A 144,179-nucleotide genomic window follows, 5' to 3' on the forward strand; every position below is an offset into this window, starting at 1 on the left:
GGCCTATAGCGATTAGTTCTTGTTATGTTCTTGTTGCTCTTACAAGGTGTTCGAAAAGTGGGAGAATGATATTAAATCCTTACAAATCTATGTACAACAAGGAACTTCACTATTCAGTACCTAGTCATTCATGATGGTTTATATTCTCACCCACCTTCAAAAATCCCAACTATTTCTCATCAAATCCTACCTAGGTTTATAAATCAAAACCACTCAAAATGGAATAAAAAATATAATCAAGGTAAACAAATACTAAATGAATATATGAATGCCATGGGAATGGGTGTGTTGTACAGTTGGGCCAAGGGGTTGCATTTGTATTGAAACTTAGTGATGATAGGAAGTCAACCCGAAATAATTGGTGCCACAAATTGTGCTGCTCAAATGGGCCAAGGGTTACAATGTTCTTAGGGCATAATTGATGGTGTTTTTGCATAGATTTTTTGTGGTTTCAAAAATTCCATTTTGAAATAAAGCTTGGTTTCAAGCTAGGAAATTTAATTTTCAAATTACCTAAATCAGGTTTCAAACAATCTCATTTTCAAATCACAAATTAGGTTTCAAGAAATTTCATTTTCAAATCACATAAATTTGAGGCAACACACATCAGTACCCTAGTAATTTTTTGATGATATGTTGTCTTGGAACATTGAGTTACTATTAGGAAAATTTTGTGCTCAAATGACACAATTAAATAGTGCTTTTCACATGTGGTCGATTGTGAAAATGATCTAGTGTTTTTCTTTTTTTTCCTTTTTTGGATTTCGTGTTATCGTGTGAAATTCAAAGGTCTCAACCTAAGTAGTTAGAATTCCAATCATGTCAGGCTGCATTTGGAAAAAAATACCAATTTCACAAAATGTGCCCCCTCTTTCAAAAAGTAATGTCAAAAAATAGGGCTAAATATAGTAGTGGAGAAAAAAATACAAAGTTTTTTCACAATTCAGCTAAACAAAAATGGGTTGCAAACTCAATCATCAGATTATCGAAGCTACTTAGGGTAATATTCTTTTGGATAAAGAAGCCATTCAAAAAGAGGGTGTAATTTTTTATAAAATACTATTGGCTCCTTCCATTAAACCAATAATAAATGCAGATAAAGTGAGGGAATTAATAGATGTCATCCAAAATTTTGTCTCACAAGAGGATAACAATCATTTGATGGCTCCATTTATACTTACATAAATTCAGCAGGTTGTTTTCTCATTGCACCTCAATAAGGCTTCGAGTCCAAATGGATTTACAATAATATTTTATCAAAAGAGTTGGCATGTTATCGTATTTGAACTACTTGTGGCAATTGATGAATCTCGTAGATGGGGCTATCTTAAAAAAACTTAACACAAAAAATATAGCCCTTATCCAAAAATTAGTGTTCCTAGTTCATTTGTTGATTCTAGATCGATATAATTGTGTAATACCATGCATATGAGGTTGGAAAAGATACTTTCTAAGTTAATTACATTGGAACATGGATGTTTTGTTCCTAGAAAGGAAATTATGGAAGGATAAACAGTTGCACATAAAGTCTTTCCTTCAATACAAATATCTCAGATCCTTACTTTAATGATTAAATTGGATATGATGAAAGCTTATGATAGAGTACAATGGTCATTCTTGTTCAAATTTTTGTGTAAGTTTGGGTTTAATGTCAAATGGTGTAAATGGGAAGAGGCATGTATAATGGGGGCATTCTTTTCAATATTAGTAAATGGAGAAGCAGTTGGTTTCTTCCCTTCATCTCAGGGGGTTCGACAGGGAGACCCATTATCCCCATCTCTCTATATTCTCATGGTAGAAGCTTTCAGCTAGATCTTCACAACAAAAATAGTACAAAAGAAGTGGATTGGAATGTGTATTGAAGGTACAACCTTGGTAGCACAAATTCTTTATTTGTAGATGATACTCCACTCTTTGGAAGGGCCAATATACACTTTGGACTTATATACCCATCTTTCTGGTAAAAAAATTAATAAGAATAAGTGTATTTTTTTTTAATGTTTAATGTAAATTATTTACTTTCAAGAAAATTGGTCAACATCCTTGGTATCTTGTTAGAGATTCTTCCTTCCATTTATCTTGGAATCCTATTATTTGTTGGTAATTGTAAAGAATAACACTAGAAAGTAGTTATTGATAAGATTAGGACCAAAATAAATTTGGGAATGTGTCATTGGTTATCATTATCAAGCAAAATTATGTTGCTAAATCAGTTTTGTCCACTATTTCAATTATACCATGTCAGACTTAAAAGCCCCTCAAGGTGTCATTAAGAAGATACAAAAGTTGATAAAAAATTTATTTGGAATTGTAACATGATAGATGACAAAACGATTTCATCAATGACTTTAAAGGAGATGTTAAGTAGTAAAGAGTCTAGAGGGTTTGGGATCCATGATATTACTAAAAGGAATGTAGCCTTTAGTGAAAATTAGCTCGGTAGTTATTTAATAACCCATAGAAGAAGTGGTGTAAGATAATGTAAGAGAATAATTTAGATTCCTCTAATCCTAAATGCATCATGACTATTTCAAATCATCCAGAAGGTTCAACAACCTAGAATTTTATTGTTTCCTCTAGGAATCTTATCACATATTACATTTCCTAAGAAGTTAACAATGGAGACTTAGTCAATTTTTTGGGAGGATTATTGATCATGTAAGCCACCTTTAACATGGAATTTTGATTTGGTTGACTCCATTCAAGTTATTAAAGCCACATAGGGACATTATTGATAGATTAAGTTGATGTTGTGGACAGACTTTCAAGAAAAGATATATGGAAGAATGTATATACTCTACCAATTCCTTCAACCCAAATGCTTAATTTTGCAACATTTTATAGGATAGAAAATTATTTCTCTCCGATAAGGATGATGAACTCTTTTGAGCTCCATCAAATGAAGGTAGTTATTCAATTAAAGTAGGGTATAAGACTTTGTGTTTGAGGGAGCAATTGACTGAAAAAGATAAAGTCTTTCGATTTGGTTGGAACAAGACTATGTTGCCAAAAGAAGGCTATTTTTCATGGTTACCATTGAAGAAGAGGATCTTGACCAGTGACAAGATTTTTAAACTAAACATTTCCTAGCCTTTCTTATGTGTTTTTGACAATCAATGTGAGGAAAACGTGGACCATTTATTCATTCAGTATATACCTTTGTAGAACAATTTTGGCTCTTCATTATAGAAAAATTGAATATATTTTGCCTCTACCTAACTCATTATGGAAAGCTTTCCAATCATGGCCCAATTTTTTTACCAAGTCTTTCTTTGCTTGTATATGGATTTGTTCACTGACATCAATAATTTGGGCTATATGGTGGGAGTACAACAAGATAATTTTCCATAAGGAAAAGAAGTCAACTGACATAGTGCTTAATGATCTTGAAATTGCAATTTCAGAACTAGTAAATGCACATGTTAAGGATAAGATAGCTAACTACAACTTTACACACTAGGATAACAATTTGTTAAGAGAATAGGAGTACATTACAATCCCTCCTTTCATGCCTCCTTCACATCCTAAAATACATGTAGATAGATCAGGCATCAGGTGGTCATCTCCAAATGTTGGTATGTTAAGATAAATTTTGAAGGATCCTATAAGGGTAACTCGGGTAAATCAAGATGTAGTGTATGTTGAAGAGATCACTGGAATGACGTTATTGTTTTTAAGACTGTATCTCTACCATAGGAAACTAATAACATTGCAAAAGCATATGGACTATTTCATAGACTTCTCCTAGTAAAGAAATTGAACTTAGAACAAATCCATGTGGAGGGTGATTCTTCAATCATTGTTAATGTGTGCACCAAAATACACATTTTAAATTGGAGAATCAAATACATTATGAGTAACATTTGGAAATTGATAGACACCTTTAAAAAAATTTGTATCTCACATACATATATAGAGGGTAACTAGGTAGAAGACCTTCTATCGAAGTGGGGTAGAAATGGAATCAATGTAGATTCTAAATGTATGAATACAACTATAACTGATTTTAATGATCTTTGGGACTTGGTCTTATCAAAGATAGTCATCGAGCATGTTTGCACATAGAATTTGTTAAGGGTTGGTGAAACACCTAATAGTGTCATTTTAATGAAGATCATTGGAGTACCATGAGCTAATAGTTTTGAGGTCTTGCCATGCCAGATTTTGAGGTGTCAGGGTCTTGACACTTTAATGCATATAGCATATCGGACATGACATTTCTTGGCGCTGCAATTTCTCTAGTTCATTGCCACTTCACTTCACATTGGAAGTCAAGATTTTCACTAGTGATAAAAAAAAGTATATCAGACAAATCCTAGAGATAATAGCTCACAAATTTGTTAAGAAAGAATTTCTTGGCAAAAAAAATTATTGTTTTCCATGTATGTTAGAATTGCTTTGCAAGATGTTGGTTGATAAGTAAGACAAGATTTTCAAAACAAGATTCAACAAGTTGTGAAGGCTATGCTAGCCATTTTAGAGTATCGACCTAGTGCAAGGATAAATCAATAGTTACCCAAAAAATAGAGCATGAAAAATAAGTGTTTCTTGTTGGACCTAAATGTGCAACCTCAATTGGACCCAAAGGGAGGGTCATCGCTTGGAGATTCTAAGATGCCTTCTACAATGGAGAAGTAATTTTGTGTTTTGTCCCCTGTTAGTAAGTTTTGATATGCACGATATTTTTTATGTTTCGATTTTGGTGAAACTTTTTTCTTTGGGCTGCCCCTATTTTGTTCGAACAATGGACTTACGGTATTTTCTAGGGTTACGAGTTTGAGACCAGAAATTTGGACGGTGGTTTTGAAAAGTTTTATTTCATGTGTCCTCCAGCTGAGAATATATTATTTAACAGGGGAGGTGAACTTGATATCTAATTCACAATGTACAGTACATAAACAATGCAAATTTTGATTCAAATTGCAAATCAAAATACTGATTATGATGTTCGATCTGAGGGGATTTGTTTCACAGGGATCAAGGAAATGCATTTTATTACATTGGCACTGGTTATTACAGGTTGCTCGAATTTTAGTTTTGTAGGCATATGCCCTCTTCTGGATAGTTGATTTTGCTAGTTGCACATGGCACGTGTGATAAAATCTAAACATGTTAGCAGCTAATAACCTTTGAATAAGCTAATATAGGATTAAAAACCATCTAGATCATTCCTTTTCCAAAATTGAATAGTTCACCATATCATTCTTTACTATAACATCATATTCCACACTAGGATTTTGTCTAGTGTCTCATAAAATCATATAAGTGAAGGGGTATTCATTTAGCTTCTATATGAATTATCTCTCATGGGTTATTTCCTAGGGCGCTTTTTTTTTGGGTCATAGAATGGATTTTTACATTTAGATGTAATTAGTAACATAGTTGTTTGTATAGAAAATCTGAAGTTGGCATTTATCTTCCCTTAGTATGTATTTATTAGGTCTTATATTTATCTTATATTTTTCATCTATCTTCTATTCTGTAGGAATTAAGGTTTTCTTTTTTGGTTCTTTCTCTAAGAAACCCTCAAATCATATATATATATATATATATATATATATATATATATATATAGTGGCTTGTCACTTTTGTCGAAAAATAAACAAAAATAATGATAAAGTGAAATTATAAAATTACATTTCTACTTTAAATGTGAATGGGACCACTTAATGACTTAAAAGTATTTTAATAAAGTGCATCGTTGTGATATATTATAACATTATGGCTTAAGTGAACTTTATTTAAAATAGAGATATAAGTGTTTAGTAAAGTATATTCTATATTATGCACCAAAAGGAGGGGTATAATTGGATGTCATAATTGAATCCCAACAAAAGAAAATGGTATTAAAAAGCTAAGTTATGGCCTTAAGTTATTAAAAAGTGTGAGTGGAAAGCTTTGGCTCAACAACATTTATAGAAGACTCATTTGGTGAAAATGAATTTGTAACTTGTATATTTTCTTTTGTTTGTGTGAAAAAGAAATTTAAACAATGGTTTCAAATTTTGAACTTGAAGAATTGTAAATTTTCCATGTGTTTTTGCCTTTTGAATGGCTGAAAATATCTTGTTAATTGAGCTTGTGATGGTCTTATTTAGAGACCATAATTTTGCTATGAATTGTGATTGATTTACAAGAGGGTATCAAAATTTTGTTATAACAAGAAGTTTCTAGCCATAACTTAAGAGTTGTGTTTGAAGCTTATAGTGGCCTTCATAGGTTGGGTGTAAAATTCCAAGGCAATGACAATTATTAGAAGAGTTGCAACCATTAATTTAGAGCTCAAGTTTCACCTATAAGGCTCAATTTTGTTCATAACAGTGCTCTCTTAGTTTTCCAAACATCGACATCATCTTGGAGAAGCTTTTTGGCGAGAAGTGTTAATGTCTACTAGCATTTCACTAATTTATTTAGTCACTTCCATGTTTTGAATAAACTCTAAAGCATAGTATGTATGCATATGTTACATATTCCTTTCATTGTAATAATTGATTATTAATTTGAGGGAAAATGGTATTCGAAAGGAAGTTGTTGCATTGTCATTTTATTATTTTCTATATTTTTCATGTCAATTGCATGTAGTGTTATAAGTTTGAATTCAAAACCATTTCATTACAAACAAAACAAACTTATAAACATTTAGAAAAGAATTTAGAGATTGTATGGCAACAATTTGAAGAAATGTTAAAAGGCCATGATTGATTTTTAGAGTTATAACTTTCAGGGGTTCTTATAGTGGTATCCTATATTTTATCTAAAGTGTTCGGTGATATTTTAAACATCTAAAATTGAAAACCTAAATTATATTTGAGACAATATCCTAGTGTGGAATATTATGTTATAGTAAAGAATGATAATGTGAACTATTCAATTTTGGAAAAAGGAATGATCTAGATGGTTTTTGATCCCATATTAGCTTATTCAAAGGTTATTAGTTGCTAACATGTTTAGATTTTATTCATTTTTATTATAATGTATCATGTGATGAATTATAATTATCTCATTTTTATATAACAAAATAATTAAGACTATTAGAAAACATGCTAAGGATTGACACACTCAATTGAATCATTACTTATGGGCTTATATGACAAGTTTTTATACTATTATGGGAACAAACACTTATAATCTAGTTTACAAAACACACACAATTATGCCTTTCGAGTTGTAAATACCTTCATTGAGGGTTTCCCTTGAAGGAATCATTACAATTGACACTTTTAGAGAACATCTTCAACAAATTGAAATATTGAATGAAAAATGAATTAATTCCCTTGAACATATACAATCATATCATGATTTGTAATGACTCCATCTTTTAGCCTTCATGTTCTCCAAAGTCTAAGTGGAGCATAAGAGGAAATTAAATTAATTTCTTATAAAGTCATTAAATAAATTAAAATTAAAAATTAAAAGGTGACTTTATATTTAATTTATTTAATTAATTCTTGTATTACAAGGGAGAAGCTTCTAGAGTGTGTATTAATAATTGGAAAGATGGAAGCCTCTAATAATTTAATTTTTGAGAAGCACAATTAATTATTGTATTGCAAGGGAGGAGTTTCTAGAGAGTGCATTAATTATTGGAGGGGGAAGCTTCTAGCACTTGCAATTAATTAATGTTTTAGTTCCTTCTAGAAGGGGGAAGGAAAAGGATAAATAGGGGTGAGAGTCTCATTGTTGAGCATGAGATTTTTGTGAATGACATTTGATAAGAGCTTGGATGTGTGAGTCACATATCTTTTTTGGCAATAGAGGATGTTCATCCTCTCTTGTAACATTCTAGACATCATTCCCTTGGGGTTTGGCCTTTGGAATACATTTCTTTGTACTTGATTTTATCATTTTGAGAACTAATATAATTTCAACATCGGTTCTATCTTTAGTTTGCACAAAAATCTATTTCAACAATTGGTTCAGTTTTTGGGCATTTCCAGGGTGCCCATTACAATGGTATCAGAGCTACAAATCCTGCCATTCTGTGAAGATCTTCAGCATCTATGTTTGAGCATGTGATAAAGGCTTTATAATTTTTGCTTGATACCAGAGCAAGACAAAGTAGGAGTTAGACTTGCAGAATGAACAGGGTAATTCATCCATGTAGAGGGACATTCAATATAGTCATACAGACACAGAGGAGATATTCTTTGAACAAGACAGTAGTATGGGTGATTGAGATGATAGGAATATTGGTTCAGATTAGGAAAATGTAACGTTCAGGTTATTGGATAGATTAGAGGAGGGGCAACAGATGCAACAGGAGCAAAATAGGTGAATGGATATGATGTTTCAGCTAATGGCTAGACAAATGGGCATCAATATTAATCCAAGTGATGCCAACAATGGAAACAACAATAATAGAGGCAATGGTAATGGAGGACAAGGAAACATTAATGGTAACAATGGACATGACAACAATGGGAATGAAGCTGATAACTTTAGACATGTTGCACGCCCAGCTCAAACAGTAAGCTCGAGACCTCTTCCACCCACCTTTAAACCCAGAGATCCAGTTCAACCAGTTAATGAACCACAGATTACGGAGTTACAGGATCAGTTCAGGAGGGATTGGGAGGCTAGTGGACTTGAGTTTCAAGAAAACATTTCTCTTAGAGATTACTTGGATTTGAGGATGAGACACATGCCCAGATCAGGAGGAAGAAGTAACAAAACCTTGAGCTGAGAAAGAAAGTTGGAAAACTTTCCTTACCTTATTATGATGCTTCAGGGAAGATGACCGCACGAGCTTGGGTGCAGAAGATGGATACATGCAACTAAATCCTATGCCTGAAGAGGAGGCTATAAAGTATGTGGCTATTCACTTGGATGGACCGGCACATGAGTGGTGGCACCATGGCATGGTAACCTTGGGACATAATCAGATCACATCTTCTAAGGAGTTCACTAAGAAGCTCATAGAGAGATTTAATACCAAGGATCCTAAATTATAGTTTAAGGAGTTGGCAGAACTCAAGCAGTGGGGATTAGTTGAGACGTATATCAGTGAGTTTCAAAGGTTAGCTGTGTTGGTCACAACTATTTCAAAGAGGAGGTTGGTAGTGTTGTTTATGGATGGACTCTCAGAACCCTTGCAAGGATGGGCCAAGGGGCATAACCCAGCTACGTTGCAAGAGGCCACTAAAAAGGCCCATGACTTAGCACCTTCCTCATTAAGGAGTAGATTTCAACATAGGGATTCTTATATGAAAAAGGACAAGGAGAAGGACAAAAAAACTTTTCAGAAGGATGCTCAGCCAAAAAGTGATAAGTTGGATAATGACACCTTGAATGGTTTAAGAAAGAAGAAGTTATGTTTTCATTGCATAGAGCCTTGGGATTTATCTCATAAGTGTCCTATCAAGGCTAAGGCAAATCAAATGGAGTATTTATCAGTAGAAGAGTCACAGTCAGAGAGGGAGGATCAGCACTCTGATTCAGATGAGGATAGCACTACAGAGGAGAGCAACATTTCTGAGGATGAGAAGTCATTAGCATGATTAACGGGGGCTCAGAAGGCAATCACATTTAAGGTCAGAGGTACTATCCAAGGGCAGAATGTGATCTCACTCATTGACACTGGGGCTACACATAATTTTATAGATGCACAATTGTTAGCCAAGAGAGGTCTATAGGCTGAGGAGCACACCAGATTTAGAGTTATGGTAGCTAATGGTGACAAACTATAATGCACTCGGAAGATATCTAATCTTCACATTAGGTTTGGAGATGGCTATGAGTTGGAAGATGAGTTCTATGTGGTAGACATGGGAGACTATGATTTCATCCTTGGCGTGGTATGGATGGCCTCACTAGTAGAGTTCACACTTAACCTAGAAAAATTGGAGATGAAGTTTCAGGATGAGGGAAGAACTATTGTACTTAGAGGACTTTCAGATGGGAGTTGCAAAGTAGTTTCCCTGAGGCGAATGTAGAGACTTTTTTGCCATAATAACATAGAGTGGGCAGAAAAATGTTTCACTATGCCAACTTCACAAGAGCCATAAGTGAAGAGTCATCCACCAGATATCCAGGAGATACTTGATAGGCAAACTAAGGTATTTGGTGAGATTTTGCATGGGGTTTCTCTTAATAGGGGGATAGAGCATGTTATTGAGCTCGAGGAGGAAGCCAAACCAGTCATGATTACTCCCTATCATCATCCTAAGAAACATAAGGATGAGATAGAGAAGGCAATTAAGGAGTTTTTGGAAATAGGGCATATCAGGCCTAGTAAGAGCCCTTTTGCTTTAGTAGTAGTGTTGGTAAAGAAGAAGGATGGGACGATGCACACGTGCATCGATTATAGGGCATTAAATAAGAAGACCATTAAGAATAGATATCCCATCCCACGAATAGATGAGTTAATTGATGAGTTACATGGTGCATGCTTTTTTACAAAGATTTATCTACGATCAGGGTATCATCAGATTAGGATGAGGGAGGAGGGCATTGAGAAGACAACTTTTCGGTGTCACTATGGCCACTTCGAGTTTTTGGTTATGCCATTTGGGCTAACCAATGCCCCTGCTACGTTCCAGAGTTGCATGAATCAGGTATTCAGGGAGAAACTTAGGAGATTTGTCTTGATTTTCTTTGATGGCATTTTAGTCTTTAGTAAGACTTGGGAGGAGCATTTACAACATCTTGAGATGGTGATGTCCACTTTGGAGAAAGAGTCACTATATGCCAAGGAATCTAAGTGTGAGTTTGGGATGACTGAGCTACAATACCTTGGGCATATCATCAACGCAGATGGAGTTCGGGTAGATCCTAAAAAGATTAGGGCTATTGTTGATTGGGCTACTCCTACGAATCTTACACGGCTTAAGGGATTCCTTGGTCTCTTCGGATTTTACAGATCGCTTCTCCTGTAATACATTACAGATCGCTTCACGTAGAAGAGTATGCGAGGGATACTTGGGCTTCTGAAGTAATTGTAGGCACCATCCATGATGATCATTACATCGTGACAGATGGATTGATAAAGTTTCATGGTAGGATATATTGGATTCCTTCATCACAGTTTAGGGAGGTAATATTGAAGGCATTTCATGATGTACCTACAGCTGGACATCCAGGGGTCTTTAAGACCTACAGGCAGATCCGTGAGCAGTTCACATGGAAAGGGCTCAAGGATGATGTTTAGAAGCATGTCAAAGAGTGTGCAATTTGCCAGTAGAATAAGGGAGAGCACACATATCCTGCAAGGTTGTTACAACCTTTGTCCATTCCGAATAGGAAATGGGAAAGTATTTCTATGAACTTCATCATCAGGTTACCACAAGTACAAGGGAAAGATTGCATCTATGTGATAGTTGACTAACTGACAAATTTTGCTCACTTCTTTGCTATTCCATCCACTTACACAGCAGCACAGGTGGCCGATCTTTTCTTCAGAGAGATATTCAGGTTACATGGGCTACCTAGTTTCATTGTCAGTGATCAGGACAGTAAATTCATGAGTACTTTTTGGTAGGAACTATTTAGTTTGTGTGGTACAGATCTTACACCTAGCACTAGTTATCATCCATAGACAGATAGGCAGACAAAGATTGTGAATAAATGGGTAGAAGGATACCTAAGGAACTATGTGACTACACAACAGAGGGCTTGGGTCAAATGGCTATATATGGGAGAAAATTGTTATAACACCACTTATCATATGTCCATCAAGATGACTCCATTCATGGCATTGTACGGTTATGAAGTACCTAGTTTCATGGATCTAGTTTTGGGGGATAGTAGAGTGCCCAAAACAAAACATTTCTTGCAGGATAGTCAAGATATTTTGAGGGTGCTCAAGGAGAATATATAGCAAGCCCAAAATCAACAGAAATTGTATGCTAACCTGCACCAGATAGAGTGCAATTTTGAGGTTGGGGATATGGTTTAGCTGAGGCTACAACCATACAGATAGTCATCACTCAAGAAAAGCAAAGTAGAGAAGTTGAAGCCTAGGTTTTATGGCCCCTACAGAGTGATTCACAAGGTGGACGAGGTTGCTTATGAGATTGAGCTTCTAGAGGGTAGTCGGGTGCATAATGTGTTTCATGTGTCAAGGCTTAAGAAAGCCATTGGTCAGAGAGTTGTGCCTTCAGCAGAATTACCATCATTAGATGAGGAGGGAAAGCTCATATTAATTCCTGAGGCTATTCTGGATACTAGGGAAAGGACTCTATGAAGCAAGTTGTTTAAAGAATATTTTGTCAAATGGAGATATCTATCGGAGAAAGATGCTACTTGGGAGAGTGAGCAGGTGCTACAGCAAATTGGACTGAGATTGCTTGAGGACAAGCAATTTCAAGGAGGGCAGATTGTAATGACCCCATCTTTTAGCTTTCATGTTCTCCAAAGTCTAAGTGGAGCATAAGAGGAAATTAAATTAATTTCTTATAAAGTCATTAAATAAATTAAAATTAAAAATTAAAAGGTGACTTTATATTTTATTAATTTAATTAATTATTATATTACAAGGGAGAAGCTTGTAGAGTGTGTATTAATTATTGGAAAGGTGGAAGCCTCTAGTAATTTAATTTTCTAGAAGCACAATTAATTATTGTATTGCAAGGGAGGAGTTTCTAGAGAGTGCATTAATTATTGGAAGGGGGAAGCTTCTAGCACTTGCAATTAATTAATGTTTTAGTTCATTCTAGAAGGGGGAAGGAAAAAGATAAATAGGGGTGAGAGTCTCATTGTTGAGCATGGGATTTTTGTGAATGACACTTGATAAGAGCTTGGATGTGTGAGTCACATATCTTTCTTGGCAATAGACGACATTCATCCTCTCTTGTAACATTCTTTGGCCTTTGGTCCAATACATTTCTTTGTACTTGATTTTATCATTTTGAGAACTAATATAATTTCAACATCGGTTCAATCTTCAGTTTGCATAAAAATCTATTTCAACAGTTGGTTTAGTTTTTGGGCATTTCTAGGGTGCCCATTACATGATTATTTAAGAAAGCAATATAATAATAAAATGGTTGAATGATCTTTCTTGATTGGGAATTTGGTTCTTTATGAGAAATAGTGCAATGTCAACGCTCTACAAACTAAAGAAAGAGGAAAATTTAGTCCTAATTGGCTTGGCTCATACATCATAGCAAAGGTTTATGGTTCTAGCACATATAAGATAGTTTATATGGATAGTATACCCCTTAAGGACCCCATAAATTCAATGAATTGAGATTGGTACTATGCTGGACTCTTATTATCCTTCTCTTTGTCTCTCCCTTCCTTATCATTTCATCTATGGGATGATGACTCCTTGATCCCTTAGGTCCATCAAAAGAAGATGGTGACAATGGAATTGATGATGGTTAATGGGACACCATAGGTCATGAATGGATCCTTAATTAACTTTACATCTCATATCCCTACATCACTCCTCTTAATTCAAGCAACTCATGTTGGGTCTCCACCAAACCCCACTAGAGTCGATCTTGCTCTTTTTTCACTAAATGCATCTATAACCATATTGGATAAAAGAGATCCTTATGTCTCATAGGGTATCATTATGATCCATATTTAATATGAAAAGATGAGGGGATCTATGATTCTATGGATTATCTCTCACAACTTCACACCAAAGTGTCTCCATTCACTTATACCAACTGCAACATATCACAATAATATTAAAAAGATGGTATGTCATACATATCTTTATTTACATATAATTTTAAAAATTTAATTGTTCATATTTGGATCTCCTTCTATATATTCAGGATTGTCAACAACTAGAACTTTGGAACTTTACCCTAGGGTATTTCTCAAGAAATGAACTAACTTTCTTCATGCTCTTAACAAGAGCCTTCCCTCAAGGGAGCCTCCCACATGAGGCCCTCTATGGTTATTTCTTTAAATGGGAAACCATCTCCTCTAGTGCCTCCTCCTTAATTGCCTTGTGGTCCTCTCATATGGGTGCCTTCTTTAACATGTCTCTCCATTGCTTATCCTCTCCCTATTCATCATCTTCCTCATCTTCATCCCCCTCTTCATCTCAATCTATCACATGCTCTACTTTGAACCATGTCTTCAAGTATCTTGTAGGTTTGTCTCTCAAAAGCATGAGTCTAACTTCATGTATACTAGTGTATTTGATTTACTCCATCGTAATGCTTACATAAGTAATAGCGTGTGACATGGCTATATCTCATCCCTCCCCTACACCTAAATATGTTAGCGATATGTTATTAGGTATGGGCCTTAGTATGGCTCTAAGCCTCTAAATAAACCTCCACCCATGAGAATAGATCAATATTGGTTGAGGAATACCTTGTATGATTTTGGATTATATCCTTACCCTATCATAATAGAAAGGCACCACAAAATAATTTTGCCTTCCCTCTAGAAATATATCTCTTGACATGTATCTCATCTAAAAACTCATGTTTGTGCAAGATGCCATCAGCCTATATTGTCTCCATATAATATAAATTGCTTGCAACCAGTCAACAGTAACTCTCTAGCATAGAAGATCAACCTAATGTAAATAGGTTCTCAATGGGTAACAATATGCACATGGGTATGTGTCACAAACATCAATTAGGAACACTACTAGTGACCTGAATATGATATTCTTGAATATCTGTATAACCCTACTAGTCACCTATATGTGATATGATTGAATATTCATACCTATAATGTTGTACAAATAGCCAAGATTCATTATTGATAAAGAACATACTTCCTCAAACCATAATAAAAGTGGGGAAGCATACTCCTCTCCCATGAATATACAACATGATGTATCTACATGCGTAGAACCATATGTGCTAAAGGTTTTAGAAATATAATCATTTCTCAATTGGAGTCATTAAAATGATAATATCACCCATCAACACCTTTTCGATCAAGGAAATATCCTCAAATGCATCCAAAAGTGTCTCTAGGGATATGTAACCATTGTATGGATGAAGGGAAGATCAACCCAAATAGTATTTCTTATCTCTCTCCATCTCTACCTCTAACCATGATACCTTACGTCTCATGACCCTCTCTCGCACAAGAAATCAAATAATATTCTATACATCATCAAGTGTGAATGTCATTGTAGACACCTAAATTTGATTACACCACTAAGTAATCAAATTTAGTCATCTCTTATGACATTATTGATTAAATATTTTATATTTAATTAATTAATCATCATCCCCTAGCTAATTTATTTATTTAAGTTAACTATAGTCCAATTGATAAAATCAAATGATAACCCAAAATCAATTTATCAATTAAATCCCTATTCCTCTATTAAATTAAATTAATGCAAAAATCCATTTAGTTTAACCCCACATCCCCATTTATTAAATAAAACATTTAATAAATAAATCCCAAAACCCTAAACCAACCCATTCACCCATACTAACCTCACTTAGCCAACTAACTAACCCATCCCATCAATGCTAAACCACTTACCTCCTAACCCCCTTCCTAAGCTAAGACTGATCCCCCTCCTAAGCATGTGCACAACTTTAAGCAAGGGTTAAGACTTTCTAACCCAAGCCAAAGTCAAAAGTTTTCCCTCACCCTCTTACATTCCTATCCAATAGCATTTATGACTCTTACATGCCTTAAATGCCCTTAAATGCCGCTTACACCTCTCTTCCACACTCCTCCTCCCTCATTACTCCCTTTGACCATCCACTTTGACCATCCAATCCCCTTGTGACACTTGTCACAAGGCTAGAGATTTGAAGAAGCACAATCCATGTGCTTCCCCCTTGTTGCATCCTAGCCCTTCCTCACCAATCTCCCATCCTTGCATCCTAACCCTCCATCTCACGAGCCCTTAGCCTATAAATTGGACCCTTCCCCTCTCACAAATCATTAAATCTTAATGCAAACTTATAATGACCCATTAACTACCATAACATAGCCATTTATATCCTTACCATGTCAAAATACACACACACCACCATTGTTGGATCTTTCACCCATCTCCATGCTTGATCACCAACCTACCACTTGAAGCTTGAGCACATCTAAGCATATTGCATCCCTCATTGCTAAACACATCAAAGCTATTATAGGTTACACTCGAGGAGCTTACCATTCTTGTTCTTCTTTCCTCCATGGTGTCTCCTTTTGTCTTATTGTACGTACTACTTGTTATTTAGTTGTGAATGTTAGATTAGATTTTATGTTCTTAGCATACTAGATTTCATAGCTCTACAATCATCTCATCGATAGGTAGATGAAATGTGGAGGAATCCTCATCCCTTCTCTCAATGAGTGTCATCATCTTGACATAGTAATATCTCATGTAAAGAAAGTAGTACACCCTATACAATCCAACCTCTTTAAACATATCTATATGCCTTAGGCCTTATATTATGATACTATATACATAAGTATGTCATAATATTTTCTCCAATTCGCTCTCACATAGTCAAAATGTCTTGCAATCATAAATCATGAGAACAATATTAGAACATGAAATGTATGTATCATTGTGATATTGCTATTAGGACTTAACTGTGTGATTTTGAGTCGAACTCATTGACCCATGTTTCATGAGTAGTGATTCAACATGAATCCATCTCTCATGAGAATAAATGGAACACTTAGCACTCATTAGGTTTGGGTGATGCTCTTAGGGGTGAAGCAACAAGACTTCCCAAGAGGTCACGGATCCCAGTACTACCAAAAATTATCTCCTACTTATCAATGTATGTATCAATTGACCTAAATATAAACTCTGGGAATAAGCCAACTTTCTAGGCACAAGTCAACTTTTTGGGTATAAGTTGACTTCCTCATAACATGTTGACTCTTGATACAAATCACCTTTCAAGACTTTCTGGCCCAAGAAGTCTAAATTGTCATCTACATTGCATTCTACATCTACTACAACAAATTATAATACTCAAAGGAAATTTAATGCATTTGTTTAAAGGCATACGTAATCCAATAGTGTCTCATTCTTTGCAACATTTCTCAACACCTCAATTCTTTTTTATAGAATAGTTCCTTATTTTATGGAATTTTGTCCTCTTTCACAAGAGAAAAAAAAGGTACCAATAAAATAAGATTTCAAAAAGATAACATTATAACATAAACTCACTTTTAAGATAGTTTCCTTTTTATCATTTATATTAATCTTTTAACTAATACTTCACTTCATTTAACACAACCCTTCACTTAATTGATCATAACTTTGAGTTAGGAAGCTTTTAATTCCATATCATTTAGTGTTAGAATTGTGATTTAGTTTCTTATCTACCATAGTTCTTGTTTTTTTTTTTTTTGAGTTTATCTTGAATAGTTTTGATAAGCATTATTATTAATACACACTCACAATTTGTTGTGGTATACATATTTCCACGTTTACCAAACTGAAATAGGGGGCACATATCAACTTGATAATTTCAACATTTCCTTATCAACCCCTTGGTCATTTATGTTTTCTACTAACATTTTATTTTGCATCTTATCTTTCTAATAGTTTCTTGCAGATATCCATATTGAGGGATTCGATATATCCTTTTTCATTTATTGATTTCTTGTTCTTTATATTACATATGCATATAATGTCATAGACCACTAAAGTGGGGGTAAATGTATCATCCTACAGTATAAGCACCCATTGTTAGAGTAATAAGATATTGTCTTATTAATTAAATCATTTTGATTTAATTATTAAGTCACTTATTATCTCTAGTTTACTTAAGCTAAACTTTAGGCATATAATAATTAATTATTTTATTAATTATTATCATGTAACCTAGGTTTTACTTGTTAGGGTTTTGATCTCCTTTTATAAGGATTGACCTCTTTGTAATTTATTCATTCACTTTTGACAATAGAAATCTCTCTTTTTTCTCATCAAGAATGTCTCATCTATGGATCTGAGAATTCCAGCCTCCGTAGCTTTTTCTTCTCTCTTTTTGTGGCAAGTGTTTGGATATAGGTGATTCTTGGGAGCTGTGGGGTTGATCTTTCATCAACTTCAACACCCATGTGGTATACAATTTAATGATTATTTAGAATATTCCTTGTTGTATTTACATTATAGATTGCATTTTAAGACTTCATAATTGCACATCATGCACACCTATTTCAAATGTGGGTTCTCTAAACTCTGAAAACTTTGTGAAAAATCAAGGTAGGACCTTACTCTTAAGTGTCCTTTATTTTCCCTCCAATCACAAAAGTCATCTCATCTCCTAGGCCCCATTTCACCTTCCGTGGCCTCAAAATTCAATCCCAAAATCGTAATCAATTGTCTATTCATATCTCACATCTATGGAATGATTGTGGTTCACTAATCAAATTTTAGCCAATTCCAAGGGGGATAAGTCAACTTTTCCCTAAGGATTTTAGCCCAAGTTTTGGTTGAGGTCCATCTAGAAGAATTTGCAGGGTTTTTAGATCCATAATCAACTCTCTTATTTATATCTCTCGATGTCTCTATAAAAGAAAACCTTACCTTATTTTGGAAACATGAAATCAATTGCAAGGTGAGATCCCCAATTTAATGTTAAGCAACAATTGCAAGGTGGAAGCCTCAATCTGATGACATTCTATGAAGTGAGGTTTTTCTATTGAAGGCTATATCTATCTGTAATAAGCATTTGCATTCTCTCTCAAGAATTCAAGGCATCTAATAGATTATTTTAAACATCATTGTGGAGACTCAAATGGATTCATTATTATGGCTAGGAGAACACTTTCTATCTAGGGTTGGGTATGAATTTCTTGTTATTTTCATATCTATGCATTGATAATTCACATTTACATTTTTGTGGATTTAGATCTAAGGTCATTTGCATGCATTCAATCAAACATTGATTGTGTTTACATGTCAAGGTTTCACTCTATCAAACAAAAGTTTAGATCTAGGCATTTCCTTATGCATTTAAGCTCATTGGCAATTTAGACGTACCCTAGATTCACAAGCACTACACATTTTCTCTACCTTACTAACCATCAGTGGAGGTAGGAATCACCAAAATGGGGTCTTGACCAAGACAAATCGCTATATGGCCACACACAAACACGACATTTCTTAGATTTGCAAATCTAGATAGTCTAAATTCAATTGCAAATTTAGAGGCACCTTCTATGAACACTGACAAAGAAACCTTGCAATTTTGAGAAAAAAGTGCATAGACAAGTCAATTTGCCAAGGACAAGTCAATTTTCTTGGGACAACTCAATTTGTCCCTTCCAACTTTCTCTAAAATTTTAGGAATAGATAATTCTAGGGTCTCAGATTACTAGATCTAAAGTTACATCCTATTCTTAGACTCTGTCAGTTGAAAAATTGAGATCTAAATTATCATTTTCTCCATTCTATTTCCAAGTGCACTTGTTCTTACTTTTCACTTATTCTCATAGATCATATCTATCTTCTTCACACTCCATTTCCTTATCATTTTTATATATGAATCTAAAAACAACCCTATATTGCATTATCTCCCATTGACACACTTACTCACTTGGTTGTGTTAATTATATTCACTTTGTAGGAGGTTTTTGTATTCCAATGAATAATCAAATCTAGGAAGTAATACCCTCATAACATTGCATCCCAATTATTTTGTACAATTGCAAATCATCCACAGAGTCCATTTAGCAATGTAGTTTGTCACATTTTAAAAGAATAAGATACAATTTACTATTAATCAAATTGGTAAGTTGAATCTATATAGAGATTAATCAAAATTATATAATCCAGAATAGATTGGCCTGATATGTCTTCTTCAATTACTAACTCATCCTAATGATGAATCATGAAGTATGAATTGAAATGTTGATAGAGAATTTTTTTACATAGTCAAATTTAAAAATATATCAAAGTAATAATTTTATGCATGAACATTTAAAATAAGAAACATATTTCAAAAAAAATGATAACGCATAATAAAAGAGAAAACACTTGAAAGTAATTTTTATATGCACAAATTTTAAGTTATTAATTTAGATTTGAATTAAGTGCATCTCAAGATTTAGTTCCTCAACAAATTTACTTATTATGCTCAAGTCCAATCATATATTAAACAAATCAAACATATTAATTTTTTTATATTACATTATTGCAACTTAAGAATTTTGTGCTTCCACTATGGGTTTGTCTCCCAAAACTCCCCCTTCATTTTTGGGAAACTTGTTGCCTTGAGGCCACAGAGAACCCTATTGACTATTTTTAAGGGTGGATGAGGCTATGGCTAAAGTGAGGTGCTCTACTTTTCCTCACATTTTGGTTGACCTTGACATATTCACATTCCTTCTGAGGGATGTGGTTCTCGTGGTAGGGGATAGACCATGAACTTAATCCCTTATTTTGAGGGCCTCCTCTTCAAATGTAGGTGGTGCTTCTCTATTGGTCATTTGGCCACATATTGTACTATTTTACGTTGCGAGGATGCCACCACATGGAGAAAGGATGCAAATGATGGTCAATTGACTACCCTAGTTGTCGACTTTTCTTCTGATAACACTCTTCTAATTGATGATGCATCCTCCTCCTAGTTGATGCTCCTTCCTTTCCATCCTATTTCATCCCAAGGGATCTATCCCCACCTCTTGTGTTTAATTTAGTCTCCTTTGGTTATGTTAACTCTTATCCATCTCCTACTACTATTAAACTCTTAACTTGTGGTTGCTAAGGTTCAACATAGTCAGCATTGTGGTTCTGTTGGTGACATTGATTATCTCTCCTTGAAGGTCCACCATCTTATGTTAGGGATCCTATTGATAGTATTGCTTGGACAATTGTTCATTGATAAATGAAGAATCACTATACAATCAATCCACCCTTCTCTCAATGTCATGGGTCAGTTGTGTACCCATTCTTGATGTGGGTTACCAGTTGTGTTGCTAGTCTATTGTCAATTATCTTCTTTTGACCTTGTTGTAATTATCTTTTATTTTTATTCCTTCGAGGTTTGGTTTTGTAAGGGATATACTTATTTTGTTTCTTTTAATAATAAAAAACTTATAAATTTTATTTTACGTTAATACATTTTTTAAATATTTTTTTTGAAAACTTATACAGATTGTGTTTTCATCACATACATCTAGGTATGTGTAGGATCATGGTCAACCAAACTATGCTCTTAAGTGACAATAAAAAATCAAAAAATCAAGGTTATGTCAATTTGACGTGCAATTCTCTACTTGCTATTAACTTTATATCAAAAAGTTGAGAGAAAAGAATCTCTAGAAAATTGAATCTAGTTTCCAAACTACTAGGACTTATCTCAAAAAAGAAAAATTGATTGGTCAAAATTTTGAATTTTAATGCAATATTAAAAAAAATAGAACAAAAATAAGAAATAGACGTATGTCTGACCACCTTAATCAAAATCAAATGATAATATTTTTTAATAATATTCTAGATATAAGTAATAGACTCATGCCTAGATGTGACACATATTTTTGAGTATTTTTATTCTAAATAAATAATGATTAATTAATTTTTGACTTTAGTATTTTGAAAATAAAAAACTCTCTTATCTGGCCACCTTAACTAATTCAAAACTCAACAAAATTTAATTTTTCATTTTATTTTATTATAGTAGAAGAACATAGAATGTGACGCATCTCTTGGATTTAAAAAATGTTGTACCATTTGAAAGTTATAGTTGTTTTTCAAGTAGTGTGTCAGTCAGCACTTTATACGTAACTTCATTAGAAATAAGTAATAATTACTTACTAAACTCATAATTTGACAAACCTTACATTTATGAGAAAATAAGAACATTCTTAAGAAACCTTTTTCATTTCATCAAATTTTGGTGAAAAAAAAGTTATCAGCTACATGTTTGAAATAAAAATCACATAAAAACAGGCTGAAAATACATTTTTAGGATGTTTTTAAAGTTAACCATATAGGGTTGGTATTAGAAGATTTAGTAGACCTTATAAAAATATTAATTGTTTTCATTTAGTATCAGGGTGGGTGGGAAAAAAGTTGGAATAGATTTTGAAATGGTTTGAGATATTTTAGAACTACATATTTTTCAGATTGCCACTTTTTGGCACACCATGATCCTGCACATACCCATCTAATTTTTTTTTTTTGGCAATATCTACTTGGCATTCACAAGAACAAATGCCTTTAACTTCCTAAATTTTCTATAGGAATTTAGTTATCAAAACTTGATCATTCATAAACTAAAAATAGATTATTTTTCTATTGATCTTGTACATACACTAATTGCCCAAACCATGTATAGTTTCATTTTACTAAGTTTTAGATTTATGCCCACAAAATCTTTTTTTTTATAAGAAAAGCAACAAGAGGACATTGGCCCATAGTACAAACAAAACTAGCGTATTAACAACGTAGTAACTGCAGCTAGCAAAATTACACAAAAGAAGAACAACCTTATCCTCACCTCTATAAGAGATCATAGTACGAACCAAAGTGCTTCAAACTATTTAAACATACAAGTCTTTAAATTATAAAATGATATATGCTATGCCACACACGACAAATAATAACAATCTTTAAAAAAAAAATTGCATAGCCACTCGAGATATCACGAAACCTAAGTTATATCTCACAATGACTTTTAGGTATTTCAAATATTGGTAGCCTAGGATCACTACCAAGATTTTTGTAAGATATGTACATTAACAAATTCTAATAATTAATTAGAAATTTTATAATAAATATTTTATTATGGAAAAATGATCAACCAAACTTATATTTTTGAGCAATGTTGTATATTGGAGTATTTCAAGAGATGTGGATATTTTGGGATGCTACTCTCATTCTTAATGTGGTGATCATTCTATTCTCGAGAATATATGCCAAGAAGTAATAGGCAAGTGAATTTTTGTGTAATAAAGATCAAATCTATGTACAATTCAAGCAAAAACATTTTAAGGTCTTTAATTTTCAGATGTGTTTCATGATTCACTTTTGCATCAACCCCTCAAGCGATTAGAGTTCATAACAATAAAAAATGCCATAAGTTATTGCCAAGCAAAAAAGTAGTTCATCACCTTAGCCACGTGCAATAAAGATCAATGACCCCTTGGTTTCAATCTAGAATCTTACAATTGGATGCATCTCCTTAGATTGTATGAAATAATCACCTTCGTACATTAAGATATGCATCTCGAAACATCTTCCCAAACAAGATGAGAAAGATACATTTGAGTGCCTATTCTGTTGATGCCAGAGAGTACTAATAGAGAAGCGATGAGATGCCATAGAAAGCTCCTGAGAATCCCCAGAGTCAACAAGTCTGAAAAACCATGATCTTCAACACCAACTACAACTGGGGACTGACTTTCCTGATCAATGATATTGAACTGATGTGAACTGAAGGTTGCATCAAGCTGAGGAGAATGTCTCAGAATTGGATTGATGGAGAGAAGATTGAGTTCCATGCTTGGAACGTACAAATAAAGGAAAATTAGTTTCCTTCCTCTAGACTGAATCTAGACATTGCCTTTTTCGACAATAGTGTATTCTTCTCCTACAAAAATAATTAAATCTGAGAGTGGTTGGAGGTTTGTGAATCAATCTTGATGATGAGTGAAGTGGCAGAAGGCACTTGAATCAATATACCAGGTGTTGAAATGGCTGTTTTTTCCTGCCTAACAGTACACAATCGTTATCTACAAATTGATGTCCTTGACCCGACGTGCTCTTGGTTTTTACAACCCAGCTTCAAAGATATCGAGCAAATCAAAGTTGCACTCTTTTTTCGTTGCATTTGCTGCGGTCTGCATTCAGTTGAATGAAAAAGAGGCGCTAAGATGCAAGCTCAAGGCGGATAACTTGGTTTACTAGTGAGAGTCTTGATCGCCCTGAAAAGGAGGGTTTAAAAACGATTTTTTTTTTTGCGGGGTGTGGGGAGATCAGAGCATGGAACTATACCGTACAGTCCAGTGCGGCGATGGCGCCCAAAACAGCAGAATTGGGTAACGTGGTGTTCAATTTAAGGGGCCGAAGATCTATAATTAACTTTGCTTCTGGTCACCTTCTATTTTGGGCACCTTTATTCATTTTTTGCTCCCTTTAAAAAATGAACGGTTAAAAAATACTGAATGTGCTCAATAGAAATGATGTCATTGTATTGAATAGCACACTCAGAATTACGTAAGTGGAAAAGATTATATTATATCCGAAAGAAATTTAATATTCAATAACCCTTGAAATACACAACTTTTGTAGAACTAAAAAATTATCATTGTGAGGCTTCAATTTTTGAACTGGAATGTATATTGAAAAACAAATTATTAGCTTATAGAAGATACCTAAATCAATAACCTGAACAATTTGATCTAAAATGGAGGTTATAACTTCCATTGATTTATTTATTATGAGAAGCAAAGGAATGATAAAATTACCCTGGAATTGCAGGGTTGTCATTCTCGTCTAAAAGAATGCACTTTTTCTTGTCTACGAAATTGTCAGGTTTCTTTGTACATGACAATGCCGAGCAATTCCTGAGTGAAGAAGAAATGTAAATGATTGACAACCATGTACATTTTTCAACCGCAGCCTTTACTTTTTACTGTTCTTGTTCTTGTTTTTTTGACAATATTGTGGAAGCCCGAATTCCTTGTTCCGAAAGCCGTGTTTTGATCTCCATGGATCATTATGCAGCTTATAGTGTAAAGCCTGCTCGTGATAGTTTTAAAATAGATGAAACATTATAAGTTCATAATATTTCCCACATTCTCTGAAACCAGGAAAGAATCTATTCATATTGCTACAATAATAACTATAAAAAAGAGGTACAGCAGTTTTTAGACCTGTATTAATGTTGAAAACACGTCATCCTCTGTAAGAAATGAATATTGTGCAGCCCAATCATCCAAACGACCATAGAATGCCTTTTGTCGTCTAGCTTCTAGCATAAAAGAATCTCGATATAGAAATCTTTGCCAAAGATTGCGCACATTGGCCAATTTGAGTTCCAATTCTGTTTCATTAAACCCCTGTAGGTGCAGAAAACCATATCAGCTAACAAGATGACACTAAATTGCTCGTTTTGACCTCAACCTTTAGCAGTATTTGGTGCTAATCTAGCAAAGTTATACAACATGTTCTCAATGGATCAGGATTCAGGTTAAGAAATGCATACTCTAAGAATTCGAGTTAAATTGGCAATATCATCCTCTGCAATACGGACAGTGAAACTGTCATAATTCAGCATATTCTCGTATGGCAGTTGTATGCCATCCTGCAAAAGAACAAACAAACTTGAGGAATGTACTCTTTCACTGTTTCGGGCACCCTTTGCCAAAAAATTTCTTTTTAATTTCAACTAAATACTACTCTCTTTGAACGATTGAGAATGCTATTCAGTTGGACACTACTTGTTTTTACATCTTATTCTTGAGAATTTGCTGGGATTAGAATTATTGAAATGAAATGCAAGAAGGAAAATTGATGGGATTAGAACATTTGAGCAATTTTGTATATAAAGATAATTTACTTTGTAGTTTTAGAAGAATGAATCATTTCAATCTATGATTGTTGCTAAAGTAATTATTGCAAAGAAATCTGAGCAAAAGATGATGAAAATTTTGATGATGTTTGGAACGTACCATGTCAAAGGTTTTGACTTTCCAAATCACAAACATTTGGACCAAAATGGTAACAGTGCAGACCTATTTAAATATGGTCAAGATGGGACAAGACATGACATACTGAAATTTTTGCAGCAGTTCATGAGGATCCCCAATCAAGAGAAGCAAAAAAAACATGAGATTAAATATAAATTGTATTCAACTGCATTTATTTTTCAAAAACCCCAACACTCGTATTCAAATAATATCTCTGAAGATATCTTTCTGTTTTTGTTTAATGCTCTCTATTGTAAATCTTGTATATATTAGAATGTTTCTAATTCTTATGATTTTTTTATTATGTAAAGATCATCTCTTTGTAAACTATAAATAGACATCTTATTCATTCATCAATTCATCCAATATTTTACCAATGACCTATGTAATATGATATCAGAGCTATTAAAATAATCTCTCGTGTGTTATTCTATTTCTATTTTAATGGTCATTTCTAGATATCATAAATCCTGAATAATAGATTTTTGCAATTATTTGTATGTTTCTTTTTAGAAACATTTAGATTGTAACCTCTATTAGGACAATTCATTCTTTGTTAATAATCATTCAATTATTTTTACCAATTACTTGTGTAATATGGTATTAGAGCCATTATATTTTTTTTCTTATGCATTGAAATTATCTGATCTAATTTTTTTCAAATTTCCTTTAGTGGTTTGTGCTTCATTGAGTGTGAAAAAATTTCACCATCTCTTTGCCCATAACCGTGTAGAGTTTTTCATCATTCTTTGTTCAGGTTAGGAGGATTGCTTCACGCCATTTGTATTACCCACATCTGTCTTTTTTTGTGGTTCCTTTTTCCTGTTGTCAACACTTCTTCCCTCCACATTTGGCAGCATTGGTGGCTTTCACGCTGCCCTTACTGGTTTTACATGACCATTAATGTAGTTATTCAGCATTCAAACAATACTGCTTGCATTTTTTCCATACAATACTGCGCGATGGGTTGACTCTTGCCAACCTCTCAACAATCGGCAACTGTTTGTTTGTTCATTGGGAGTTTCTTAGCCCATTTTTACCAGTTCAGTGGTCATTTTTGCCATTGCATTTTTTCTCAGCTTCTGTGTTCCACGCAGCTAGGATTCTCTGCTGCCTGCAAGCACTCTCACTCTCTCTAATCACAGCCGCCCAGGGTTTTCTTTCAGCCCTCTGTCTTTTTTCAGTGGTCTGGCCTTCAATTTCTTAAACTCTCATTTTTTTTGGAATTTGCAGAAATTTTGTTAGCTGCCTTGCCTAGGGTTTCCTTCGAAACCTCAATTTGTTTCATCCATTTCAAGTTCCAACTTCAGATTAGATGGGTTTTTTGAGACCTTAACTTGGTTGACTTCAGACTTTTCTAGGTGTGTACTCATGGATTCACGGTGAAATCTGTGCCTGTACATACCTCTATAAACAACACATTCAAATTTGTGCATTTAGCCATCTAGTCTTCTCATTTTTCGTGCCTCAAAAAGTGTGCAATGGCATCGTTGACCAACATTTTGTTGGAAGGCAGTCAAAATATTAATGGAAAGAACTACAGTACCTAGAAGCAGTGTATGATGATGATTTTTTAGTACAAGCATCTTGGGAAGTTTAGTTGGGCACAACTAAACTTCCCAAGGATGCAAGCAAAGAGCAGGATAAATTTGATGAGCAGAATCGAGAAGTTGTCATGCTCATCAAACTTTTTGTCACTGATGATCAGCTCCTGCAGGTTCCTTGTGATAAAACAATTGCAAAAAATTGGAGCCATCTGAAAGGTTTGCATGAAACCTTGGATAAAACTTGTGCATTCTTTTTGAGAAACATGCTCTTCTCGATCATGATGGATGATCAGGCATCCCTATAGAAGCATCTTAATAAAATCAAGGATATATGTGATCAATTGGAAGCCATTGGACAAAAAATGGAAGAAGACATGGTGGTGATCACCATGAAGAGTCTCCCATTTCCTATGAGCACTTTGTTGAAACTCTCAACATGCTTCCACACATTCTGATATTTTGTTTTCTGATCTCTATATAATGCTTCTTTAACAAGATCGTTGAAACCAACAATTTGGCAGGTAATATTAGCTCATATTCTAACAGTACAGTCTTCTCCGTGAAATCCACAGGCCACTATCCGTTCTCTTAGTCTTCTCAACAAAATCTTTATGCTTAGTCTTTTACAAGGCCCAAAGAAGATAAATGTTCAATGCAATTACTGCCAAAGTTTGGTCATATGAAGTTGGAGTGTTGGAAACACTTCGCTACTTAAGCCAAGCAATCTAATTCACAACTCAAGCGCATGCTGCGAAGCACATTGAGCCAAGTGAATCTGCCTTTTACACCTCCATGGCTAAAAGACTTGCAGATCATGTCAAATCCTTTGCCTGGTATATTGATTCAAGTGCCTTCTGCCACTTCACTCATCATCAAGATTGATTCACAAACCTCCAACCACTCTCAGATTTAATTATTTTTGTAGGAGAAGAATACACTATTGTCAAAAAAGGCAATGTCTAGATTCAGTCTAGAGGAAGGAAACTAATTTTCCTTTATTTGTACGTTCCAAGCATGGAACTCAATCTTCTCTCCATCAATCCAATTCTGAGACATTCTCCTCAGCTTGATGCAACCTTCAGTTCACATCAGTTCAATATCATTGATCGGGAAAGTCAGTCCCCAGTTGTAGTTGGTGTTGAAGATCATGGTCTTTTCAGACTTGTTGACTCTGGGGATTCTCAGGAGCTTTCTATGGCATCTCATCACTTCTCTATTAGTACTCTCTGGCATCAACAGAATGGGCACTCAAATGTACACTATCTTTCTCATCTTGTTTGGGAAGATCTTGTCATTGGATTGTCAACATTTCAGATTTTAGGAAGCATGTCAGGTTAGGAAGCAAGCAACATCGCATTCCTTTTTCAAACGACAACTCTTGGAGAGCTTCTAAGGTATTAAAACTACCCCATGTTGATGATGCGGACTATGGCTACTCCCTTTGTTACTAGGTCTAGGTATTTTTTACTTTTCTTGATAATTTCAGTCATAAAATGTGGATGTATTTCGTTCGTAAAAAACCAGATGTTTGTTGTATTTCAAAAGTTCAAATCATTTATAGAAAGAATCTGGTAAACATATTATTACTCTTAGAATTGACAAAGGGGGTGAGTTTTGTTCCTTTGCCTTCTCCCATTTCTATGATCAACATGGCATAAAGCGCCAATTAACAATACCCTACATTCCTCAGCAAATTGGTGTTGTTGAGTGGTGAAACCGCGTGATTGCTGAAATGACCTAGTCTATCCTTGAACACAAGGAGATTCCAAAGAAGTTTTGGGCTGAAGTTGTCCACATTGTTGTCTATCTTCTTAATCACTCTCCTACCATGGGTGTCAGGAAGCAAACTCTGGAAGAGGTCTAGTCAAGTCGTAAGTCCAAAATTAGTCATCTCAAAGTTTTTGGCTCCACTGCATTTGTCTAGATCCTTGATGCTAAATTCACCAAGTTAGATGGCAAGAGCCAAAAACTCATGCTAATTGGCTACAATGGTAATCACAAAGCCTACCGCCTAGTTGACATCGAGAATAATCATCTCATCTTCAATCGTGTTGTGATCTTTGATGAGCGGGCCATTTCAGCTCTCTCCTCCAGTTATGAATTTAGCGGATTAGTCTCTCCAAGCTCAAGACTTGGATATCCATCTCCCATTATGTTCACTTGAGGGGAGGGCTTCAACTGAGAAGGCTCTAGCTGTTCTTGTTCCCGCCTCTCCTCTAGTTCCTACTCCAAAAGGCTTAGCTAGACATGCAACCACACCACCTAATTTTTCTTAGGATTCATTTGACCTTTTGTTTTGATGATGATGATATCCTTGTACCTCTTGCTTCAGATGTTAGCACTTCTACTCTCTAGCCTAAGTGGTGGGCTAAGATGATTGGTGATATTCATGATGATAAGTTCATCGAAGGTAGAATTGATTGGCAAAAGAGAACACCTTCTAACCTAGTAAGTTTGGCTCTAATGGCCAACATTCACAGTGTATGAACTTGAAACATACACATAGGCAAAAGGCATACCTAAGTGGGAAGAAGCTATGCAGATTGAGCATCATAGCCTGCTGAAAAAGAACACTTGGGTTCTATCAAATTTTCCTTTAGAAAAGAAACCCATCGGTTGCAAATGGGTCTACAAAGTCAAATACAAAGTTGATTGTACTTTGGATAAGTACAAGGCTCATCTTGTTGCCAAAGGCTTCTGTCAACGAGAAGGAAATGACCATGAAGAGACCTTTGCTCCCACTGCAAAGATGAGCAACACTAGATTAGTCCATTCTATAGCAGCTCTGTGTGATTGTAAGGTCCATCAAATGGATGTCAAGAGTGTGTTCTTGAATGGTGAGTTATAGGAAAAAGTGTACATGACGAAAACTCTTGGGTTCAAGGTTGTTGGTAAAGAACACTAGGTACTCAAACTAGCAAAAGCACTCTATGGCCTAAAACAAGCTCCTTGGGTACGGTACATGAAAATTGATAAGTACCTCACAAATCAAGGTCTCCTAAGGAGTCCTGACTCAAATTTGTATGTCAAGACTACTAGCAGTGATATCATCATTCTAGTTATTTGTTGATCATTTGATTATTATTGGCAGTTTTGAATCGTTGATTCAAGGAATTACACAAAATCTTTGTTAGTCTTTTGACATGATCGACCTTGGACTTCTTCATTACTGCCTAGGTATCGAGGTTTGGCAATAGTAGATAGCATCTTCATCTCTCAGTCTAAGGATGCATGAGCTCAATTGGACAAATTCAAAATGTAGAATTGTAAACTTGCATCTACACCTATGGAGTTTGGTAATCGGGTTCTCCTGTTAAGAATGATTCCGCATTCAGACAACTAGTGGGCAGTTTGATATATCACATCACCACTAGACCTGATCTCAACTTTACAGTGAGTGACATATCTTGCTTCATGACAGCTCCCACTTTAGATAATTGGGCTAGGGCAAAGGACATCCTGCACTATGTTAAGGGAACTCCTGATTTTGGTCTCCTCTATGGATGAACCAAAGATGCCTAAATTATTGGTTCCACAAAATCGGATTGGGGAGGCTCAATTGATGACAAAAAGTTTACTTCTGGGTATGTCTTCAGTCTGGGCATAAGTTCTATTATTTGGATTAGTAAGAAGCAACAAGCCATGTCTCTTTCCTCAACAAAAGCTGAATTTAGGGGAGGAGTCAAAGTAGGTTGTGAGGCAATTTGGCTTACTAGGATGTTTTCCGACATCCATATGCCTCAAGCATGCCCGTTATCCTTCTTTTGCGACAATCAAGGGGTCCTCAAACTTGTCAAAAATTCAATCTTCCATGAACGCATTGAACATACTAACTTTCATTGTCATTTTATACGTCAGCTAGTTGAAGATGGATCCGTGGATTTGCAGTTTGTTCCTACGGCTGACCAAACTGCTGATATTCTCAACAAGTCCCCACTTCCAAAGAAGTTTGTCAAATTCAGGGAGTAACTTGATGGCATTGAAAAGTTGACCATTAAGGGAGGATAATAAAATAATAATATCTCAATGTTATTCTATTTCTATTTTAATGGTCACTTCTAGATATTGTAAATATCCTGTATGATAGATTATTTCTATTATTTGTATGTTTCTTTTAGAAACCTATAGGTTGTAAACTTTTAAAGAACAATTCGTTCTTTGTTAATAATCATTCAATTATTTTTGACAATTACTTGCGGAATAAGAGCCTTCTTAATTTTTTCCAAGAAGACATTATCTTGAGGAACCCAAACAACCTTATGAGACAACATTTAAGGAACTTCTAAAAGATCTTGAACTTCTGTATCTGCTGGAGATATGTATTATTTCTGATTTCGGTGATGAGCTGCTACCACAAAACACCCAACGCCACTGCTGGATGGTGTTATCCTCACTAATTGAGTTGTACAGCTGGATCTGCTGGCTCAAAAGACGATTAAAGTTGCTAGTAAACACTCTGAGCTGCAACTACTGGTTTGAATCCGCCCAAAACACACTGCTGCAATTATATCCTTCTTCCCACAACGGTGTCAGCTCTTTCCTAGAATTGTACAACTCAAATAGGAATGAATGCAAAGCACAAACACTATCACCAACTCCGCGATATGATCTCTGATTATTATAAATTGCTTCTACAAATCTGATCCAGAATTTCTCCTCAAGAATTTGATATCTCTTTGATAAAAATATTGATCTGTGATGGAAATTGAAACCTAAAAGGCTGGGGTTTTGTCTATCTCCCTCAACTACCAGAAGTTTTTGTTCTTGGTAGTCTGAAATTTGTTCAAACTCTGCCCAGAGCTCAAACATACAATAGCTGATGAAAATGATAACCTGAAATAAATAGAATGGCTGCCACATAGCCTTTTATTTTATTTTTCCCAACTTTTCCTCAAGTTAGAACTTATAGGGTTGCTCATCATGTTATTTTAATGAATTTAATCAGCTTTATTATATTTTATTTCCCTCTTTGAGATAATCGAACCAAATGGGCTAATTTACCATTATAAAAGGTGACCACTCTTTTAAACATAATTTATAACATCATTACCTAGGGAAAAGTGTCATGCTCCTTTATTATTATTTTATTTAATCCAATTTAGGAAATATTTTAATATTTCTCAATTTATTCATAAAAATGTTCATCTGGACTCAGAATTGAAATCCGACTAAAGCCACCTATCTATGGATGAGACCTGAATGTTGCAGGCCAACTGTCAATCTCCCGTAAAAATAGGGATTCTCCCAAACAAATAGGAACTGCAACCAAAATCTCCAAATTTATCTTAGAGGTCCCTTGATGTGTTTTGGTCAACTCTCAATCAATTCCTAAAAAATAGAAATCCCTCCTAAAATTTAGGAGAGTGTCCTAAATTCTTAAAACAGCTCACAAAGCCCTTGTATATCTCCACAAGTCCTTGAAGATTCCCCCCCAACCAATCCATACTGCTAACCTACATTAACCCGGATAATAGGTCAACCATGCCCAATTGCCAATCACCTATGAAGGGGACATTACAACTCCGACTTATATCCAACTGCAAGAAAACATTGTTCTTGGGGATCTCTTCTTCAGGTTTTGTTTGGAAGAACAAACAAATGAATCTTTATCAGACAAAGAAACAACTAATTCGAAACTACCTGAAAAAAAAAATTGAACAAATTTCTAACCCAAATCTCGAACACACATCCGAACCCTAATTCGAACGACATCTTAGTATTTAAATGCGATAGCATATTTTTCTTGAGTTTTATAAAATGACAACGATTGCCGTGAATAAGTGCCACTTCTTATAAATAGATTTTTGCATTTGTAGTTAGCTATGCACAAAGAAGTGTGCCTATATATAGATTTTGCCCTTATTTTATATGAATCATAAGGCACACCTATTAATAGATTTGAATAATGCAATTCTGAAAGCATGTCTGCAGCTTTGATATTTGTGGATGATGTGTTTAATCTCAAAGTTGTTTCAGTGGCATCATCTAGGGTTACTGGTTTAAGGGCACTTACCGTTCCCTTGAGTGCATCTCTCAAGCCTTCAACAAATAGTTTTGTTAATCTATATTCATCAGTCCTTGATATTCAAACTGCAATCCTTTGGAATCTGTTGTGTAATCATTCAAATTTCCTTGTTTAATCTGGGTTAACTTTTTAAAATCCTCTTTGGGTGTTTACTACTAATCAGTTTTTGTAAGAATTCATCATAGGAGGTTATATTTTGGTGTCCTTGAGTGTGGATTCCATAGTAGCACCATTCATGTGGTAATCCTTCTAAATGGAGGATGGGAAATTGGAGTATGTCCTATTTAGTCATTGGGCTAAGAGCAAGATCTTTGTTCAACATTTTCAGCCAAACATGAGCTGTGATTTTTCTGAATCCATCAAAATTCAGAATGTTACTTAATTTGCATTATGTTTTACATCCTTATTTGGACGTCTTGTGTCTTTCTTGTATGTCTAATGTCTGTGGGCTTCACAAAACTCCCTAAAAGGTTATAAGTTATCTAATCTTTGATTCAAGACTAGCATTGTCTACAGTGCTATTTGTGCATTGATCAATTCCTTCTTCTTCCCTTGGTATATCTTCCCTAGGTAGGAAAGGTGGCTTGGGTACCTTAGTTGTTGATGATTTGTTATTGTTCTCCAAGTGGTTGAAACTTATGTCTCTACCACTCAAACAATTATTTATACAGTCATTTATTGAATTCCGCATATTTTGCAAAGCTTGGAGTAGTGCTTGGTTCAATTCTTCTATTTGGCTTAGAAGGGCTTGATTGGCTTGTTGCATAAAAGTTATCATTTCATTGCCTAATTGTTTATTCATCTTGGCTTCACTCTCTTTTCTTTGATAGGCTTGCATTAACTAGCCTCGCAAGATGGCAAGATTATGCTCTAATACCACTTGTAATGGTCCCTACTAGGAGGCTGTCAATTTTCAGTGATTAACATAATTACTATACATACAAATTAATTCGATTTATGAAAACAGTGGATGATTCATGATGCATTTGGTAGTAATGTATCTAAGACTGCTCCTTACTTCACTCCTAAACTCAACCCTAAGGGGAATGGGGATTTACTCGTTGTAGAGCACTTGACACCTAATTATAAGTAGGCCTCGTGAAGGTTCCAAGACCCCATCCTTATCCCGTCTTGGAATTTGCCTACCTTGTATTGACAAGTCCCAAGGCTGGACCGACGTTGAAACATATGTCGATGTTTTGTGTGGAGAAAGTCAAGGCCCATGGTGTTGAGAGAGGTGGATGACATGGACACATGGTGTATCTATGGGTTTCCCACAAAACTGTGGGGAGAACAACCCCGCAGAGATGCGTCGTGTTGACAAGTGGCATCGTCCCCTACTATTCTTTTGACCACCGATGTTTGGAGATGAAGATGGGTCATTGTGAAGCTCTTTCGCAACATTGTGAAATTTTGCTTCACAGTTTTGGCAACTTTTGGGGACACCAACTTTATTTCATGGGCAAGGAAAATTGTGCACTTTGTAAACAACCTTGAACATATGTGCAAAAGTGCACTTAGGGAAAACCAGCTGAAACCTATTCTACTATACAGGGTGTTACATTACAAAGTGATAAACAAAGCCATTTATGGGCTTGCTAAAGTAGCTTCCTTTTCTAACTAGCTTTTTGCATTTTACATGCTTCTGGGCAGCCAACCGGAACCAAATTTGGGATGCTCCCTTGGAGGTGAGAAGGCAAAGATTTGTGGAATGCTCCCTTGGAGGCAAGAAGGTAGAGATCTGCCCATGTCTCGATGTTAACTTGGAGCAAGAGGGGGGACTCTGTTGAATTCGCCCTCACACTCTAAGATGAGTGTCATCGAGGGCAACTTGTGGCTCTGACTCAGGCATTCGATTAAAACCCATTAACAGGCAATGGTGTCCTTCATGATAATAGTTTCTCATCGATAAAGTTCGACGACTCTCTTGCTGCTGCAAAGGCCGCTTTTTAGTGTTGCATCTTGGGACCATTTGAGTATGAAGATTCAGGGTAGAGGGTGATAGATGCACAAATGGCATCAAATTCCCCCAAGAAGGTGGAATCCACCCCCTCCTCCCCCTTGGCTTCCTACAGGTCCAAAACCATGAGGGGGATGCATTTAGGAAAGATTGTGGGGTCTTCTCCCTTTAATGCCCCCTCATTTTGGCAGTTGTTGCTCCTCTCCTCCACTTCATGGTTGCTTTCACAAGGAAGCTCCAAATATTGTCACAATGTGGTTTCCTTTATGAAGTAATTGCTTCCACTAGGGAGGTGCAAGGGGAAATCATTAGAAACAATTTTCTGAATATCCTCCTTCTATACCTGTCGGCTAGGCTCCCTTCTTTTTTTCCAATCCCTCTAAAACCGTCACTACCCGCCCACGAACCATAGACAGTTTGTATGCCAATAGGCACAATTCTGGGTTTTTACCCAACTACTTGGTTCTTTCATCTCTAGAAACCACTTGTGAAGCAAGGAGCTTCTCATGTTGATATCCCAAGATGTCAACTTGTTGAATCGCCCACAAAACTTTGGAGTTGAGTTCTTCCTACCGAAGGCTGTACGTGTGCTCCTCCTTAATGGCTCTCAACTCCTCTTGAAGATTTTGCAAAATTTCCCTACAACTAATCTCCTCTTGCTGCTGTGTGGGAGGGGAAAATGTGGTCAAACTCTGCCCATAGCTGGATGTTATATAAGCGCTTAGACCAAGGTTGAGATCTTGATACCGTTGGTAGGAAGAAAAAACCTTTGGATTTCCTTGGAAGGAATAGGCAAAAGGAACTTACCCATAGAATCTCTCCATTAGAGAGATCTATAGATAAGAGGATGTGATATGTCAAAAGCCACAAAAGCCCTTTGGATCAACGTGTTGTCGTGCATCATCAAAAACTGATCAAATTGCCTAGTACTTTGAGAAAAATGCCTTGAATCAAGAAAAAGTTGAAGATTGTACTGGATCTTCAGTCATTAAGATCAATGCCCCACCGGGCATGCTAGAAAAGAAGTTGTTGTCTCCCAAAGTTGCCCTTGGGAGGCAAAGACCTCTATGGGAAGCCTAGCGAGTGGGGGGACACTTATTGCGCCTCTCTATATGACCTTCGGGATTTTAGAAGTTGGCTCTTTGTTGAGTGGAGGAAAAAAGGGTGCTAAGAGGTTTTGGCAAAAATTGAGGTAATGCACCAAACTTCTAACCGAGCACACAGGCTACCTCAATATAAGGTATCAAGGAACGGAATGGATTCCTTTGTTTAGAAAAGGATTCCTGGCCTCTAAAGGACAAAACTCTTAAACATAGAACATAGCATACAATAATAACTACTAGTAGAAAAACAATGTGCATAGTTTAATCAATAGTTATCCATATGAGTGTATCAAAGTGTGAGTTTGCACAAGAGATACTCATAAAGACAATGTGATTTACAAAAAACACCAAAGGGCCTGAGGCGTAATTGATTACATTGACAATCTTAGAACTAAATAACATTCTTAAGGCTTTACAGAAAGGAATCCTCTCGATTTCAGTAATAGTTCCCGATTTGGACTCTCAGACTCCCTTTATAATGCTTTTCCCTCCCCATTTTAAAGGCTTGGGTGTAGCCTATCCTCTGCAATCGTAAGTGGCGTAAAATTCGTCAGCCACCCTTAGCTACATTTATCAAGTCTTAATCATCCCCTTGCCTATCCTTTGAACATCAAACATTTGTCAAACAACACTCTAGTCAAGATAGTGGTACATAACGTGGGCATCTAAATCCACAGGCATGTGAAAACTGGTGAAGCAAACATCCCTATCTGCGATCGTCGCCACATATAAAGACGCATCCCAAGGTTGGACCCATGTTGAAACGTCTATTAATGTTTTGTGTGGAGGAAGTCAAGGCCCACGGTGTTGAAAGAGGTGGATGACATGGACATGTGGTGTATCTACGGGGTTTCCCATAGAACTACAAGGAGAACCATCCTACGGAGATGTGTTGTGTTGATAGTAGCACCGTTTTCTGCTATCATTTCAATTGCTGTTGTTCAGAGATGAAGGTGGGTCGTTGTGAATTTGTTTTGCGGCATTGTGAAATTTGACCTCACAAGTTAAAATATTTTGAACATACTCTTCCTTAGCATAATCACTGCAAACCATTTCTTCCACACTCTCACAATTATACTCATAACCACATACTCCTTCCATGTAATGGTTTCCAAGTATGGATAATTAGGAAGCTCAAACCTATAAATAGAGCCTCACATGCAAGTAATGGACAACTTGGAAATCAGTAATTACATTCCTGAAAGTTGCCAGTTGACTATCCTCAATAGTGAGCAGTTGGCAAATGCAGAACAAATTCCCTCCTTGGCAAGATACTCCTGGTTGGGCATATATTGGTGATGTTGAGCTCAGAAGTGATCAAAATGGCCTCAACTATACTCTTAAGATATATAATGATGACATGTCAAAAGTCTATCTACAACCATTTGATGTGGAGGGAATTTGTTCTGCATTTGCCAACTGCTCACAATTGAGGGTGGCCAACTGGCAACTTTCAGGAATGTAATTACTGATTTCCAAGTTGTGTCCATTACTTGCATGTGAAGGTCTACTTATAGGTTTGAGCTTCCTAATCATCCATACTTGGAAACCTTTTCAATGTCCAATGCAATCTGAAAAGCTTCATGCAAACTGGATGCGTCTTCACTCCTCAATCTGTAGCTCATCCTTTTGCCGAAGGCTCCTTAGTATACAGTCAGTGCCATTGCATCCTGAGGTCTACACTTCTCAGGAATCACTTGCAATGCTTTCATGAACATTTTGTTGAACTCAGGAACTAACTCACCTTCTCTAATATGAATTTCCATGAAATAATGACTGAAAACTCACAGACTCTTTCACCAAATTATTCCACGAAAGTAATTTAAATTCATCCCAGTGCTGACTGAACATGGTAACAGTTTGGAAAACAAATCTCTAGCATCATCTTTTAGGGACTGTGCATAGAATCTACTGCATCCTCTCAATCAATTTCATAGTCATCAATCAAATTGCTAAATCTCATAAGATATCTCTCAGCTGATTCACCTCTACTACGACTAAATCTTGGAAGCCTATCTCTTACTTCAACTGGAATCACATGTGGGAAATCAGTAATGCCGCTAAAGTCTATGGCCCAATACCTCTGGATGTTAAAATTACTTTTCAGATAAGATACCTGAGGCTGATTACAAACCATGGCTATTCTTGGAGCCATGTTGGGATACATCAATTGTTCATACAACATAAGCCAATGCTCTTAGAAAGAGCTTTCTACAGCAAGAAATCTTATAGGTACTATAACATGATCTCATACAACAAATCTTTGAGTTCTCATTCAACAATATAATTCAAATAGCACACATACTTGAATACTTCTGATAATGCAGAGAAAACTGAGAAGTATGGAGAACTATTACAGTTTCCCTTCCTGAGTGCTGTTTTAACCTTATAGGGAATTATTTCATAAAACAGGGGGACTACATGGAAACAAGCTATGGCAACGACCCATCTTCTTCCTTGGCTTAGAACATCACAGGTCTGAATTGATTCTTTCAGGTTCCTTCAATCAGAAAGTCGCCAACTCTTTGTAGAGGAATGTATCTTCAAGAACATGAAGATTCTTCCAAAAAAAATCACTTCTGGGTCTTTTCGCCAACAAAGTCACACATTAACTTCACAATCGCTGCAACAAAACTTCCCAGACTTGAAAAGATTATAAATCTGAAACAAACTTCAGATTCGCTTACAACCTTGACTCTTTCCCCACATGGAACTAACACAGATATTTAAGAGACTCTGGGAAACAAGTTTACATAATATTTCAAAGCTTCCTCAGTAGAGTTGCCATTTTGTTGGTGTTTCCAAGTGATGATTCAGATCTTCCTAGGAATTAGCCTTCTTCTGTTAACAGAGATCTGAAATCACTTGGCCAATTAACAAGAATTCCCTGCAAAATGCAAGCAACTCTTCTACGCTTTGGGCTCTGCAAAACCCAAGTGGGTAAACCTATTGTGAAACATTTTAAGCAGGTGACAAGATCAGGGTGTAAATGGAGAATTGCCTGATTTGGCAGATATGGCTTCCAATGAGATGTAACAGTGCAGGCTACTTTTTTTATTACAGAGTCGGCTCAACATTTATTTAATGTCGTTCATTTACAAATGGAAGCTCAGGGTCAACTACAGCTTAATGTAAACAACATGAAATCAAAGCTGATTTATATTTTTGAGTTGTTACTCAGACAAACCACTATCATGTATGGACTAGTGCCTAATTTAGGGCTGCAGAGGCAAACAGTGAACTGAGTAAAATTCCCATAAATGCTTAAGGTGCAGATCACTGGAATTACAATATGCTAGTTCTTGAAATTGACAAATCCCTCTCATGATGGCCAGGGATTCTTACTAAGGAATCCATATCATATATGCAAATCACTATTGTTTATGCATAGCATTGTTTAACCCCTTCCTCCACAGAGAGCACATGAACAAACAACACAAAACACTGCATAATGCAAAGCTGAATTCAGATATAAATGCTTGACTTATTGAATTCAAAAGATAAGCATACATTCAATGGAGAAAATCCCAAACCAATTACATAATATGCAACAAAATGAAACGCCTGCATTCATGGAGAAAGAAATACAATCTCATTTGAAACCCTACTTCCCAAAATTAAGCTACTACATACATGCTGCTTTTTCATAAATTTTCTCAGCCTCTGTGTTTCAACCTTGGAATTCCTCTTATAACTTGAGAGATGCAACAAGCTATAGGCTGACCACACGTTTTTTTCCAAAAGCACATCTAGTTTGTCAGTTATTTGCAGAGAACTGCTTTCATCCTCAATGATGGTCCACATGTTTTGTCCTTTTGCATTGTTGTTGAGTTGGCTCCCAACAAGCTCAAGTGTTTTGGCATACCTGGGAGGTCTCTGAGCTCTTCCGGTTTTGCTCCTAGTGATTCATGACTACTATTGAGCTGCAAATGTAAGATTTGCATGCCAGTGTGACATGAACAAAAGGTCCCCAATAGATGATTCTCATGCAGTGGCTAGTGCAGGAAGAGGGTATTTGATGAGTCTTCTAGGGTACTGATTGCCAACGCATCCTCCTGCATTTACTTCACACCCATTCTTCCTTTGATGACTGGCTCACCCTATTGGAGCGAAAGGTAGCAAACAGAGATTGTCTGCATATACAAGAGGTTGAATGATCCAGCCTTTGCCTCCGGGTATTTTGACATCTTTCTATCCACCTTTCAAATTTTTGACAACTATGTAGCCACAAAACAAAATATCTTCATGGCTAATTCCTCTGTACACCTCTTGCTACTCAAACAACTGCAACCATGTTCAAAGCATGGTGGATGTCTCCATTTCGGTTATGAATTGGAAACCTCAGAAACATTTTATGAACACAGATGCATAACTCTGAACTCTGTTGATAATCTATCCTCTGGCTTCTGGAATAACACTCCATGGTGGTGACCTTTAATTAAGTCCAGATGTAGGCAATTCCTAAATAGATCCTGGGAAAAAGATTACAAACCCATTGGGATTCCGATCACAAATAGGCTAAATTCAACTTTCAAGGTCCTTTTTTATGGTAAAATGGATTAATCACTTTCTCCTGCTGATTGAAAATCCCCTGCCTTGTCTTGTAAATGTCATTTCACTCCTTGGGATCTCCATTCTTCCGTTTTGCCTCATAAAATATTGTCCGAAGTATTTGACCTTGCCTACTTGGCATCCTTCTTGCTCATGTGGCACTTACATGTCATCGCAAGATAAGTTTGACCAAGCTCTGACCTTGCATTGGCTGCTTACTCACACACCCCGTCTGTCTGCTAACATATCCATTGATCCCTTTCACTACCCACGGGAATGTGCAGTTTAGATATTCTCTTTTAAAAAGTACATCCCACCTTTCCACTGCATTCCTTGAGTGCGTGGACAATCACCCTGGAATAGCGAGGTTTGCCCCTTTTGGATTGTCGGCACACCACCCTGTATCTCCACTGCAGCTTGCATTTCGTCGTTGTAACCTCCACAGAAGTCCGAGGTCCATCTGTTGCAGATTCCTTTGAAACCATGCCATACACTACCATACATCTCCGCTAGCTCTTTCAAACTTGCTCTGCATCCTCAGTGGAAGGCCGAGGTGACTGTTCTTGATAAATTGCACTTTTGCACCTATATCTGGCTCTTCAAAATTCATCCCACAGAAGCTAAGGGGCACACAATATCTGTATTGTCCCAAGGTCCAGAACTCTAGAAGTTGAGTTTAATTTCTTCAATTTTAATTATAAAGACTTCCTTTTAATCAATAACTTTGAGTGCAAATGGGAGTTTGCAAAGGATAGCTTTAATTTTGATGTCACTGAAGGATATAAACCTGGTGCTCTTCAACTCTGATATCTAGCCTTTGCAGGTTATCTGATAGCTTATGACTGTTCTTGTTGTCGGTATGATTACAAGTCTTATTAAGGAGAAATAATGACCAGTGAAGCCAGAAGTAATCTATTGTTTGAAGATGACAAGTAATGTGAATTTGACCAATTATCCACCCTAAAGATGATGATAAATTTATCAATATTGAATGTAGTTCTTCTGTATATACAATTCCAAACGTATATCTTATGTGTTGAATGTATATCATTGACCGAGTGTCTTCAGTTGTGTCTTACTCCATTTATATTTCCTGTAGTTTTCTAAGTATGCAAATCAGGGATCCAAAATTGGTTTTATGTATTCATGACTTTGATCACTTTTATCGCTTTGTGTTTCTGATGTCCACGATAATTATCCCCTTTTTATAATATTCTTATTAATCTAAAGACGTCTGTTATATGTTTGTTTTCTCTAATCTCCACTACCAGTTTGGACGGCTGCGTGCTTGGTTATGGCCAATTCCTTTTCTTCATTTCTACTTACTGCAGAAAGAACGTTCTCCAAGTGTGCGTTCGTATGTGAATTCCTCCTAAAAATTCATTCCTAGCCTTTGGAATCTGCCGTCATATATTATCTTGTACAATATGCACCGCTTACTGTCGATTCAATGTCTGACTCCAAGTTGATGTGGCTGCTGCCTTCCTCCCTCCTTTGTTTTCACTTCTGTAGGAAAGGAAAGGAAAGGTGGTTTTATAGTCCACGATACTATGCCATAGTTTTTGGGTTTACATATGGTGACAGTGATATGGGACTACCTCGTACTCTTTTTTGAGAGGCGCTTGGCGCTACAAACGAGGCTACCATCACCTCTTTATATGGATATGCTGTCCTACCATAGATCGCAACCCTATATTCTTCTTTCTCCAATGGTCGTAACATTCTGAATGCTCCATTCTCGAAGAAAAGTGACCTTTGATTGTTGTTTGATTATTTCTTAATAGAATTAATCATTTGGGTCTGATTGATAATTATAATAGTTAATTTGCTCATACTTGTGCTCATTACATTTCTGTGGCTATAGTTTCTTTGCAAATTAGAAGAGATGAAGGTTTAATATAATATTATATTATTAATAGATTGTATTGTATTATGATTATATTATATATATTGATTAAATAAAAATAAGGTATTATATAATATCATATTATGTAGCAATACTATTATTTATTTATTCAACTATTATATTTATTTATTAAGATTTAAATGTTATTATTATATTAATAATATGTTATTGTAATATATTATATTATTTATTATTCAAATATTATATTGATCATTGTGTCATTATTTAACTAATTTGATCTCTAAGATTGGGGATATCACAATATCCCTCTTAGCCGTAGTACCCCATAGTTCTGCTGCATACTTTAGCTTGTTTTCAATGACCCTACAGATTCACAGGACAAGTCTATCCTGCCAAGGAAAAGTACCATTCGCCACAAAGAGAGAAAAATTTGACTAAATCATGAAGGCATGAAAACAAGCAAATTCCCATCCCTGCATATCCTAAACAGGACTAATGCCAATTTTACCAGTTTCTCATTAGAAATTCAGGGTTGCCATTCATGTTCCTGCAAAGATCATGGAGAGTTATATAGGAAATAGAATTATGTTGCTCTTTTTTGCTGGTTTATAGTCTGAAATGGAAAATGTCAAGTGAAAAACAGCTGTAGCATGTAACCCTGACCATGCACATTATCTTCTCTATAACATATTACCAATGTTGAAGTCATTGCATATTTATGCAGGCCTCTCACCTTTGTCACAGATTTCTAATTTTATTTAGTATGTACCTACACTCAGGAATGGATAAGTGTGCATACTAGATTCCATAATTCCTAGACTAACAAATCAATAGCTATATCTTAGGGCTTATTTCACATTACACTTATTTGTGATGCTTTAATTTTTTCCCATCACCGAACTGTGTAGGATATAACTTAAGAAGGGTCATTTTATCTCAAAAGCATGTTTAAAATGTGTAATAATTAAAATTTATATGTATAACAAGGAATTTGCTTTCCTGAAGTGACATAAGAATGCAGTGTTGTTCTTGTAACGAGACTTGAAAAACATGAAAAACTACTACATTTTTTTTTCTAATACAAAAAACATACCACGGAACTTTTATAAGTGGTTACAAATATAAATTGCAAATTGTATTGAGCTGCATCATTAATATGTCAAAGAATTAACACGTTAATAGAGAGACTAAGTGTAACAGAAATTATTTTTTAGAACAAGATCCAAGTTAAGATGAGAACAAAGATTATTGAGCAAACCTGGATAATTACTGGGATACATCCATGTAGAATACTGTCCTCCATACGTCCACTCCAGCCATCACCAGGAAACACACCACAAAAAAGTGAACTACCCAACTCTTCATAGTAATTTGGGCTTCTGTGTGAAACAACAATGACATCTTTTGTACTTTGTCTTCCAAGCTTTCCTTCCTTGTTTGGTTCTGAAGCAAATTGCGCAGCAAGTTTTTGTCTAATACCTAAACTATAACTACAAATTATAGAGCAATTTAAATTACATGCTTAATCCCATAAGGATACAATAAAATAGGTCTCATTGACAATATTACACCCAAAAATTGCATACCTCGGCTCTGGTCTATTATTTTCAAAAGCTGCACCCAAATTTCCATTGAAGTAAAAGAGTGTTGGGCGTTCTCCACGTGGTCTACGAGCAGCAGGAAAGAGAGGAATCATACTAATATAGTTTCTAAGTGATAATAGATGCAAAAGACCTTTCTCAAGATGTTACGATGTTATTCACAAATGCAAGAAAATGATCAAGTTCCTGACACATTCGTAACAAAAATAGAAATTAGTAATTACCTTGCCCATATCCTCAACTTGATACCATTTGGATCTGGCTTTTTCCATGCTGGAAGTACCAAGTCTTTATCTGTTTCAAAACATGGGTGAGTACCTCTTCTCTCAACAGGAATGTCATCCCAGTTGTCCCCCCAATAAGCAGTTGTTGAATGATTATATTTAGAATTTGTGTTTCCCCAATGAACCAACATTGTGCTATTCCATATCTCCTTAGGGGCATAGCAAGCACCCTCATCCCAAGCAAAATTCTGGAAGCCATGCATAAAATATGTTTAAAGATATCAAAACATTTTATCCTCGGCAATGCAGTATTTATTACAACTTGTAAGGTATGAAATTTTTTGTCTGCCATTCATTTTCCCTTCTCAATGATAACCCAGATATGATAATCAATAATTTCTGTGTTTCTTACCCAAATATGATCGTGTCCAGATGAACGATTCCAAAAGGGATGATGCTCTCTAATATGATAATAGGCTTTTTTGTAGAAATCCAATGTAAAGTAGCTTCGCAATCCCATATGATTCTGAAAAGCAATACACTCATTAGCAACATAATTGTAGTTCAAAATCTACGTAAATATATTTGGCACAAAAAGAAATGTCATTTGACAAGAGTCCTACTATTCAAGTGCTTGTTCAGTAATTCTTAATATATCATTTAAAAACAACTAATACTAAAGTTCAATTGCACTAAGTTTCATTTCAATAAGAACTAGATGTTCTTTCTAGACAATTCTTATGGCAAGTCAAAGTGGATTTTGGTTGAGTGGGAGAATATTTGTAGACAGAAGTTTGTGGGTGGCCTGGGGTTGTGATAGGCAAACATTTAGGTCAGGCCTTGGCTGCTAAGTTTTACTAGTGATGGTGCACTAATTGAGATCAAGTTTGGGCCATGATTTTGTCCTCTAAGTATTCAAAGGAAGTGGAGAGTGAAGATGTGTTAGCAAACAGCATGTCAAGCAAGGAATCAGTGATTTGTAACACACTTAAAAGGCGCTTATTTAATAAAAAGGGACTGTTTTGGATTTGCAACAAGGGTTTTATGGTCATCTCTTGGTTTGATTCTTGGGATGGTTATCCTTCTATCATGTCCAAGTGTCTGCACTTACAATATCTCTATTATGGTTTCTTGGAAGCCGGATGGGTTAGGGTCAAAGATTTCAAGGTATCCCAAGCTTGGGGCAGGTGGAGGTGTTTACTTGGAAGGGTTCTCGAGAGTGGCCAAAAATGTTTTGATCAGTTCAAGAGTTTGGTGAGCTCATGCCCCGTGCTAGTAATACTTATTTCACTAAACCACTTGAGTTAGAATTTGATGCAGTGGGTGAATGGATAGGTGCTGTCCTTACATAAAATAAACATCCGATTGCTTTTGAAAGTAGGAAGTTGAAAGGAGCTATTCAATCTAGGACAGAGATGCTAGCAATAATGCATGCTCTTGCTAGGTTCAGACAATATTTACTTGGGAGTAAATTCACAGCGAAAACTGATCACAATAGTCTCAAATACTTTTTAAACCAGCAAGACTTAAGTGAAAGACAACAAAAATGGGTAAGTAAATTGCAAGGATATGACTTTAACATTGTTTATGTGAAGGGAAAAAGAAATGTTGTGGCTGATGCCTTATCAAGATGACCTCCTTTATGTTCCTCAGTGGACATTACAGCTGAATATGGTAAAGATGATTGGGCTTCAAACTTACTTGAAGGCAAAATTCATGATGACAGGTATAAGGTGCAAAATGAGTTGATATTTTATAAGGATAGGATTTTCTTATTGCCTAATTCCATGTTCAAATCTGAAGTTTTGAAGTCATTTCATAATGCTCGTATGGCTGGTCATCCTGGTTTCTTTAAGACATACAAGCAAATTAGAGAAAAATTTAGTTGAAGGCATTAAAGCTTCAAGTTCAAAAGTTTGTACAAGAATGTCCAACATGTCAACAAAACAAACACAAAAACACATACCTAGCTAGTTTCTACAGCCCTTACCCATACCCAATCGAAAATGGGAGAGCATTTCTATGGATTTTATAATAGGTCTATCAGCTGCTCAAGGTGAAAATTGCATCCATGTTGTGGTTGATAGATTGACTTAATTTGCACATTTCTCTGCTATATCAGTTATATATACAGTAGTACAAGTAGCAGATCTTTTCTTTAAAGAGATTTTCTGACTCCATGGGTTGCCTTGGAACATAGTGAGTGACAGAGACAAAAAGTTTATGAGTTTGTTTTGGCAAGAGTTGTTCAAATTATGTGGAACCGAGCTCACTCCCAGCACTAGTTATCATTTGCAAACGGATGGTCAAATTGAAATTGTTAACAAATGGCTGGAAGGTTACTTAAGGAATTTTGTTTTAGGACAGCAGAAGGCATTTGTGAAGTGGTTGCACATGAGCGAGTATTGTTACAATTCTACCTATCATATGTCTATCAAGATGTCACCTTACATGGCTCTCTATGGCTACAAACCACCAAGTATTTTAGACCTGGTTTTGACAGATAAGCGGGTTACCCAACGTTCCAGATTTATTACAATAGAATAAGGACATTGTGAAATCATTGAAATAGAACCTTAAACAGGCTTAAAACCAACAAAAATCATATGCAGATCAGCACAGAATAGAGAGACAATTCGAAGTTAATGACTTGGTGTACTTAAGGTTGCAGCCTTGCCAAAAATCTTCTCTCAAGAGAAGTGGAGCTGAGAAGCTTAACCCAAGATAATACAGGCCTTATCGAGTGGTTAAGTGGATTGGAGAGGTTGCCTATGAGCTAAAACTTCCTGCAAGCACCAAGGTACATAACATTTTTCACGTATCCTGACTCAAGAAGGCACTTGAGCATAATGTTACTCCATTAGCCATCTTGCCACCGTTGGATGAAGAAGGGAAACAGATATTGATTCCTGAAGCAGTCATTGATACCAAAGAGAGGACTCTCAAGAAGGGGATGATTAAAGAGTACTTGGTGAAATGGAAAGATTTACTAGTAAAAGATGCGACTTGGGAGAATGAGCAGATATGGACTCCTCCAGCTCTTAAACTGCTTGAGGACCAGTAGTTTTGGGGAGGGTGGACTGTAATGTCCCCTCCTCACCCTCAAAGTTATTAAGACGGATTTATTAAATGCTTATTCCCTTTGGCATTTAATATATTAAAATTTAAATATGCCAATATTATTCGAGTAACTTAAGGAAGACATTATAGGGAATTTATTTGCATATGCAACTTACAAAGGGACTAGAGACAAATGGGCATCTTGCATGGAAGGTGAGTTGGCGTAGGGGAGTTATATTCAAAGGAAACCCATTTAGTAAAAGTGGGGGAGGAAGAAATCTATCAAGAAGTTTACGTTTAGGAATTTCTAAAGCGACCTCTGATGGACTTGGAGTTTGCTTAATTTAACTCCTTCAACATCAATGGGTGTCCAGGGAATCGCAACAAAGACAACAGTGAATATTCTCAGAAGGAATTAATATCATTTGTGAAGGTGAAAGGCCCGACGTCTAGTTAAGAAGAGTTGTGTAAGAACCTTTATCATGAACTCAACATCGAATTTAATGCTCAGAATGGATACGTTACAAGAGTTTGGAGAGAAATAGTAGATGTTGGAAGCGTAACTAAGCTTTACAATTAGTAATAACACGACTTACACTAAGTCATGGAGCAGAGGAAGGAGTGAGTAGGAAGGACGCTAAAAATGGTTAAACTAGTTTTAAAGATTGGTAATGTGTTAATGGGAGCCAACAAATATAGAAACAATTGCACAAAATTTTATGAGTCACATTGGTCATGCTAAGAGTTGAAGTCGTGGGTTGGCCAAAAAACGAAGGGAGGCAAGATTGTGTCCCAAAACACACGTAACAGATCCAGATGATAGTAGAAGAAAAGGGAGCCATGATGGGATGGTGTTGAAAGGCATGAAAGAGCCACGAATGCAAAGAAAGGGAGCATAGCACAACCATCATGAGAGAGAGAGAGAGAGTACAAAATAGGTAACTCAAACGGTGGAACACAATCGCTTAAAATTCCAGTTGAAGCAATTGTTATTTCTAAAGCCAGCATGAATTCTCAACCATCGGGTGAGACGAGGTAAAGCTATTAGCACCTTTTAGAGAGTAGTGGGTGTTGAATCTTTAGTGAAAATTATAAGGTTAGTGTAAACTTAGGAAGTGCAAAAGTTTCCTTTGAACACTCTACTCTTGAAGTATGAAATGTCACTTTTATGTTTGATTAGTTATTGTTGTTTGGAGGGCAGTAACAGGTAAACTTATTGATTTTTTATAAATGAGAATCGTCCTGAGAAATTTTTATTTTGTGTAAAAATTGATATTGCTATGCATGATATCCATTGTTAGTTTTAAGGAAATTGGGACATTAATTACAGAGGAAGTTGAAGATGAAACCTATCTCAAACACCCTGACAATATTAATACAAACATAACTTAAAGTATAAGTTAACTTAAACTTAAATGCTATATTTGTATAAATCCTCTCGCCCTTTGAGTCAAGTGTTGAATTGCAAAGTAAACTTGCAAGCGTATGCTCAAACTCGATCAAGATATGGATGCTCAGACTTGGCGAGTTGGGAGAGTTTTGCCCGCTTATTGGGTTAGGCAAGTCATGGGTCAAAACCCAACAAGCCGAGCAACTGAGTTGTCAAAACTCAATAGAGTTGACTCTCTTCACCAACTTGTTGGACTTGCCTGACTTGTGGCAAGTTTGGGAACATTGGTTCATAACATTTGGAGTAGACAATTCCACTTTTGGAGCAAACAAAGTGTTGTAATTTCCTCCTTTAGAGATCTTCGATTACACAAGTTCATCTAGGTAGTTACTGTTGGCCATTTTTGCCCTCATTCAGCCCATCATTGAAATCTGATCAAAGAAACATTCAATGGGCTAGGTTCCTTGCAGGAGATAATATCACGCTAAAGTTGGCAGCTAAGATTTCATGATAGCTCGTTTTGTTTTTGGTCGAGTGACTTTGGTTGCAAGATCCAACAGCTCTTGTATTTTTGTGAGTTATCTGCCATCTTCACGAAAGCGTGAGATGAATCCATGTGTCGCCCTTCTGGCGTTGCCTCCTATCGCAGTGCCTCCACGAGACCGAGAAGCCTAAAATCACATAGGATGTTGCTATGTGTCTTCATCCCAGTATTTCTTCATACCGTGGAGTCTCTGCGAGGTTTCGAGGTCCAAAATTGCACCACGTGGTGGAGGGTCCTATCTCTGATTTAAGTTCGCCCAACGTAGATGGACAATGGAGATTCAACGAAAGATTAAACGATCATCGTCCATTCTATTAAACGGCAAGGTGCGAGATGCTACCAGGTGTCGCCATTCCAACGTTTCTTCATGTAGCGGAGTCTCTGCAAGAATCCAAAGTCCAAAATGGCATGACAGCCATTGGATCCGACACATCTTGGTGTCTCTTCGCTGCATCTCAGTCGTCCACTAGAAATAAAGAGGATCTGCATCGACGACTACATTTTAATAGCTCATTTGGGAGATTTCCCGCAGTATTTGGATCGTCCGTTTCAAAGAGGAGACCTTCATCAATGGTCATCGTTCAAATTCAGGAAAATCGGATTTATTCCCCACAGTCAACCCTGTATGTTGCGGGCGGATAACACATCTTGTTATCCCTCCCCGCATTTTTTTAGTCATTTCACACCATCAGGGCCAGTTCTTCAATGCCCAGCTACTTCTTGGGCCTTGATTGGCACAACGCCAATGCACTCCATGCCTCTTTAATGCATATAATGATCAGATTTCAGTGATTTGATCTCTTGCGGCTAGGTGCACAGGTTTTGGTCTCTTCCTGTCACTTCCAACAATGGATTGCGCTCCATAATCAAATTTCTATTTAATTCTCAGTTATTGCTCTCCTCTACAACTCAACTCTACCTGGTTGGGGTTTGAACTAAATGTTAAATTAGAGTTATGCCTAAACTCTTTTAAAGGCAATTGTAAATATGTTTTTCGGGTTCTTCTTTGTTTGTATTTTGTAGCAACATTATACTCTACATTTTTTGCCTTCCATTAATGAAAAAACCTTGTTCTTACCTATTCTAGCCATTCCTTAATTTGTGCACATTTATTGCCTTGTTTTGAATGCTTCTTTTCCATTTTCTCAGATCTACATGTTGTGTCAAATCTGTTAGCGGTTGTTGTATAGTGAAATATCTTTTCCTTTCAGCACTTCAATCAGTTCCAAACCTACATGTGTTTCCTTTAAAGATAGATTAGAGTTCAATTAGGGTATTCTGGTTGTTTGATTGATGCATTGTGCATTCATAGGTGGGGTTGTAACCATTATATCTATCTTGGTCCATCACCCCCCTTTCTCTTTCTGCATTTAATTCCAATTCTCCTTCTCCCTTTTCCTCCCTAGTTTTAGTTTAGGTGCATCCTAATAGTGAGGAAGTCGGTCTTCTCTGGAGATTCAACCTCAAATTGCAAGTCCCACACTTGGAGGTTGTTTCCATGTTACACAAGGTTGCTTGAGAGTTATACCTCAAGCAAGGGTGCACACTTTTGTGTCAACAATTACCATCTTACTTGCTGAAAACATTTCTAAGTTGAGGTTGCCTCCCCCTTAGTTAGATTTGTTGGGACATAGGAACATTAGCATCTTCTGTATATGACTGCACACTCTAAATTAGCAATACTATACATCTATAATTGTCTTATTAAATACCTAATCCATGAACAAAAAATGTTACGATGTTCTTGGAGAATATTTTAAGTCATTGTTTGTATGCTCATCCATGTCATCTCATATATGGAAGATTGCTTTTATTGACCACAAAATCTATTTGTAGGTCTCCTTACACATAAGGGGCTTCATTTTCCCACCTCCCACCTCCCGCTCTTCCCACATTAAAATTGACATAGACAACTACATACAAAATTTGCATGAATCTTATACAAATTGAAAACATTTTCAGATTTACATAAAACTTTCATTGCACCTACCACAATGCCTAAGCATCTTGGAATTTGAGTGAAAACTCGGAACCTAAATAGTCCAAGTACTTTTACTTGACACCATAGTTGATAAAATTAAATTAAAATACTTGAATTAAACCAAAAACTAAATGGTGCGAAACCAAAAGATTACTCAAAAGGCTGCAATCCAACCCCTGTAACACAAAATATCCATGTTGAACTGAGAAACATTGGTTCATTGAGGCATGCCAACACCACATTGTCTACAGAATAGTAGGCATGCATAGCATTTCTGGTATTCTCCATGTGCCTATTGTTAGCATGAATGCTAATGGTATTCCTTTGGGGTAGTATCCTAAGCATTGGAGAGCATCTAGCATTTTTGACATGTTGCATTCATGACTGTGTTTGTCATTGATGACAACATAATATGGTTTCTGTACAGACTGACAAAGTAGGAGACAGAGATCATGGTCGTATGGACAGAGGTTTGATGTTCAGGTGAAGCTCAGTTAAGGACATGTTCTACATTGTCCTGTTGACGAGGTTAAGTGTGCATCAAGTAAGTCAAAGACATACAGAAGATATGTTTGATTTATAGAGTGGTACAGAGACAGAGTACCTGATAAGCAGTTTATGATGAATAGATTGTATCTCCTAACAGAGATAGAATCGGGATATGCAAAGTTATATAGTGACAGAGGACAATCTAATGATGATGTCAGCAAGTGCACAAGGTATGGAGTCGCACGTGTGATAAGTTGTAAAGACTGTGAGCCGACAATGTTGTGTGATTGCGAAATAATTAATTATCTTAATGTGGTCCTATTATAATTAATTGAGAAAGCCTCAAGGCCGACTCAAGGAATTATTTTGAGGACTTAGTATAAAAGAAAGTATTTTCCTTGATTGAGAAGTGTGAATTGTGTGTTGAAGAAGTGCGAAGTGTGCGAACAAGAGCAGAGTATTTGGTAAATGTCAGTAAGCGATCTAAAGGATTATTGGATGTGAAGTTAGTGATCTAGTATCAAGATTAGGAGCAGAAGTCTGGTTAACAGAACAAAGGAAGAGGAAGTTCAAGTACAGTTCATTTCTATTATTTTGCAAGAAATAATACAAAGAACATTTGGACAGTGGGTTCATTGGTTTAACCCCTGAAGCTGTTTGGGCAGTGGGTCCATCTGCCTTCTACAACTCCTAACAGGGTTGGAATCTCCTAATAGGGATTCAAAGTCTCCTAACAGGGACTAATATGTAATAAATGGTTTTATTAAATCCTAATAGGGTCCATCCTTTAACAAGGAATATTTATATTAGTACATTATCTTGTGGGTACCATCCCCATCAAGGTTTTCCCTTTGATCAAGGGTTTCCCTAGTTAACATATATGGTGTTATTGTGTATGAGTTTCTTGTTATGGTTACTCATTATATTGCTCATATGGTTAAGGATTAATAAGGTTGATAACTGTTGTAATATTTAGATAATTGATTCACCCCCCACTCCGCCCCCCCCCCCCCCCTCAATTATATTGGTGGACTTTATATTCTAACAATTGGTATCAGAGCCTCAGGTCCTTGAAGAGAAAGCTTAACAACTTTGGAAGATCATTGGCGAGTCTTCATAAACGAAAGTCCTAAATTCGATGGAATTAACTATGACAACTGGAAGGAAAAGATGAAGACTCATTTGCTATGCATGGGTCCAAGATATTGGCTCCTGACAAAGAATGATAAAGATATTGTGAAAGAAGAGAAGCTTGAAAAATGCAGTGAAGCAGAAAGAGATCTATTTATAGGAAAAGATGAAGACTCATTTGCTATGCATGGGTCCAAGATATTGGCTCCTGACAAAGAATGATAAAGATATTGTGAAAGAAGAGAAGCTTGAAGAATGCAGTGAAGCAGAAAGAGATCTATTTATGTGCAATATGAGAGCCATAGAAGCCTTACTGACAGATCTTCCTGAAAATGAATATAGTAAGGTAAAATCACTAAAAACATCTTATAAGATTTGGAAAGCTTTAGAATCTACTTTTGAAGGATATAGACATACAAAAAAAGTACGATTACAGAATTGAATATGTTTGTTTCAAGATGCTAAAATGTTGGAAGATGAATTTGTAAGAAGCTATGTTGGTAGGATATCTGAGATTATTGCAGGAATCAAATCATGTGGTGGATCCAAAGAGGAAGATGAGATTGTGTGGACGATTTTAAAAACTTTGACACCGCCATTCAAGCAAGTAGCACAGATGATTGAACTATTGATACCTTGCACTAAGAAGTTTACCAGGGAGACTTTGCTTGAGCAAAATCAAGTATAAGACAATCTAGAGAATTGACAAGAGTGGAGACAACTTTTGGTGCCCTAAGTGTTCGTCCTTGCTTATCCAGAAGTGCAAGCACCCATGGAGATTACGCTAGCAGCAATAGAACTAGATCTGAAGAGGACAAAAAGATTGAAGAAGGTATAGCTTTGCTTGTGAGAAGAGAACCTGATGGTAAGAAGAATTTTAAAAGTTGGACTTGTAATGAATTTGGTCATTATGCATCTAAGTGTCCTAAAAGAGAGAAAAGGTATAAGAGAAATTTCAAGCCTAGAAAACCTAAGGATTGATTGTAGGTAAATGAGGATGATGAATCTAAGAAAAGAGTTCAGAGTGAAAGTGATGATGAGTAAGGATTTGTGGCTATAGAAGAAGATGATCTTGATAAAGAAATTAGAGAAGAAAAGGCTCTAGTTTCTCAAGTTGAAAAGAAATCTGATTGGATTATAGGTAGTGGATGTTCACATCATATGACTGGTGATATGAACAAGTTTGATAAATTTAGGAATCATGATGGAGGTATTGTTAGAGTTGGAAACAATGCGGCTTGTCACATCACAGGGATAGGATCTATTACTCTTGATGGAAAGACTAACACTAATGATGTTTACTTTGTTGATGATTTAAAGCATAATTTGTTAAGTGTTGGACAGCTGGTGGATAAAGGTTATCAGTTGCAGTTTATAGAGAAGACTTGTGTAATCAAAGATAATGATGGTAGGCTAATTGGAATAGGTGCAAGATCCAGAGGTAATGTGTTTCAATTGAATCCTACTGAGATGACATGTTTGGTTGTGAAAGTGGACAACAATTGGTATGGCATAGAAGGTTTTGTCATATAAACTTTGATAACATAGTGAAGCATGGTATCACATTTGCAATTAGAGATTTGCCTAAGATCATAAAGCCTACTAATGTTGTTTGCAAAGAATGTATTATGGCTAAGTGGAAGAAGGTGTCATTTCCTAGCAAGAAGTTCACTACTACAAAGAAGTTGGAGATTGTTCATACAGATCTGAGTGGCCTTGCCAGAACAAGAGGATTCTATAGAGAAAGGTAGTTTATGATTTTTGTTGATGATTTCACTAGAATGATCTTGGTAGCATTTCTTAAACAAAAATCTGAAGCATTTGAGAAGTTTAAGATATTCAAGAATAGAGTTGACAATGAATCTAGTGTAAAGATTAAATGTTTGAGATCAGATAGAGGTGGAGAGTTTATTTCTAAAGAGTTTAACATGTTTTGTGAAGAAAATGGAATTAAGAGACAGTTATCATCACCTAAGACCCTTGAAGAAAATGGGATAGCGGAGAGGAGAAACAGATCAGCATTAGAGGTAGCAAGAGCAATGATGTTTGAGAATGATGTATCCAAGACATTTTGGAGAGAAGCGCTCAATACAACAGTATACACTATGAACAAAATACAAATCAGAAAAGGTATTGTTGTGAAGTTTTCACACCATCACCCCATTGCAAATGGGGACCCCCTCTTTGCTCGTAGTTGTTAGGCCAATTAGGTTTTAGTGGTAAGTTTGTCTAGTTGAAAGCTTTAAAACAGAGGGGTAACACAGAGGTCAAATTTCCAAGTTATGATTTTAAAGTGGGGATGTTAAAATGGAAGTCTGTCAGGATCATGTTATAATGAGTTGAACATAAAATCATAAGTGTATTCAAATTTTGGCTAGTCGATTAGTCCAAAATTCAATATCAAGGCATATTTCATGCATAAGGGACTTGTAATGGACACCCAGAAATGTCCAAAAGCTAAACCAAGGCTGAAATTATATTAATACTGAAAATGTTGCAATCAATTACAAAGAGATGTATTCCAAAGGCCAAACCCTAAGGGAATGACGTCTAGAATGTTACAACAGAGAATGAACGTCCTCTATTGCCAAAAGAAAGGAGTGTGATTCACACATCCAAGCTCTTATCAAATGCAAGTCATAATCATCCGATACAATAATTTGATGATCAGCAATGAGACTTTTAGCCCTATTTATCCTTTTTTTCATCCTTCTAGAAGGAACTAAAACATTAATTAATTGCAAGAGCTAGAAGCTTCCTCCTTCCAATAATTAATGTGTTCTCTAGAAATTTCTCCCTGTGGCAATCATTAATTAAATCACGAGAGGCTTCCGTCCTTCCAATAATTAATACATACCCTAGAAGCTACTCCCTTGTAATTAATAATTAAATTAATTAAATACAAAGTCACCTTTTAATTTTAATTGAATGACTTTATAAGAAATTAATTTAATTTCTTCTTATCCTCCACTTAGACTTTGGAGAACGTGAAGGCCAAAAGATGGGATCATTACAAATCCGCCCTCCTTGAAATTGCTTGTCCTCAAGCAATTTAGCAAAACAATGAACTTCAACCTCCACCCGGATCCCAATTGAAGTAGTATGCAACATCCTTGTGGACATTAAACCAACTACAAATCAGCATCATCAGGACCAACCACATGTTCTGCAGCCTAGCTCCCAAAACTTGTGCTAACGATGTAGAAATTAGAATGTCACTAGAGGGCAACTCCATAGAAGATCTATGAAATCTCTTCTTCCCAACTGCTGCAACACAAAACTGAATCTTTATAGATGGTGAAAACAAAGCCCAACTCCACTTAGGAGAGTGATCAATATCAACCGCAAATATCAAATTGTCATAAGACAATGTGGCATCCATGTTGAACATAGTACTATCGTAGAAGTGAACATCTACACTTTGTTGATCAATAGTATAATATGACTCTTGCACTATATCACGCACCTCATTAGCAATAATAGGTGTACTATGATCATCAAAGCACACATCTACAACTGCATGCATACTACTAAACTCCTTGTTGGATGGTTCAACGGACACAGAAGTGGCTGCTGATATGACAGTATCCTCACATTCTCCTAATCCCATTATTGTTGCATCGCCATCCTCTGACAAAGCTTCGTATGTGGACTCCTGACTATCACCAACAACATAGCCCGGTGGTGTCTCGATCCCATCTGAAGAATCAACTACCTTCTGCTCTGGAGCAACATACAAATCGTCAATGTTGATGCCCATCTTTCTAGCCATAAGTTGCAACATCATATCCATTTGCCTATTCTGCTCCTGTTGCATACGACGCCCCTTCTTTAATGTACCCAGTAATCTAAATATTACATTTTCTTGATCTGGACTGATATATATTTTGTCAAACACTTTTTCCTTTATCTGGCTATCTATATGATCTCCACAGGATGGCAAGATTTATAGCTCTGATACCACTGTAATGGACACTCAGGAATGTCCAAAAGCTAAACCAAGGCTGAAATTATATTAATACTGAAAATGTTGCAATCAATTACAAAGAGATGTATTCCAAAGGCCAAACCCTAAGGGAATGACGTCTAGAATGTTACAACAGAGAATGAACGTCCTCTATAGCCAAAAGAAAGGAGTGTGATTCACACATCCAAGCTCTTATCAAATGCAAGTCATAATCATCCGATACAATAATTTGATGATCAGCAATGAGACTTTCAGCCCTATTTATCCTTTTCTTCATCCTTCTAGAAGGAACTAAAACATTAATTAATTGCAAGAGCTAGAAGCTTCCTCCTTCCAATAATTAATGTGTTCTCTAGAAATTTCTCCCTGTGGCAATCATTAATTAAATCACGAGAGGCTTCCGTCCTTCCAATAATTAATACATACCCTAGAAGCTACTCCCTTGTAATTAATAATTAAATTAATTAAATACAAAGTCACCTTTTAATTTTAATTGAATGACTTTATAAGAAATTAATTTAATTTCTTCTTATCCTCCACTTAGACTTTGGAGAACGTGAAGGCCAAAAGATGGGATCATTACAGGACTTAAAATCCTTACAAAAATTGATTTTCCACACTTACAATGGCTAAAATCCTAAAGAAAATCAAATTTTCTTTATAAAAATACACAAAATCCAGACTATACATGAATTTCCCTTCATATTTTGGCTAAAATCCGGACTATACATGAATTTCTCTTATTATTTTGGCATTTTCAAAAAACTTTTTAAGTGTTGGAAGTCAAAATTTGAGCATACCATGAATTTCCACCACTTTGGAGGATCTTGGCTTGAAAATTTTCTAAGTGTTTAAACAATCCGAACAAGTGGTGATTTTCCCCCAAGTATGAGCTTGAAAATTTTCTAAGCGTTGAAATTGTCCAAGCTAGGGTTGTTTTTCCCTTAAAGGAAGTTCGAAACTCAAAAATTTTCAAGTTTGGGAAAAATCCAAACATGGGTTGTTTTTCCCCCAAGACCAAGAGCGGAACATGGAATTTTTTTCCTAAGTTTGGAAATTGTTCAGACTAGGGTCATTTTTCCCTAGGTGGCAAGTATGGATTTCAAAAAATTTCAAAGTGTCAGATTTGTTCTAACTAGGGTGATTTTTCCCTCAAAGAGAGTTTGGAAGGGTGGAAATTTCTTTTGTGTTGGAAATGTCCAAACTAAGGTGGATTTTCCCTCCAAGAGCACGATGTGGAAATTTTTCCCAAGTGTTGAGAGTGTCCATACAAGGGTGGATTTCCGCCCTTGTGATAGCAAAACAAGATCGAATTTTACTAAGTACAGAATGAATCCTATCCAAATCCTAATTGATTTTCCAACTTTGCAAGGATCGAGGTAGAGTGTGGATGTGATCTTCGTGTCCATGGATGATGTGTTGGAGAGGGAAATGTGAAATTAGCCTTTTTTGGGGGGGAAATTCATACCTGTGCCATTTTTCCCTTTTAGGACCCTTTTTACCATTAAATAAAGTAAATAAAGGGAAATTGATAAGGTAAAGTAAGAAGCCTCTAGAAGGGTATCAAACTTTTATCCCACATTACTTGTGGAAGGCAAATCAACAAGCTGAACCCCTTCAAAAGGGCCATGAACTGAGAGAAGAGATCATAAGAATTTATAGAGGCAAAGGCTAAGTGGCTGAAAATATGGAGATAGGAGTCTAGATGAAGAAGGAAGGTGGCTGCCATTGAAAAGGCCTGACATTGCTAAAGTCATAGACTTGTGGAATGTATTTTCTGAGACACTGAAGGCCATTGGAAGGCCAAGGACAGATTTTACAGTCCAGATCTGCAAACTTCTGAGTTTGGTAAAAAAAATTAGAAACCCATGAATATTTTTTTCAGGTGTCCAGATTGCCAAGCACGTGTTCTAGACCAATTTTCCATCCTTGGGTATCTATTTGGAAACCATTTGAGGGTCAAATCAGGGGTAAACAGGCGCAGATCTGAAATTTCATGAACAGGGCAATTTTGTCAAAAAATACACCAAAATTCACCTTTTTTTCCAACACGTCCAAAATTATTTGCTGTGTCTTCCCTGCCCGTTGCTCATCATTTCAAACCATTTTCGGACAGTGAAAGTCTGTGGTAAGGCTGCCATGAATAAAAATATAAGGACTGGGTCTGGAAATCTAATTTTCTTTCAAAAAAATCTGGGTTTGTTTTTTTTGTTTGCAATCTGGTCCTAACCTTGTTGCAGGCTTTAGGTAACATCTTAAGGCACATTCTAAGCCATCTGCAACTCTGAAAATGAAAGTTACAGAACAAATATGAGGCATCCATGTGCTGGGGAGATTCTGAAGAAAAATCCCCATAAGTGACCAACTTGAAAGATCATCTTAAGGGTCATTACTAAGTATTAGGGGGCTTGTTCTTTTGCAGGGATTGCTAACTTTTAAGACAAACTGCCACAGTGGATGTATGTTGCAAGCATGTCTTCAGACTTACCATGCCCTGTCCTCAAAAGAATTTCAAAGTAATGATGATGAATTTTCTGTTATGTTTGATTTCCAACTTGATTCTTACTCCATACTGAGACTTTGAGTCATGATCTAAGATAAATTAGGACTCGTATGTGGGCATTTTCAGACTTTCAATGGATTGTCGTTTAGAAAATCAGAACTTCGCTTAGATCTGATTCCATTATTCTAAGTGATGGATTATTGTTCTAACTCATGGATAAGCACAAACTCGGGTTCCAAGCCTTAATTACAATTATTGCGGATGGATTTTGAGCATGGTTTGGATCAGTTACAACTCACTTTCTGACTCGTCCTCAGAAAAGTTTTGGTTGGTTTTAATCATGAACTTGATTTTAATGCTTGGTTGTTTTGATCAATCTTCACTAATGTCTCCATGATTATAGAATTTGCTTAATTTGGAATGCTGGGATCATCATAAGAGGAATTAAAATGAAATTGCAGACTTGTCTTCAGAAGTTTTAAGCATTTCAAGTAACTAGTTCGTTGTCATGATTGGATTGTTGGTCGTTTTCAAGGTCTTGTATGAATCTTATGTCATGATTTGGAGTTAATTCAATAAGTTAGGGACTGATTTAAGGATGCTATCATGACTGATTTGAAAATCAGAATTCATAAGTTTGTCCAAGTATTATGGATCTTTGGTCTTTTGATATTCTTTCTTGCATTTTGATTGTTGCTTCCCTTGGATTAGTTCATTAAAACTAAGTGTGAAATTAATTGTTTAATCCATTGATACATTCAAGCAGTTTCATGATATAGACTGAATATTTTCATAAGTCTTTATTTCTTACTAACTTTGAGCTTTGTACCAGGAATCATGTCCAGACTAAGAGCAGCGATAGTCACAAAGAAGTGAACAAAAGAGGTTGTAAGACAAGTTCAAGCTCATGGCCCAGCATTGCAATGGAAGAGGACTAGCCTCAAAGCAATTAAGTTCAAAGGACCACACTTCAAGATGATGCACCCCGAAACTAGAACAAAGGAAAGAAGCTTCAAGGATCAAGCTGAAGGAAGTATACAAAGATCAAACCATCATCAAGCAAGGACATAAGGAAAAATATGAGGTTGAGAGCAAGAAGGAATCCAAGGACAAGACTCTCATCAGGGGAGTGATCTTGATGATGATCGAGCCACACAAGGAAATGGACTTAATATGCCAATGAAGAAGTTAATGTGTGGATTTCTCCAAGGATCAAATTCGAAGATGAAGAAGACAAAGGAATTCCAAACAATGAAGGTGAAAATACCAAGACTTTAAGCACTATGAATTCCGTCCATTCAAGAGAAAGAAGTCCACAAGCGATGAAGAATCCCTAGGGTAAGGTGGTGGAATTAAGAGATTGCATTGAGAATTTAAGAGGTCATGGAGGAACTTACTGAAAATTTTCTTAAGTTCCTTGATTTTGCTAGGAAAGAGAAGAGCAAGGAAGTCTACATCTTGGGTGATGACTTGTACAATGACTTGGCGACTTATATGTTTCTTATTGGTCCGCAAGCCTTTGAATTGTTTCATTGGCTCATTTTGTGGTGCTTCTTTTCTACTGGCTATTTTTGGTTGCCTTAATTAGGGTTTGTGATAGATTAATCTAGGCCCTTGATTTTAAATCAATCTCGGTCGTTCATTGTAATTTGGGCTCCTATATAAACCCCGCCTTCTCATTTGTAAAGCAGGATTTGTTAGAGAATTGTCGCTGATATAATGCCAAATTTGTTCTACTTTTCCTCAACTTAGGATTTCATTTCATGTTGTTTAGATGTAGTTTAGTTGGATGAAAGAATTGTGGATGTTTACTTGTTTGACTTGAATATAGACTAGGCCACTAGCCTCTTACCAATGGTAGGAGTGCCTTGTGTGGTGAGCTAGTGAAAGTACTTAACTTCAATTGATATACAATCTTTAGTTTGCATCCATTGATGGGATTGGAGAGGGTAGATATTGATTTGAAAACCATTTGAGTATATCCTTAGAAGCTTGCACTAGGTGGGTGGAGTCGCTGACTAAGATACATCTAGTAGAGTCCAAGTCTGTCCACGTTTCCTTGTAATCGTAGTAGAAGTAGGAGCAGTAATAGAGGTTAGAAGTTTAAGTTAGAGCTGAAGTGGAAAAGTCAAAACATACTTTCATTGCACATTGTGAAGCTAAATCTTTAAAAGTGCAAGCGGTTGATGTCCATTGAGTGAACGACGTAAGTCCCCTAAGTGATTACCAGCAAATCACATTATTTCACTGAGCGAGTATCCACCTTTGAGGGAACCTTGAAGTCATTTCATGATCTTACTTTGCAAGCTTAGCATGAGAAATGACCTTATATCAAGAGAGGATTGAATATTTGGTGTTTCACTCCAAAACATTAAGTGTTTGATCTTGTAAGTTGTAGTGGAATAAAACTCACATCAATAGGTACGAATAAGACTCCTTATGAATTGTGGTTTGGTCATACACCTTCAATGAAGTATTTCAAAATGTTTGGAAGTAAGTGTTACATAAAGAGAGGTGATGATATTGGTATGTTTGATCCAAGAAGCGATGAAGGTATGTTCCTTGGTTATTCATTGAAAAACAAAGCTTACAAATGTTTTAATCATAGAACTAAAACAATTGTTGAGTGTGCAAATGTGAAAGTAGATGAAAAGTTTGGAATTAAGGAAAAAATGATGGATTACAATTATGATGAGGAACAAGACAATCCTAGAATTGTTAGAGAAAATGCAAAAGTTTTCTTTGAGACTAACAATGACTTGCAGAATGATATAAAAATTGTTGAGCAAAGAGGAGAACAAAGATCTCAACCAAGAGAAGAGATAAGAGTTGAGATAGCAACTCTTACACCTAACAAGAACTTGGCAAAGAATCACCCACTAGAGCAGATAATTGGAAGCAAAGACAAAGGAGTGATGACGATAAACAAAGTAAATGAGGAATTATGTCTGATTTCTCAAGTAGAACCTAAGAGTGCAGATGAGGCATGCAAAGGTGATCTTGGATTCAAGCAATGAAGGAGGAACAAGATCAGATTGTGAAGAATGAGACATGAGAATTGGTTCCTAGGCCTAAAGACAATAATTTTATAGGAACTAAATGGGTATTCAAAAACAAGATGAATGAACAAGGTGAAGTTGTGAGAAACAAAGCTAGACTGGTATGCAACGGTTATTCACAATAAGAAGGAATATACTATGAAGAGATATATGCCTCTATAGTTAGAATGGAAGCAGTGAGAATGTTTTTGTCTTATGCAGAAACTACGAAGTTCGAAATGTATCAGATGGATGTCAAGTCAACCTTTCTGAATGGAGAACTTGAAGAAGAGATTTACATTGAACAGCCTGAAGGATTTTCTTTGACAGAAATCAAGGATATGGTATGCAGATTGAAGAAAGCTCTATATGGTCTAAAGCAACAACCTAGAACCTAGAATGCAAGATTGGATAAGTATTTGGCAAAACTTGGATTTGCTAAAGGTACGACAGATGCTAACTTATATTTGAAAGAAATTGGGAATGGTTTGTTGATTATTGTGATATTTGTTGATGACATAATCTTTCGAGGTAATGATGAGGCAAGTGATAAGTTTGTTGAAAAAATGAAGAATGAATTTGAGATGAGCATGATTGGTGAGATGAGGTTTTTCCTAGGTTCACAGATTTTGCAAAATAGTGATGGAATTTTCATATTACAAGCTAAGTATTTGAAAGACTTGTTGAAAAGATTTAGCTTGGAAAGTTGTAAGCATGTTGGTACACCAATGGTAACTAGTCACAAATTATCTAGCAAAGATGAGACACCTACAGTTGAGCAGAAGAAGTACAGATCAATGATTGGAGGTTTGCAATATCTAACTCACACCAGACCAGATATAGCAAATGCAGTTGGGATTGTAGGTAGATTTCAAGATAATCGTAAGGAGTATCATTATGCAGCAATAAAAAGGATATTCATATATTTGAAGGGAACATCTGACTATGGACTATGGTATGACAGATCAAGTGATTTCACTTTATGTGCTTATACTGATGTAGATTGGGTAGGCAAAATGGATGACAGAAAGAGCACTAGTGGTGAAGCATTTTTCCTTGGAGGAAGATTGGTTTTTGGGCTGAGCAAGAAACAAGATTGTATTTCACAGAGTACAGCTAAAGCAAAGTATGTAGCAACAACAAATAATTCTAATCAAGTCATGTGGACGAAGCAAATGTTGAAAGATATTGGGATAGAATTTTCAGAGCATGTTATCATATATTGTGATAACACGAGTACAGTGAGTATGTCTAAGAATCATGTATTGCATTCTAAGACTAAGCATATATTAATTAAGTATCATGTTTTGAGAGAGCAAGTGGCAAAGAAAGAAATCAGATTGGAGTATGCTAGTACATGTTGTGAGGTTCTCACACCATCCCCCAAAATCTTGGGGACCCCCTTTTTTTTAATCGCCTTGGCAATAGTTTTTTGAAGTTGTCCAAAAGTTTTTTTTTGAGTTTTGAAAATTTTGAGCCTTGGACACCTTCAAGCCAAATGTGGGAGAGACTTAGCTTATTTTCACCTGGTTTCAACTTGATTTTTCAGAGCCACCAATTTCATCCTTAGGCCGAACAAATTTTAAATAACAACTCTTGGCAGGATAAAGTTGTGAATTTTGTACTCAGACATTTTCTTTTGAAAATTTGGATATGATTGTATAAATTTGGATAATTTTCAAAAAATGAAAATTTTGTTAAATTTGGTCTTTTGGAAAATCTTAATTATTTTTTGGTAAAGAAAATTAATTTTTGTGATGATAAAATCAAATTGCAAAATCGATTTTTAGGCTCTAAGAGAAATGATTTATTTGTGTTAAAATGCTAAAATTGCTTAGCTAAATCAATTAGAATTAAAATTGCAAAATTTGGCTTTAATTGGATTAAAATTGCCTTGAAAACTTTGTAGTCTTTGATGAAATTAGTAATTTAATATTGAAAAATGGCTTTTGGCTAGCCAAAATACAATTTTAAGGATGTATTAATTACTAAATCCTCATTAAATGGAAATATTTAACATCTCCAAGGCACCATTTAATTTCTTTTTGCAATTTAGAACTAATTGGCAATTTTAAAAGACAATTTTCATCATGGAAAAATTAATTTTGGTTAAGTATTTAATTGTGGGCCATAATTTTGCATTAATTATTTGTTTTTCTTTCTCCCAAGGTCCAAGTCGGCCAGCTTGGAGGGAGTAAGAAAGTTGGGTATAAGAGGAGGCCTCTCTCTCATTTCCTCCTCACTTCTCACTTTTCCCTATCAAGGTGTTGGCGATTTTGCAAGAGCAGATTTGCACTCTTCTTGCTTGGCGAATTTTGTGGGAGCTGAATTTTGTGGGAGATAAAATTCTAATTTTCAAGAAGGGCTGCGATTTTTGCCCTAGGTTGGGTAATTTTATTTAGAGGTGAATTACATGGTAAATTCTGATTTGCAAGTGGATTTGAAGTTCTTGAGGTCTAGTCCTAATTCTGAAAAGTCATCGTATAATTATTGGTTAAGGTGAATTTTAATCATTTAGAGTTGAAAGGGGTCCTTAATCTGACATCCTTTTTTCGTTCTAGTCTAAGGATTACTTCCTTTGGTTCTACTTGCCTTCTGGTCCACCACTCTACCATCCCGTAATAGGGCGATGAGTATGGAGGATGTTAGTGCAAGTAAGAATCCCAAGCGGACAAACACTAAGAAAGACAGAGGATATGATGCCCAAAACACCTTTCTTCTCGAAAATGAAGCGAATAACCAACACCAATATCAGTGCAGTGGACATGATATGGATGAAAGACAGACTAAAGGAAGGACAACACCCTTGGTGAAGAGAATATCAATGAGACAGATCTTGAATCGAAATTGGATGAGCTAGGAAAGGTTGCTATCAAAAGGAAGCATCTAAACACCCTTTTCTCTCTCAATGCTTTTATTGGATTTGCAAAGGAATATGAGAGGGACCATGAAAGGATACTACAAGCAACAAGCAATGTGCTGAAGTCAGCGGAACTCAGGGCAAAGCACACACCTTGTCCTCCTATGGAAGAAGTTAACGAAAGGCTAGCTAAGTTCATTGCCTTAGCTAAGAAAATAAAAGAAAAGGGAAGAGTTATATTAGAAGATCATTTAATGTAAGCCCAAGTGGCAAATTTCTCTTTCTTCTAGAATAGGACAAGTGTCTATTTCTAATTGGCCACCATTTTGGTGCCTTCTCATTGGTTGCCACTTTTTGCATTTTTTTCATTGGTCCATTGACGAGGTGGTAGCTTCTCATTGGCCGATGGGGTGGCAACCCCAATTAGGGTTTTGAGGATCCAATCTTCTGGATCGTTGATCTTGTTTTGATCTCCACCGTCCGTTGTATTTTTGGCCCCTATATAAGGCCATTTGATCTCATTTGTAAAGTGTTGGAGAAATTGTTGCTAAAATAATACCAAAATTGCTCTCTTCTTCATTGTTGTAACTTGCATGGTGATTAAGAACATTGGGTGTTATTGCATGTTTTCTACTTCCACATAGTTAGATTTCTTTCAAGTTGTTAAAGTTGGTTGCATTTGAAGTTGTTTGAGTGAGATTAAAATAGATGGATAGTTGTATGGTAGTATTGGTAAATGTTTGATAGGGATCAATACTAGACAACTAACATCCTAGCAGCTGGTTGAGAAACTTTATGTGGCAAACTAGTTTATTATTCCTTCGAATCATTGCACCTGTGGAAGTGAGGCTACTGGTCAGCTCTCATTAGGTTCGATCCCCGTCCATTTGCTAACCTTCCATTTGTAGGAGCAAAAGTAGAATAGTGAGTAGTGGAGTAGTTGAAGTTTAGAGAAGGAAGTTAGAAAAGTAAGTTAAGTATCGGAACACATCCATTCACCTTCCACCACCACCGCTTTCCCACCAACATCATCATTGGCAGAAACATTCTACATCATCACCACCAACATTATCTGCCACTCGCATATTTCACAAACCCATCATCATCTCCATCATTCCACCAAAGTCCAAGTCATCCTCGAATGAATAGCGTAAGGCCACCTACGTAATTACCGGCAAATCACATCGATAAACTGAGCGAGTATCCACAAATGTAAGGAACATTGGAGTTATTCTCATGTCTCGTGAGCAATAATTTTTCAAGAGAGGAATTGTATGTTTGATACTCCGTATCAGATATCCAATTACTAATATGTTATGTAAGTGATACAAAACTCGCATCAACAGTACAAAAGATCAAATTGCAGATATCTTTACAAAGCTCTTACCTAAAGACACATTTGAGTACTTGAGAGATATGCTTGGGGTTATGCCCCTGCCTACTTCAAAGTAGATGATGCAGAGATTGCATCAGTCTAGTGGTACAAAGCACTATTAATTGACTGGATTGAATGCTGATGCTTCCTGTATGGGAGAGTATCTTGGTTGAGAAGAATCGTCAAGGACTCTTGGTAATTGGTCTTGAACAGTGTCTTTGGACACTTGAGCTGATTGAAAAAAACATCTCCTAAGTATGAAAAAATCTTCTAAGTATGAATTGGGAGAGAAATGTGCATGAAAAATATCTCCTTAGTACTATGGGAAAGAGATTTCATAGCACCATGTATGGGGGAGAAGATCCTCTAATGGAAGAGAAATTGATGTATGTGGGAGAGATTGAGATCTCCTATGAGGGAGAAGCTGAGAGTTGTTTAATGTGTGAGCAACTGATGCGAGAAGAAAGAGTTGTAGAAAAGAGCAATGTTCCAAAAGAATTCAGATTTGATTGATGAAGAGGATTTGAAAGAAAGAGAATAGTAGCAGCAGCAATAGAGTATTGTTTTGGTATTCTTGGAACTTAGATGTTTTTCATCTATGTTGCTATCAATGCCAAAGAGGGAGATTGTTAGCATGAGCGTTGATGGTATTCCTTTGGGGGAGTATTCTAAGCATTGGAGAGCATATAGCATGATTGACATGTTGCATTCATGACTATGTTTGTCATTGATGACAACATAGTATGGTTTCCATAAAGACTAGAAGAGTAGCAGACAGAGATTGTGGTCATACAGACAAAGGTTTAAAGTTCAAATGAACCATAGTTAAGTGTTAGAATCTGAAAAGATTAATAACCCAGAAAACTAGTGCAAAGAATAAATATCTAAACTATGAATGCAAATGATACAAAATCAAAATAGCAACACAGAGTTAGTCTCCAAGAGAGTAATGCAAATGCTAGAAGCAAAATAGCATTAAGAGGATGCAAAAACAAGAGACACAAATACAAGCCAGGTAGCATGCTTATAGAGGCTAGGAAGAGGGAGGAGGTGGCAACACCGAACAATGAGGAGCAACCATCTATTGGACTAAAGATAGCAAAGTATCTTCCCAAGATAGCTAATGGATGCTCACATGTAGGAAGGTGACACCTCGCAACTACTCACCTAATAAGACATGCTTTATTAACCTAAGCAAGATTATTAAAAAATGTAGGAAAAACATAGCAATATAGGGAAAAATAAATAACCCACTAGGAAATTTAAAAAACTACACTAATAGTTAGATCCTATGGAGTTGTGTCGTTCGTTTTAAATTTTATGAGGACATCTTTAGACCCTCTTGTTCCTTCTCTACATCAACATTTATCATAGTTTGGCATTGGTGTGGAGATGTTTAAGCAACATTTAGAGGTCTCATCCTTGTCTATGGATTATGTTCTACATTGTTTTCCAATAGATTTTGGATTTTCATCCTCATCAATATGGCCTAGAACACTTGATTTTGTTATGCTCCTGAGGGTTTCTCCGATCCGATTATGAACACCATTGGGGTAAAGTAGGGTTGTCCTCTCTCCCCCACCTTATTTGGTATCTATATTGATGAACTTGAGGCCTTCCTCAGTGAGGCTTCGCTCCCTGATGATGGTTGCTGCTTGCACCAGGTCCTGATCTCCATTATCCTCTTTGCCGATGATGTGGTTCTTTGTGCCTCCTCTTTGGAGGGGCTCTAGAGGCTTATCGATGGGTTGGCCTCTTTCTATGATCGACGTTAGCTTACTATGAACTTGAGCAAGACTCGGGTTATGGTCTTCAACCGTTTGAATACCTCACATCTTTTCTTTAACTTCTAGGATCAGGAAATAAAAAATTACACTAACACCCCCCCATAAGCGAAGCTTAGGTGGATGTAGAAATGGGTCCCGACAAGTCAAGCCTGATGAGGTACCAATGTACACAAGATTCTCCCAAAAGAGAGAGAAAAGAGACCCCCCAAAAAAAATCAGGACTCTGAGTGAGAGGAAGAGGCCCCCCCAAAAGATGAAGCATCTCGCACCCCCAACAAAGCTCGCAAATGAAGGAACTTGCTCTCAGTGAAGGGTTTGGTGAAGATATCAGCAACTTGCTCGAAAGTCGGACAATAGAGAAGGTCAATGACATGACCATGGATGAGCTCCCGGATGTAGTGCATGTGGACCTCTATGTGTTTGGTCCGTTGATGATGAACCACATTCCGTGAGATCTGAATGGCACTCTGGTTGTCACAAAATATGACTGATGGCTGTCTAATCTGGATACCAAACTCAATGAGAAGATGTTGAAGCCAAATGGCCTCAGTGGCGGCATTTACAGCCCCCCAATACTCAGCCACAGTAGAAGATAGAGCAATAGCAGATTGCTTTTTGCTTGACCAACAAACAAGACCTGAACCAAGTGAGAAGCTGTACCCTAAAGTAGACTTGCGATCCTGAGAATCACCTGCCCAATCTGAGTCTGTATAGCCCACCAAATCAAGCTCAATACCTGCTGCATAGTGAATCCCACAACTGTCAGAACCCTGAATGTAATGAAGGACCCGCTTGGTTGCTTTCCAGTGCAGCTCATGGGGCTCCTACATGAATCAAGAGACCATTGCCTACAGCATATGAGATGTCAAGTCTCATATGAGTCAGATAAATGAGACTCCCAACAAGTGGAGAAGAACATTGAGCCTCAAGTTTGACTCCAGAAAGGAAGGGAGTCGAAGCAAGCTTACAGTCAGCCATATGAAACCTCGAAAGTAAATCTAGAGCATACTTGGACTGTGTGATGGTGATCCTGGAAGGAGAATAAAATATCTTAATCCCGAGAAAGTAATGCAACAAGCCCAAGTCAGTCATCAAAAAACTGTCCTGAAGGGCCACTTTGACAGCCTTAATGGTTGGTGAAGAACTTCCTGTGATCAACAAGTCATCAATATACAAAACCAAAAATAGAAGTGAATCACCCTATTGCAAAATGTAGACATTAGGATCAAAACGGCACCGAGTGAACCCAACTGATAGAAGCAAGGAGTCCATCTTGGCATACCAGGCTTGAGGAGCCTGTTTGAAGCCATAGAGAGACTTCCTAAGACGGCACACAAGTGAAGAATCCTGAAGGAAGCCCTGTGGCTGCTCCATATAGATCTCCTCATGAAGGTCACCGTGAAGAAAAGCACTCTTCACATCCATCTGATGTACTTCCCAATGATTAGCTGCAGCAATGGCAAGAACAAGTCGAATGGAATTCATTCGGGCAACTGGCGCAAAAGTCTTAGAGTAGTCAATCCCAAGAACCTGGGAGAATCCTTTAGCGACCAAGTGAGCCTTGTGTTTGTCAACTGACCCATCTGCTGCAAATTTTGTCCAGTAGATCCACTTACATCGAACAAGTTTCCTTCCTTTAGGAAGAGGGACAAGATCCCAAGTGTGGTTCCTCATCAAGGAACTATACTCTTCCTGCATAGCTGTATCCCACTCAAGAATACCAGAAGCCTCATGAAAGGACTGTGGATCTGAGGCAGTAACAATGAAGACATGTGGAGCATCCTAGAATTGTGAACAAGTTCGCCTGGTGTCTAATGGATTCCCAACCCAATCACCTGTGGACTGCAAGGTCTGTCTAGCCCAAAGTGGACCGGAAGATGGAGAATCTGGAGGGGAATCATTAACCTCTGAATGATGACTAGGAGAGGAAGGAGGTGAGTTCTCTAAATCACTCTCTGCATTGGAAGTGGAGGTAGAAGACTGTTCAAGTGAATCTAACTCGTCAGAAGATATGTCATGTATTCCAAGTGACTCCAATGTCAAAGTAGAAGGAGTTGGAGAAGTGATACACAGTGAGCTTGAAGATCCCTCCTCAAACTGAACACTCCTCTCAATGAATAACACATGTGTAGTAGGGTGGAGCAACCGATAACCCTTCACACCATCAGGATAACCTACATATATGCAAGATCTGCTTTGCAAATCCAAGGCCTTACGTTTCTCTGCAGGAATGTGGGCCCATGCAGGAGAGCCAAAAACTCGAAAGTGCTTAACTAATGGTTTCCGACTGCTCCAAGCTTCAAAAGGAGTAACTCCCTTCAAGGCTCAGTGAGGAACACGATTCTAGATATAACAAGCACAGTTAATGGCCTCTGCCCAATATTGTGGTGCAAGAGATCTAGAGTGAATCATATAATTTGCCATTTTCTTCAAGGATCTATTCTTCCGTTCTGTAACACCATTCTGCTGAGGATTGTATGGAACTGAATGTTGTAAATCAATCCCCTCTGAAGTGCAAAATCTTTCAAACCGATGGTTGACATACTCACCACCATTGTCTGTGCACAAAACTTTGATGGCTTTCCCGGATTGCTTTTCTACAAAAATTTTGAAGTCCTGAAAATGATCAAATACCTCTGACTTCTGTTTGAGAAAGTACACCCAAGTATATCGAGAAAGGTCATCAATGAATGTGAGGACATATCAAGCCCTGCTGAAAGAAGGATGTTGAAATGGACCAGCCAAATCACTGTGAACTAACTCTAGTATTTGTGAAACTCTCCATGCCTTACTTTTGTCAAACTTTTTCTTAGGATGCTTACCAAGAATGCAACCTTGGCAAACACCGCCTGAGAACTAAACCAAAGGCAACCCTGTGACCATGCTCCACTGGTTGAGCTGATGCAAATAGTGGAAGTTAAGATGGCCAAACCGCTCATGCCATAATTTACTCACATCATTAGAGTGAGTGAGCAAAACAAACGAAGGAGGATCAAGAACAAAGTGAGAAAACAAATAGAGTCGTGACTGATGATCTGCTCTCCCAACTACAACTCTAGAATCACTGTGCAACTCACGTATCTCCACTGAATCAGGAGTGAACTCAACTTGCTTGCCTGAACCTGTGTGAGTGATATGGTATATGGATAGGAGATTAGTTGATAACGAGGGTACACAAAGAACATCATGGAATGTGCCATCCCCCACATCAACAGACTCTCTCCCACAAACCCCAATAGGAGTGTCATCACCCATCAAAATAGAAGGCATAGTACACAGCTCCAAGGATGCAAGTTCTTCCTTAGATGAAGCCATGTGGTGCGAAGCACCAGAATCAAGAACCCAAGTGGATGGTGAGGAAGCAACTGCAACAAGAGCCTTGCCCTTTCCTTTCCCCTTGCTATTTTCTTTTGCCTTGTTAGACCCTTCATTAGAACTTTGTTTGATAGACTCAGGAACACTAAGATTATTCTTCTCAAGAATGTATGTCAAGTGATCAATTTGTTTCTTCAAACATTTATGTTCATCATGAACAGGTCTTTTACAATAGGCACATTTGACCTTTTCCTTCTTAGGCTTATCGCCTTTGGAAGATGAGGTATCAATAGTTGCTTTTGAAGCAACCGGTATCTGATCCTTCTTTTCCTTGCTATTATTTTGTTTCTCATCCTTACTATTGTTGTTACTACTTTGTCCTTTTTGTTCTTTTGTGCCTTGGTTGGCAGCCAAGGCATGTGACTTAGAGGACTTAAGAGTGCCCATCTGGATTAGCTTGTCCTGTTCTTGAGTGAGATTGGCAGCAAAATCATCTAAAGATGGCATGGTGAATTGAGTACCAAGTGCACCCTTAGTAGCATAGAAGGCAAAGACAAACACAGAATATTCTGAACTTAGCTTAGAGAGAATATTAAGAATCAGTTGTTCATCTTTCTTTTCAATTCCACATTGTTTCAACTGCAGCCTTAGTGATTTCAATTTGGTGAAGAAATTTTGAATTGCATTGAAATTGCCTAGACTTACTAATTAGTTCATTTTCCAACATATGACCCCTCATTGAATCTTGTGTGCCAAATGGTGTTTCTAGCTTTGTCCATATTTCATTTGGTGTATCCAAAGACTCAATGTGAAATAGCAAGTCAGGAGAAACAAACAAACACAATGTTCCATATGCCTCATCACATTTGTTAAACCACTTAGGCTTATCTTCATCTTTATCAAGTTCAGTTTCAAGTCCCATAGTTATCCTATTTAATCCAGCTTTCTTTAAGTGAATTGTCATGTGTGATTTCCACTCAAAGTAATTGTATGGAGTTAGGATGGGCATATTTGTTTGATCCATAATGAAAAATGCAGAGAGGAAATGCTAAAAAGAAGAGAACCCGGCCACGACAATGCCCCCCTTTTTTTACTCAATTAAAGAACCCCTCCAAAGAAATATGATTTGGCACTTTATTTTAGTGCATTTACAACTACCATTAGCAAGAAATACTAAGTGGTCTTGATTTCAATGCATTACAAAAACCCTTACAAAGAGCATATGCTGAAAGTGAAACTTAGGCACAATGCTCAAGGGAAAAAATAGCACCACTGCGATCTACTCGAAAAATCATGCACTTTCAAAAAAAGAATCACCTCAATACAAGGTTGTATGAGAAAGTTATGATCCTCCGAAGTTTCCAAAACGAGAACTGTGCAAAGTCACTGCCGAGAATCTGCAATTTCTAAAAAAATTATGCATGAAAATCAAAAACGATTGCACTAGTGGATAGAGCACAAAAAAATAGCCAAGATCATAACAAGAATCATTAAAATCGAAGTCCGTATGAGCAAGAACGAGGCATTTGAAAACTGCATTCAAAATTGTGATTGCCAATGGAGAGGGGTACGGCTATAGCTTTTAGCGCTCGATTCTGCAAAATATATAGATTGCATGCAAAAACTAAAAGATACCCAGATGGTTTTTCGGGGCTGCAAACAAAATTCAAAAAGCTTTTTTCTTGCTGATGTACAGAAGATGTAGCTGTAGTGTAAATTAGATGTCTTTAACAACAAAAAAACAGCCCCAACAACCAAAAAATGACCCCAGCAACCAAAAGACATCATGAAAAGATTGAATCAGCTACCTAAGTCAATAAAGGGCATGTTGGAACCTGCAATATTGATTGAAAACACCAAATATGCAAGTTGGTTGTTAGATTTTAGATTAAAACTCCAGTTTTGCAACTTGTATGACGATCTCTGATCTTGGTGAAATGAAAGCCAAATCTGACTTTCTCAAGCCTTCTAGACACGTTGGAACAATCAGAAATGTTGCCAGTATAACCAGAAATGTTGTAATCACTCAGAGATTAAAAACGTTTTTGTCAAACTTTTCTGATTCTCAAGATCATGTGAAGATGCGAGAGAAGAGCATACTGGGTGTTTCAAAAACATACAATAAGATTTATTAGCCCCCCCCTAAATCTCTCAAATAAGGAAACTAAAATCTACTCTTGCACATAGAAAAGCTCTGATATCATGTTAGAATCTGAAAAGATTAATAACCCAGAAAACTAGTGCAAAGAATAAATATCGAAACTATGAATGCAAATGATACAAAATCAAAATAGCAACACAGAGTTAGTCTCTAAGAGAGTAATGCAAATGCTAGAAGCATAATAGCATTAAGAGGATGCAAAAACAAGATATACAAATACAAGCAAGGTAGCATGCTTATATAGGCTAGGAAGAGGGAGGAGGTGGCAACACCGACCAATGAGGAGCAACCATCTATCGGACTAAAGATAGCAAAGTATCTTCCCAAGATAGCTAATAAATGCTCACATGTAGAAAGGTTACACCTCGCAACCATTCACCTAATAAGACATGCTTTATTAACCTAAGCGAGATTATTAAAAGTGTAGGAAAAACCTAGCAATATAGGGAAAAATAAATAACCTACTAGGAAATTAAAAACTACACTAACATTAAGGACATGTTCTACATTATGTCCTGATGATGACGTTAAGTGAGCATCAAGTAATTCGAAGATGTACAGAAGATATGTTTGATTTATAGAGATCAGTATAGAGATAGAGTACCTAATAAGCAGTTTCTTATGAATAGATTGTATCTCCTAACAGAGATAGAATTGGGATATGCGAAGTTATACAGTGACAAAGGACACTCTAATCATGACGTCAGTGAGTGCGCAAGGTATGGAGTCGCATGTGTGATAAGTTGTAAAGACTATGAGCCAACAGTGTTGTGTGATTGCGAAATAATTAATTATCTTAATGTGGTCCTATTATAATTAATTGGGAAAGCCTCAAGGCCGACTCAAGGAACTGTTTTGAGGACTTGGTATAAAGGAAGTATTTTTCTTGATTGAGAAGTGTGAATTGTGTGTTAAAGAAGTGTGAAGTGTGCTAACAGCAGCAAAGTATTTGGTAAATGCGAGTAAGCGATCCAAGCGATTATTAGATGCGGAGTTAGTGATCTGGTATCGAGATCAGAAGTCGCAAAAGTGCAATTGACAGGATAGAGGAAGAAGAAGTTCAAGTATAGTTCATTTCTATTATTCTGCAAGGAATAATACAGAGATCACTTGGACATTGGGTTTATTGGTCTTGCCCCTGAAGCTATTTGGACAATGGGTCCATTTGCCTTCTACAACTTCTAACAGGGACTGATATGTACTGAATGTTTTTATTGACTCCTAACAGGGTTTATCCTCTAACATGGAATATTTATATTAGTACATCATCTTGTAGGTACCATTCCCCCTAGGGTTTTCCCTCTGATCAAGGGTTTCCCTAGTTAACATAGGTGGTGTTATTGTGTATAAGTATCTTGTTATGGTTGCTGATTATATTGCTCATATGTTTAAGGATTAATAAGGTTGATAATTATTGTAATAGTTGGATAATTGATTCACACCCCCCCCCCCCCCTCTTAGTTATATTGGTGGACTTTATATTCTAACACCTGTAAGGTGTTTATACACCCCTAAGGACTTCTCACACTAGGATGTGAACATGGATTTTATCAAAGATCATTCTAATGGACTTAATTTTTCCCCCAATAATGATATCCACCATCTCAATGGTGAATTCACCACCTCATAGACTAAATAACAATGTTCCATACATTCTCAAACTGGGGGATGCAGGGATGGATTCGAGGACAGTAATCTTTTTCCCTAAAATGGAGGATGACAAGAGGATGGTAGCTAACATGATATATAATATTTTAAAAGTTATTCAATGAATATTGTGCACCAAAAGAGAATAGAGTGCTGTGATAAATATTGTTCAATTTTAAAAGATGAACTGACTTCTAGATCATTTTCAATAATTGTACAAACAAGAATTATGAATTTACCTCATTGATTCTTAAATGAGTTAATAACACAACTTAGTATTTTTATAAACATGAGGTTTTAGGCAAGGATGAGGAAAATAACTATGAAAAATGTAAATCTGCTACTGATAATTAATCACAAAAAAATGAACTTAATAATCCTCTAAATTATCTATAGTACAGCACAAAATATAAGAGAAAAAAGATGCAACCATAAAGAAAGCTACCAAACATACTCAGTAAAATATTCCCAGATGCAAGTTAGTCCCTAGACCGATCTTTCCCAAAAAATGCCAGATTTAACCTTCTTTTAAATTGTATGATCAAAACTTCAAGTAGCAAACTTCAGAATTTTGACTTGTTTAGATGAAGCTTTAAATACTTTGAATGTACACTTTCAGTTGAATGACAAGAAGGATCATCAATAGTTAAAGCTAATAATTATGCAATGTATTTTAAAGCATTGCATTAAATTTACTAAAGGTATTCCATTCCCATTAAGAGAACATGAGAAGAATTGATCCTTTCCATTTTAATATTACAACACTCAAGAATCAGCAGTTGATATAGATTACAAAAGCATCAAAGGTAGCCTAGGACAGGACTCCAAATGCTCTTGCCAATCTCATGTTCCAATGAATAATTAATCATAGGTTTATGAAAAATTTAAATAACCCCAGGAATCCCCAACACCTAACATGCAGACATTGGAATATTTCTACTATTAATCTATTTGTAGCAACATTTTCCATGGCATTTTTCTCCTTAGATATTTTGTGGGTAATTATCAGGCTCCACTGGAAAAAAATTACGTTTGTTATAGATTAACAGAAACGTGCCAAATAGAGCAATGAATAGAGAAAAGAAAGCTAAAGAAATACCTTCATGCTCAAGTGAGGGGCATCATCTGCACGAGTAATCAAGCAAGCATCAAGAACTGGCACATAAAAGTAGTCTGCCTCGTCACCATTTAATGTGCGATAAGGACTTGCCAAAAGGCTTTCATAAAGTGCAATCTAAGGTGGAGAAAACAAAAAAAATAGTTAAACAGACTTTATCAAGGCATCTTTTAACCAATCTCACCAAGAAAAGTAAGTCTTGATTTCAATTAATGTGCAATAAGAACTTGTCAAAAGGTTTTCATAAAGTAATATCAAAGGTGGAGAATACAAAAATAGTTACACAGATTGTATCAACAGGTTTTTGGACCAAATTCACCAAGAAAAGTAAGTCTAACCACCATCCACACAAACACTTTTAAATGTTTAGAAGTAAAAAGACCAAAACTATTACTATCTTAAATTAATCTTAGGCAAAAATGACAACAAAAAGATAGGCTAAATAGTCAACTTTATATTTGAATTTATTTTCTTTAACATAAAGTCAGCCAATGGGAGATATAATTCAGGCTAAGCTTCTAAACATACCAAGATAGTGATTCTGATCAGACATTTGAGGAAAACAATGTGCCGTTACATAGATTTTTGCTTGTTACTTACCAAATATAAGTCTAGGTAACCATTTTTTATGTAACATCAATCAAGCTATAAGTCCCATCACAAAGGGTAAATTGTGGTCAAACTCCACAAGAATCTTAGATTAAAGCCCTTGCCATCAAAATCAGCTACAAAGATGATATATAATCACATCTGCATTTAAGCTTGAATCATTGTCCTATAGTTCTAGGTTGTTTCATTTTTCATTAGCAGGATTCCTTTTGCATGTAGGAAGAGTGCAACGAGGAACAATATTTCACAATTAGAACACTGCTATGCCAAAATTAATTTTCTCCCAAGGAACCAATTTCTTTCTATAGAGTTGCCACATCCTATTGTTAAAATGGCAGTTTCATTCAGATTGAAATCATCAGATTTAATATGACTATATATGCAATTGAGAAATTATAACACACACACACACACACATATAAATTTACATATATAAATTGTATTAGTTTAATGTTCTTCTAATGAAATCGCATGTCTTTCATAACTATCAGTTTACTTCTAAAATGGTGATTATGTTATTAGTAAAATCACGGAGGGCCATGCCTCTTTATGACTTATGCCACGGGAGAGTCATGCCCCTCCGTGGACTTTAACCTTTCGATATGCATTTAGATTCCTTTGCCACTGGTGGCTGGAGCTAACAAAATCAGTAACAAGGCATTATCAGGTACTCCAGTCACTGTCTGCTCCATTAACATACAGTCTGAACGTGGACCAAGTCTGTAGTAAAACAAAATACTCTGAAACTCCTCTATATCGATCCATTTCCTTATCATGGTATCAAAGCCTCTTTAGAGGAAAATTAATTTAAAACGTTATTATTACAGACATATTTACAGACGAGTTTTTGGACTATCCATTAGAATCTTAACAGCATACGATTTTATCATATCTGAATAAAATGGTGAACGGGATCAAAGTGGAAGATAGATTAGAAGGGGCTGGAAACTTCTTGTCATGGAAAATACGGATTATTGCATTGCTTGAAGAACTTGAGTTAGAATCCTACATTGAAGAAAATCTAAAGATGCCTGAAGAAGAACTTGAAAGAACTACTTGGAACAGATGAAATAGAAAAACCAAGAAAATTATAATCGACTTTATTAGAGATCATAGTATCCCTTTAATAGCAAGATTGAAAACAGCCTATGAAGTGTTCAAAACTATAAGAGATACATTTGAAATAAACAATACAAGCAGAATATTGACCTTAAAGCAGCAACTTATGAATATAAAAATAAACAGAGGAGAGGCAATAATGACTTACTTCTTAAGGATCTCTGAAATAAAGGATCAACTTGCCACCACTGGAAACAATGTAGATGACTTAGAACTGTCACTAATCGCTCTAAGAGGACTACCTATACCATGGGAATCATTCATTCAATGTGTAAGTCGACCTTCTCTTCCTAAATTTGATCAACTAAAGAACGAATGCACTCAAGACAAGTCACAACTAATATCCATAGGAATTTGCACAAATAAGGAAGGAGAGATCCAAGCACTACAAACAAACACTAACAAAGGAAAGAAAAGAAAATTCAAACCCAAGAGAGGAAATAACTCTCAAAATCACAAACAAAAAGATCTGTCCAAAGTACAGTGCTATAGATGTGATAAGTTTGGTCACATCCAGAGATTTTTTCTAGAAAGAAAGGAAAATCAAGTCACTCTAGCTGAGTCTCATGAAGTTGAAAATTCTTTATTCTATTTAACCTTGTCAAGTGAATTAAATACAAGTAATAATACTTGGATAATAGATAGCAGAGCTTCAAGATATATAACTGGATTCATAAATCAGTTTGAAACATTCAGAGAGTATTGCACAAAATAAGTCACAATTGGAGATAATTCTACCAGTAAAAGGAATCAGGATGCTCCTTACAAATAAAAACATGAGAAACTCTTGAATTAAAAGATGTACTATTTGTAACAAGGATAAAAAGAAATCCAATCTCCATTTCAGGTCTAGCTGATCAAGGATATCATGTCACATTCAATGAGGATAAAGTGTTACTATGGCCTAAAAACTCTAACATAAAAAATGCCATTAGTATTGGATCAAGAGATGGAAGCCTATACAAATTAAGGCAAAACCTCATGCACTAAATCACTAAGTTCATAAATCAAATGAACTTTGGCATAGAAGATTAGGGCACCTTGGCTTTAGTACCCTTCCTACTATAGGGAAAATCACCATAGGCATACCTTATCTCAAATCAGATCATGTTAGTATTTGTAAAGGATGTGCCCTAGGTAAAAATAATAAAGGATATTTTCCGTTAAGTAAACACAAGTCTAAAAATCTACTAGAACTTGTTCACATTGACTTGTGTGGACCCATGTCAACACCTTCACTAGGGGGCTTATTGTACTATGTGACTTTGACTTTCATTGATGATTTCTCCAGGAAAACATAGATATACTTCCTTAAATTTAAAGAATCTAATGAAGTCTTATCAAAATTCATAGAATTTAAAGCCTTTGTAGAAAATCACACTGGAAAAAAAATAAAACATTAAGGTCAGATAATGGAGGTGAGTACCCATCTAACATCTTCAAAGAATTATGTATTTTTGTTGGGATTAAGAGGGAGACTACAGTACCTTATAATCCTCAACAAAATGGGGTTGCAGAAAGAAAAAATAGAACTATTATAGAAGCAACAAAAGCCATGATTCACAATCAAAATCTCCCTATGTCCTTCTAGGCCGAAGCAACAAGTACAACAATATACATTAAAAACAGATGTCCTCATGTAACATTAGGAAACATAACTCTTGAAGAAGCTTTCACAAGGATCAAACCAAATCTGAGTCATCTAAGAATCTTCAGTTGTCTAGTTCACATTCACATTCCCAAAGAGAAAAGGTTTAAATTAGAACCTTCCAAAAAGAAGGACATATTCATTGGCTACGGTGAAACAACTAAAGGATACAGAGTATATATTCCAAGACAAAAGTATGTTGAAATCAGTAGGGATGTTAAGTTTGACGAAGATATCACTTTCAAAACATCTTTATACAAAGAAGACGAGGAAATTGAGAATCAGAGGGAGTCTATCATAGAAGATGATCTTAATACTGAAAATCAGAGGGAGAATACAATAGAAGATAATTCAACTGGAAATCTGGGGGAGAATTTTGCTAAAGAACGAGAAATATCTACGTCTAATACTGAGAATGATGAAGTTTTAAATAACAAGAAAATACCACTATGGGCCAAAAAATTGATTGAAGAAAACAACATAGAACTAGACGAGATTTCAAGAGAAAATAAGAAAATAAGAAATCAAAAATGCTATGTTACCTTAATAACAGAACTCACAAAAATAGAACCATCTAATGTTGAGGAGGCCTTAAAATGTCAAGCATGGAAAGTTGCAATGGTAGAGGAATATCAATCCATTCTAAAAAATAATGTCTGGGATGTAGTTCCTAGACCTAAAGACAAATATGTTGTATCCTCAAAATGGCTATTTAAAATCAAGTATACACCTGACGGAAGCATTGAAAAACACAAAGCCAGATTTTGCAAGGGGCTTTTCCCAAAAGGCCGGAATCGATTATGAAGAAACATTTGCTCCAGTTGCACATTACACCTTTGTAAGAACGATAATTGCCATTGCTACATCCAAAGGATGGAAAATACATCAGATGGATGTAAAGATGGCTTTCTTAAATGACATCATTAAAGAGGAAGTAATATAGAACAACCTGAAGGTTTCACTACACATGATAGGAAGCATTATGTATGCAAACTAAAGAAAGCTCTCTATGGCCTTAAGCAAGCTCCCAAGGCTTGGTATGAGAGGATAGAAAACTATCTCTCCAAGTTAGGATACAAAAAATGAAGCTGATCCTAACATATAGTTCAAAGTATTTAATGATGACATGCTAATTCTTATTCTTTATATTGATGACTTATTGATAACAGTAGCAGACCACCTTATAGAAAAATGCAAACAAGACCTCATAGCTGAATTTGATATGAAGGATCTTGGACTTCTTCACTATTTTTTGGGTCTAGAAGTATGGCAGAAAGAGAAATATATCTTCTTAAATCAAGGAAAATACACTACTAACATACTGACCAGATTCCAAATGATGGACTGTAAACCTCTTGCAACCCCAATGGAAACCAACCTCCATAAACTTAAAAGTGAAGCTGTAGAATCAAAACCTATTGACCCTACTCATTATCATCAAATTGTTGGGTCTCTTATGTATCTGGTAAATACAAGACCTGACATGTGTTAAGTCATATCATGTGTGAACCTAAGAAGATTCACCAATGGCTGCCAAGCATATTTTAAGATGCTTACAAGGAACTATTGGACTTGGTCTGAAATATACTAATGCAAAGTTACAACTTCAAGGGTATTCTAATTTAGACTGGGCAGGAAACTCTATTGATCGTAAGAGTACTACAAGATGTTTTAGTGTTGGATCAGCTATGATATCCTGGTTCAGTAGAAAACAGTCAGCAGTTGCTTAGAGTTCCACTGAAGTTGAATATATGGCCACATATATGGAAGCACGTAAAGGAATATGGCTAAGGAAACTTCTATATGGACTATTTGGAAAACCACTAAAGCCCACTATAATACACTATGACAGTCAAAGTTGTATTAAATTGTCAGTTAATCCAATTTTCCATAATAGGTCCAAACACATAGAAATTCCTTATCATTATATAAGGATATGGTTGACAGGAATGTTATCAAGTTGATTTACATTAGCAATAAAGAACAAAAAGCAGATATTTTCATTAAGCCTCTGGCAAAGTTGAAAATTGAATACTTCAAAAATAAATTTGGTATGACTAAACTGTAACTCGAGATTAGAATCTCGTATTATGTAAATTTATTCATGGAAATTTATTAACAATATTGCAATATTGTGGATGTGTTGTGGCATGAAAGATGACGCTCTTTTATGCGTATATGGTCGCTATTGTAAGGTGACGATCTTATCAATAGTTTGACATGTTATCATGTAGAACACTTGATAATGGATGTATCAAGATCAACTATATTAAGTTGAAATCCTAGATGGTGTTGGATATCTTGATGTAAGTGTTTATCACTGGATCTAGTTCTAAACTAATTGTGATAATGGTTGTATCATAACTGTGATGGATTGAAGATTTCATTATCTTCATCATCCAAATTTGATATTAGTGTATTACTGATATGAATAATTTCAATCCTCCTTCCTCTAAGAGGAAGTGTTAAAATGGTAGTTTCATTCAAATTGAAATCATCAGATTTAATATGACTATACATGCAATTGAGAAATTATAATACACACACATATAGAAATTTACATACATAAATTGTATTAGTTTAATGTTCTTCTAATGAAATCGCATGTCTTTCATAACTATCGGTTTACTTCTAAAACAATGATTATGTTATTAGTGAAGTTATGAAAGACATGCGATTTCATTAGAAGAACATTAAACTAATACATTTTATATATGTAAATTTCTATATGTGTGTGTGTGTGTATTATAATTTCCCAATTGCATGTATAGTCATATTAAATCTGATGATTTCAATCTGAATGAAGAGGGCCATACCTCTCCGTGACTTATGCCACAGGAGAGTCATGTCCCTCCATGGACTTTAACCTTTTGATATGTATTTAGATCCCTTTGCCACCAGTGACGAGAGCTAACGAAATCAATAACAAGATTATCAAGTACTCCATTCACTGTCTACTCCATTAACATACAATCTGATCTGAACATGGACCAAGTCTGTAGTAAAACAAAATACTCTGAAACTCCTCTATATTGATCAATTTCCTTATCACCTATCAGTAATTTTGTAAATAGGAAAGCTTTCTATATATTATTATGAGGTTCATTGTACATACTTGTTCAACATCACCACTGATGCCTTTACCCAAGGTTTCATTGAATATGATATTGTTAATTAGACAACCCAAGAGGGATCTTGAAAAATCATCAAAATGTAGTTAATTTAGCCAGTTACACTATTTAGTTGAGACTAAAGAAAAAGTTATTGATGAAGGGTACTCCCCTTATCAATACCATACACACAACAAAATAGAGAAATAACAGCGAATTGCAAGAACAAGAAACGTGCTTTCTATTATCTCTAACGAAATGGAATTACAATATTTAGAAAAATAACATGCACATCCACATGGGCATTTTCATTACAATATTCTGCAAGCCAGAGCCACCATATACATCCTCAAAACTGCCCTAGATTGCCCTACATGCTTTCATTGTATAGGCAATTTTTAACCCCCAAGTAAGTTCTACAAAATTTAACCCTAAACTTTGAAGTTGACCATCCCTAAGGATGTTATTACTCATATTTTCCTACATTGGAATAGAACCCTATTAAAGTTGCACAAATATTAGATAAACAACAAAAAAGAAGAGTAAAATAATACACAAAAGACTCAAAATATTTATCTTGGGAAAACCCTTCCACTTGAAGGGAAAAACCCAGCCACACTAGCAAAATATATTTTATTGATCATAAAATATTCAAGTACATGGCTTTCAACTTGATTGAACTACAAAATACCAAGCAATCAAATAAATAGGTTGCATAAGAGTCTTCATCTTACACACGAAGGTCTCTTTGAGTCCCAAAAATAAGACCTTTCAAATTTTCACATATTCAACACTTCACATATCCATATGCATGCCTCTTCGCATGACGTATGACACGTGTCTTTTGAATAATATTAACTTCAATATAATCACAAATATCTCTTTTACTTGAAGATGACCATAACAGTCATAACAAACATATTTCTATTAGAGATAAAGATCTCTATCGCAGCTACAAACTTCAGCACTCCCTCTTAGCAAGAGAGAGAGTGCTTTAATCAAGCATGCACACATAGCTGCAACCAAAGATGATAAATTCACATATTTTATCTCAGCATAAAATAATCCACCATAGTTACTTCATAAGAACATACAATGACTTTCACCATGCTTACTTGCAGAGGGTAAAACAAAGACATTTATTTCAAAATTTCTCCCAAAGAAGGATACATTTTCACCATGCCTACTCGGAGAGGGTGATCCACCATACCTACTCGTAGAGGTTGGAACGAGGGCTTTCACCTCAAACTTCTCCTAGAGAAGAATGCATATCCACCATGTCTATTCGCAGAGGGTGGTCCATTGTACCTACTCGCGGAGGGTGGTCCATTGTGAAGGAGGGCTTTCACCTCAAATTTCTCCCATAGAAGATTGCATTAATAACTGAAATTTTCTCTTAATAGAGACTCTCTCAGCAGGGAAACCTTTAATAACTAATATTTTGTCTTAACAAAGACTCCCTCTCAATAGGGACAACTTTAATAATTGAGATTTTCTCTTAACAGAGACTACCTCTCTTCAGGGACAACTTTATTAACTGAGATTTTCTCTTAAAAGAGACACCCTCTCAGCAGGGAGAACTTTAGTCACCATAAAAGGATGACTGAAAACTTGCAAAGGGTTGGACATCTCCATCTATCACGTAACCTCCCTCTAAAGTTGAATAGTCTCTCTCTAAATATGATCTTTTAATAATGTGCCACGAGTTTAATATCAAGACTGCAAACAATGTTGCGTAATCTCTCAAAATCCCATTGCATCCTGCAACCAAGAGAGATTCATAAGATCCATTTATTATAGAGATCAATGCAAAGATATACTTTATTTCCTGTTGTATCATAGTCTAGACTAACATTCATATGATACTCATAGACTTTGTTGAACAAAATTTGTTACACAATAAAGATGTTACCATAAAGAAAAATGAGAATCAGCATCTTCCAGAATAACCTACCACTCAAATCACAAGCTTTTGCACAATATCAAGTCATCCTACACATAATACAAAATATTTGCCTCTCATGATGAACACATCCTCAATATTTCATCAAAACAAGAATAATTCATATCTCTAATAATTTGCATTAGTGACACATATTTCATAATCTTATGTTGAACACCAAAAAAATAAAAATATTTTGTAAATCTATATACAAACATTAGTGATATTTACTACAACTTCTTTATAGTATTAGACGTATTCAGGCAGATTCAATTCATTGCATCCCAAATGCTTTCTGCCATATACTTAACAATTTCAAGATCATATTCTGCACGACACCTGTCGACTATTAGAAAAAAAAAGCTTCCAAGATTATTTAAAAATATACCATTCTAGACCTCCACAACCAAGCATGCTATTCATATTAAACAACACAAATAACTTACATGATAGGTCTAGGCTCACCTCAAACTTCATAGGCTTACCCTTATTTATGATAGCCATTGCATTTTCTCACACTTAAATGCTTGACTAAAATTTCTATATTGAATCCGGCTAAATATGCCTTCGGACTTCTTGAAAAGCTCCTGATAACTCTTGACATGAACAATCCTCCTTTCTGGCATCTCGAATGGCAATGAATTTGACGAGCAAGAGGAACATCGATTGCAGTCATGTAAAGAGTTCTACTCAAAAAATTGCAGTTCTTCAAAGACATGATGTTTGTGATCAAAATGAAGCAACAACATAAGGGTCACCGAGTTTCTTAAGATGCTAGATGAGAGGTAGATTCCAATGCCTTGCGTATTTCACCTTCATTGAGATTCAACCCTTCTATACACTCTTTCACCACTCAGTATCACACCCTCTAAAATGAAAATGTGAATTAACCATCAAAGAAAAGTTGCATTTCCGATAAAAGAAATACACCATTTCAAATCATTTTCTGGAATGATATTGAGGGAGGTGGAAAGACTTGAGACTGAGCCAATACCGCGATCGATACCCAAAATGTAAAGCTCAAACGTGTCAGTCATAAACCAACCGCCAAGAATGAGAACTCAAGAATTGATGATGTGGAGAGAGGACGAAACCAAAAATAACACATGCAAGAAATAAAAGAAGACGAGAAAAGATAACAACCAATAGAAATCCAACATTGTTACATCCCAAATTTTTGACCTAATTTTAAACTTGTTCATAACCGTTGGGTTTAACGAATTATTCTTTCATGATCATGTGAAATAGGTAGTTATTTATATACGTTGTATTAACTGTTAATGAAGATGGTTGTTAACCATTAACTGTTATTAGATGATTAGCAGTTGCTTGATTTAAAATAACGATTATTATGTTTTATTATGGAATTATTATTATGGCAGAAGTATTTTTATGGGTGATTGCAAGAGAGGATGAAGAGGGGGGAAGCATTGCTAAATGAGATCATCGGAATGGGATGTTCGCTTAAGTTCAGTCATCAAGATCGGCAGGTATGACCTTAAACTTCTTTGGAAAGAACGCAACGACTTGATCATAGGATACATTTTTGGGACCACATGAGCTATTAAGAAAAATAATCTAAGAAAACATAAATTAATCTAATTTAAAATATAAAACATACCTCAAAAGATTTTTAATTATCTTCATCATATTATTATAATAAATACTTACGTACATATAAATATAAAAATGAAATGGCACCAATAAATAATAATAACGTAATTTAATGATGTCACTCCATTGATATACTTACATGAACATATATAAGTATATATTATAATAATAAATGAAAATTATAATCTTTCCAACTCCTCTTTTCAACTTTTTATTTTATTCTTTCTTTCCCTCTCTTTTCATAATCGATTTATTACTTGGAAATTTGAATCAATTACAATCTTTTGTAACCAGTGGGAGCCAAGGAATCATGTTCGCTCTCCATTTAAGGAAGCCGTGAGGGAGAAACGGGATCACCTTTTTCCTTGGTGCCTGAACTTCTTCCTACTTGCTACGTATCAAATTTCTCTTGTTTCATTAATCAACTCGACCTTGCATTAAAAACGTCTTGCAATCTGCCATTAAAAACATCTTGCAATCTGCCTTGAAACGTCTACAATCCGCTATTGAGTCATCTGCAATTTACCATTGTTATAAACCTTGTTCTAGTTGTGCAATTCCAACATAGCCGAGCAAGTAATTCTAGCTAAAATACTGAGGATAAGCGTCGAAGAAAGTCGAGAGGGAGCCGATTAGATTCAAGTTTTCCAAAGAATACATTTCAGGTCATGAGTTACTTTTTATATTTTTGTATGCATATTCCACTACAGCCAGCTAAGCTTAGGAGTCTTTTCCTCTAAGACTGTGATTATATTATGCAATTTGTTGACTGCTCCTTGAGAATTATAATGAGATTTTCCTTTTATTTTCATTTTATCCAAAACCATCTTTTAAAGAAGTCAAGTAGTATCTCTTAAAAAGGAGTCTCAAGATGTATAAAAGCCTTCATGAAGTTACTGATAACAATAACAAGTCTTATACTGTCTCAAATTATGATAAAAGATAATTAAGAGAAGATTACTCATAGTCTTTCCAAAACACTTGGGATTCACCAGCAATATAGCCATGATATGGTGAAGAGGTGAAAAAGGGTTGAGTGCTCATAATTTTAATACACCTTCACCTAGGAATCACCAGCTGTGTAGCCAAGTATGGTGAAGAGGTGGAATAAATCTGCAAGAAAACAAAAGAGTAATCAGACAAGAATATCTCAAATGAAATATATCTAATAGCTCATGCTCATCCCTATAATGAATCCTATTGTCAAGTCGAGCGGTGGTGATCGGGTCGTTGAACCCATCGAAAATCTTTGGCCAAGGTAGTTTATAGGCATGTATGCCATCTAATGATCACTTGATGTCAGTAGCGCCAGTTATGTAAGCATGTCCGTTTCATAACTGAGCGGACAATCAAAACACTAGGATGCTCAAGTGGCTGGACCGAAGAACATCCCAAGCCCGATCCCGAGGTAGGGAGAGCCATTCTAATTTAATAGAATGTGTGGGGATAAGTATGGTCCGAGGTTGGGAGGTTAAGCCTATGTCAATGCTTCTTCTCTCACCAAAGCCAAGGCTTGCACAACTAGCTAAAGATCCTCTGATAATGCTTGTATGTTCCTTTCTTTTCTTGTTAGGCATTTACTTTATTTGTTAATCAGTTGATCATGAATACAGTTATGATAGTCTAGTTATTTCAGCTGAACATGATTACAATTATGAATAGTTAAACGTTGATTTAGTTACTTCAATTGAATATGATTACAGTTATCTTTTGTTATTTGTTAATCAGTTGATCATGAATGCAGTTATGATAGTTAGTCGTTAATCTATTTATCTCAATTGATCATGAATTACAATTATGAATAGTTAATCGTTGATCTAGTTATTTCAATTGAATATGATTACAGTTATTTTCCATTAATTGTTAGAAGCAGTTATTGTCATGTGAAAAGGATTTAGTTATCTATTTGTAAATGTTGGGAGTTTTTAGTTTAAACCATCTTTAATTTAAATATGAAAATCCGTTTGTTACAAACGTCTTCATGCAAACCAAGATGTTTTTATGCAAGAGCAAACGAACTCTCTTTACGCGAACGGTTTCTCGACCATACGTAGATGACATCTTAGAACATAGGGACATTCTCTGATGATAGACCTTACTTCGACATGGCTCTGGCCATGAGATGAGAACTTCATACAATGCAAATGAAATCACTATGAAAATTCAAGAATATCCATGAACTTTGCTTTGATATTCCATCCTTCTAAAATAATTTAAACACAAGAAACTAAAGACAAATTCATGAGCAATACATATTCTATGCTTAATATGATCCATACGGGCCTTCTTCAGAATTGCTTTTCCTATAAAGTCCTATTGTCTAAGAGAGATCAACAAAAAAGAATTCCTTTCCTTTAGACTCACATAAATATCAACCTCGTTCAACATTCTCAGCCAAACCTTTAATCTATTTCTACCTCTTGAGATGTTGTTGCCACTTCCAACAACATGAGCCATAGTCGATATAAAGAACACTAATTTCATCCCTCATCATGTTTTCCCAAAGAAGCTCCACGGCGATGAAGTCGCGATCATCTCTACTTCGAATGATATGAATCAAATCCTGTTCCTAAACCATCTTTCAAGGCATAAACGAAAGACCATATACATCCAGATTTTAAAAAAAACTTACACTGCTTAACATAAACTTAAGCACTTGCAAACATGATTCTCAACACATGCCAAATGGTCTTCTTTATTACTAATATCTAACTTTGAAACCTGGCTCTAATACCATGTTTAAGTTTTAGCCCAGACATTAGATAAACAACAACAAAGAAGAGTAAAATAATACAAAAAAGATTCAAAATATTTATCCTGCGAAACCCTTCCACTTGAAGGGAAAAACCCAGCCACACCAGCAAAACATATTTTCTTGATCATAAAATATTCAAGTACATGGCTTTCCACTTGATTGAATAACAATATACCAAGCAATCATATAAATAGATTGCACAAGACTCTTCATCTTACACACAAAGGTCTCTTTGAATCCCAAAAATAAGACCCTTCAAATTTTCACATATTCAACACTTCACATTTCCATACGCATGCCTCTTTGCATGACGTATGACATGTCTTTTGCATAATATTAATTTCAATATAATCATAAATATCTCTTTCACCTAAAGATGACCATAATGGTCATAGCAAACATATTCTATTAGAGATAAAGATCTCTATTGCAGCTACAAACCTTAACAACCCCAAACAACTATCGGAACTCAAATGAGGTTTTGAAGGAATTTTATTTTTCTCTTTTAAGTAATGCAACTTCTGGAGATCATAACTCTTCGCCAGTTGACCCGGTTGGCTATTATAACTCCATTTCGGGAATGACATGAAGTTCTCTAGAAGGTTTCCTTTGTGAAGTGTCAATCAGCCAAGGTTTGAGCCCCTTTCGGAAACTGTAAAGCCTTCATAATTGAGTTTGAATATTTTTTACCCTTTTGCCAAAACCAAAAGTTTTCAATATCTTCAAAATGAGACTTGATTTCACAAGGAAACTTTACTAGCAGGCTGATATACTCAAAGTGAACCTCCAGGGAAGAAATTAGAACATTTAAGCTCCAACAACCAACTTACTAAAAATAGTAAGTTTCCAAAAATAGTAACTTTGCACTGAAATAGCCCTTATTGACAAACCAAATAAATTTTTTTGGGTGATGCAAGATTGCCCTTACACCTATGATGGTCCTCCATCAAACAAACACAGGGTAATTTGAGAAGTGACCTCATCACCTCTCAAGTGTTTAGAGGAAAACCAAGATGATTAACCTCCTCCCTTGACGGCTATGACAAATCTTCATTAGGCTTTCCTTTCCATTTAACCAGATATTCTTCATATATCATGTTTCTTGTGCTTTTGCTAACATGACTATCTGAAATGTCTTCAGTTTCCTATGTAACTAAAGTAGTTACTAGAATATCTCATTGTGCTTATATGACCTCATCTTCAACACTTTTGTCATGATACTTTGTTAGATCTGAAATATTAAAAACTAGTGAAATATTGAGTTCACGAGGCAACTCTACTTCATAAGCATTTCTTGGATAATGCTTCTTCAGTATTTTGCATGGTCCAAACTTCATCTTCAACTTATTATATGTTACCACTAGAAATCTCTCCTTCCTCAAATGAATCATGACTTCATCTCCAATTTGAAATTCCTTATGCCTTCTTTTGTCATCTACCTTAGCTTTCTATTGTGTATTAATTTTAGTAATGTGTTTCCTCACCTCATGTAAATCTTTAAGTGTTCTGCAAAGTCTTCAGCTTTGACACTACTTGTCTCCCCTCAATCCAACTTCCTTAATTTTGAAGCATTCCTAAGACTACTTTCATATACCATCTAGAATGGTGAATTATCCATGCTCCTATTAATAGAATTATTGTATGCAAATTTTGCCTGTGGTAAAATCAAATCCCATCCCTTCAATTTATCTCCAACCAAGCATCACAACAGATCCCCCAATCTCCTATTCACTACTTTTGTATGTCCATTAGTTTGTGGAAGGTTGTTGAGTTGAACTTCAAATCTGTCTTTAACTTATTTCACAATGCTCTCCAAAAGTATCGAATGAACTTGGTATCTTGATCTAAAACTATGCTATTTAGTAGACTATGTAGTCCACTTCTCTGAAAAAAAATTCTGCCACATGAACATCATCATTAGTCTTCTTGCAAGGAATGAAATGTGTCATCTTTGAAAGCTTGTCTACCACCACAAAAATCGAAACATGCTCTCTCTAAGTCCTTGGCAAACCATGAACAAAGTCCATATTAAGATCCTCCCATGGTTTCTCTAGTACAAGTAATGTCTGATATAACCTTGTATTTTGCTTGGCTCCTTTTGCCATCTGATATATTGTGAAACTTTGTAGAAACTTCTTAACATCTTGTTGCAATTGTCGCCAATAATAATTCTCACTAACCAGAGCAACGGTCTTCTCTTGACCAAAATGTCGAGCTAGCCCTCCGCTATGTTTCTCTTTGATGAAATTCTCCCTCATGAAACTCCTTGGAATGCACAACTACCTCTGAATAATATACCATCTTGGATTACAAAGTCAAACCCTCTAATTCTGTCTAGAGTAACAGGTTATGTGCAAGCTCTCCAAGCTTTGCCAAAATCATGATCCTCGAGCTACAAACTCTTGAGTTCCTTGAAGTCAACAACCTCAATTTGCAACTTTGTCAGTAAATTAAGTCTCCTACTAAGAGCATTTGCAACCCTATTAGACTTCACTCTTATGTTTCAAAAACAGATGTATAACTCTGCAAAAACTCAACCCATTTTAAATGCCTCTAATTCAATCTTCCTTGACCATTCAAATATTGCAAAGCTTAATGATCAATAAATAAAACAAACTCTTTAGGTAAAAAATAATGTGTCCACTTCCTTAATGCTTGCACTATAGTATGGAATTCTTAATCATAAACATAATGTTTTCTTTTGGCATCATTCAGCTTCTCACTGAAATAAGCAATGGGTTTACCTTCTTGACTCAAAAAAACTTCAATGGCATTATCACTAGCATCATAGTCTACTTGAAACACCTTATTAAAATCTATAAGTGTTAAAACAGGTTGTTCTATAACTTTTCTTTTCAACAATTTGAAACTCTTTGTGGCTCTTGTAGTCCACTTAAACTCTTTCCTATCCCCTTTCATTGTTTCAGTCAAGTGTCCATAGATACTACTGAAATTTCTGATAAACTTTTTGTAAAAGCCAGCCAAACCAATAAGATTTTACCTCAGTAACACTCCTTGGAGTAGGCCATTCAAGGATAGCCTTCACCTTCTCTGGATCCATTTTAAGACCATCTGCTGAGACAACAAAATTCCAAGTAGACTAACTCCTTCACAATTTACACTTTTTTAGATTAATCAACAACTTCTCTTCCCTTAACCTCTCAAAGACCTTACAAATATACATTATATGCTTTTCCAATGTCTTACTGAAGCTCAAAATATCATCCAAATAAACAATGACAAACTTACCCAAAAGCTAGGTTGCATGAATATGCTCAATGCATTCGTTAGCACAAAAGGCATGACTAACCACTCATACAAGCTATCATCCAAATAAACAATGACAAACTTACCCAAAAGCTAGGTTGCATGAATATGCTCAATGCATTCGTTAGCACAAAAGGCATGACTAACCACTCATACAAGCCCTCCTTTGTCTTGAAGGTTATCTTCCATTCATCTCCTTCTCTAATCCTGATTTGGTGATATCTACTCTTCAAATCTATCTTTGTGAAATACACGGCTCCACTCAAACAATCCATAATATCATCCATCCTTGATAAGGGAATTCTATACTTGATAGTGATCTTATTGATAGCTTGAGAATCTATACACATCCTCCATTCTCCATTTTTCTTTGGTGCTAATAATGTTGGCACAACACGTGGGCCCAAACTCTCATGGATCAATCCTTTATGTAACAATTCTTGCACTTTTCTATTCAATTCCTCTCTCTAGTTGAATCATCCTACGGGCTTCTTTATTTGGCAAACTGGCTCCTGGAATCAAATCTATTTGGTGATTGATCTTTCTCATTGGTGGCAATCCATCGGGTACATTATCAGATACAATATCCTAAAACTCATCCTACAAATTTGCAACTTTTGGAGGTATATCTTCTACTTCTTGTTTACCGACTTTTGGAATTAAAGCAAAACCCATATGCTCATGCCTTATGCCTTCTAAGAACTCACTCCAATCAACTAAACATATTATGGCATTGCTACATACCTTTTCCGTTGTTTCCTTTAATGGCTTCAACTTGTGTCGGACTCCATCCTTTACATAAGAATAGGTATTTGCATTCCCATCATGTATTGCACAATGAATCCAACTGTCAAGGTCTCCCTAACAACAAATGGCAAACATCAATAGGCATAATATCACACAAAACCTCATCATGATAGTTCCCAATCTTGAACTTTACCAGACATTGTCCATTGACCAAAGCCTTGTGATCCTTTTCCAACCAAGCAATCCGATAGGGATTCAAATGCTTCTTTCTCTCTAATTTCGACTTATCAACCATTTTCTCTGAAACAAGATTGTCTATGCTACCACTATCAGCAATGACATTTCATAGTTTACCATTACACTTACACCTTATGCGGAACAAATTCTTCCTTTGCTCAAGTTCATTATCATCACTCAGCAAGGCTCTTCTGGTAACAAGGACTTCTCTTTCAATATCTTCAAAATGTGATGTCTTGGCATCTTCATCTACATACGCAACTCGTGCATTGTTGTCCAGCCATCTATTTGTTTTCCCTTGCTATTAGGGACACTCATAGGCTCTATGTCCTCCACAATGGAAACATGTCCCATGAAAACTTCCTCTTCCCAATCCTTGCCCTCTTCCTCTTCCTCTCTGATCTTTGTTATTTTGATTGTGAGAACGATTGAAATCCTCATTCCTTGGACTTTAGTTGGTACCTACGTCTTCATTTTTCCTCTAGTCCTCATTTCGATTCCCAAAATATCTTCCACCACTTCTTCCTCCTTTACTTCACCCTCTTTGTTTTCTATTAAATTTCTTGCTTAGCTTCTCTTCTACCCTTAAAGAAAACTAATACGCCTCTTTAATATTGGTCATTCTAACCAAACTCAGCTCCTCCTGGATGCTTGGCCTTAACCCATCAAGTTAATGAGAAACTTTTTCCTTGTCATCTTTTGCATCACTTGTTCTAATGCGGACTCAATAGAACTCTTCCATATATTCCTAGACAAATCTTCCTACTTGCTTCAACCCTTGCATTTTCTTGAGTAGGTCAAGCTCATTATCAATGGGAATGAATTGTTTCTTCAATTTCTCCACCATTCGGTCCCATCTTGTGATTTTTTCCTTTCCTCTTCTATTCCTCTCCAATTAAATCTTCTACCATCAGATATTTGCATGACTTTCCAGTTTGGCCTTCACAAATTTGACCCTCTCAAAATCTTCAATATCTTCATACTCAAAGCATTCTTCCAGATTATTGATCCAATTGATTAGTTCTTCTAAGTTAAGATTTCCTAAATATGTAGGAAAATCTAACCGCTTTTGACGCTTCCTGTTCAACTTGTCCTTCCTCTTCGAATTCCCCGTCACTCTCATCTCTTACCAAAATATTCATTTCTCTCCACAACTCTTGCAATGCTTGCAATTTTTTTTGGTGGGCTCTAAAGCCCTCTTCCATCACACTCGGAACTATTTCGCCATAATTGCTTTGTGGAGACCTTTTTTTGCACTTATCACTCAAGCCCACAACCGAAGTCCTCGTGCAAATTGCCTCACGTTTGGCGATATGTCTAAAGACTCAATAACTTATGCTCTAATGCCACTTGATGAAGGGTACTCTTATCAACCTAGCGCACACAACTAAATAGAGAAATAACAACAAATTGCAAGAACAAGAAACTTGCTTTCTATTGTCTCCAATGAAATGTAGTTACAATATTCAGAAAGATAACATGCACAAACACATGGGCATTTTCGTTATAATAATTTGCAAGCTAGAGCCACCATATACATCCTCAAAATTGCCCTAGATAATCCTAAAAGCCTTCATTGTATAGGCAATTTTTAACTGCCCAAGAAGGTTCTAGAAAATTTAAATCTAAACTTTGAGGCCGACCATCTTTAAGATATTATTATTCATATTTCTTACATCGGAATAGACCCCAAACAACTTTCAGAACTCAAATGAGGTTTTGAAGGAATTTTATTTTTATTTTAAGTAGTGCAACTTCTGAAGACCATAACTCTTCGCCAGTTGACCCAAATGGCTATTATAACCAAATTTTGGAAATGGTGCAAATTGCTCTTGAGGGCTTGTTAAAACAAAATTGAGCAAAGAAAGGATGTAGAGTTAGATTCAAAATAGGAAAAAAAGGTGGTGTGTATTCAATGTTAATTCCATGGTTCTGACAACAAACACAATCATTCAATGGTTTCTTCCATAGGCATAACTGCTCAAATAAGTTCTATTGCATTGGAAATAGTTCAATATGGGACGAAATAACAGAACCAACCTCCAAAGTGAACATCTATTGCCTCTTGTATATCTTCATATGGAAGGTATTTGAAATTGTCTACGAGACTCGTCTACTCATTCCTTAGTATAAACATTAGCTTCTTGAGTCAAGAAAAGGTTTCCAAGGGGAAAAACATTATCTTCTTGAGTCCAGAAAAGTTTTCTAAGGGGATTTCAAAAAAGGTGCCAAGAGATGGTTGATAATTCAAGAGGGAATTTGGCCTCTAATTTAGAGTTTATTGGCTCAAATATGGTTGCACTGCTGATAGTGACTGAGAGTGTCAATCACACATATTAGCAGTAGGATAGAGTAACTATGAATTCTGATATGTAAGCATTGTAAGCAAGTATATAGCATGTACACAAATTTATAATTGATATCTGATGTAGATGGAAGCCATAGACCTATAGTAACATCATTTTGCAACCTTATGATGTCTCAATTGAATAGTGCTTAGGGACAAACGCACAAGGGAAAAAACATTTATATCAATGAATTATACATTTTAATAATAGTTGGTCTTGTTTGTGCCTTAAAAAGGTTGCTTACACATTCCACTTGTATGTGTTTTACACTTCTATATTTGATGATTGACAATGATATGCAAGATTTTGATCACAGAGCCAGGACAAGCGAAAGACTTATAAATTATAAGTCTTCAAGAGCTTGAAAAGAAAAGTTGACATTGTAATGTCCTCTTTTGGGATTTACCCTAAATTAGTCTTGAAGCAGTATTCTAATTCAAAATAAGAATTATAATACATCTATAAATATATGTTTGTCAAAATCGAAGATATCCAATTGTAATATTCAACTTAAAATTCTATTGAATTCAATAGATAGAAATTATCTTGATTTAGAGCCAAGCAATTAGATGATCCTTGAACTGTAAATGCAACTCTGTCAAGATGAATAGCTGATTGCAGAAAGCATGCAACCTCAATAGACATAATGCCTTCAGGAGGTGTGCTCACCACTTTAGTCTTCTACTAGGCTAGACTACTCGCAACAATTCCTTCTATGCATAAGAGAACGATTCTTATGTATATGGCACATGGAGTTGTCAAGTATAGCTAACCATTAGTTAGATTTGACTCCCATGCTACAATGGATGAAATCAAGGACACTCAAGATTATATAGCATTCTTTAAATTAGTAGCACCTGACAAAACTTGTCAAAGATGATGATTTCAATGATCAAACGATGATAATTATGTAATCCCTAGCTAATTAGCTTTGGTTAAAGCTACATGATGATGTTTATCATATGACTATGTGTTTGAACATATATTTGAGTATCTTTATAGCCATGTAGATTGAAGTTGTCATCGAGATTAAAGTTAAGTGATCCTTCATGAAAGTAATAATCTGAGTGCTTCAACTCAATTTATGGACCACTAAATGCCTGAAGCATGAATACAAGTTCCTTCTCCATGAATAATCATAGTTGTCTATAAGTTCTATACAAAAATGAATCTTCAAGCAACCCAAAATGCATCTGGAAGATATTCTAGTGACATTGTTGATGTACCAGAACCAACATCACCTCTTCATTGCCCTAATGCCAAGCAGTACCTAAAATAGATGCAGAAGTCGTGGTTGTGTCTCATAAACATGAAACTCATTTACATCAAATTTGGTAAGAATTGTTTGTGATAGAGAATCATGGGGGAAACTTAGATATCTGTTACATCCCAATTTTTGACCTAACTTGAAATATAGTCATTAAGGTTCGCATGAAATCAATTGGCAGTTTAATTTGTTATAATCTGGTGAAATGGTAAGATGGTTAGTTGTTATGATTTCAAGTGAAGATGACATGTTAGTTGATCATTAATCACGATTTCATGGAATTAAGAAGATGGTTAACCATTGTGATTATTTAAAATGATAATATAATTTAACGGTGAAGAATTTCCCTGTAGGAAACACGTCGAAGGAGGTGGAAGCATTGTCAGAAAAGAATTAGGCAGGAGCATCACCATCACAGGGTAGATGGGTAGATGACCTAACGACTTCGAACAGAATACATCTACAGGACCCGCATGAGTCATTTAATAAATAATTTAATCAAAATAATTGGGTTAAAATATATAAACATATATCAAAGGATTTTAATCATATTAATATTTATAAACATTCATATATGTATAATTGATTTGGCACCATTATAATTTAATAATTAATAAAGTGATGTTACTTGTACATATAAGATTTTAATAATGTTCGAATTTTAATAACATTTGAACTATTATTTTCGAGTTATAATCTTTCAACTCTCTTTCCATTCTTTTATGCTTTCCTTATTTATAATCGATTAAATATTTGGAAATTTGAATCGATTATAATTTTCCAACTTTATGTTCTTGCTTTACATCAAATTTATGAATGGAATTTGTATAGTTTCTTGATAACGTATGGAAGCCAAGAAGTCTCGGCTAGTTCCTTATATAGGAAGCCGTAGAGCCTAGACCGGCTATCTTATGAGAATACCATACCTGAGGAGAGCCATATTTTTTGTGAGCTTAGAATTTTGAAGGTGTAAGAGCTGAAATTCGAGAATGGGTAGATTTATGGGTTGGGTGTGTATCAGTCAGGTGACTGTGGGAATTATTGAGAAGTGGGGTCGCTTTGTAAAGCTTGCAGAGCCAGCCTTGCACTTTGTGAATCCTTGTATGGTAGAATGGCTCGTCGGCACATTGTCTACTCGCCTTCAATCCCTGGACATCCGTGTTGAGACCAAAACAAAGGTATGTTTTGCATTTTCATTTATCGGGTTAGTATAATTGACTCGGGTTTGGATTTTGTTCAATTGAGCTTTACCTTGAATGAGCGAGGTCAGTGTCTTATGGATTTTGAATCGAGCATCGCCATGTTCAAATTTGTTACACGATGCATGAATTGTGTTTCATCATTTTATGTCTATGGGGTTTCCACCGTTATATATTATTAGGGATTTCTCTTTCTTTTCTCGAGGAGAGAGTTAGCAGTTCGATTAAAATGCTTTGGGGTTTGTGTTATTGAATTGAGTTTTACTTTGATTGAATGAGGTCATAGATCTTACTACGTTTGAATTGGGCTTCACCATTGTCAAATTGGTCTCACGTTGTTTGGATTGGGTTTCACTAGTTTATGCATAGGCTTTTTTCGTTGTTCAATATGATTAGGAAACTCTTTCTTTTCTCGATTAAATAAATGGAGTATTTAATATGCTAATCGTTCTTTCAACAATCCATTTCTCATTAATTCATTAAAAAAAATTAAATATTATGAAGTCATTTAAGTAAATGAAGTAACTTTTAGAAGCTTCAAGTAGGTTGAATCAGATCTTTCTACAAGATTCAACTGAACCTTTTAAAAGAGATGACAGCAAATCATTCGGAGATCTTGGATATGATATTTTCTTTTAAAAGAAATCAGTTATGATTAATTTAATTAATCTAAACATTCAAATTTGAAATCTTAAAAGAACATAATTATGTAAACACAGAATGTGAGATGATGGATGTATGTAATCTTCTTGTATACTTGATAGAGTCGTCTGCTCCGAGAATTCCAAATACCTGGGACTCACCCGGTTGTGTAGCCAAGAAAAAGGGTGACAAGGTGAAAGAGAGGAATTTGTAATAATATGAATCAGTATCAGTTATGTCATTTTAATATTTATCATTTAATATGAATTAATTAATAGCTCATGCATATTCCTGTTATTGTGATCTCCTGCTGCCAAGTTGTATGGTGAGTTAAATTACCAGGAAGCCTAGTAGATGGCAAGATGAACCCTGCCTATTTCGGGTAGGGAGGGCCTTTCTCGTTAGAGATCGTGTGGGGATAAATTGTGGTCTGAAGTTGGGTGGTTAAGCCCCTGGCAATGTTTCACCTCTTCCCAAGATGTCAGTCGTATGTCAGACAAAGATAAGCTATGCAGTCATTTTGTTTAGCGGAAATAGGTATTATCACTCTTATTTATGAGGAGGTAAGATTAAATTGAGTTATTTCATTATTACCGTTATTTTACACCTAGATGCAAGAGATAGATTCATGGATTGCTTTTCATTTATATGAATATTGAATTTAAGTATATTTCTAATCTTGAATTACTGTCACAGTTAAGTAATCGGAAGGAAAGGAATCTGAAGCCCTAATTGATTGAGTGATAGCTGGAACCCTAAATGATACAGCGGTATCAAAAGCCCTAGGTGACACAGCGGTATTAGAAGCCCTAAATGAACTAATGGTAAATGATGCCCTAATTGTTACAATGGTATGTGATGCCCTAATTTTAAATATAGTGGTATTTAATTGTGATCATCATCTGATTTTGAGATAGCAGTTTTTAGATCATAGTCGTCATGTGAAATTGTTATAGTGTATTTGTGGACTAACCCGGGTGGTTGCAAAAGTATCCTTAGTTTGATTTCAATCTCAGCTTTTTCGAGGTATGTGATTTTCAATTTCTATAGTAATTTCATTTGATGGTATTTCAAGTTTATAGTTAAGAAATTTTTGTCTAACTAATTTTAACGGTAAATCTTATTCACATGAACATGAATGATATAACTGTCTTCCTATGAAACGAAGTAATAACTGTATTCTTTGAGTATGATATTTGTTAATTTAGTCCCGGGAAAACTGGATGTTACAATATCTAAATAGAATATTCCATTCACGGTTTCACGACTACAAGTTCTAGCAAGACTCTTCGAGTCCCAAGGCAAGGCACTGAAACCAAGCCAAGTTACCCTTGGACTCGGACTCAATTGACTGAGTTTGGGTTGAGTCAAACCGAGTCGCGAGCAATAGACTCAGTTGCAGCATCCAAGGGCATAAAGTGGAAAAAAACATTTTTATATACAAAAGGGTTTTTTTGTTTTTAATTTCCACTCAACCCTAAAAGGAGCATTTGCAAACACAAGGAGAGGATAAGAGGCATTAGAGAAAACATATTAAGGTATTCAAGAGCATATCAACAAATCAATTAGAGCTGAGATAGTGATTGTTGATTGTACAAGTTAGTAGCTTGCATTAACGCATTTAGAGGAGTTAACAAAAGGATCTTTGGAGCATTCCTTCATTTTTTGAGCAAATTTGAAGAGGTGAGTTGCATGTTTTTGTTGTTTCCTAGTTTTTTTATTTTCATATTTCTATATTTTTCATTTACCTTTGTATTAGTTTTATTTCATTTTATGTTGATGGAAAAGTAAGAAACCCTAGTTTTATTGTTTCTTTATTTTAAATTTTAATTTAATTAGAATGTGAAAAACATGTAGATGCTTTTTTTCATTTATGATATATTGCAACAATAGCATAATGTTTGAGCTTGGCAATAGTACACCTAGTGGTAACCCAAATGAAGATCCAATTAGATGCCAAATAGATAAGGCTTGGAAACATGTCATCCCCAAATTGAAAAAAGAAGTTACACCTTGGCATTGCAAAGTTAAATATAATGGGGGAGGTATTAACCGAGTGAGATATCACCTTGCACACATATCAGGGCATGATGCCAAAACATGCAAAAAAAACCCATTGAGGTTTTACATGAAGTGTAAGCTCATATAAAGAAATTGAAAGAGCAAAAAGAATTAAAGCATAAACATGTGAAAGAAATGGTAAACATTGGTGGAGAGGCCTCTTCAAATCCTTGACCTCCATTACCTCCATCTACAAGTAGCAATACTAAATTGGTGTGCATTTAATGATACATACAACTCATAATAAAATACTAGGGGTACTCTATTCTCTCTTGAACAAAATCCTCTAATGTGCAAAACAAACGTACTATGTGATCACAAAGACGGCTTCTAGGTTTCAAATGCGTGTGATTTTGTTGTTCAGGATAAACTCTTCTAGTAAGATGATCGCTGAAAACCTCCAAGGGGACTTACATAGTTATTCAAGATTTTATCCTTCAAATTATTTTGCCTCTATACTTCCAAATTCTACTTCTACTAAGATCTAAAAAGAAGAAAAAGATTAAGGCTTGAGGAAAATTATTCTAACTCTAAACTATACATATGGACTTCTAGAGACAAGAATGCAAAAAATGGAATATGAAACCTATCATTGCTTCACCAAATTCAACAACTTTGCAAGAAAGATGCAATCTTCTAAAGTATTCTAAGGATTTCCATATTATAGATATTCACCAAAATTTGAACAATGAATACAATAATGGAAGTTAAGTTTCTTATCACAAGTTCATACTAACTTTGCACAATAGTTGAAAATTGATCAACTATCTAAAGTATGAAAATATTCATTCCACATGCAATTATAAAAAAAATTGACTTGTATTAGTTATGAAAAGGAATGATGGGGATAGGACACATCTCTTGCTATCAAAAGGATGCAACCATTGAAGTTCCTTGAGGATTATATTGAGGATTGATATCCTTCTCTCAATCATCAGCAAATAAGGAAGATTGAAAAAGCATCGATAAGAGAAAGACTTACTTCAGCACAGTCTTATATTAAACAATCTATATTAATACATTTAAATAAATATATCCAGACACATCAGTTATGAGCAATTCCCTACCTGGATACAACATTTTTGAGTTTTCTCCATGTCTGTTTAATTTTGAAACTTAGGCGTGCAAGTGAATCTGCAAAACTGCTCACATTTCATATAGTGATATGCTTCAAGATTAAATGTCATTGTTTACAATTATAGCACAAATGAATAAATTGATAGTTGCATATGATTTAGTTAATAAGTGTATCGGATAAGTGGTATGATAAATTACTATATATGTTTTAATCTCTAACTATCATAACCCACGATGGGGGAAATGAGGATTTCCAATCAAGGGAAACAGCGATGAGGTCACTTTTTAAGCACACCACTCCATACAGTGACTAAGGAGTCTTATGGGGCCAAAGAGGGGGCCAAAGTGGATTCCTTTGGGCTTAGTAAGGTTAGACTTTCAAATCAACCTATTGTGAAGAATGCTCACAATCAGCATGATGGGAAGTGGACCTTCAATCAAGGGAGACGAGTTAAGGGTGGCTAGATGGAGAGAAACGGCAATAGGACCCCACACTAGGTAGCCCACCTCATATGCTTGGCAAGAGCCACACGAAGCCAAGGGGAAACAATAAATCCAATCTTGAGCGTAGGGTAGGAGGTTTCTGGGACAACCCATCAAACTCTCTGACCTTATCATCTCTATGGTTGAATCACATCAAAGATTATTCTAGCAATCTTTTTATTCAATTTACATTTCTCATATATGTTTATATCTAATTAAAAGAATAGTGACTATGGCATTATGATATAAAAGAATACTAATGATATTATAGGTCTTAAACTATGGATTACACCTATGCTCCACAGAGTTTTCGGGATGGGATAGGGACGTTTTAGGGGACGGGACCTCAGGGGACATCATTAAAAACATAGGGGATATTTTTATATAGAAAGAGACAAAATTCAAATACGCATATCATAACATTGATAAACCATTCACCTTAGGCATTCATATCATATCAGTAAGACAACTAGGGGACTATGCAGACAACAACAACAAAAAAAAAAAAATTTGGGGGTGTGTTTTGCTTTTAGCCAATTGGCTGGAAAAAAGGGGATGACCAGCAATCCCCACATCCCTATTTCGTTTCCAAGACGGGTATGGCCCCAAAACCACAAGAGGCGCATCCTCGTGGAACACTGAATTACACAATTGAAGGAAACCCTATACATGGTAAACCCTAACCCTAATCTAGTGTAATTGTGATTTTAGGGCAAAGTCTAACAAAAATTAGAAAAGGGACATTACATAATGCCATCAATAGCCTAGTATTCATAGGGAATCTAGGGTTCCCAAGGCAGGGTAGTTCTCAAGCATGTATGCTTCTTTTGACCATTGAACCTCTAGGAGCCAATTGTAGAACACTGGTTTACTACTAGGGGGGGGTGTAAATTAGTAGTAAGTATATCTTAAACTTTTCATGCAATTCCAAACTTTAAACAGTTGCTTCAGATTGTATCATAAAATTAAACCATCAAATAAAAAGATACAAGACAAGCACCATGAGACCAAGAGACAATGCACAAGAATATCATGTGGAAACCCAACAGGGAAAAACCACGGTGAGTAATGCTGCAGTTTCAAATCCAGTTACAGTTATAAGGGCAGCAACCCGAAGGAATCTCCAAACACCCTTTAAGAGCATCAACTCTTTCAAAACATAAGCACCCACTCAATCGGTTTGAGCACCAACCCAATTGCAACCTCTGAATGGTATGAAGACCAAGATACAACTCAATTCACATCTGAAGAAATGTTAACAAATTACACTTCTGTGAGATTTACTGGTTATAACTTTTTCCCTGGAAAACACATCTTCAATAATCTGAAAGTCTGAAAAATATCATCAATATGTGAACAAATGTTTCAGATACAACAACACACTTCTCCTTCTACAAAGCGAGATCTGTTCTGAAACAACATATACTGCAGAATAATTTCAATTTTGAAATGACGAATACAACTCAGTAATCTGGCAGTAACTGTAACCAAACTACCAAAATTTCTGTCATGAAAAATTCTGAAACATAATTGATAGGATGGTTATCAGTTTTTATAGTAGAGTCAGAATCTAAGCAATGTATTGCAGCACATAAAAATATCTGTATCTGATATACACATTCAATTTACCTTTTTCTCAGAGCACAGAAAAGTATGACAGATCAAAGACCATTAGATTCTCTTCATTTTGATCATCCAATTCTTGTAATTATCTTCACTATTTCTTCTCCACCTCACATACTCCCGTAAAAATGGAAACATATATTTTGTATGAGACACACACCTCCAATCTTTAAATCTTATTCAAAAGTGAACAACTTTTATAGACATCAAAAAGACCAATCTGAAGGAGTTACAAATGGTTTTCCAACTGCAAATTGCTTTCCAACTGCCGGTCTTTATTCAAAACGCTATACACATATACTATGTGTTAAGAACTTAAGACATATTTTGGTCTCCTAAAAACAATGACGGTTAGGATAAAATCTTTTAATTATACACATTCCTCTTCTTCTGACAAATTACCTGTTACATAGATACATTTGTTTCAGATGTTTCCAGCCCGATGACCAAAGGTTTTAACACATTAGTTGCATACATATTCACCAACTCTGTTGTATATTTTAAGTGCACTGTCATTGGCAAGCCAACAAGTGCATCGTTCCCAATCATGGCAAGTTATATTTTCTTATTCCTTTCGTTCTCTTCTTTTCAGTGACAAACTATTTGAAATCAACCATTAATATGGAGCATTCAAACATGTCGCCTCAGCCCGACAACAATTCCTCAATCCACATTTTGTAATTTTATTCCTTAATATGCACTGTGTATACATTCAATCTCGATGGTCATTTATTGTGTGTTTCTGAATACAATATAGATTTCCTGCAAACATCAATCCACAGAGAAGCCTTAAAGACATTTATGGTTCCAGTACTAAGTAACTCCAAGTCTTCTATCGTGCCTGCCTGATAGATTCTTTGTTCAGATATAAAGTTCTCTGAGGACAGACATTAAAGAACCACCAACTATATTCTATAATCGCCGTTTCCAGACTTCTAAACAGCATCTATGCAGTCTGAACCATGAAGCAGCTTCCCCTGTAAGGTATCATTCATTATTGTTATTTGGTTTTACATAAACATGTCACCTGTGTATGAGGTTGCAGTTTTTTCATTTTCAATTTAAGATTTTGAGACATTGACATCAATGGCACAAATGACCAAATTCTTAACACCAACCCCTTCCAAGACTTATCATTCGAAGGGAGTTGCCAGTAAAGAATAGAAAGATTGCCTACGTCCTTCCCTAGGCATCTTAAGGTAGATCTTCAAGATCTGCAATAGCATCGCAGAATTGATATTGCCATTTCATGAAAGTCAGTCAAAGCTGATAAAATCAGTAGAGTCCACTGGCCAATATCCTCATCCAATGTTGCTATGCATTTAGATAGGAATCACAATTAGAATTTCACTCATTCAATTAGAATTTCACTCATTCATTGGGGAAGAATGCAAGGGTGGGTGGGCAGAAGAGTTGGGTGAGAAGATACCATATCAACCCAACCAATCCAATTGATATGGTGGGAGGGCAATATAACCCCTCAATTACTATTTCCTTGTTGCAATCTATGGTATTGGTGAGATTAAAACAAATTTTAACAATGTGCTTATATAAATGACATGGTCTCTACCTTGTACAATTTTGAACGGTTTGCAAGGGAACACATTTCTTTAGACAATCAATTTGGATATTCCTTTCTACCATATTTTAACACAAGTGCAGCATGCAGTCCAAAATCATTTTGTGATCCATATTTAGATATGAAAGCAAGAGAGACCTGTGAGCCATACAGCTGGTCCGTCCAAACAGATGCATTCTGGTCATTGTAAATCCTATTAACACACTGAAACTTAAAATGGCGGCCCTACACAAAATAAAGACAAAATGGTCATAAAACTAGAGATCATAACAGCAAATTTTAACAAATGAAAGAAGACTTATGCTTTAAGAAAACAGTGTCATTTCAAACACAAAACTAAAATAACCAAAAATTTAAAAATTTAACCTCAAGCAGGTGGCTGTTAAATTCTGGTGGCAAGTCGTATATGTATATAAGTGGTCTCTTCTTAGTAACTACAGCTTGGATGCCATTGAGCTTATCTCCTACAAACATTCCATTAGGTATTTGGACTGTGGCTGGTAGAAGCCATTGAGGCCATTCCTGTACTGACAATGATATGGATGGAATGCTGCAGTCAATCCCATACCAACCAGCCTTACACTGTTGCACAGATAAAGAATATGTTGGTGTTCTTCACTCGTAAGAATAAATAGCTCCAAGTAAATAAAAATGTGTTACTCAACTTTTTATATACTTTAAATCTGATTGATTAATATGCAAAATATTCTATAATGATAATAAACTAGTCCCAAATTTAATGGTAAAGGTCAACAGGCAAGCCACTCTGTCAAGCCTTAATTTATGACCTAGGATTGATTTTTTTTTCAAAGCAAAAAGAGGAAAACATGACAAGCAAAGAACTTTTAAAGTGTAAGCCTAAACATTTTAAATAATTCACATAATGGAATTTTGTAAACTCACCTGGCAGAATCCACCATGACAGTATCCATTTCCAGAACACTGGTTAATACAGCTACATTCTGTGGGGAATTCACAAAATTGCCCCCATTGACAGTCATATTTACAATCACACTCCATTTTGTAAAGAGCCTTGCCAACTCTACCTTCTTGTGGATCCACATTACACCAGCCAGGCTTGCTGATGTTACTTGTATACAGATTTTCAGTGTCTGCCTTTGACCAATTCACTACCCGGTCACTGCCAAACAGTAAAATTGAATTTTGGACGTTTCATGTGTTTAAACAAAAGTGAAAATAGAAATAATGGTGTTTCTGTGAGCAACAGGAGATAGATATGTCTAAACTCTTCAGGAGAATGTTAAAGGAAGTTACATACATGACCTGAAATCCACAAGATTCTCCAACAGGGCGATGAGGGTACTTAGAGTTTTCCCCACAAAAGCACATAGCTCTTGTAGTATCACACTGTGCTGAACAAATAGAAACCACCCAATGTCCATATGGTTCCTCAGATGAAGGAGGATTGTTGCACTCTAGATTTAACCTTTCAGAGCACTCCTCTCCTGTAGTAATAAAGTTTATGTTATTCAAAATGCTATTACCTAATCATCTGCTTCACTTCTTTCGGAAATGGAAACAACAAGAGAGGAAACAACATGCTCAAGAAATTACCTAAGGGTCACTTAATTAACTAATATACACTACGTGAAATCTGAAACAGAATAGTGGAAGGTGGCAAATCCAGTAACACAAAAATGAAGTTATAGATATTAGATGCATTATTCTAGAGAAAAGGTATGCATGCATTATTCTAGAGAAAAGGTATGCTGTATATTAAGTAAGAAACTAAGCTCTTCAAGATATTTAGTAGAGATTGTCCCACAGCAACATGTGAAAATTGTAATACTCAGATGATGGTATCTACCAATCTACAGTGGCATGAAATAAAGAATAAATTTCTTTTTGACAAATTTCTGATGCTTTTAGAAACAGAGACTTGAAGAAAATAGAGTTGAAATATTTTGCATAAAAGTTTTTCATCATAGTAACCATCAAAGAAGAAACATATGACTAGTTCTTATGCATGGCTCTAGGTACCAAAGTAGCCTGTCTTCTCTTTCAAGATAGTCAGAAAGAAAAGATTTAACAAGTGCCTGAAATATACAAAAATATGTAAGTTGCAACATGGCATGACGTTCTGGCTTTGTGTCTTTGGTCCTATTCCCTTAGTTTGTTAAATCCGCTAAATTTAAAGCTTTTCTGCAATCAGTAAGAACTCAAGCATTATAAAATATGTTTAAGAAGCAAATTCAGCAAAGTTAAGCACGATTAAGGAAAAAATATGACTAAGACAAAATAGACTACTGCACTCATATTACATACCTTTAGTAGTTGTCAATGAGAAAATCAGCATTTTAAAATCACAGTTCAAGCCAAAAGTAAACCAAATGATTTGGTAAACACAAAAAAGAAAAGAAAAAATTATATCTTCATCAAGTACTTGACAAATAGCAAATGATTTGCAGACTCCAACATCAAGCTTGATCAAATGATGTATTGATGAACATCAAGTGTAATCACCAGTCCATTGTGAACAACCAAACATGTACCTACATCGAGTGAGAAGGGCACAACCATACATGTACATTCATAACTAGTACCTAACCCAAAATCCAAAGGCATTTCTAACAACTCGTGCATCATAATAATAATGCCCCTTGATTGTCTGGCATTCATTTTCTTAACTCGCTATTATGGCTATGTAATGTCCCCTTCCTAGGTGGTAGGTAGATGAGCAGAGGTTGGCCTATTGTCAAGGTTCCTGTAGGTTAGCAGAGTGGATAGGGGACCCATCCAGGAGGTCGTGAGTGGAGCCTTGCAAGAGGCTCTGTGAGCCATTTCAAACACTCAAATGGCAACTCCTACCTATTAGGAGGGATCCCTATTTTTAGGGAATGACTACTTCAACGGAGGGATCCCTATCTGTGAAGTCTACAGACTTTCCCAGATGATTTGAGGATAATCTCCTAAATTTAAGAGTGGAATCCTATTTTTGGGGGAGGACTGTCAATTGACTGGTTGAACACTTGGAGGACTGCAGAGCAGAGCAGAATCCCTTTTGACCAATTTCAGTTGATTGGAGACAGTCTCCTACTTTTTAGGGCGGTCCCTATTTTTTAGGGGGAACTGTCAGTTGACCTGCAGGACTAGGCATCATCCATGATCAAGCAAGTCCAGTCAAATTCTAGATTTGAGTCCAAATAGCCTTTTACAAATAAATTGGGAAATATTTAAAATTTTAAATACTTCATATGTTGGATTAAATAAGATCATAGCAAAGTGAACTTATAAAGTCACTTTCATTATTATGATAAAATATAATATCCCCTTGGTACTTTCTCCTAGGCAATTAAAGTAATAAGTTATTTTAATTAAAGGGGCCAATGTTATTTATGGAAAATTATGCCTTGGAGTTTGAATTATTTGGAGAGGCATATATTTTAATTAATTCTTTTTAAATTAAAAGAGTGAAGCCCTAGAAATAATAAACCCTAGAGGGAAGGCAAAAAAGAAAGACTTGGGCTCCATTTTGGCATTCTATCAGTTATTTCTTCATCAGCAATTTGCTTGTTTGGGCTATGGAGAGAGTTTGAGCATAATTCTGACTACCAAGAACGAAAACTCTTGGCAGTTGTTGGAGCTGGACGAAACCCCACCTCTCCAGGTTACAATTTGCATGACCATTCAGAGATTGGATAAGTTCCTAGTGAATTGGGAAGAGGATTTGCTATCAGATATGATTAAATACATATCAGACTTGTAGAGTTGCAGATTTTGAGAAGTAGCAGCAGCCATTTGTTATTTTCTCAATTCCTAGCTTATTCGTACTTACCACGAAGAGCTTACGTCACATATTGAGGAGGGATTCATTGTTTCAGATTGAATATTTGCTGAATTGGTAGATCTGATACAGATCCATGGATTAGAAAGCACATTCATCAAATTCTTAGGATCATAGAGCCAACTGTACAAGCCAGGCATATCATACGTCACCTCCAGCTGATAACTTGATTGCAGCAGCAGTAAACTCAGAAAATCAGAGATTTGGACGTTTGCAGCAGCTCTGTGACAGAAGAATTCAAGTTCAAAACCTCTCACCCAAACACAAGAGAAAATAGTTGTCTTCGTTGCTTGCGAAGTTGTACAAATCATTATGGGCATATAGATTTGTGATCGAGAAATTAAAAACCAGAATTTCGAAGAATAAAATCAGAAGTTGTCAGGCAAAAGCCTACAACAGAATGGTAAATTGTGAGCCTCTTATCTGGGAGGTCTTGGGTTCAAATCTACTCGAGTTAACCGATAATAATAATTAATCTCCATTAGGCAAGAGCCTATACCACAATGGTAACTTGTGAGCCTCTTATCTGGGAGATCTTGGGTTCAAGTCTACTTGAAGTAAACACTTAATTATAATAAATTTCAATAAATTATTATTATTATTAACCAAGGCCTCGACCGTTTACCTATCAAAAAAACAAATCAGAAGTTGTCATTATTTGTGTTCCAGGTTTTTTGTTTCAGTATTAATTTCAAATTTGCAGTACGTTCCATTCTAAATACATTCAAAAGCACAAAAAATTAGTAAACAAGAAAATGCAAAAAACCAAAAAAAAAAATATATATTACCTGTTCAAAATGCTAATCATAGGAAGAAATAAGAAAAAACCATAAAAAAATTGCCTTGGCATCTTATTTGGTATCTTTCAGGCTATATCAATAATGATCATTAATGCTCCAACAAATTCTATTTAATCCATCACACTTTCATGCATTTGTTATTGCTTCAGTCTTTATTTCTATTTTTTGTTCTTTTCTCCTTCCTTGACAAGAAAATCCTATGTATAACAGATGTATAACAGATCTGCATTTTCTTTGATACAGCAGTTTTATTAACACATTACTTATGTGGATCTTAATGGAGCAGCTCAAATCATTATGATGGTATTTGGGAGAAAAATTGATCAGCTTCTCCCATCAAAATGCATGGTCTATCATAGAAACACCATGCCCCATCCATCAGGGTTTACAAGATTGATTATTTTTCTTTATAAATCCTGTCATTGTCTTTTATTAAAAATTCTAACACATTGTTACAAGAATATGCAATGATGATCATAATACACTCCTATGATTTTTACATCATATATATCTGTCATTCTCTTTTATCAATAATCCTAGCACATTGTGACAAGAATGTGTAATGACAATCATAATATGCTTCTATGATTTCTACATAGTTTATGATGATTCAAGTATTTCATATCATTTGAATGCTTGGTGCCAACTATGGTTTTAAATTGTATGATCATTCCTTGAAAAGAAAATCCAATGTCTATGGGTGAGTATTTATTTTAAGTGGAGCGAATTTAATCTGCCATATTTCCTTATACATGGATCTTAATCAAACTCATCAAGTCATGGTGAGATTACTTCGGAGAATGATGAATCAGCTTCCCCTGTTAAAGCCTGAGGTATATCATGGAATCACCATGCCTCATCCATCACAAGAGTACAAAACTAGCAACATGTCAACTCTGTAAAACAGTTTCGACCATCATTTACCTCAAGTCTACTCATTTTAGTATATTTTATGTCAATGGTACTTGATTTTTCAATTAATGTGTCCTTCCCATGATAGACATTGGCACCTTTGACCCTATAACTGCAGACTCGTTGAATGAAAGACCTAAAGTTCCAGCAAATAGAAAGACATTACATCATTGTAAACATATCATTGATCAACTTGGCCTAAGGAAATGTTAACTAAAATATAATATTGATCTGCATGGAACAAATCCCTATGGTTGATTTTGTATCATGCTCTCCTACCCTCTTGCATTATGTGTCTATCAATTTGACATTAATAACAATTACATTTCGGGAAGTGTAGTGTCATAAATTGCATCCCTATCCAATTTCTTGCTCAGTTAAGCCATATTTTAGTGTTCTTGGCCTTCTACACCCAATGTGCTTGATCAGGTCCGACTCCGCATGTAATTTTGGCTTCCTTTTGTTAAGGAATATAAGATAAGAGATAGAGATAGGCTTATTCCAGATTTAGTTTATTCTTCAGATGATAATGAATTCTTCTTTGAATCTGCAGGTCTGTGATTGCTCTTTAACTGATGTAAATATAATGCACCAGGTAATCACAATTCTGAATATTCAGAATTATATTATATTTGCTGAGGAAGATGATCGCTGTATATTAAGAGTGTAGTCTACAATGCATAGAGGAGATTGCCAATGTTATTGATGTCCTCTTAGCACTGATCGCACAGCATATATATATTAGGTGAATGGTCATGACTACGTAAAGACATGACCCTTATGTGGCATGAGCCACGTAGGGTCATGGCCTTACATGGTCATGCCCCTTGATAACAGTTTTGTTAACACTAACAATACCACGTTGATCTGCATAACAAATACACTAACAATATCACTTTGGATTGACGGCAATCTGAATTGCAAGGTCCCGACCACTATGTCAGTCACCAATGTGATCTACGGTGACTTCACAGTACAAGGCCTGATCGAGCATGATTAAATATGATATGCAATCAAGTCTGAGATCAGATTTAGTAAATTGGTTAAGTCATTCGATGTATGATTAAACAAAATCAGAATGTAACATATATATATATATATATATATATAAACAAAATCAGAATGTAACACACACACACACACATATATACATATGATTTTCTTATAATCATACATATCTTTTCTGTGATTTACTGAGAGCATCAATCAGACTAAAGCTATAATTCTAACACTCCCTCTTAGCAAGGGAGGATATAGCCAATATAATCATTTGAAAACTGATGATCTAAACTGAGCAATCTCATTGCATATGAGTGCTAGCATCAACATCAAGATGCCTAAAAACAAGTATATCCTAGAAAGATATGAGTTATCTGATTTCCAGCACATTCTGGGACATGACTGAACATAGTCTATCAGATAACAATCTTGATGTCATAAACAACAACATAGTTTCCATTATGACAAGTATCACGATCTCCGGCAAACTCCGGGACATCAACTTAATGTGGTCTATCGTGATACATTAGTTATCATGATTTCCGGCCCAACAATTTAACATAGTATATCATGATCACAGATCAAGAACCCAAGAATAGCAATTTCAGTATCATGATTTCCGGGACAGCAACTTAATGTAGTCAATCATGATATGTTATCATGATCTCCAACACATTCTGGGACAACAACTTAATGTGGTCTACATGATAGCAGGTCAAGCGATTGCTAAGATCGTCACCTTACAATAGCGACCTCATAAATACATCAAATGAAAAGTCATCACCTTTCATGACATAAACCACTTATGCAACATTGTAACTCTTTTAAAATTTAAAATATAAATGGTATATATTAAATTTAAGCATGACTGAGACTTAATCTCAGGAATTACAATTACATTTTAGTCATACCAAGTTTACCTCTAAAGTACTCCACTTTCAACTTTGCAAGAGGTTTGGTAAATATGTTGGCATTTTGCTCTTTACTGCTGATATATACCAACTTGATGGCATTCCTCTCTACCATATCTCTAATGTAGTGATATGGAATCTCTATGTGCTTGGATATGGTAGAGAGGAATGTCATCAAGTTGGTATATATCAGCACTAAAGAGCAAAATGCCAACATATTTACCAAACCTCTTGCAAAGTTGAAAGTGGAGTACTTTAGAGGTAAACTTGGTACGATATTTACCACGCAAGTAACTCAAAATGTGCTTGGCTGTCATGAGACGTATCTTCTTAGATTTGCACATGAATTGACTTAATGCATTAGTTGCGTAACAAATATCAAGGTGAATATTCACCAAGTACATTAGATCAAATTATCTGTCTGTAGTATGTGGGATCTGTAGGTTCAAATTCAAATGCATCACTTTTAAGTTTATGAAGAGTTGTTACCATCGGTGTGGATAATGGTTTACAGTCCATGATTCCAAATTTGGTCAAGACGTCAATAGTATATTTTCCTTGATTTAGGAAAATGTAGTTCTCATTTTGCCATACTTCTAGACCCAGAAAATAGTGCAGAAAACCCAGATCTTTCATATCAAATTCAAACGCAAGATCCTGTTTGCATTTTTCAATAAGATGTTCTTTCCCTGTTATTAGGAAGTCATCAACATATAGAACAAGAATTAGCATGTCACCATCTGATATTTTGAAGCATATATTAAAATCAACTTCGTTTTTGGAGTATTCTAGTTTTGTAAGGTAACTGTCTATCATTTTGTACCATGCCCTGGGGATTTGTTTAAGACCGTAGAGAGTCTTCTTTAATTTACACACATAGGAGTTTTTGTCATGAGTGACTAAGCCCTCTAGTTGTTCTAGATATACTTCTTCATCAATAACACCATTTAGAAAAGCAATCTTTACGCCCATTTGATGTATCTTTCATCCTTTGGATGCTGCAATAGCAATAATGGTTCTTACAAAGGTTTATCTAGCAACAAGAGCAAATGTCTCTTCATAGTCATATTGTTGAAAAACCTTCGCATTCAACCAATGTTCGACTTTGAGAGATACTCTAAAATACAAAACAACCCGTACACAATTATGAGGAAAAAAGAGGAAGCACAGTTGCAACAACTCTCTCTATAACAAATCAAGTTACAAAACTCTTCCCCAAGTCTACCTCACATTACACAACTAATAACTTCTCTGAAGATTTCTCAGTGAGTAAAATGTTTTTCTTCTATTGTGCATCAGGTTTTGAGGATGTGCCATACACTACAAAAAATATGTACCACTTGACAATCATGCTCTTAAGAGATGTCATCTTATGAAAGGCAACGATTGGAGGAAATGCACAAATTCAAAATGTGCTCACTGTGTACACTCAAACTGCAAGTAACTGAAAAATAGTCCTCAACAAGGTTGAGTTGTTCTAAGGACCAAATTAACATTGTATTTACTCAATACCTAATGGCAAGTTTCTTTTGAATTTAATGCTAAGTATCTACCTGTGAGGCTTGGAATTCGGTAGTTTCATGCCTCAATGTTCCATTTATCCTCAAGATGTTCACTCCAAAATGAACATATTCAAGATGCCTACTAAGATTCAGAATTATCTTTCCTTATTTTTCTTCTACAACAAATCATAGAGTATGTATTACTATCGGCACAAGCATTGCACCTCCTTTGGTGCAAGCGCTAGTTCTGTAGACTGGTATCTAACTCATAGTTATGTTACAGCGTCATTTACTGTCACACGATGTTTACCAGCCAAATAAAAGATTCATTTCTTTTCTTATCTCTTCCTTATGAAGAGTAACAAATATATAATATAATCCCTAATCGATGATTTTCTTTGAAGGATATCGAATGTCTCCATATATATATTGTAATAAGTCACCTTCCAAAAGACATATCTCCCTTCCTTTCTTATACTAATCGCATCCTCGCATGCTGCACTTATACATTTCAGTGTTTGATAATTGTAATTGCTGATAACTAATGATTATTGTGTCTTCTCATAGCTTAACCGGTAATAATTAATATATTCAACTCTTAAATTCTTAATCAATCTGAAATGATCTGTAAGCTGTCCTTAACTTTAGTTTGATTTGATCGATATTATTAATCGATCGATGTCAAAGCTTGACACTTGTAGAATTCCCTGCATTCTATGCTTAAAATCAATGTTTATCCCTAATACGAGTTTGTCTAATTTTATCCGGATTGCATATGTATGTTCACCTCTGCCTGCTGTTGATTAACTTACTCCCTTGACCGCATCACCTCATGATTTATACAAATCACTCAGCCATGTATTTTTGTCCACTTCTCACTTGCTAAAGTTCTTAATTCAGCTTCTCAATATACTGAATGATATGTCTCTTGTCCAAATGTGATACTGGAGGTCTTTTGCAAAAGGACAAACATTATCAGGAAATGATGTTGGTCAGTTGTTTTCATTACAAAGAAAAATCTGTCTGATTCTTTGTTCATGAAGTCAGCAATTGGACAGAAATAATCTTATGTGCAATTGCAACCTCTAAAACCTTCTGAAGTGCATCTGTCGATGTCGCAATGTTTGTGCACTCGACCATTAAACAAAACTTAGCCTTATTTTCTATGTCAGCATTCATTTTTAGTAAACTCAACTTCATAATTGCTACTTTCTTCAAGAAATAATATTGTTTTAACTTCAGATGTTTTGGAAGAGAATCCACTTTGTGAATACAGACCACAAATTCTCTGCAGTCTATTGATCAAATAAATGAGATTTCTTTTCTGTTATAATGGTTGACAGCAGCCATACCCATGGCTTTCATAAGAAAAAATTCAGAAGCGAGCTCTTGGCTTAAATCCCACAGGGTGCATTGCAAGAAATGGAAGGTTTGGTGATGCCATGATCAGAAAGCCATTTCTTGAGAACCTGGTCTGTGACAAATAATGGGAAAAATCAGCCATAAAAGCTTTGAGATTATTATTAGCTAATTCTGCCCATTTGCCTATAACCATTTAACATCTGAGAAGCTCTCAGTTCAAATGAACTTCTGTTCAATATGTCTCCAGTTGAGGTTTTCTAAAGACTTCGTGTTGTATCTTCAACATTTACTTCTGACTGCAGTAAGTCATCTGGCTAAACTGAAGGTATGTAGCAATTTAGGTAGCTATTATGTGAGAACACAGTGTGTCTTTATTCTGAAAAATAAAACTGAATTTTTATCTCTTGAAGGCTTGAAGCTTTCACTCTCCATAAGAGAATCTTTCGGTTGAGCACTGTGTCTTCGTACTTGTAGAGAGTCGAATGACTGGCAAACTTTTAAGATGATAGTTAAAATTTTACTTGTGCGTCATTAATACATCAAATGTTTCTTTATTCCTACAAGGTTAGTCTTTGGTTCTCTATTAAACTGCATTTCCGTTTTGTCATTTAACCCACAGACTTCGAGGGGACTAAGAATGGAAAGGGAAAATTAGATCAATGAAGACAAAGGTAGGGAGGAGCAAAAACAAATGACAACGTCAAAAGGATCATGGAAGTAGGAAACCAATTAAAGCAACAGCCAGATTCCGATACCACTGGCCACGGTTAGTTAGCAATGACCCAGATTACAAGTGTAACCCAAAAACTAAGAATGCAATCCAAGCTTACATCACACTAATTTGAAAGTAACCCACAACCTTGTCCCATAATTACCAAGGAAAAAACAAATGAAAATATTAGAAAATATAAGCGGAGAATATAGCACACCAGCGTAGCCATGAAAACACCGACACTCCCCAAGTTCAGGATTGCAAACGCCATGACCGCTGCAACCATCTTTGCAAGTTTTTCCACCAATAGTCTGCCCACACGAAAATTCAAAACTAGTCAACAAATTCTAAATCGAACAACAACAAAAAGCGAGTTAAAGCGAAGCATACAAATCGAATCCAGGGGCCAACCTCATTAATGCGAACTGGTTGTGCAATATCGTGGCATCTAGATAACCACCTTCCAATGTCAGACTTCCATGGAGCATTTCTATACACAACTGCTCCATAAGAGTTCTCTGTAAATAGCTCTTCTCCTATATTTTTATTTTCTGATGAGGACGCATTCGTTATATTCTGTTGAACTCCATTGAATTCCAGAGAAAATGGTATGACGGGCCTATAAAAAATATGGACAACGGAAATAAAGGTAATCAGAGACAGAATCACCAAAATCAGCTGCCATGAACACTTGTTATTCGGCAAGTAAGTCATCATTGCTACTGCAAGAGATAAGCCTCTCCTTATTCCCCAAATTGTAACAAAATCAGAAAGAACAATGAGCGGTCAACTTATTCCAACATTAAAGAGGCCACTGAGCCCTGAGCCCAGATACGGATAGCTTAAAAACTACAGTAATGCTTCCATCTGGTGTCATTAAATTGAGCGTTCAAGTAACCCAATTACAATTATTTATTTTTCATGATCAATAGGCGGGTCAAACCTCAGATCTCTGCTATGGCGAAGCGAAAAAATTCACCTTTCGCAGTTACATGAAAATGGGTTTGGAAGTATTTAATCAAATGCCCGGTTTTTATTTCCCATCAATGCGGACATGATTGTATGGTAGTCTGAGCAGAAAATGCTGAGATGCCCAGATCAGTTCTCTACCAAACTACCTATTGACCCGTGGGTCCTAGGATTCCCTATTCACAATCATTTTCTACCGAACTGAAGCTGCCAATTTTTATTCTTTTTAACCATGTAGAACATAAAATAATCTGCGAGAACACCCAGCGATGATTTTTTAAAAGACGGAACCCAATACAGGACGGAAAATTACTATGGTTCTGGTTTTTTAAAAATTAAGATTCCAACAATATCCTTTTCATATAGGGTCCTCGAGCAGGCGATGTCTATGCCGTCATCCAAACGGCAATTTTTAATTACATATAAATTTAAGATACAGTTTTAAAATGATTTTTAATTTTTAATTTAATTTTTAAAAACAGTAAAAAGCCGTTTTGATTCCGGCATAGACATTGGCCCTCGAGAATCCATTTCGCACGTGATAAGTTAAAAAGCCGAGAAAGGCCAAGAATTTTAAAAATAAAAAGATTACTTAAAGGGGATTACAACCTTCCATATCAACGACGCATATGTTACATAAAAATAAGAGGAAAGATAAGATCATGTTGACATTTTTGAGACATTATTGACTTCGTCTTCGCATATCCAGAGACACAAGAGGAAAGATAAGATCATGCTGTTTTAGAGGCAGAGTGTTTCCCTTTCCCAACACAAGCAAAACCTTGAACATTTGAAGGCATGTCCAGTGAATTCCTCCATAACCGAATATACGTGTATGGATGAAGATAAGAGCGATGTTGGTTTCTATTAACATCCCTCCAGAGAGGAACCTAATGTTTGTTCTGTGACTGAACCAACACTCTCATCTTACGTAGTGTTACCGTCGTCCTTCATTCAAGGCAATGTATCATCTCTAGATACGGGAAAGGCTTTTCTCTAGAAAAGCGGTCGTTGCTTCCTTTTGAATTTGAGTTTCTCTTTTCAATAATTACCTCATTAGGATTAGAATACTTAGATCTGAATTTGGATTTTTGGAAAGATTCGAATATTTAGATTTTGAATTTTGGTTTTGCTAATTGGAAGGCTATAATGCATTTTGGTTTTTAATTCAAATTAAAGATTAAGTTGTAGTTATTTAAATGAGGTTGAGTTCAAATCTTTTTTGTTTGAAAAAAGAATGTGTCATGTAGTGGGTATAATTGTTTCATGAGAATTAAGAATAAGGTAAAGAAGGAAGAAAGTGTGAATAGTGTTGAACAAGAATTTTAGTGTAATCTAGTTTGTGTATATATACAAATCCATAGCAGTGATTTTTACTAGTCAAAATGGCTCACCCCAAGGCCTCGCAAACTACACAACCTTCTGATGTTGAATCTCATCAGCCGCTCAATCTTAAGGTGTCGTCCATGAAGTAAAAAATGAGAGATCATGGAGCCCTCGAGAGCAACAAATCTAGAGGTCTTAATGATGTCAACAATCTCTCCAATTTGGATGATACTGACATTTTAGATTCCCAACCAAAGATCACAGAGAAGACGACCCCACAAAATGAGTGTTCTAAGGCATCATCAGAACTTGTCAAAGAACTTATTGGAAATGTCCAAACCTCTTCCACCCCTCCCAACGGTGGTCCAGCAGGTAAAATCATTATCTTTGAATTCCCCGATAATATTATTGATGCCATTTCTAATTATAAAACTAAGATTGTAATTCTCTTCTTTCTTAGAGGGGTGCCAACATAACAAGATTTGTTTAAATGGACCTGTAACATTTGGGAATTAAAGGGTTGGATTATTGAATCCTTCAGAGGACTAGGTAGGGGTTATGTGACTTGTACCTTCATCAACCCTTATCATGCTCGTATAGTCCTGCAGTATGGTTCATGGATCATTTGTGGACAAACCTATTATGTCCAAGCATGGGACATTGATTTTCGCCCTGAGGGAATTTCCAAGTCTAAATACCATATGTGGGTTGAGTTCCCATTTTTTAATCTTACATTTTGTCGATACATGAGTGAAATAGCTTCTCAACTAGGCAAGGTATTATGGTGTAAAAATAACATTAATAAATGGTTTAGTCTACAAGTGCACCCTCATTCTTCCATAGAAATGGATCTCACTCAACCACTCCCAAATACCATTAAACTTGTAGGCCCAAGGTTTGAGTTTGACCAACAAATTTCCTACCTGAACAAACTAAATGCTTGCTTCTATTGCCATCAAGAGGGTCGCCTTATCAGAGATTCTCAATTTGTAAACCACAATCAGTATCCTAGCCTTCCAATGAGCCCCATCCTTCTAATTCTTCTCCCTTTGTTGCCACCCCCAAAACTCACACTAACATTAATTCTTCCTCTCCATTGCACACCTCCTCCACTCAACCACCCTCCTCCACACCCCCTGTGTTAGCACACTCCTCGTCTCGTCATTCAACTCCTTCCCACAAGTCCCCTTCCTTTAGAGATGTTACCATTGGAGACAATTCTAGAGCTTCTAAATGGAAAAAGGATCTCTTATTGATTTGAATTGATGAAGTGGGCTGCAAACACGATATCTGGTGAATCAATTACCTGCAATACCAATGTTCAAGTTCTAGAAAATCTTGCAAAACTCAAAAGAGTTGTATGCAAACCAAAAGCCATCTTATTCATTGAAAATGAAAGAATATATACAATGATGGAATATCAACAGCCACCATATCCATGAATTCAAAATGTTTATGTGCCTAAAATAAAAGACAACAAAATTAAACTAAACTATTCAAAACTAGGTGTCTAATTACCCCAACTTGTCGGGGCCATAACTTTTGACCTAGCACTCAGAATTTGAAACTGCTTACATCGTTGGAAAGAAGAACTAAAAATCTAGTTTCAATCCCTAAAATAGCAACCCTATGGTTGCCCAATTTTAGGGACTAATTACAATTTTGGCTTAAAATGTTGAGCAGAAGACCTCTAAAAAGGCCAAACAAAAAGATATAGAAAAACTTTTTAAAAATATAAAAAATACTTTCAAAAATTAGATATTCTATATAATCTGGATCACTTATCCCCCATCCCTTGCTTTTTCTGTAATTAGAATCCTATATCTCATGAATCTCCACCCTCAAATACCCACTCTAGATCTTGTTCTCCCTCTTTGTGGAAGGTCTAATCTGCCACATTAGTTAAGTTTGCAAACATGCCAATCTAAAAATCAATTTGTTGCTCTCTTGGTGGATGAGGAAACCCTCCATGTGTTCTTCTCAATGAACTACAACATCCAATCTTGGAATGCACGGGGCTTAACAATCCTTTCTCTTGAAATATCAAGTTCAGCAATTCATCCAAACCAATCACTCTGATATTATCATGTTGCAAGAAGTTAAAATTAGTGTTTTACATCTAAAAGCCACTCTTTGTTCCATTTGGCAAGAAGTTGTCTTCTTCCACACCAACCATTCTAATGGTTGTGTTGGGGTTATGCTTGGCCTCATCCCTTGGTTAGTAAAACGTGTCGTGGAGTTTGGAAGTGATCCAAGAAATTGTTGCATTTGGGCTATTGTTATCCTTCATGATACCCTCTATTGATTTTTCTATTGGTATGCTCCAAACACCCCTTTAGAAATGACTTTATTGTGGGAATGGATGTGTATTTACCTCCCTAATGTATATTGGGTTCTAGGGGGTGATTTCAACATGGTGGAACACTCCATTGACCGTAGTTGGGATAACCCAAGCCACTTGTCTTGAATGGAATTTGATGCTTGGACTCTTGCTCATAATGCTTTGGGTGTGCATGATCTATTGTTGGGTGAAAAAGATCTTTTCATGCCTCATTAGTATACTTGGTCTAACTATCAGGTTGGCTTTTCAAGGAAGATGAGTTACCTTGATAGGTTTTATATTTCCCCAAACTTTTTTATTCTACCTTCTTCGTCAGGACTCTTAATCCATCTTGAGCTTGTTGCCACCCTTTCTGACCACTTCCCCATCTTGATCACCCTTTCATACTCTAACTCACCACTGCTTCTGAATGATCTTTCTTTCAAGCTCAATGTGACTTGTTTGCAACAACCATATTGTATTGCTAGTCTTCTAGCCACCTATAATGTTGAACCAAAACCCCAACAATATAGATGGATTAGTTGGTGGGAGAAAATTATCTCATGCTACACCTCTTTCCTACCTGATTATGGTCGAACAACTATTGCTAAATGAAGGAGGCTTGAAAAATCTCTAAATGGCTAACTCATACTTGGTCATTATCTTCTTGCAACCAACCCCCATGATCTTTCTCTTCAACAATCAGTTTCCCATTGTAATAATCCCAATAGGTTAGAACTTCATCAAACACCAAATTCTTTTGTAATTCAATTGTTTGACATTTCTTCGAACACTTTGCAAGCAAGCTCTAATACCACTATAATAACCCTACTTGGTTATAACTTCAAATAACATCAACTTTCTTCACTATTTAATAGTTTGACAATTTGTCAAACACTTGGCTATCATGTGTTGAAACTTCCTCACGTTATAAAATATAAATTTCTCATCTCAATTAGTAAATCGTTCATGTATTTTCAGATAACCATCATTTACACTCCAATTCCTTACACAAATTAAATCTTCTAGCTAAGTCATGAGTGTTAAAACAACAAACTCCAATTTCTTTTACCATTCACAAAATCCATCAACTAGTCATTTTAAATTAATTTATTTCCATATACACTCTACTATGTTTGTATAATCCAGTAAGAGAATAATTGACAATGCCAACTTGCAAATTTTTGAGTTGTAGATCTCAATGAAACACACCTCAAAAATCCCATATGTAGGCCCTAATTTCCAAATCGTAGGCCCACAAATATAATCACAACCCCTAATGGACATATCGCAGGCTATTAAAGTCTAATCACAACTCTCTTTTGGTGATCATTGGGCCAATAAAATGCTTCTCCCAGCTTCTATAATGGCACACGATGCTTCCAAAATGTTGTCCCTATATTACAGTCACTGAAACGTTGCCAATGTTGATAATGGCAAATAAGAACACCTCAAATCACACCTCCAAATTGAAAGGCAGGTTTGCAATGGATCACTAATTTCTCTTCAAAATATATCACTTGTTATCAGCAAAATATTGTCCTTGGACATAGTGGAAGACAATAGGAGATAAGGCAAATTGTTTACCTCAATGCAATTTACAACTCAGAACAAAATCTCAAATTTGAATCTACAATAATTTAGCTGTAGATCCAATGGAACATCTCAAAATTCAGACCCTTATAAATCAACAAGGGTACAAAAAATTAGAACTCAAAAAAAGACACAAAGGCAACAAAAGCAAATAAATATCCAAGCATGCTTTTCTCAACAAATGGGCTTGTATTTATAACCTCCATATGCCCTTTTTGTTGCCAAAAGGTAACTTCACTCAAGAAACTTCACCACACTAAATTAATTAGAAGCTTCCATTAGATTATTTCACTTGACTTGGCTTAACTAATTAATAAATGGTTTTTTCGAATGATAACTCAACTCTCAACTTAAGTGAAATTATAACTTTATAATAAGCCATTTAATAAATTAATAATAATTTGGCCACTAAAAATATAATAACTCTCAAAATACTCATCATTTAAATATATCATTTGAAATAGGAGTCATACCTATTATTTCTCCATGTGACCAAATGCCCTTTCCAGAAATAGAAAGGGTCCATCTCAATCACACCCAACTTACCACAAATAGTAAGTACCCAAAACTAAGCCCAAACGAAGACCAACCTATAGCTTATTGAATTGTGGAGAAGACAAGATCCTTCCAAGCCAAGCCAGTGCCTCAAAAGACCCTCTATCTAAAATAATTAGCCTATGAGGATCAAAATAATAGGCTAGTCCCTAAAACTCCACTGCTGGCAAAAATGGGGACATTACACCCATACTAAGCATCTTCTTAGAAAATTAGTTGTTTATAAAGGTAAAAGTGCACAAATATGTGCTCGTTCCAATGGATCAAGGATGGAGATCGAGGCTCCAAATTTATTTATTTTTAATATTTAAAGCATAAACACAAAAAAGAAGAAAAAATCGTTATCAAATTTGTTGATGGAACTCCACTCACTAATCAATTAGACATCATGTAAACTATTTTCAACTACTATAAACAACTTTTTACAGATGAAACAACCTATGATCCTTTAATTACCATTGTTGAGGAAAGTAGGGTATAATTTAGTGGCTAATATTCGTAAATTGGCTAATTTTAGAATTTTTTGGCTAGTAATTTGGCTAATAATTTAAGATTTGATACAACCTAAATCGCCATAGTTTTATAAAATTCAATTATAAAATATTTAAAATCGCTCAATAATTTATTTTATTAAAAAATTTTAACTCAAATATTCGCCACAATATTCATTACATGAATAGATTTGAGTTACCTAAATATAATATATTATTAGAGAAATTAAATTGAACTAACCAATAATTATCATAATTATTAGTTACTTTAGGGATATATCACCAATATTTATTTTTCACTATTGATTTAAAGTATATGTAATGATTCTCATAATATTCCACGAGGTTAAAAAATGTTCAATTTTGATTTGTAATATTACATGGGGATTAATGAACTTCCTATTATTATTGAGATTCATCAATATTTTGTACAAAAAAAATTATGATTAAAAAATAATCGCCAATATTAATCATATTTAGAATAAAAAATTGAGAGATTCACCAATAGAAATAATTTTGTTTTTTCAAAATAATGAAAGATTTGCCAATATTTTATTTCTTTATTTGGAGGTGGCTTTCTTACAGTTTACCTTGGAGGAAAGTGTGGCAAGTTGTATTCCTATCAAAACTAATGAAGAATACAATCACTTTCTTGATAGGCCTCTTTCTATGGAAGAAATAAATGAAGCCCTTTATAGTATGATTGTTGAAAAGAGCCTCAGGATGGATGGACTCCCTATAGATTTCTATTGTGCTTTGTGGCCCTACATTTGTGAAGACTTTTACTATGTATATCTTGAAGGAATTGAAACAAGAACTTAGGACCATTCATGAATCAAGGCCTCATTAAACTCATTCCCAAATGAAAAGAAGAAGATTCGGTGGTTGGTTGGAGACCCATTACCTCACTTAATACCTCTTACAAAACTATAGCCAAAGACTTGGCTCGAAGAATTAAACCCATTACCAAAATGGTAGTTTGACCAGAGAAAACATGATTCCTAGGTAGAAGGTTTATCCTTGACAACCTTGTGTTGGTTTGGAAAACTATTGAGTGGGATCGAAAAAATTCCTAAGATACACTTATTGTTAAGTTGGACTTTGATAAAGATTATAATCACATTGGATGGTCTTTCATCCTCAACATAATGCAACAATTGGGATTTGGTTCTAAAATTCAGGCTCATATCAAAATCCTCAACATAATTGAATGGTTGGGATTTGATCCTAAAATCAGCGCTCATACCAAAAAAAATCATTGATGCTAACGCTAGATTAGCTGTCAATGATTCCCTTTCTCCTTAGCTCCCTCTTTAAAGATCTATCCACCAAAATTATCCTCTTGCTCCATTCCTATGTGTCCTGGTTGTAAATTCTCTTGGTTATTTTCTCCACAATGCTAAGGCTAATAAACCTATCCATGGCCTCTCTTTACCTATTAACGTCATTTCCCTCAACTCCCACTTCATTGATGATAGTATGCTTTTCATTCAAAAATTCAGCTAAAGAGGTGGCTAATACTTTGGATGTATTTTGTATCATTTTTGAATCCAAACTAGCTTTGCATAAAACTAAATTTATTATGTCTCATCCCAATTCCCATCCAACTTGGATTCCTACTCAGAGGAAAGAAATCAAACATAGCACAATTTCCAGACATCTCGGGATCCCCTTTGGAATTGGAGTTTCTTTCAAAGATATGTGGAATTGGTTTATTAATAAAATCAAGGGAAAAAATTTGAATTGGACTAATAGATTTTTATTTATGGTTGGTCACATCCAAGTCGCTAACAAAAATTTTCTCACTATTCATGTGTATATATCTTCTTGTTGTCCACCTTCTAAAAGTGGCTACTACCAACTTACCCAACTCATCGACAATTTCTTATGGGCTAAATGGGGAAATCAAAAGGGAGTGCCTACTACTTCTTAACAACATTTTATTCACCCCAAAGACAAAGGAGGGTTGGGAATCATTGATCCATACACACAAGGAATTTACCTAACATCTAATTGGATAATCAAAACTTTGGAGGGTAATGCTTCTTGGAAGGAGTTAATTAGATTTTGCATTCGAACAAAATGTGTTTGTAGCTTTGTCTTCTAATTTGATCTAGCATTAAAGATGAGCTTATCTCCCATCTAGGGAAGAGAAACATTCCACTTCTCTTAACCAACTCTCTAGCTTCATCTATAGTGAGGGTTTCACTATTTAGATCATACTCTTACAACTTGTGTACCAACTCTACAACTTTTTCTTGTGAACCTCCTCGCTACAACTGTGGAGAGAGTTCATTTTTCTTAATCTTGAATAAAAAATATTTGAACTCCTCAAAATTGATGAAGTCATCATCATTCATAAACTCTTGAGCTTGGATAATTCTTGCCTCAAGCTCAATTTTATTAGGAATTCATTCATTCTTATTGACATGCTTTATCAAGAAGTTATGCCTGATGTCATCAAAGTACTTGCTCACTCTTGGCATAATTTGTAGGGACTTCTCCATTTCTTTATCTAGTATTTCGATTAACTTCATTTTTCTGCCACCTTGGACCTAGGAAGAATTTTTGGTTGATCTTCGTCTTTAGTAATTTCAATCACAATATCCTGCTCAAGGATATGAGGCTCTATTATATTTCTTATTTAAGGGGGCACCCAAGACATTATGCTTTCAAATTTGTGGATACATTTAATAAATCTATACAAATATCTCTCCTCCTAGTAGAAGCCTTTGAAAGAGGGATGTGTTCTTTTCATCTCCTCTTCAATCTTCATTATATCTTTCCACTTCAGAGTTTTGTCTCTACAAAATCTATGATCGCATCTTCCTCCCAAAAAGGCTTGCTACTAGGAAAATTTTACTTTCTCATTTGTTTTAGGGCATTCCTAACAAGATCATTAGGGTCATATGTTCTAGCAGGAGATGAAGGAAATAAAATTTCTCTTAGAAATTCATCTAACTCTTCAGTTGCATCCTTGCCTATGGTAAAGTATCCTACTTTGACATTTCTACACACAAAGGATCCTCTTCGGATTATTGGTCCCAAGTATTCCCGATTCATCATAGTCATTTGCCAAAATAATTCTATGATCCCCATTCTCTTTGGAATGTGTTTTGGTAATGGATGAATTCTATAATCCCCTTTCAAAAATAAAAATACTTCCCTAGTCATTTTCCAACTTCCTATCATCATAATAACATCTAAAGGGTTTAATTAAAATTCTAACACCCTTAGGGACCCTCTTAGTTATATCAGCTAACATATTTAAATTAGATACACAAAATCATTATAGAAAGATAAAGAATTTGCATAGGGATAGAATCTTTGCCATACACTAGTACATAGTTGTACTGGCAATATTTCTCCCATCTCCTCTATTCCTTCAATAAAATAAGGATTGGTGTGCCCTATATTCATGTAGAGGATGATATGCATCAACAATGAATAATGGTGGAATTTGAAATTCCCCGTTTCTCCCCTCTGTGCAACTATGATCTCATTGTGCATAACATTTATTATATGGGTTACAAAATCATGCCCCACATTATGGTGTAAATCCTATGTATCTAGGGCCATGATATACATATTACCAGGAATATTCATAGTGTCATCTAGCCCTATCACATTATCATCTCCAAAAACTATGTACTAAAAATATCTGCTGAAGAATTCCAAGGGAAAAAGTTCTCCTACCTTTCTAGGGAGCTCGCCCTTTTCCTTTCTAGACTTAGGAATATGTCTTCGCATAACTCTTCCAGTGAAGAAACTCTTTTGATTTTTGAAAGTTTCATCTACTTTGTCTTTCTCATTGATCATTTTCATAGGTCCTCCAAGGTCGAAGACTTCTATGAATGTCTCCCTGTCAAATTTGCATAGAACACTCCTATCCTTTCTATAAAATGCATGGATTAAAGGATTGTATGCCTTTATCAGGGCCTTCACCAAATCTACGTCAACAATGACTTCTGGCATAATCAATTTTGCCAAATTTCTACTCCAAGGATTTGATATTGGTGGCTTGCATAACCTATTGTTATGAAAATATGAGAATAATTCATTACCATTAGTTTTTGCCACTGTTGCATCTCTACAGAAACTATCTGGATCTTTGAAGATGTGTGAATTAATTGTTTGAACATTTGATGACCCTAGTAGTAAGTATACCCATTCATCAACATACAAGTTTGATATCTTTGTCTTTCCTTGTTCAATGCTTTGAGCAGCCTCCTTGATGTTCATTTGTGCAATAAATTTTTCTTCTTCTTGTTCCATGATTTTTTATTTCAAAATCTTCAAACACTTCTCTACAATTCAATCCTCTTGAAAAATTTCACACTCAATTCTCATTTTGGTTTTGAACTCTGTGAATTTTGTAAATGGAATTCTGTTACATCACCCCCTCTAATAGCACTTGAGCATGGGAATGGCATTAATGATGTTTTTATGACAACATGCTTGAAATTTGTTTAAAACTCAAAAAAGTATCACATTCAGGCTTTACAGTGCTCACACTGCCAGTGTTCAAATCCTTTTTTTATCTTTTTCAAATAATACTTCTCATTTTAGCAATAATTAGATCACAACAGTCACTTGAGTCTTTATGTTTTATGCAATAGCCATGCGAACACTTAGCATTGTAAGTTATTCGCGGCTTCACAAGGCTTACCTTTCAATTCTTCTACTTTTCTTGCAACCATACAAAACCCTTGATCTCCATTTTTCTCTCAGTCTTCGTCCTTGGTCCTTAAGCCATGCATTAGAGTGAACACTACTAACAATACCTTATCGTTTCTTTACGACTTCCTTTCTGCCTTATTCTTCTAACTGTGTGACTGAGCAATAACCTTAGCTTCTTTATCCCTTGACCATGTTGTAGGGTCGCACCTATTTGTATTAATTGCATTTCTTAGGTTGTGGAGCGATGAACACCTTGGTCTCCCATTTTTTGCTTAAAAGTAGTACTCACACTTTAATCTTGTGACAATGTGTTACTTGTTAAACTTGAGTGATTGCTACTCTGTCATTTGACCCTTAAGGCTTGCAAAATAGCTAGAGAAGTTGTGAAAGCTACTAACTCTAGTTCAATCTCTATTTCGTGGTTTTACTACACCTTTTAACCACATGACTAATTGATCAAACAAACTATATAAAATCTTAACAGTTCGTGGCTTCTATTTGACTTCATATGCTTAACTATGTGATTGAGCAATCAAGCATCATATTCATACTCACTGACTATTTTTCTAGTTTGCAGCTATATATCAAATTGTAATCTTAAGCCTTGCAAACGCATGATCAAAGCTAGTCTCTAGGTCACTCCACAATACTAACTATTTATACTTTAAGTTGTGAAGCCGTGAATAGTTTATCTAGCATTACTCTCCACGTCATTACTTGATTCTTTATGTGACAACATAATATGCTATCTCCAGATGCCTCCACGTGTCTTATTTTCATGCTATCATGAATGTCTTTTCATGTAGTCACCACTTGAAAATATTCCTTCATGTTTAATAGTAGAAAAGCCAAGAAATTTGTTTACTTAACTACATGGCGCCTTCTTTTCTTGAGCTAACCATTAATCAATAATCACAGAGACCTTGCAAAACACTGTTGAATTGACCGAGTCACATCATCACACCTTAAGAAGGATTAAAACTTAACAAGGTGGAGATGCAAAGATAAGCCTTGGTCACACGTTCACCACTTATAATTTCAAATTTCTTTCAGAGCGCAAAACTTTTAGAACATTGATTTAAAAAATCAAAGGGGTAAAACATGAAAAAATTCATAAGGATATGAAACTAGGGTTTTTCTAGGAAAATCTTTGCACATGAAAAATGCAAACCCTAATTGTTCAATTTAAAATTGGATTTTCATAATATGTTCTTAGCATTTTTATCATGGTGAAAATATAGGCCAACAAGGAAACTAAGAAGCATGTTGCTCAATAGGTATTTTTTTCTACTTCATATGCTCTTGTCTATCCAAGAAGCCTTATCCACTAGATGGAGGATGAAAATTTGTTAAAACATATTTCTATTGGATTCCTTTTATGAGAGGAGATGTTGGGGACGGTAAATTCTTTCTAGACCTAAGGTGAACATTATTAATATCTATGACATAAGTAGGGAATCATTATATTTCACTAGAAGATGCTCATTGTGTAGGATAATTATTTTAGTTATATGTAGAATGAGCATGGGGTTGAGCAGGTTTTTCAAGTACAAAAGAGGATTGATAGGATTGGGGATTATGGATTATTAAATAGAAGGTCCATGTAGTTGTAGTTGTTGTTGTCATTGATTTCTTAGGTTCTAATTTCCCTAAGGTTGATTACCCCTCCATTGTGATTTTTACTACTAATTAGTTTTGTGTACCTTCTGTTTAGGTGGTTTTCGTTATGGTTTGATTGGAATCCATAACATAGGTTGGATGTTCCATGGTGGAGTATCATAGTTTATCTATCCCTAAGAGGTTTGGTTTTTCTATGAAGGATAATTTGAATAAGGCATGTTAAAAGATAAATGGTCTTGAGACATACATTTTTGTTGATCCATGGTTATCTTTGGGATAAGTAAAATATTTGGCGTTCATCATCCTCCAATGCTTTGAAATCAAGATGTTTCTCTAAGATTTCAATCCTCTTACACTTGCAATATTTCCTATTTTAGCAACTTGTAGGGGGGCAGTATTTGGCCAAAGAACATTATGATTATTTTTGTTTTCATCTTTCTTGAAGTTTTTCTAGTTGAGTAGCCATATATTTTAAGATATATTTCTTCATATGAGTAATAATATTATTTATTTTGATAATGTAAACTCATGCATATAATATTAGAATTTGTTATGTCTATATATAGTTTCCCTTAAGTAATTTATATCAAGATTACAAATGTGGGTCTAGAAAGCTTGTGAAATTTATCCTCCTCCCATTAAGTCAAATGCATATAAGTTATCTTCATGGAATTTTGTACTAAGTATGAGTTTGAGAGACTCATATCCAATTATATTATGTCTAGAGTTATTAAGATTAAACAAGAACCACTTTAAGGAGTCTTTCAATAGCTCATCATCCTTTTGACTCATTCAAAAAATATTGTCTACACATAAGTCTCCTCCCCTGTAATAGCCATTATATTTCTTGAGGAATTTTTCTTTCATGGAGACTTTTTTTTCTATTACATCTCCTCCAATTCCCATAAACTACCTCATGGATGATTAGGAATAACTTCAATCTATGATAATATGTGGTATAGGTGTAAATTAAACACTACATCAAAATTAAGGAGGAAGGTGTTAGGATCCTCATTCACTAACCCATTAAAATTAGGAAAGTTTGAAGGTTAAATATTATTAATATCTACACCTCTTTCCATTTAGACTATAGGGAAATGAAAAGTGGGTGTGGAAAAATCATCATGAGATCTTCCACATGTACCTCCCCCACCAATTTGATAAATGAAAGATGGGGGAATGTGAAGAAACTAGAGGTGATTGAATTTATTTATATATTTCTACACTATTTGAAGGAATAAATCTCCAAAGTGTGTTCCTCCTCTTCTTGTAATAGGGGAAATCCCTTTCTCTAGCTAATTTGCACATTATGACCATAATAAGTATTTTTACAATATTTATATAATTCCTATCCACTGAAAAAACAAATTTACTCCTAAGAAATCTTGAAAAAGCATAAAGCAACCCAAGTAAGGTTATGATTTAATACCATTCCAAGCAATAGTACCAAAAAAATAGTGTTTCTCTATCTAATTACAATTATGAGTTATGTAGCCTATAAACATAAACTTATCTCATCAAAACAACGCTTTTGGATATTTGATACATTTAGTTGCCAAAACAAGATTGTAAACTTGAAATGAACCAACACATTATATGGACCATATTTTTACTTATATTGCTACCTCTCCTACTAGAAAGGAAATTATGAGAAATTAACTACTCGCAACTTCAATAGAACTATAATAAACATAATGTAGACACCTAAATTTGATTACACAAATTAGTATTCTAATTTAGTTATCTTCTATGAGATTATTAATTAAATATGTAATATTAAATTAATTTATGTCATCCCAATACTTAATCAATTCAATTAATTAACTATAGTTCAATTAATTATCTAAATGGCAACCCATAGTTAGATGATTAAATAAATGTCATTTCCTCTATCAATTTGAATAAATACCTATATTTTTTAAAATTATTTCCCAAATTTTCCTTTTGATTAAACAATTCCCCTTTAATTAATTAGAGCACATGGATACTAACTTTAATCCTAACTTAACCCCTAACCTAACCCTTCACCTTTGATTCAAACTCATCGCAACCCATTCACACATACTAACCTCTCTTAATTAGTTAATTAACCTTGATTAGCTAATTATCCCTCTATTCATTCTCTCTAGTCTTCCTATCACATCCTCCATTAACCCCCACTTTCCTTCTAATGAAATCCTAATCCAAGCATAATAAAGCCCTAAATATTTGCCCAACCTTAATCATGAGGATTAAGAAATCCTAATCCAACCCAAGTCAACCTTTATGTCAAACTTGTACACTCCCAATTATAATAATTTAGGGTTGAATCAAATGCTCTTAACATCCTTTATATCCTTGTTCCCCTTCACATCCCCCTAAAATGGTCACATTTCCCCATCTTCCCAAGCCTCTCTCCTTGTGACAATTATCACAATGAGATGCATTTGAGAAAGCACATTCATGTGCCCCCTCTCAAAATCATATTGGCCACTTGAAGATTTTCTTCTTCATCATCCATTTCACCTCCTCCTTTCCTATAAATTGAACCCTCGCTCCTTCAAAAATCATCAACCTTTTATGTATTGTTACCATGCCATTTTACCTCCAAATACATAGAATTGCAACCTTATAATGCAAGAATATATACTCACCACTGAATATTGAGTAAAGAATCCATTTGAGTACACATTCAAATCCTTGGACAAATCCAAAGATCAAGAGAGATTTTTGGGTGTTCTCCATTTTGTTTTCACTCTTTATTTTTGGTTAGTTGTAAGTGATATAATAGCTTAGTTTGTCAAATATTTAACTCATTTTTGCATTCCCTTATACACTAGTTTTAATGCATAAATTTTGGCATGATGTATAATGTAAGGTTGTGATCAAGGTCTATAGATGGAATGTTAGAGGGTTTGATGACTTCTTCATCAAGAGAGTTGTAATAGATAATGGTTTGTCTCTAAACCTATGCATATTGGTATTCATAAAATATGTGGGCTAAACTTAGTTAGACATAATGAAAGAAGTCATCACCATCAAGGCCTATGACAACCTAGAATGTATCTCAAAAGGCACCATTTTGATACCCATCATTGTGGGTCTGGTCATGCAATAAATAGTGTGCCATATTGTTGATCTTGACCTCCCTTACAATATCCTCCTTGGCCATCCCTAGATTCATTCCATGAAGGTAATTCCTTCCACCTTCCATCAAAACCTTAAATTTTCACATTGAGGCACTAGAGTCACCATCCACACTAATTCACAACCCTTCACATATTGTTGTACATTTGAATCATCATATCTCCATTCAAATCACTACCCAAGAATTGACATTAGCACTAATGTCACTAGTTCCTTTAGATCCCACCATAATCTAGACACCATACTTACATACACCCTCTCTTCCATCAAGATCAACAACCAAGGTTGTGGAGAGTACAAACTATTATATGTATTCATAGTTCAAGCCTTACCCCTCAATCCACATACTAGAGAGTGTCTGTCACATCAAATCCCATAACTAAAGAACAAACCCCAATCAAAATAGCTTGGTTCTTCAAAATTTCTATCTAACAACATCATGATTAGTGAAGAGATGGAACCATATATCAACTATTGGTTGTACAAAGATCCCCTTCCCAGAGATGGCGTACTCCTTGGCTACTTTAAAGAAAAATATTTCAAATCTTATCGATCAAGCACAAAACAACATAACTATCAAGGATACAACCTACACCATGAATAAAGTGGCATGAAGGGTCCACTTGAAGCCCATATAAAACCTTGGGATCAAGGTCTTGGATTTTTGAAACCTTGATTGGGGGTACTAATGTGCTTAATGTTACCTTGTTAGGTATCCAAGGAAGGATCATTAAGGCTAAAGACATCTTAGAAGAGGAGGTTAAGAGTTCTTATGGTGATAAGTTTGTAGATGATTTCTACCTAGAAAAATTTATCCTCAGCCAACTATCCATCAACCTTATTGACCTTCTCCTCATCCACCCTAAGCTCATAGATTGGGACCAACCAAACATCGTATACATTAACAAGTTTGAAGGTGAGTGCAAGATCCTAAGATTCATGGGAGAAAAATCATATAAAAAAATAGTGGGTAGGAATCTACACACATCTACAAATTGGACCGCGGGGCATATTTCAAGGAAGAAGAAGTCTCTAGCCACAAAAGATAAACAAAAAATAAAAATTTGAGTCTTTTATTGACAACCTAAAATGTATCTCACAAGGCACCATTTTGATACCCACCATTGTATGTCCAATCATGCAAGAAATAGTGTGCCACATTGTTGATCTTGACCTCCCTTACAATATCCTCCTTGGCCATCCCTGGATTCATTCCATGAATGTCATTCCTTCCACCTTCCATCAATACCTTAAATTTTCTCTTTGAGACACTAGGTTCGCCATCCACACTAATTCACAACCCTTCACATATTGTTGTGCATTGTAAGCATCATATCCCCATTCAAATTACTGCCCACAAATTGACATTAGCACTAATGTCACTAGTTTCTCTAGATCCCACCATATTCCAAATACCATACTTGCATACACCCTCTCTTACATCAAGATTAACAACCAAGGTTGTGGAGAATAAAACCAATTAGATGCATTCACATTTCAAGCCTTACCCCTCGATCTACATACTAGAGAGTGTTTGTCACATCAAAGCCCACAACTAAAGAACAAACCCCAATCAAAATAGCTTGGTTCTTCAAAATTTCTATCTAATAACATCATGATCACTAAAGATATAAAACCATATATCAATCAGTGGATGTAAAAGGATCCCCTGCCCAAAGAAAACATATTCCTTGGCTACTTTAAAGAAAAATATCCTAAATCTAATCAATTAGGAACAAAACAATAGAACTATTAAGGACACAACCTAGGCCATAAAGAAAATGGCATGAAGAGTCCACTTGAAGCAAATCTACGACCTTGGAATCATGGTCTTGGATTTTCCAAACCTTGATTGGGGGTACCAATGTGCCTAATGTTACCCTATTAGGTATCCAAGGAAGAATCATTGAGGTTGAAGACATCTCAAAAGAGGAGGTTAAGACTTCTTATGGTGATAAGTTTGTAGATAATTTCTACCTAGAGAATTTTGTCCTCAGTCAACTATCCATCAACCTTATTGACCTTCCCCTCATCCACCTCGACCTCATAGACTGGGACTAACCAAACATTGTACACATTAACATGTTTGAAGGTGAGGGTGAGCTCCTCAGATTCATGGGAGAAAAATCATATAAAAAAATAGGGAGTAGGAATCTACACATGTCTACAAATTGGACCCCAAGGCATATTTTAGGGAAGAGAAAGTTTCTAGCCACAAAAGTAAAATAAAAAATAAAAATTTGAGTCTTTTACTGAAAACCCCTATGGATTTCTTTTTTACTCTTAAAATGTACAAAAAAGGGAAAATATTTTGATGAAAATATCTTTGGGCCACTAGAGGGTGAAGACTTCCCTCTTCCTCCCATCCATGAATACAAGCCTAAGAAGTCATCCATATTAATCAAGGAGACAAAACCAATCAACTTTGGCATAAAAGAGTGTTCAAGGATCACCTACATAGTCATGTCATTACTAGAAGAAGAAAAGATCACCCTTACTAAGCTCCTTAGAGAGGCCACTATCAACTTTGGATGGTCCTATAGTCACATGTTAGGATTGGATCTCAATTTGGTGGTACATCATCCTATCATTGGTCCAAGTAAAAAATTAATGAAAAAGAAGCTCTACAAGATGCATGTGAAAGTAGTCATTCTAGTCAAATATCTATTAACTATTCAAAATGTATTTCTAATATGGTGCTAGTATCCAAAAAAACAAGAGAGATCTAGATTTGTACATACTTCAAAGACCTCAGTAAGGTTTTTCCAAAATATGGCTTTCTTTTTCCAAATATGCACATGCTAGTGGACCTCACAGTTGGACATGAGATGTTGTCTTGCATGGATAGTTTCTCTTGCTATAATGAAATATGCATCATATAAGAAGATCAACACAAGACAACATTCACAACCCCATGGGGTAGCTTCTACTATAATACGATTTCATTTTATCTAAAGAATGTAGGGGCTACATATCAGATATCCATGACAATCACATTCTACAACATGATCCACAAGACACTTATAGATCACGTGGATGACATCCTAGCTAAATAAAAAACAAGGTCAAACATTTTAGTACTATTCTAGAAAGTATATTTGATCACCTTTACAAGTAGGGGTCAAATCTCAACCCTAAGAAATGTTTCTTTGGGATCACATTAGAAGTTATCCTAGGATTCATTATATTGTGGAGAGGTGTAGAGATTAACCCCAATAAGGAAAAACATATAACAAAAATGTGTCCTCCTAAGACACTCAAGTAGTTACACAGTCTACAAGGAAAGTTACAGTCTAGTTGATGCAGGAGCATCCTGGTTTGACATGTTATCCTGCTCATCTTTGTTCATTTTTCTAGTTGCTACCAAGTTGCAATCATTACCAAGTTGCAGTTATTTTAGAGTGCTAGTAATTATCTAGTGTTGGCCAATTTATCTATTGTTGGTTGAGTGTTCCTTCAAGTGTCCAGTGCACATGTTATCTTTTGATGCTTAGTTCCTTCTTTGACCACGTTGTCTGTGATTGGTTCTTAGTTTGAGCTAACTTATGTAATTAATTTGGATCATAAATTTAATATTTGGATCTTGTCTTGGGATATGTGCATACCATTTTAAGGTCAACCTTTCTATTATGTAATGATCTAGAATCTTCTGTAAGCCATTTTGGCAAGTATAAGTAGAGGTATTTTGTTTATTTTAGAGGGGGGCTTAGAGAGTCAGAGAAGATGTTTTTGGAAGTGATAATTTGAAGTTGAATCATGGATCTCAAAGTTGTATTTGTTTCTGGCCATAACCCAAAAAGCCTTATAGCTAGGCATATATGTTGATAACTTGATTAATCAATAAAGTGTTGTGTTCTCTCTCTCCTTGGTGTTGTTCTCTATGTGTTTTCTTCCATTGTGTTTACTCTGCAAGGTGGCTTGGATAGTTGGGTGTTCCTTTGGCCCTAGTTGTTTTAATACCTTCCTTGCACTAGGTGGTATTAGAGCTTGAGATTCATCCTTCTAGAGATTGGATCCTATAGAACCCTAAGTTGAATTTGGTTGTAGGGTTACAGATCAAAAAATTTGACCCATAACTTGCAGAGGGTTATGATCTTTCAGAAACCTATTTGCAAAGATGGTTCAAGGTAGAGGAAATTTTGACATTGCCATATTGGATATATTGAGACAAATTGCAGCCAGATTAGATGATATGTTGAGATAGCCCATAGGAGAGGAGAACATCTTGATAATGAAGCAATAACACTAAACCCTAATCTAGAACCTAAAGGAGATCAAGATGAGGAAAGATTGTTGAGAGTATTGGCTAGGGCACATTTAAATCATGTTATAGAAGTTGTTCCTTATGATGGAAAATTGGACACCAATCTTGTGTTGGATTGGATCTTTGACATGGAAAAGTTATTTCAGTTTGAAAATACTCCTAATAATAGGAAGGTTAAAATTGCAATTACTAGGTTGAAAGGTCATGCCTCATTGTGGTGGGAGCATTTGCAAACTGATAAACAAAGGAGGGGAAGGAGAAGATCGGGACTTGGCTGAAAATGGTGAAAAAAGTGAATAAACAGTTCCTTCTTTCTGATTACCAAGTTAGCTTGTTGAGAAAGATGCATAATTTGAGACAAAGGGACATGACTATGAAGGACTATACTGAGGAATTCTATAGATTGGACATCAAACCTAAACATGTGGATGATGATGTTGAGAAAGTTGCAAGGTATCTAAAAGGATTGAGATATGGAATTCAAGATGAGATAAGTTTTGTTAAATTGGAAAGTGTGGAGGAAGCATACCAATATGCCTTGAAAGTTGAGGAGATCTTGACAAAGAAGCATAAACAAAGACAAAGACGTAGAGGTGGTAAATTCTAGAGAGGCAGAGGTATATCTTATGGAGAAGGAGGTAGATCTGATAATTCTATGCAAGATAAAGGAAAATATGAATGAAAAAGTGATGACAAAAGCAAGGCTAAATGGAAAGGTAGTAATTCTTACCAAGGAGGTACTAGTTCTTACCGAGGAAGAGGTAATTCTTATTCTAGAGGTGGTTTTTGTGGTAATTGTTTTAGATGTAGCAAAGAAGGACATAAATCCTTTGAGTGTAGGTCTTCTGAGAATGAATAAGGTAACATAAATGATATTATTCAAGGAGACAGTAAGGGTTCACCAAGTGGACCTGAGGCTAGAGAAAATCTGATGATGAGAAGAACCTTGTGTAATAACAAAATTGGTGAGGAACATGTTCTAAGGAGAAGTCTTTTCAAGACCAGATGTAACATGGCTAGAAAATGCTTCAAGGTGATCTTTGATAGTGGAAGTCCAACAAATTTGGCACCATAGGAGCTGATTACAAAGTTGAAGTTACAGAGGCTAAAGCATCCTAAACCCTATCATGTTTCATGGATCAAGGATGAGCATAAGACATTGGTAAGTGAACAATGTATTATGAAGTTCAAGATTGGACATTACTTTGACGAAGTTCTATGTGATATTATACCTATGGATTGTTGTCATATTTTGTTGGGTAGACCTTGGCAATATGATAGATATGCTATACATGATGGAAGATTGAGTCAATATACTCTTTGGGTGAATGGGAGAAAGAAAATATTGTTGCCTTTGATTGAAAGTCTAGAAGAGGTCAATTGTACTACTATTAGAATTTGTATGATTGATATAAAGAAATTTGAAAAAGAAATCAAGGTTGTTTTTCCATAATTCCTAGAGGATCTAGTTTTGGTGGTAATGACCGAGTCATAAACAATAGTAATGATCTAGTGACTATAGAATGAGTACAAGGAGATTGTTGCAAAAGATATACCTGATGGTTTACCACCTATGAGAAGTATAATTCATTATATGGATTTGATTCCTAGAGCTAGTTTACCAAATAAAGCACCATATAGATTAACACCTACAAAGAATGAAGAACTTAATAAACAAGTGCATTAGTTGTTGCAGAAAGGTCTGATCCAAGAAAGTTTGAGCCCATGTGTTGCACTTGTTGTATTAGCACATAAGAAGAATGGAGAATAGAGAATGTGTACTAATTCTAAAACTATTAACAAAATCACAGTGAAGTATAAGTTTCCTATGCTGCGAATAAATGACATAATAGATTGTTTGAGTGGAGAAAAGTATTTTACCAAGATTGATTTGAAGAGTGGTTATCATCATATCAGAATCATAGAAGGTGATGAATGAAAGACTACTTTTAAGACAAAAGATGGTTTGTATGAATGGTTGGTAATGCCTTTTGGTTTGACTAATGCACCTAGTACTTTCATGAGGTTGATGAATGAAGTTCTCAAAAGATTTTTGGGTAAGTTTGTGATTTTTTATTTGAATGATATTCTAATATTCAATAAAACCAAGGAAGAACATCTTGAGCATGTTAGACAAGTATTGCAGAGATTGAAATAGGAGAAGTTGATGATTAACTTGAAAAAGTGTTATTTTATGCAAAAGGAGATTGTGTATTTGGGATTTGTGATTTCAGCTGATGGTTTGAAAATGGATCCTAAAAAGGTTAAAGCAATTTTAGAATGGCCTACACATGAGAATGTGGGTGAGGTAAGATCAATTCATGGTTTGGCTAGTTTCTACAAGATGTTTATAAATAATTTCACTTATGTTTGTAATGCTATAATTGAGACAATGAGAGGAGATAAAAAGGATTTTAGATGGACACATGGAGCTGATAAGATTTTTTAGACTTTAAAATAAAAGGTTGATGAGTTACCTATATTGGCTTTACTTGATTTCAATAAGGTATTTCAAGTTGAATGTGATGCAAGTAGAAGTGTAATAAGAACTGTGTTGAGTCAAGAAGGTAAACTTGTTTCTTTCTTTAGTAAGAAGTTGAATGATGCTAAAAGGAATTATTTTGTGTATGATCAAGAGTTTTGTGCTATTGTTCAAGCCTTGAAGAAGTAGAGACATTATTTAATTCCTAATGAGTTTGTTTTGTATATTGATCATAAAGATTTACAGTGTTTGGGAAGACAACATAAATTGAATCAGAGACATATGAAGTGGGTTGAGTACTTGTAGAGTTTCACATTTGTGATCAAGCATAAAAGTGGAGTCACTAACCGATTTGTTGATGCATTGAGTAGAAGGCGTTCTTTGTTGACTGAGATGAAGATTGAAGTTCTTGGTTTTGATGAAATCAAATAGTTGTATAATTCTGATTTTTCTGAGGTGTGGAGAGAGTGTAGAGAACCAAATCTATCAAATCACATGAGTAAGTATGATGAGTATTTCATTCAAGAAGGTATGTTGTTTAAAGGAATTCATTTATGTATACTAAGAAGTTCTATGAGAGTTAATTTGATTAAGGAAAAGCATTGTTGTGGATTGGTTGGACATTTTGGAGTTAATAAGACATTGAGTTTGTTGAAGGAAAAATATTATTAGCCTTAGATGTATAAGGATGTTTAGAAGTTTGTAAAGAGTTGTGAAATTTGTCAAGTTGCAAAAGGAGTAAGTCAGAATACTGGATTATATACACCTATTTCTATTCCTAAGAAACCTTGGAGTGACATCAGTATGGATTTTTTTCTTGAATTATCTAAGGTAGTAAAAGGGTATGATTCCATATTTGTTGGTGTGAATAGATTTTTTAAAATGGCTCATTTCATACCATGTAAGAAGACATTTCATCCACAGACTGATGGACAGATAGAGGTTGTGAATAGAAGCTTGGGTGATTTTTTAAGATGATTAGTTGGAGATAAACCAAATAATTGGGAGATGGTATTGGCACAAGTTGAGTTTGCATATAATAATTCTATGAGTAGGAGTATGGGGAAAACACTTGTTGAGATTGTTACAAGAATGTAGCCTGGAGGAAAATCATATTTGAGGGATGTTGCTGATGAAGAAAAGAAATGTTGCAGGGGAAGAATTTTCTTTTTTTATTAATTCTTTGCATGAGGAAGTGAAGTTGAGGTTGGAACAAAGTAATCAAAAGTATAAGGAGAATGCTAATAAGTCTAGGAGACATCATGTTTTTGAAGTTGGTGATGAGGTGATGGTTCATTTGAAGAAAGATAAATTTCCTATTGGAACATATAGTAAGTTGAAAATGAAGAAGTTTGGACCTTGTAAGATTTTTAGGAAGTTTGACAGTGGAAATGCTTATGAAGTTGAGTTACCTGATGACATGGATATATCTCCTATATTCAATGTTGTTGATTTGTATATGTATCATGAGTTAGATGATGATTTTTTTGTACCTAATGATTATCCTATGAACTAGATTAAAGAGGTTGAATATATATTAGATCAGAGAATTAGTAAGATCACAAGAGGAAAAGACTATTATGAGTTTTGGCGAAGTGGAAGAACAAACTAGTTGAAAGGTGCTACATGGATTTCTCAATCTATGTTGGATTTGGCTCAGGTTGTGACACTTGCATGATTTCTTTCTACCCTAGTTGTCCGATGTAGGAGCATCCTGGGTTGACATGTTATCCTTCTCATCTTTGCTCATTTTGCAAGTTATTGCCAAGTTGTAGTAAGTACCGAGTTGCAATCATTGTCAAGTTGCAGTCATTGTCGAGTTGTAGTCATTGTCGAGTGCCAGTAATTATTTAGTGTTGGCCAAGCATTCCTTCAAGTGTTGAGTGAACCTGTTATTTGTTGACACTTGGTTCCTTCTTTGAATGAGTTGTCTGTGATTGGTTCTTAGTTTGAGCTAACTTATGTAATTAATTTGGATCGTGGATTTAATATTCAAATCTTTCCTTGGGATGTGTACATACCATTTTAAGATTGACCTTTCTATTATGTAATAATCTAGAATCTTTTGTAAGCCATTTTTGCAAGTATAAGTAGAGGTATTTGGTTTAGTTTAGAAGGGGGACTTAGAGAGTTAGAGAAGATGTCTCTAGAAGTGAGAATTTGAAGTTGGATCGTGGATCTTGAAGTTGTATTTATTTGTGGTTATAACCCAGAAGGCCTTACAGTTGGGCATATATGCTAATAACTTGATGAATCAATAAAGTGTTGTGTTCTCTCTCTCTCCTTGGTGTTGTTCTCTATGTGTTTTCTTCCATTGTGTTTACTCTGCAAGGTGGCTTGGATAGCTAAGTGTGCCTTTGGCCCTAGATATTTTCATACCTTCCTTACACCACTAGAAAAAGGTTCATCTTGTAACTTGCAGACAAATGCAAACCATTCACTCATCTACTATTAAACGACTATTAGAATATATAGTCCACTGATATAACTAAGAGGGGGGAGATGAATCAGTTATTCGACTATTATCATAATTATCAACCTTAAACAAACTTAACCAAATGAGGAATATAAACTGAAAGCACAACAAGATACTCATACATAATTACACCATATATGTTAACTAGGGATACCCTTGATCAAACGAAAAACCTCAGTGGGGATGGTACCCACAAGATGATGTACTAATATAAATGTTCCTTGTTAGAGGATGGACCATGTTAGGAGTCTATGAATACATTCAGTACATATGAGTCCCTATTAGGAGACTTTGAATCCCTCTTAAGATATTCCAACCCTATTAGGTGTTGTGGAAGACAAATACAGAGATTAATTTAGTGGCAAATCTTCGCCTTTTGGTGATCCTGTCTCATGGGTCGATCATCATTTGGCGAATAGTGCATGTAACATAGGTCAACTGCATCACTAGATATTTATTAGATTTGGGTCCAACGTCCGTCGTAGTTGCCCATTAGTTATCACAAGATTGGTCAAAAATATCGATCCAATCACCAATGTAATATACGTTTTGGGTACATTTATTATAAAAAATTTGCCAACCTTTGCATGTTGTTTCTTATTAGACAACATTCTTTCTCAATTACTACAACCAAATAATTTTCCCTTGGGTTGGGCATCACCTACCATTTTCTCGGCATGTGTTGACCACTAGCCTTGTTTAGCCAACTGTTTCCTATTGTGGACTTGCATAGGAAGGTGCTTTTCACCTACAATTGACATTCCTGATTGTTAATCCTACATAATTCACCAACCTAGATTGGACTATAAGATATTATTATTCCATACACTTCACTCTTTTTTGGTCTAGAGACTAGCATTTCTTATTGTTGCCAAAATTTCAGAGTGTTGAGTGCATTACCCATTGACTTGTGGACCATGGTTTTCATAAAAGGAAAGAAATTTTGATCTTATTTTTTATGTGGACAATGGTGTTGGTACTAGTTAATTTTTTAGTTTTACTATCTAGTGTCCACTGGTGAGTGGTGACTAGACATCTCACATGCTAAGATAGGTTTGTGAATTTTATTGGGTAGTACCATAGACTATAGTACCATAGCAGTACCCTTTTTATGAGAATGAATCATATTATTGTTATTATATGTAGTCTAAGTAGTCTACTATCATTG

The 144,179-nt window shown here is 35.5% G+C and overlaps 1 protein-coding gene across 2 annotated transcripts; it reads right to left on the minus strand.

The window, feature by feature from the left end:
• Window positions 1–24,166: 24,166 nt before the first annotated feature.
• LOC149562493 (exostosin family protein) lies at window positions 24,167–118,473 on the minus strand. 2 transcript variants are annotated; one of them, XM_089825981.1, is made up of 14 exons: window positions 117,521–118,473; window positions 117,327–117,420; window positions 107,386–107,572; window positions 107,010–107,247; window positions 106,473–106,688; window positions 106,245–106,331; window positions 76,762–76,896; window positions 44,827–44,940; window positions 44,415–44,662; window positions 44,176–44,256; window positions 43,848–44,079; window positions 25,053–25,151; window positions 24,721–24,906; window positions 24,167–24,586 (listed from the first exon to the last, which is right to left on the minus strand). In XM_089825981.1, exons 1-14 carry the CDS (start codon window positions 117,824–117,826, stop codon window positions 24,470–24,472), a joined length of 2,340 nt encoding a protein of 779 aa, XP_089682107.1. In that variant the 5' UTR covers window positions 117,827–118,473; the 3' UTR covers window positions 24,167–24,469. The 2 variants fall into 2 exon arrangements, with proteins under 2 accessions (XP_089682107.1, XP_089682108.1); XM_089825982.1 differs by having other exon boundaries at window positions 43,848–44,073; window positions 117,521–118,410.
• Between the last annotated feature and the right edge of the window lie 25,706 nt (window positions 118,474–144,179).

Source organism: Cupressus sempervirens, chromosome 4 (genome assembly GCF_028749045.1).
Source record: "Cupressus sempervirens isolate cs-2001-9-10 chromosome 4, ASM2874904v1, whole genome shotgun sequence".
Lineage (NCBI taxonomy): Eukaryota > Viridiplantae > Streptophyta > Pinopsida > Cupressales > Cupressaceae > Cupressus > Cupressus sempervirens.

Coding starts and splice junctions, on each gene's coding strand:
- LOC149562493 (XM_089825981.1), bottom strand. CDS start 117,826: ATGATGACTTACTTGCCGAATAACAAGTGTTCATGGCAGCTGATTTTG. Junction 76,897..106,244: donor ACCAGCTGTATGGCTCACAG/GTCTCTCTTGCT, acceptor TCTCCACCTTAG/ATTGCACTTTATGAAAGCCT. Junction 24,587..24,720: donor TGTTTTCAACATTAATACAG/GTCTAAAAACTG, acceptor TATCACGAGCAG/GCTTTACACTATAAGCTGCA.